The sequence below is a fragment of the Schistocerca cancellata genome, chromosome 6 (assembly GCF_023864275.1).
Source record: "Schistocerca cancellata isolate TAMUIC-IGC-003103 chromosome 6, iqSchCanc2.1, whole genome shotgun sequence".
NCBI classification, from domain to species: domain Eukaryota; kingdom Metazoa; phylum Arthropoda; class Insecta; order Orthoptera; family Acrididae; genus Schistocerca; species Schistocerca cancellata.
Genome location: NC_064631.1, coordinates 506,872,834 through 507,017,012, shown reverse-complemented (window position 1 = coordinate 507,017,012; position 144,179 = coordinate 506,872,834). Strand labels below are relative to the sequence as shown.

The window sequence follows — 144,179 nt, the reverse complement described above, 5'->3', positions numbered from 1 at the left end:
GAACTACTTAAACCTAACTAACCTAAGGACATCACACACACCCATGCCCGAGGCAGGATTCGAACCTGCGAGCGTAGCGGTCGCGCGGTTCCAGCGCCTAGAACCACTCGGACACCCCGGCCGGCACTTAGAGAAAGCTTTTGACAATGTTGATTGGAATACTCTCTGTCAAATTCTAAAGGTAGCAGGGATAAAATACAGGGAGCAAAAGGTTGTTTACAATTTCTACAGAAACCAGATGGTAGTTATAAGAGTCGAGCAGCACGAAAGGGAAGCAGTGGTTGAGAGGGGAGTGAGACAAGGTTGTAGTCTATCCCTGTTATTATTTAATACGTATATTGAATAAGCAGTAATGGAAACCAAAGAAACATTTTGAGTAGGAATTAAAGTTCAGGGAGAAGAAATAAAAACAACAAACTAGCTGTCCACAGGATGAACGGCCACCACCAAACTGTGGCCAATAGCAAAGTAGACCACCCTGTGGAAAAACATACAGGTGAACACAGCGTGCTTGGTTTCAGTCACTGCTTCACAACCTGATCCATCTGAATGCTCCCAGCCACCACCAGCTTTTCTCAACTGTGCAGATGGAAGTTACCCTTACAATACCGTTTCCCTTCCCCATTCCTCTCCTTTCCTATTCCCGGATTTTCCCCCATACCCCAACGCCCAATGCTGTACCTGGCAGTCTCTAGTCCCCACATGCTCCGCCAGACAGCTCTCTTCTCTCACCCCACCTGTACCTGCAATCCCTCCTCCTTCCCCACCCCACCTCACCCCACTCCAGATTGTTATTCACATGACAGTCGCATTCTGCTCAGAACTACCGGTGGTGATGAAGACATGTGTGCTGAGGTGTGCTCATTTGTGTCAATGTGTGTGGTGTTTTCTTTACTGAAGACACCTTTTGTAAGTAGCAATTTATCTTTTGCTTAATATTATTATTATTTTCATAACATAATTTCTTAATGCTGTAAGTTGATTTCTGTGCAATTTGAGTAATGTCGCATTTCTGCTAAACTGCACTGTATCCATATTTTTTACAACAGAATTTCTTGCAGAACTGTAATTCAATAACAGTGACTTTCGTTTAATTAAAAGACTTCAGCCAATCATTCCTTCAATGTTAATTTGCTTGCGAGTTTGTTAAATTGTTTTGCTATTATGGAAGCACTTAGACTAAAAGTTTTATTAGTGTGTTATTCTATGAGTGCAGCAAGTCGCCTTCTTTGCAGTTTCGGCAATTAGTGATTGCTATTTAAATTGCTTTTCTTTCTGTTTCCTTTGATAGTCTTCTACGAATTCTGTTATCCTGATTTGAATTTTCGTCAGTCATTTTGAAATGGTTATCTGTTGATTCTTTGGTTAAAAATTTTTGTAACTGTGTGTTAAAACGGCTCCTACGATTTCTTTATTCTTTTTTGAATTTCCATCAGTAATTTTATGAGGCTATCCACTGATCTCGCGATTAATAGTTTTTGTAACTTTGTGTTAAACAATTATTAATAAAATCTTGTGCAATATTCCTGCCAAATAAGTTTATCCCTAGCACTTTACACTCCATTTCCCTCTCCCCTGCCCTTATCAAAAATTATCGCTAAAATGGCCAGAAGAGGCCGATAAAATGACGCAAGAATTATATTAATTATGTGTAAAGTGAGTTGTGATATGAACTAGAATAATGAAAAACTTGTAGGAAATTGGAACTGAAACTATAAAACGAATAATTTTGAAACGCTACGTTTTTGTTTATGAAATCTCATCCACATACACAGCTATGTTCTGTGAACCAATGTGAAGTGCATGGCAGAGGGTATGCTCACTGTAGCAGTTATTAGGGCTTTTTCCTGTTCCCTTCATGTGTGGAACACAGGAAAAATGATTGTTTCAATACCTCTGCGCATGCTGTAATTAATTTAATCTTATCCTCACGATCCCTAAAGCAGCGATATTTATGGGTATGAAATATATTCCAGGAGTCATGACTTAAAGCCGGTTGTCGGAACTTTGTCGGTAGACTTTCTTGGGATAGTTTCCCTCTGGCTTCAAGAGTCTCTCAGTTCAGTTCTTTCAACATCTCAGTGTCATTCCCCCATGTCTCAAATAAACCTGTGGCTATTCGTGCTGCACTTCTCTGTATACTTTCAATAATCCCTTCTAGTCCTATTTGGTACATGTCTCACACACTCGAACAATATTCTAGGATGGGTCTCAGTAATGATTTGTAATCACTCTCCTTTCAAACTGTTTGCACTTCCGTAGTGAGTATTCTACCAATAAACTGAAGTCTGATATCTGCCTTATTCACGACTGAGCCTATTGACTTCGATCCACTTCATGTTCCTACTAAATTTTACATCCAAGTATTTGTATGAGTTTACACATTGCAGCTATGACTCACTAATATTTATTCATGTTGATTGATTGATTAAGTTAACACTATCAGCAGAAGATGGCAAACTTTCTGTGCTGCAAGATAATGTTAACACTATCATGGAGACATTACAATGTTTGGGTGAGTTTTAAAGTAGTTGAATGTGGATAGTTGAAAGCCACACATTTGGTATGGCTATCTGTATCGCTGAGGCATGCAAGCCTCCCTACCAATGGCAAGGTCCATGGTTCATGGGGGTAGTTCCTGAAGAGAGGCAGCAGCTTTTTCGGTAGTTGCAGGGGCAACAGTCTGGATGATTGACTTATCTGGCCTTGTAACATCAACGAAAACGGCCTTACTGTGCTGGTACTACAAACAGCTGAAAGCAAGGGGAAACTACAGCCATAATTCTTCCTGTGGGCATGCAGCTCTACTGTATGGTTAAATGATGATGGTATCCTCTTGGCTAAAATATTATGGACGTAAAATACTTCCCAGTCGCATCTCTGGGCAGGGACTATTCAGTAGGACGTCGTTATCAGAAGATACAAACATTCTATGGATCGGAGCGTGGGATGTCAGATCCCTTAATCAAGCAGGTAGGTTATAAAATTTAAAAATGGAAATGGATAGGTTATGAATATAGTAAGCAGATTCAGAGGGTTGTGGGTTGCAGTAGTTAATCGCAGGTGAAGAGGTTTGCACAGGATAGACTAGCGTGCAGAGCTGCATCAAACAAGTCTTTGGACTGAAGACAAAAACAACAACATCAGTTGAAAGCAAGACAACTCTCATTTCCTTCCTATACACATGTTTATTACTAGTGTTTAACATGCTGTTTCATCGAAATGTCTTCTAGTTTCCACTATATGACAGCATAAGTCAGTCATTGATAAATGACTTCAACGTCTAAGTTAGGTTAGTAGTATTCCCGTGTGTGCCTTTTAATGTTATAGAAAAAATCTCTAAATATTCTGATAAATAATACGTAAAACCATTACGATGCATGTATGGTCATTAAACGAAAGGTCTACAGGATATATTTTCTGGTATGGCTTCTCGCAGTTTCTTCCAACATATGACCATTACCGAATATCTACCTAACATATTCATGCCATGGTGGGAAAAAATGCGACACATTCGACTGTCAGACCACGTAGTGAACGTAGTGAACAGATGTTGGGAACTCTAAGAAAAATAAACATAGGCTATGGGTAAAGTGCTGAGTCTTGTACCGCAAGGAAGCAAGGAAGAGGATGTTGTCAAGAGTGGCCTGTATCCTCTTTCTGCAACACAAATGCGCACGTGGAATATTACGGTTCTTTATTTACGTGGAGTGGAAACATTTACTTAACTTGAATATAGTCCATGTTTTGTGTTACAAGCTCATCAGTAATAGTCCTCTTGCAGACTGATTTAACGTCAATATCGATAATCTTGTTATTACACACTTCAGTTTCTCACAACTATTAAGGTACAATTCTGCTTGAGGTAAACTAGTTCCGCTATAGTCACTAATCTGGCCGCTATGTACTGTCGTAGCATGTGACGCACTACACCACTCTGCGAGTAAACTACCAAACGCCAACCTGTTGACTGGGTGAGTGGGGCCCTCCAGCCACTGGTGGTGGCCTAAGTACATGCTATGGAGAGGGCTTTGGTGGCGAGTTGCTTGTGGGCGTCTCTCGTGATAGGTCCGCTTGATCCAGCGCCTACTAATCGATGTTCACACATCATCTTTGGCGACCAGTGTGCTTGCGACAAATTTCGCCAGCACATTCCTCCCCAACAACCCACCCCAAAAATGCCGCACTGTTGTCATGTAGGGAGGATTCAAACAACAGTGGAGTGGGAGGGACTGGCAGGACACTGGACGTAGAGCCTTGACTGTGTACTCCCGACTGTACCCCGCCACCTGGCTTGCGAGGCAACAGGAACATCCCCCGGAAAGCCGCTGCCAGGGTACAAGTCCAGACCAGAGGGCGTGTCCTGGGACGATGACTGTGACGGTGACAGCAACAGCGACGATGGGACCCCGTCCATCGGGTCGGCGAGAGGGGCGGGGGGGGGGGGGGGGGAGGGCGCATCGTCCATCCGCTCCTCCTGGGGTGCCCTGGTGGCACCAGCTGGCGGCTGCGAAGGCTTCACGATCCCGTGAGGCCCTGAATCTGGGGGAAGAAAGCAGCAGAATGACTGGGCAAGTGACACGCACGAATTTGGTTCTGGTGGCGGCGCTTCAAACAGTTGGGACCTGCAATCAAGATAAAAGGGCCAGTGCGTTCCTGTATCGTACCTCTTTCACAGCGCCTTTAGTTGCCATAAACGCTAAAAAGAACAAGATCGCGCGGCGCAAAGCGATTCTTGCCGAGCATTGGCAATGCTGGATGCTGCTGTGGGTGTAGCAATTGTAGCAGCGTCCGATGACGGCGGCCATACAGAAGCTCTGCCGGTGATGGTCCATCTAGTGGGTGGTAGCGACAGGAGGCAAGAAAGAGTTGCAGCGCCTGTTCCTGTGTGCCGGTGATGCGAAGCGTTGCCATCTGATGTTTAAAAGTGCATACAAAGCGTTCTGCTTCTCCGTTGCACTGGGAGTGAAACGGAGCACTTGTTAGATGACGAATGTCATTTCGTACACAAAACTGTTCAAAATCACGTGGACTGTGGTCCATTGTCTGACACAAGTACTTCTGGCAAACCTTCTATGCAAAATATGGAAGACAATGCTTGAATGGTGCTATATGATGTGGTAGGAGCCATAGGCACCGCGAATGGGAACTTGCTAAAAGAGTCTCCTACTATGAGCCGATTAGTGTTCCATAATCCGCAGCTCGTGGTCTTGCGGTAGCGTTTTCGCTTCCCGCGCACGGGGTCCCGGGTTCGATTCCCGGCGGGGTCAGAGATTTTCTCTGCCTCGAGATGACGTGGTGTTGTGTGTCTTTCATCATCATTGACTCGCAAGTCGCCAAAGTGGCGTCAGCTAAAAAGGCCTTGCAATTCCGGCGACAGAACACCCCGCGTGGGGTTTCCCGGTCAACAATGACGTACGATCATTTCATTTTCAGTGTTCCAGAATGATTCTGCAAAGTCTGTGTGCACTCGTTGCAATGGGGATTGAGTCTGAGACCAAGCTGAGGATGTCTGTGGCAGAGCGGATTCGTTTTCCGCGGATGCGCGACACTGTGATGTCATCTGTTCAGTATGGGCGTCCATATCCTGACAAGTACAGTGCCGTCGCGCTGTTTAGTGTAAACAATTCCCCAATGTCCTTGGTGGAGCAATCGCAACACATCCTTTTGATCCTTTTGGAACATTTTGGGAATGAGCACATGCGACTGTCCACTGTCATTTTGAACTAACAACACACCCTGTTGTAATGAAAGATTATGCCGACGAGCAACGTATCAGTGCACTACTGAGTTCTGAACACGGTTCAGTGAGCGAGGCCAAGATGTGCGAATGTAATTCAACAAAATCTTCAGATCAGGGTCCGCTTCCGTGGCCTGTGCAATTTTTCTGTAGCGCAAAGGAAAAGATTCCAGCAATTCAGACTCCTCAGCATTGATTTGGCAACAATATGCGATAGAGGCATCAAAATCAGAGCCTGAGCCAATCGGAAAGCGACTTAGGGCGTCTGCATTTCCATTCTTTGCCGTAGGCCTGTACTTAATTTCATACTGATACTGCGAAAGCGACAAAGCCCATGATTGCAATTTTTGAGCAGTGCTTGTAGGAACCGCTTTGACGGATGAAACAAGGACTGCAAAGGCTTGTGATCTGTCACTAAATAGAACCTGCGACCATACAAACAGTGATGGAATTTGGTCACACTATACACAATAGCGAGAGCCTCTTTTTCTATTTGAGAATAATTGCACTGAGTTTGTGTTAACAACTTTGAGGCAAAAGCAATGGGTCTGTCTTGTGCCCCAATTCTGTGTGAATGCACAGCGTCGTTTCCGTAGGAAGAAGCGTCGAAATGGCAGGGTCAAAATGCACTGATCATCTGTCACTGAGCAAGACATTATTGAGTTTCTGAAATGCGTCGTGACACTGTTTGGTCCACACGAAAGGCATATTTTTCAGACGCAAACGATACAATGGAGCTGCGATCCGAGCGGCATTCGATACGAACAGAATGTGGTATGTCGTCTTGCCTAGAACTGGCTGCAGTTCAGATACATTTCGAGGAACAGGCAGGTCACGAATTGCAAGGAAATGAGATTGGTGTGGGTGCACACCATGACTATTTATCACAACACCTAAGTACTGTAGTTCAGTTTAAAAAGAGTCCCACTTTTCGAGACGACACTTGAGTCCTGCTTCTGACAACACTCGAAAAAAGAGTACGCAAATTAGCAATGTGTTCCTCTGGTGTACGACCTGAGACGACCATATCGTCAAGGTAGTTGGAACAAAATGTCACTTTTGCAGTCAGCTGTTCCAAGTAACGTTGAAAAATGGCGGGTGCTGAAGCACTGCCGAAGGGCAAATGCAAGTAGTTGGAACAGTCCTATGTGTCTGTTTACAACAAACACATTCTGTGTTTCTTCGTCCAATGGAATTTGTAAGTAAGCATGACTCAAATCTATCTAAGAAAAGTAACGTCCTACACCAAGCCTGACCATGAGTTCGTCACGTCGAGGTAACGTATAAGAGCCAACTACTGACTGTGGGGTGACTGTAGACTTGAAGTCAACACAAATGCGAATGCGACCAGAAGGCTTAGGCAACAAAACGAGAGGATTTGCCCATTGACTAGCTTGAATGGGAGCAATTACACTATTGTCTTGCAATTCTTTCAATTCACTGGCTACTTTGTCTCATAAAGCAATTGGAAGGAAGTAGGCCTGGAAAAACAGGCTGTGCATTGTCTTTCAATGTAACATGCACTACAAAGTTACTAGCTTTTCCCATTCTCTCTGAAAATAATTCGGGATATTTTTAAAGTAAGCTGGCTACACTGAAGGTACATTGTCTTGGATGCTAAGGACAAACGAATCAAAGGCATCTAAACCGAATATGTTGTCACTGTCTCTTGATTTCAACACAGTAAGATTCACTGCAAATGTTCTAACAGTTGCCACAACTACACTGAACTTTATACTTCCTACTCACGCCCGTTAAATCTGTGTACCACTGGCGGTATGTCTGTTTCGGCTTTTTCTGCAAGCAAAAGAACTGATAGCCAGCTGCAGCTACTAGGATTATCTGGTCGTAGTATTGAGTTAATGCAGCGATTACTTGGTCATAGACGAGATCGCCGGGAGGCGCAGTTGGGAATAGTTTTCGTATTAACATGAACAATGGTGACCCTGCAATCGAAGGGAAGTATTGTAACTTCACAGTACCTTGAACACGAACAACTTGACAATGTGCTTGGAACTGAGGTATTTAATCTATTCCTCCTCTGTTTCCTTAAATTGCCAGAACATTGGTACATTGGTCGGCGGCACTTGTTGGGCTGGGTGGTTGGTCCGTTGTGCTCTCTGCTTGTGCAGTCAGCATTTGTACCGTCGTCAGTCGGGCAGCGATTTTTTGGTTCTGAAACTAAAAAACGTGTGCTAGATCCATCGCATTGACCGTCTGCGGCTGAGACACGGCGGCTGGGGGCGGAGAATTTGTGGTTTACACAAATATGCTATATCAAAAAGCAAGCAAAGCTTCTGGAAAGAGAAATTTGCTTAGTTCTGCGGTTCCCCTCCTGAAATACATGCAAGATCACAACAACAAATCATCAAACCCTTGCAAGCAAAATCTTTAGCCAAGCTGATTAACTTCGATAGCCACTGAGTTATCCTCATTGCCACTGGGGAAACTTGTACTGCAAGGAAGCCAGGAAGAGGATTTTGTTGTGGGTTGGCGGTAACCTCTTTCTACAACACAATTCACACATGGATTAATACGGTTCTTTATTTACATGAACTGGAAACATTTACTTAACTTGAACAGAGTCCATGCTTTGTGGTGTAGCTCATCAGTAATAGTCCTCTTGCAGACTGATGTAATTCAATATCAGTAATCTTGATATTACAAACTTTAGTTTCTCACTGCTAGTAAAGCCGGCCGTTGTGGCCGAGCGGTTCTAGGCGCTTCAGTCCGGAACCGCGCCGCTGCTACTGTCTCAGGTTCGAATCCTGCCTCGGGCACGGATGTGTGTGCTGTCATTAGGTTAGTTAGGTTTAAGTAGTTCTAAGTCTAGGGGACTGATGACCGCATATGTTAAGTCCCATAGTGCTCAGAGCCATTTGAACTGCTAGTAAGGTACAATTCGAGTTGAGGTAAACAAGTCCCACTATAGTCGCTAATCTGGTCGCTATGTACTGTCATAGTCTGTGACGAATTAAACCTGCTCTGCGTGTTAACTGACAGACGCCAAACTGGACGATTGAGTGAGTGAAGCCCTCTAGTCGGCGGCAGTGGCCTAAATACACGCTGTCGAGAGGGCGTTGGGTGCGTTGCTTGTATGTCTCTGGCCACTCTCAAGATAGGCGCGCTTGATCCAGCGCTAACTAATCGATCTTCGCGCTTCATTTTTGCCGACCAGGATACTGGCGAAAGCCTACGCCAATACATAAAGACTGGTAATAAACAACCTGTAGAAGAATCCATAAGAAATCATAAGAATGTAAGTTTGAGAGAGAAATGCATGGACTGAAAAGGGGCAAGACAGTCTTGCAGTCCTCCTAACCTACAGCTGAACATGTACTTTGAAGAAGAACTGAGTGCTACTATGATATTCCAGACAGTTGTTCGATCAGTACGTCCATTTTAATATCAGTTAATCCTACTTTATGATGTATGAGGGCAGGTGGTTTAGATGCTTTCTTGCCAATTTTACTCATCATTTCTCCTGCTATCACATTGTCATTCCCATGTACTAGAAATGGTGCTTCTGTCTTGAAACTGTCTGTCACAGAGATGAAGTGGAGAATTTGCTACGAAGATAGCTGTTCAATGCATCATACAAATTTCGAAGTGTTTATCAGTTGGAGTTGTCTTCCTACCAAGAAGTTGAGGGCTGTGAGACATTTTAAAGCCGAATAACCACACAAGACATTTGTGGGATGGAGGCTGCCACTCACAGACGCCACACTGTTCCAAACGCTGGATATCAAGTGCAGATGCCATGCAGTGTGGTTCACAGACTAGGCATTGAGACTGTCATACTGCATCACACACTGCATAATCCAGACATTGCATCCAGCATATCGCACTGCACACCACACAGTCCAGATAATGTAATCAGAGAACTGCATTATACACTGCATAATGCGGTTAGTGCGCTGGTTACCATATTGTTCTATCCCATACATAAGAGTGGTACTCACGGGGAGTAGCCTCCATCCCACAAGCATCTTGCGTGCTTGTTCTGTTCTAAAGTGTCTAACAGCCTAACTTTTTTTTTGTAGGAAGAAGAATCCAACTGATGAACGATTTGAAATGTATGTGGCGCATTTAGGAACTGTATACATAGCATTTCTCGCTCACTGCAATGACAGTGTGACAGCAGGAGTAATACTGAGTAAACTAACAAGGAACTATCTAAAAAAAGCCTGTCATCATACAATAGAAAGTGGAATTGACATGTTAAAATAGATGTTGTAATAACTGTCTGAAATATCAAGGTAGCCCTCATTTCTCACTCGATGTGTAGGTTCAACTCTAGGTTAGTAGGCCTGCAACTTTGTCCTATCCCTTTTCAATCCAAGCATCTTTCTCTTGAACTTACATTCTTATGTTTCTCTACAACTTCTCCTACGTCTTGTTGATTACCGTTCTTTTCCTTTAACCTGTACTTACTCTTTTTAGAATTTCAAACATCTGTTCACTACCTTGTCAGAAATCTCACTCTTGACCAGGGCCGGCCAAACGCTGCACAGTGTGCAGACGTGTGAAAGTGCTGCACATGTGCGCACGTTTGCGACAGCGAGCGACAGCGACATCTGTTATTAGACATGTGTCCTAAATGAACGGCGGCGGCTCAACTTCCCTGTGGTACAAGCAAGAGCGCAACATATCCAGTCTCGTTTACCCCTGGTGATCGTAACCTTAACAGAGAAGTACTGAGAAATGGCAAGTACTGTGAAAAAGCAAAGGACGGGAGATATATGTTCTCAGTCGTTTAAAAATGACTGGGAACTGCAATTCTTTTTTGTAGCCATTGGTGAAAATTCACAGTGTTTGCCATGCCGCCAAATAATAGGCGTCCAGCATAAGTTTTCAATTGAAAGACATTACAATACATATCACAAAGACGAGTGTAGTGTACTCAACAGTGAAGAACGCCAAGCAAAATTAAATGTCCTTCAGAAAATGGATGAGACACATCAACTCGATTTTACTGTACGTCAGAGTAACTGATACTTCTTGAACTCTTAGTTTATTGTGTTACATTTGTCTGTTTTACTGTACGCTGTACAATGTACTGTTCTCAATTTTCCAGAATGACAACCACACTAAATCTTCACTGCGAGCAAGTTTTAAAATCGCATTAAGAATTGCACAATCTGGGAAACCCTTTTCCGAAGGGGAGTTTGTGAAAGGGTGCCTGAGTGATGCTGCAGAACTTGTGTGTCCCACGAACGTTATCAGGTTTCAAGAAATCAGTCTATTCAAACAAACAGTGACAAGGCGTACCAGTGCTATGGCCGGCGATCTGCACAGGCAGCTAATAAATAAGGCTAAATACTTCGTTGCTTTCTCTGTTGCTCTCGATGAAGCAACAGATCTTACAGTTACAGCCCAGGTTGTGATATACATACGAGGTGTCGATAACGCACTTTGTGTAACAGAGGAACGACATCTGTGCGTAGAAACATGCACTACATGAACCCTGACGGCTGCGGCGTGCACGCTGTGACCCGTAAGTTGCACATGTGCAGGAGGTGTGGTGACAATCATGGGGTTAAGAGTCAACGGTCGCGACAAGTGTAGAGCTACTTTGCGAGGGCGGAAGAAGTAGTGAATACTGCTCAATATGAATGTAAATCAAGGGTTGAATGGCTAGATCCTTTGCGATGCTTTAAGTGTAATTTACTTGGGCACTCTGCTTCTTGTGCCGAATCTGTTTTGTTTCACTTGCCTACCCATATGACCTAACAGTAGCGAAATCCTAAGCAATGTAGGCAATCCACGTGGCTCATGATTAGACAGAAGAAGTAACCATGGTAATGTGAGTAGCTAAGGAGTGTTAGATTAGCGTTGGAATTTGAGAGGACTGATATTCCGACGAGAATAAAGTGTTGTAGAAACGTATTCACATCAAATATAAGATGTTTTAACTATGGGTGTATGGGGCATGTACAGAAGCAATGCCCCCAGCCACAGAGTAATAGGGATGGTATGAACTACCAGAGCTTTAATGGGAATAACAATAAGGGTGGCATGGATCAGCAGCAGTGGAATGGGAGTAATGGTAGGGGGTCTCTGGGTAGCAATAGTCACCCATTAAACTTCATAGGGAACTGCAGATCTGCCTAGTAAAATTAAATGCGGTGAAAACAAATGCAGAGGTGGACTGTGTCATAGCAGTTGTAATAGATGTAGAGACTATGAGGTTTTCTTGTAGACAGGGGCGCATACGTTGGTAGTTCATGTGTTGCTAGTTTCGAGAGAGTTATTGGGTAAGAGGCGATGGAACCTACCACATTATACGTTGCGTGGGGTAGGCTATAGCGATATACGATACCCGTGAAGTCGATAATGGAAAATTTTTCGTTGGAGGCAACCAAGTTTAGGCAGTGTGTGGAAGTGGTGTCTCATGCAAGCGAGGGCTATAGCATTATCCTAGGGTTAGACTTAGTGTATCAGCATCATGCCATAATTGACCTTTGACGACATCTGATGGAGATTAATGGAAAAACATCCCAGTTAGACGAAGATGTCATCAATGTTGATCTGTCGCGAGGAGCATCTGTTGTAGAAGGCAATCCAGGTAGATCGCAACAAACGGCCCATTTCGTTCGATGGTGAGGTGCCATTTCAGTACAGTTGGCGAGCCTCTGCAACGCTGTTCGAGTTTAGGGGAAATACCAAGTGAGCTGAAGCATGAATGGGAATTTGGATTGAGGAGGGAGACGTGCTACGGCAGTCCATGCAGTTATGCAAAGCCACTGTGCCAGTGTGGCGTATGGTTAGCGCGTCTGCCTCATGAACAGAAAACCTGGGTTCAAGTCCCAGCCTTGACACAAATTTTCATTCGTCGGTTCAGTTTACATATGTAGATCATGAAAAGGTCTCTGGAGCCATATAGTTTCATTTATTTAATGTCATTAAGTCTTAATTCTCGTGACTGTGTGTCAAGTGGAGCCAGAAAGACACTTTGAATGAATGTGGAGCCTAACGTACCAGCAGGTGTGTTGCGTTAGTGGAACCACCGGGAGATAGTGACATGTTAGATTCACGATGTTGTTTAGTGAAGCAAAGTATCATACTCATACAAGAGAGGGATAAAGGTAAGGTACTACCTGTCAATGTGGTTAATTTTGGCGCTGAGGCGGCTAAGTTGTTAAAGAGAACATTGGTGGCGATGTTAGAAAATCTGGAAGAGAAGGGTCGCTGCACGGGATTTGCAGACTATATGAGGGCACAGGATGCTCCTGAGTCTGCATTTTTTGAAAAGGTGAAGCATTTGGAAGGATCAGAAGGGGTACAGATGGAAGATGTGTTTTAGGATTTCAGGAGTTGTTCTTTCAATGAGAGCCATTGCTTTCAGCACCTATGACGCAGTACAAGATACCAACAGGGAATAAATCGCCATTGTACTGGAAGCTGTACAGCTGATTTTAGCAGAATTTATTAATAAACAGTCGGATGATGGTATAATAGAAGAGAGTAGTAGCCCCTTGGGAGCAGGAACTGTAAGAGTACGGAAGAGGACTATGTGGGATTCAAGGAAATATCGATTCTGTTGTGATTACCACCATTTGGATAGTAAGACTACAATAGATACCTAGAAATTCCAAACATCATGGAGACGATTGATAATCTTGGCTAGTGCAGATACTTCTCAATAATGGTCTTGAAGAGTGGTTATCATCAGTTAGAAGTCGCTCAGGAGGATAGAGCGAAAACTGCGTTTTCAGTGCCTTGGGGACATTATCAGCATACGAGAATGCTGTCTGGTTTAAAGAATGCATCACCAACATTCTAGCGCATGTTGAACAGGATCTTGAAAGGACTCAAGCCTTTTCAATGTCTTGTGTATCTATATGACGTAATTGTTTTTTCAAAGGATATGGAGGAACATAATGGGGTTAGCGCTTATAATTTGAAAGCACACACTAGCAATGGGTTTTCGCCATTCAAGGTGGTGTATGTAAGAAGATGCTATCGCCATTCGATACGACGAAGCAGGAAGCATGCAGGGACGGAGAGTCAGACTCGGAATATGCAAGAACAGTAAGAGAAGTTTTGAAGAAGGTTCAGAAAGAAAAAAAATAAAGGCAGCGGAAACGCAAGAAGAGGCTTTGAAACGTAGGGGCGTCTTTTACCTGAGTAAAAAGCGAACCAGTTGGTAATGTTGTCAAGTCTACGCACTCCAAAAGGAAAGATATAGACGATTGTGACACGGTACCAGTGCCAGCACTTAGTGACTGATACCACGTCACTTGTGAATATGTAGCTACATTTGTCAATGAGGTCAACAATTGTACTTATTGGGCATCTAGGCCTGTTCAAAGGTGTCTCAGAAGCAATTACAGGGAGAATATTTGTGGGACCAAGGAACGAGGCAAGAAAGAAGGAACAGAAGAACGAACGACAGGAGGAGGAGGTCCATACACATTGTACACCATATGCATTAAGTTCAAGGAAGTAATTAATATGTGTTATGTTTTGTTATAATTTTTGAGATCTTGGTTACTATGTTTGTATGTTGTAGATTGCTACGACCGTTATGAGTAGGGTCATGTGTATTTGTGAGTCTAGGAAATATTTGTAGTAATTGTATGAAGGATGCTGGTAGCAGAAAGCGGTATTCTAAGGGGAGGGGAGACAATGATGATCCCTGTTCTTAGGTTGCCATTTGGTGAAGAAGGAAGGATATTTTAGGGTAGTGACTATCTGTTCGTCTGGGGCAGAGTAGGGGCGCTGCAGAACCGTCAACTGGATGGAGGAGTTCTCTTTTCCAGGCATAACAATGTGATAATATCTAGCCACAAATGGAAATTAAGTTTAGTATTCAATGAATGGGAACTAAGCACTGAGATAAGAAGGTTGGAGGCAATGTTAACAGAGTTTCAGGAATTAGCGAGCAGTAAGGGAGTATTTAGGGAGCTGTCAGAAGAACACAAGAAGTTGCTTTTGGCATATGTGCGACTGAGGGAGCAGATTTCGAAAGTAATGGAAGTTGTGTAGCGCGAAGTGCAAAAGGTGAGGCAGGTTACGTAAGACAGTATTTGGAACAGCAGATGCGAGCAACGTGAACGAGCTGAACAGGACAGCAGAAGACGCAAGAGAAATGGCAGAGGGGAACAGGACAACTGTGCAGTGCTATTCCACGCAGATGATGAACTTGGAGACTGGTAATCTCAACAATACAAACATCCTTCGGCAGCTAACTAGAGGGGCAATGGAGTGCGCCAAAGTATCAGATGACACTCTAAACCAGGATTTAGAGGCAATGCAAGCTTAGATGCTAGCTTTAGACGTAAGAATAAAGTTAATAACACTGTAGCAGTCGCTAGGCGACCATACCTGCTTTGCAAAAGTGGAGCTGACCAATTTGCAAGGAGATGGGGAAGAATTACCACACAAAGTACATTTAGTAGTAGAGTCTAGCAACCAGAATCGGCCTGTCTGTTACCATGGGCAAAGGTAAAAGTGAGAACAGAGAAAGCACTTTTCTACATACCAGTCAAAATAGCAGTGGCGGACAAGCATACCTTGTTCAAGAGTTACGTGGTACTCTCCTACCTGGTGAGGCTGGAAATAGTGGGGCAATTGATGCAAATTAAAGAGGATAGGGTGTTATTAATAGCGGAAGATGTAGATTAGCACGTGGCGATGACTAACAAAGAATTGCAGCAATGTCAGACAGGGAAGGTTACTATATGTTCAATTCGCGAGATTCAGATAGGAGGAAGTACGCGTGCCATGCAGCTGTTCATGGGCAATGCAGAGGGTCGTTCATACCAAAAAGAAGTGGTGGAACCAAAGCTGAACCTCCAGTGAGCAGGGCTACATTGAGTGTTTTCAGTGAACAAGATGTGATATTCGCTATTTTTGGCTTCATTAAAACAGCAAATAGTTAATACTTTCAGCCAGATGGCAAATACTTGTTTATAAAGAATGATTCATGTATAATAAGGCGTCGCATAGCGACGGTGGAATTTTCTAAATAATGTAATTCGTCGTCTTTGGGCGGCATATAAACAGAAAAATATGGATAGATATGCGATCCTTCACTATTTTGTTCGCTGGAGAACAAATGAAGCCTTGAGAGCTAAAGGACTTGTACTGTTTTTCTTAAGTAAGACGGACGCAGATTTGTGACGGTCTGATCTAATTTTTTACTAAATAAATAAAAACGTGTTCCATCTAAGTTTGAGTGGAGTGTGAAAAGAAGAACTGTTATAACTTATCGTGACGACGCACGAGCGACTCAAGAGGACAATGACTATCTATATAAAAGAGCGCTCAATGGACATGAAACGGACATAAAAATCTACCGTCATTGTAGTACTAAGCTTAAGGTTCGATATATGTTTTAGTTATAATAAATATTTGTTCTGGAAATAGTGGATCATTTAGCAGTGCTCATTCCTACTGAAATATTACTGTATCTCACTGCTACCTATCAGAACCCCTCGGAGAGCATTAAAGATAAACACCAGTCCTAATTGCTCAACTGTAAAGTGACCTGTTTCCAAATTACATACAAAAATAACCACTACTTCAGTATACATATAATTCGAAAATGATGCTTTCCTGATTAACATTGTTCTTATGCGAAAAACAAAATATAAATGTGAAATTAATACTGTAATTAATCGAACGAAATATAGCACATGGTCAGGATGTACCAGTAAACCTATCATTATAAAATTGCTACAGCAACTTAAATAGAACATATAAATAAAGCACGTTAATTGAATCTCCGATATATGTTAGCACTAAAATTCCGGCACTAGTTGATTTGTTATAAACAAACAACAACAACAACAATTGTTACCTGTAACATAATTAGTCAGAAAATGTCATATTAACTCGTAACTAAGTTGAAAATAGGTTCACCTTGTTCAGCACTGAGATTGTAAATTTTTATCAATGTTGTTGTTGTTGTGGTCTTCAGTCCTGAGACTGGTTTGATGCAGCTCTCCATGCTACTCTATCCTGTGTAAGCTTCTTCATCTCCCAGTACCTACTGCAACCTACATCCTTCTGAATCTGCTTAGTGTATTCATCTCTTGGTCTCCCTCTACGATTTTTACCCTCCACGCTGCCCTCCAATACTAAATTGGTGATCCCTTGATGCCTCAGAACATGTCCTACCAACCGATCCCTTCTTCTGGTCAAGTTGTGCCACAAACTTCTCTTCTCCCCAATCCTATTCAATACTTCCTCGTTAGTTATGTGATCTACCCATCTAATCTTCAGCATTCTTCTGTAGCACCACATTTCGAAAGCTTCTATTCTCTTCTTGTCCAAACTATTTATCGTCCATGTTTCACTTCCATACATGGCTACACTCCATACAAATACTTTCAGAAATGACTTCCTGACACTTTAATCTATACTCGATGTTAACAAATTTCTCTTCTTCAGAAACGTTTTCCTTGCCATTGCCAGTCTACATTTTATATCCTCTCTACTTCGACCATCATCAGTTATTCTGCTCCCCAAATAGCAAAACTCCTTTACTACTTTAAGTGTCTCATTTCCTAATCTAATTCCCTCAGCATCACCCGACTTAATTCGACTACATTCCATTATCCTCGTTTTGCTTTTGTTGATGTTCATCTTATATCCTCCTTTCAAGACGCTATCCATTCCATTCAACTGCTCTTCCAAGTCCTTTGCTGTCTCTGACAGAATTACAATGTCATCGGCGAACCTCAAAGTTTTTATTTCTTCTCCATGGATTTTAATACCTACTCCGAATTTTTCTTTTGTTTCCTTTACTGCTTGCTCAATATACAGATTGAATAACATCGGGGAGAGGCTACAACCCTTTCTTACTCCCTTCCCAACTACTGCTTCCCTTTCATGTCCCTCGACTCTTATAACTGCCATCTGGTTTCTGTACAAATTGTAAATAGCCTTTCGCTCCCTGTATTTTACCCCTGCCACCTTTAGAATTTTGAAAGAGAGTATTCCAGTCAACATTGTCAAAAGCTTTCTCTAAGTCTACAAATGCTAGACACTGGACTGGACAGGACTGACTGCGGACCTTTGGTACAGAGCCGAGTGGAGGGTCTGAATCAGAGGCTGAGACGGTTCTGCGACCGTGTGGGCTGCAGATTCCTCGACTTGCGCCATAGGGTGGTGGGGTTTCGGGTTCCGCTGGATAAGTCAGGAGTCCACTACACGCAACAAGCGGCTACACGGGTAGCAGGGGTTGTGTGGCGTGGGCTGGGCGGTTTTTTAGGTTAGATGGCCTTGGGCAAGTACAGATAGGGCAACAGCCTCAACGGGTGCGAGGCAAAGTCAGGCCATGCGGGGACCAAGCAGCAATCGGTATTGTAATTGTAAACTGTCGAAGCTGCGTTGGTAAAGTACCGGAACTTCAAGCGCTGATAGAAAGCACCGAAGCTGAAATCGTTATAGGTACAGAAAGCTGGCTGAAACCAGAGATAAATTCTGCTGAAATTTTTACAAAGGCAGAGACAGTGTTTAGAAAGGATAGATTGCATGCAACCGGTGGTGGAGTGTTCGTCGCTGTTAGTAGTAGTTTATCCTGTAGTGAAGTAGAAGTGGATAGTTCCTGTGAATCATTATGGGTGGAGGTTACACTCAACAACCGAGCTAGGTTAATAATTGGCTCCTTTTACCGACCTCTCGACTCAGCAGCATTAGTGGCAGAACAACTGAGAGAAAATTTGGAATACATTTCACATAAATTTTCTCAGCATGTTATAGTCTTAGGTGGAGATTTCAATTTACCAGATATAGAATGGGACACTCAGATGTTTAGGACGGGTGGTAGGGACAGAGCATCGAGTGACATTATACTGAGTGCACTATCGGAAAATTACCTCGAGCAATTAAACAGAGAACCGACTCGTGGAGATAACATCTTGGACCTACTGATAACAAACAGACCCGAACTTTTCGACTCTGCATGTGCAGAACAGGGAATCAGTGATCATAAGGCCGTTGCAGCATCCCTGAATATGGAAGTTAATAGGAATATAAAAAAAGGGAGGAAGGTTTATCTGTTTAGCAAGAGTAATAGAAGGCAGATTTCAGACTACCTAACAGATCAAAACGAAAATTTCTGTTCCGACACTGACAATGTTGAGTGTTTATGGAAAAAGTTCAAGGCAATCGTAAAATGCGTTTTAGACAGGTACGTGCCGAGTAAAACTGTGAGGGACGGGAAAAACCCACCGTTGTACAACAACAAAGTTAGGAAACTACTGCGAAAGCAAAGAGAGCTTCACTGCAAGTTTAAACGCAGCCAAAACCTCTCAGACAAACAGTAGCTAAACGATGTCAAAGTTTGCGTAAGGAGGGCTATGCGTAAAGCGTTCAGTGAATTCGAAAGTAAAATTCTATGTACCGACTTGACAGAAAATCCTAGGAAGTTCTGGTCTTACGTTAAATCAGTAAGTGGATCGAAACAGCATATCCAGACACTCCGGGATGATGAAGGCATTGAAACAGAGGATGACACGCGTAAAGCTGAAATACTAAACACCTTTTTCCAAAGCTGTTTCACAGAGGAGGACCGCACTGCAGTTCCTTCTCTAAATCCTCGCACAAACGAAAAGATGGCTGACATCGAAATAAGTGTCCAAGGAATAGAAAAGCAACTGGAATCACTCAACAGAGGAAAGTCCACTGGACCTGACGGGATACCAATTCGATTCTACACAGAGTACACGAAAGAACTTGCCCCCCTTCTAACAGCCGTGTACCGCAAGTCTCTAGAGGAACGGAAGGTTCCAAATGATTGGAAAAGAGCACAGGTAGTCCCAGTCTTCAAGAAGGGTCGTCGAGCACATGCGCAAATCTATAGACCTATATCTCTGACGTCGATCTGTTGTAGAATTTTAGAACATGTTTTTTGCTCGAGTATCATGTCGTTTATGGAAACCCAGAATCTACTATGTAGGAATCAACATGGATTCCGGAAACAGCGATCGTGTGAGACCCAACTCGCTTTATTTGTTTATGAGACTCAGAAAATATTAGATACAGGCTCCCAGGTAGATGCTATTTTTCTTGACTTCCAGAAGGCGTTCGATACAGTTCCGCACTGTCGCCTGATAAACAAAGTAAGAGCCTACGGAATATCAGACCAGCTGTGTGGCTGGATTGAAGAGTTTTTAGCAAACAGAACACAGCATGTTGTTATCAATGGAGAGACGTCTACAGACGTTAAAGTAACCTCTGGCGTGCCACAGGGGAGTTTTATGGGACCATTGCTTTTCACAATATGTATAAATGACCTAGTAGATAGTGTCGGAAGTTCCATGCGGCTTTTCGCGGATGATGCTGTAATATATAGAGAAGTTGCAGCATTAGAAAATTGTAGCGAAATGCAGGAAGATCTGCAGCGGATAGGCACTTGGTGCAGGGAGTGGCAACTGACCCTTAACATAGACAAATGTAATGTATTGCGAATACATAGAAAGAAGGATCCTTTATTGTATGATTATATGATAGCGGAACAAACACTGGTAGCAGTTACTTCTGTAAAATATCTGGGAGTATGCGTGCGGAACGATTTGAAGTGGAATGATCATATAAAATTAATTGTTGGTAAGGCGGGTACCAGGTTGAGATTCATTGGGAGAGTCCTTAGAAAATGTAGTCCATCAACAAAGGAGGTGGCTTACAAAACACTCGTTCGACCTATACTTGAGTATTGCTCATCAGTGTGGGATCCGTACCAGATCGGGTTGACGGAGGAGATAGAGAAGATCCAAAGAAGAGCGGCGCGTTTCGTCACAGGGTTATTTGGTAACCGTGATAGCGTTACGGAGATGTTAAACAAACTCAAGTGGCAGACTCTGCAAGAGAGGCGCTCTGCATCGCATTGTAGCTTGCTCGCCAGGTTTCGAGAGCGTGCGTTTCTGGATGAGGTATCGAATATATTGCTTCCCCCTATTTATACCTCCCGAGAAGATCACGAATGTAAAATTAGAGAGATTAGAGCGCGCACGGAGGCTTTCAGACAGTCGTTTTTCCCGCGAACCATACGCGACTGGAACAGGAAAGGGAGGTAATGACAGTGGCACGTAAAGTGCTCTCCGCCACACACCGTTGGGTGGCTTGCGGAGTATAAATGTAGATGTAGGTTTGCCTTTCCTTAATCTTTCTTCTAAGATAAGTCGTAAGGTCAGCATTGCCTCACGTGTTCCAGTATTTCTACGGAATCCAAACTGATCTTCCCCGAGGTCGGCTTCTACTAGTTTTTCCATTTGTCTGTAAAGAATTCGTGTTAGTATTTTGCAGCTGTGGCTTATTAAACTGATTGTTCGGTAATTTTCACATCTGTCAACACCTGCTTTCTTTGGGATTGGAATTATTATATTCTTCTTGAAGTTCATGGTGTGGGTTCCTGTAGTCATGTCCTAGTTCATGAACCACGGGCAACGTATGAATGGCTAAGTAAGTGGTCCCGACAGTCGGGATACCAGTTACTTTGGAATAAGGCTGGGCATCTCGGACATATTCTGAGTCGTGGTCACCTTTGTGCTCATACGGCAAAGACTACCAAATCCACCGGTTAGTCCCTCAGCCGTTAAGGGTAAAACCCAATGGGACCCGGGGCAAGTAAGGCTAGCAACCTGCTTCCCTGGTACTCTAAATATGATGCTGGCAATAATCAGAGCAAAATGCCTCGGACCTTTGGAGGTGACGGAGTCCCACCTCTAACTGACAAACCAGGGACTCCTAAGATACGACTTGGCAAACAAATGGTAATGAGATGGGGAGCTATTAATATCAATGGGGCTACTCTGGGAAGAAGGTAGAGCTGGCAGAGGCTGCAAGTAAGATGGGGCTGGACGTTTTAGCTGTTAGTGACATTCGTGTAAGGGGTGAGAAAGAAGAGGAAGTGGGAGAATACAAGGTCTACCTGTCAGGCGTCAAAGCAGGAATAGCACAATGGGGTGTAGGGATTTACATCAGGAAAGAAATGGAACCCAGCGTAGTTGCAATAAGGTATGTAAACGAATGACTGATGTGGATAGATTTGACAGTGTCTAGCAAGAAAATTAGGATTGTGTCAGTATAGTCGCATTGTGAAGGGACAGATCAAGATAAGATGGATAGTTTTTATGAGGCACTCAGTGATGTAGTTGTTAGAGTAAAGGACAAGGACAGTGTTCTGCTCATGGGTGATTTTAACGCCAGGATTGGAAATCGAACAGAAGGGTATGAAAAGGTTATGGGTAAATTTGGAGAGGATATGGAGGCCAACAGGAACGGGAAACAACTCTTGGATTTCTGTGCCAGTATGGGCTTAGTAATCACAAACTCCTTTTTTAAACATAAGAACATTCACCGGTATACTTGGGAAGGCAGGGGAACCAGATCTGTCATTGACTATATAATAACAGATCAGGAATTCAGGAAGGCTGTGAGGGACACACGTGTATTCAGGGGATTCTTTGATGACACTGATCATTATTTAATCTGCAGTGAAATTAGGATTGTGAGGCCGAAAGTGCAGGAGGTCAGGTCCATATCTAGGAGGATAAGAGTGGAGAAACTTCAGGATAAGGAAATCAGGCACAAGTACATAACAGCGATCTCAGAAAGGTACCAGTTAGTTGAATGTAGTCAATTACAGTCATTGGAAAAGGAATGGACAAGGTACAGGGACACAGTACTAGAAGTGGCTAAAGAATGTCTTGGAACAGTAGTGTGTAAAAGTAGGATGAAGCAAACAGCTTGGTGGAATGATACAGTCAAGGCAGCCTGTAAAAGGAAAAGAAGGCGTATCAAAAATGGCTACATACCAGAACCCAGGTAGACAGAGAAAGTTATGTTGAAGAAAGAAACAAAGCCAAACAGATAATTGCAGCATCCAAGAAGAAATCGTGGGAAGACTTTGGAAACAGGTTGGAGACTATGGGTCAAGCTGCTGGAAAACCATTCTGGAGTGTAATTAGCAGTCTTCGAAAGGGAGGTAAGAAGGAAAAGTATTTTGGACAGGTCAGGAAAACTGCTGGTGAATCCTGTGGATGCCTTGGGCAGATGGAGGGAATATTTTGAAGAGTTGCTCACTGTAGGTGAAAATGCGATCAGTAATGTTTCAGATTTCGAGGTAGAATGCGACAGGAATGATGATGGAAATAGGATCACATTTGAGGAAGTGGAAAAAATGGTCAATAGATTGCAGTGCAATAAAGCGGCTGGGGTGGATGAAATTAAGTCGGAACTCATCAAATACAGTGGAATGTCAGGTCTTAAATGGCTACACAGGATAATTGAAATGGCCTGGGAGTCGGGACTGGTTCCATCAGACTGGACAAAAGCAGTAATCACACCAATCTTTAAACATGGAAACAGAAAAGATTGTAACAACTACAGAGGTATTTCTTTAATCAGCGTTGTGGGTAAAATCTTCGCAGGTATTGTTGAAAGGAAAGTGCGAGTATTAGTTGAGGATCAATTGGATGAAAATCAGTGTGGGTTTAGGCCTCTTAGAGGTTGTCAGGACCAGATCTTTAGCTTACGGCAAATAATGGAGAAGTGTTATGAGTGGAACAGGGAATTGTATCTATGCTTTATAGATCTAGAAAAGGCATATGACCGGGTTCCTAGGAGGAAGTTATTGTCTGTTCTACAAGATTATGGAATAGGAGGCAAACTTTTGCAAGCAATTAAAGGTCTTTACATGGATAGTCAGGCAACAGTTAGAGTTGACGGTAAATTGAGTTCATGGTTCAGAGTAGTTCCAGGGGTAAGACAAGGCTGCAACCTGTCTCCACTGTTGTTCATATTATTTATGGATCATATGTTGAAAACAATAGACTGGCTGGGTGAGATTAAGATATGTGAACACAAAATAAGCAGTCTTGCATATGCGGATGACTTAGTTGTGATGGCAGATTCGATTGAAAGTTTGCAAAGTAATATTTCAGAGCTAGATCAGAAATGTAAGGACTATGGTATGAAGATTAGCATCTCCAAAACGAAAGTAATGTCAGTGGGAAAGAAATATAAACGGATTGAGTGCCAAATAGGAGGAACAAAGTTAGAACAGGTGGACGGTTTCAAGTACTTAGGATGCCTATTCTCACAGGATGGCAACATGGTGAAAAAACTGGAAGCGAGGTGTAGCAAAGCTAATGCAGTGAGCGCTCAGCTACGATCTACTCTCTTCTGCAAGAAGGAAGTCAGTACCAAGACTAAGTTATCTGTGCACCGTTCAATCTTTCGACCAACTTTGTTGTATGGGAGCGAAAGCTGGGTGGATTCAGGTTACCTTATCAACAAGATTGAGGTTACGGATATGAAAGTAGCTAGGATGATTGCAGGTACTAGTAGATGGGAACAATGGCAGGAGGGTGTCCACAATGAGGAAATCAAAGAAAAACTGGGAATGAACTCTATAGATGTAGCAGTCAGGACGAACAGGCTTAGATGGTGGGGTCATGTTACACGCATGGGAGAAGCAAGGTTACCCAAGAGACTCATGGATTCAGCAGTAGAGGGTAGGAGGAGTCGGGGCAGACCGAGGATAAGGTACCTGGATTCGGTTAAGAATGATTTTGAAGTAATAGGTTTAACATCAGAAGAGGCACCAATGTTAGCACTGAATAGGGGATCATGCAGGAACTGCATAAGGGGGGGCTATGCTCCAGACTGAACGCTGAAAGGCATAATCAGTCTTAAATAATGATGATGATGATGATGATTCTTGAAGTCTGAGGGTATTTCGCCTGTTTCATACATCTTGCTCACCAGATGGTAGAGTTTTGTCAGGACTGGATGTCCCAAGGCCGTCAGTAGTTCCAATGGAATGTTGTCTACTCCGGGGGCCTTGTTTCGACTCAGGTCTTTCAGTGCTCTGTCAAACTCTTCACGCTGTATCGTATCTCCCATTTCATCTTCATCTACATCCTTATCCATTTCCATAATATTGTCCTCAAGTACATCGCCCTTGTATAGACCCTCTATATACTCCTTCCACCTTTCTGCCTTCCCTTCTTTGCTTAGAACTGGGTTTCCATCTGAGCTCTTGATATTCATGCAAGTGGTTCTCTTTTCTCCAAAGGTCTCTTTAATTTTCCTGTAGGCAGTATCTATCTTACCCCTAGTGAGATAAGCCCAGTTCTTCAGTTTTATCAATGTGTATCTCATATTCGATTTAACTTTCAATTGTGATTTTACATAAAATTGTAATTTTCAATGTAGGTAATTGTTAACAAAAGTATAAACAGAGGTCACGCAGGTGCCTTGGGGCACTCGTTTTTTGGCTAGGGTTGCGAGCAAATGTATTGTAGGCTCACTCGTTTGTTGATTGTTGTGAACTCTGTGTCGTTTGATGTCAACTTTGGGTACGTGTGATGTAACCGGTACAGTTCACCAGGCTCGGACACCAGAGTCCTGGAAATATATTGGTGTTAAAACTGCACTGTACAGGGCTATTACAAATGATTGAAGCGATTTCATAAATTCACTGTAGCTCCATTCATTGACATATGGTCACGACACACTACAGATACGTAGAAAAACTCATAAAGTTTTGTTCGGCTGAAGCCGCACTTCAGGTTTCTACCTCCAGAGCGCTCGAGAGTGCAGTGAGACAAAATGGCGACAGGAGCCGAGAAAGCTTATGTCGTGCTTGAAATGCACTCACATCAGTCAGTCATAACAGTGCAACGACACTTCAGGACGAAGTTCAACAAAGATCCACCAACTGCTAACTCCATTCAGCGATGGTATGCGCAGTTTAAAGCTTCTGGATGCCTCTGTAAGGGGAAATCAACGGGTCGGCCTGCAGTGAGCAAAGAAACGGTTGAACGCGTGCGGGCAAGTTTCACGCGTAGCCCGCGGAAGTCGACGAATAAAGCAAGCAGGGAGCTAAACGTACCACAGCCGACGGTTTGGAAAATCTTACGGAAAAGCCTACAGCATAAGCCTTACCGTTTACAATTGCTACAAGCCCTGACACCCGATGACAAAGTCAAACGCTTTGAATTTTCGGCGCGGTTGCAACAGCTCATGGAAGAGGATACGTTCAGTGCGAAACTTGTTTTCAGTGATGAAGCAGCATTTTTCTTAATGGTGAAGTGAACAGACACAATGTGCGAATCTGGGCAGTAGAGAATCCTCACGCATTCGTGCAGCAAATTCGCAATTCACCAAAAGTTAACGTGTTTTGTGCAATCTCACGGTTTAAAGTTTACGGCCCCTTTTTCTTCTGCGAAAAAAACGTTACAGGACACGTGTATCTGGACATGTTGGAAAATTGGCTCATGCCACAACTGGAGACCGACAGTGCCGACTTCATCTTTCAACAGGATGGTGCTCCACCGCACTTCCATCATGATGTTCGGCATTTCTTAAACAGGAGATTGGAAAACCGATGGATCGGTCGTGGTGGAGATCATGATCAGCAATTCATGTCATGGCCTCCACGCTCTCCCGACTTAACCCCATGCGATTTCTTTCTGTGGGGTTATGTGAAAGATTCAGTGTTTAAACCTATTCTACCAAGAAACGTGCCAGAACTGCGAGCTCGCATCAACGATGCTTTCGAACTCATTGATGGGGACATGCTGCGCCGAGTGTGGGAGGAACTTGATTATCGGCTTGATGTCTGCCGAATCACTAACATATCGAACATTTGTGAATGCCTAAAAAAACTTTTGAGTTTTTGTATGTGTGTGCAAAGCATTGTGAAAATATCTCAAATAATAAAGTTATTGTAGAGCTGTGAAATCGCTTCAATCATTTGTAATAACCCTGTACTTTGGAATTTATTTGCGAGTCTTCCGCAATCCTTTTCATAAGCTGCACAGCGACGAGACGAATCCAGGAATCTTACAACACCCCGAGAACTAAACAACTTTCACTGTTGGTAGAATTGACGTGAAAACAACAGCACATCGACTGGGCATTTCACTCAAAAGTCAAAACATTTGCAACGCGGAGGTGGGAAAATATAAACATCTCACTATCATCTCCCCAGTCTTATTTTCATTTTAATTATGCATTTTGCTAAGATTACAGACACCAAGGTCAGCAGTCCAATGTGCGTGTTATATTGACAAAAAGAAAACTGTTTTATTGTCTTCTTGCATCAGCTTTAATTTTGAATTTCCCTTTTGTGTGATGTTACAGTTGTTTTTGCGCCCTTAAGAACTTACTGGTCCCTTAGGAAATTGTTTTGTCATAAGAATAACTTCACGACCGGTTATGATAGTTTCTATTATCATGAAGTAATTAGAAAGACGATGATGCAATTTCTTAATCAATAGCACGCTAACTGTTACTGCTTCAAGCCACGCGAAACTGCAAGTAAAGAATATTCACATTTCATAATGCAATATTTTATGACAATGATCAATCCATGATTCTTACGCCAATTGTGATTGATAAAACAGTAAACGAAATCTCAAATTCCAACTTTTCCATTGAATAACAACACCACTTTTATTTTGTTACATCACACTTGGCGCCCGAACAGGGACCTGACCAAAAATTAGTTCAAATACTTGGAAAATTTTCTATGTGCTTGTGTTAATAAATGTTCTGTCGTTTCATGTACACATCATCCCTCTGAGAGAGAGACGGAAAATATGCTGGTCAATAACGCAGTTTAATTATCGAGAGGATGGAAAAGAAAAGAGACGCGAATTTGCTGAGACAACATAGCGGTAATCAAGCCTTCAAAAAGTAAGTCAGAGTTTTGCTTACGCAGTGTAGTGCTTCAGTAGCAACGTTGCTTTTCCAAGTCGATCCATATCCTTTCTATCTCCTTCCCGCTATAGAAAATCTGCTTTATTTTATCTTTCAAAGTAAAATTCTTCGTAGTTTGATAATGGAAATTTTTTTCCGTTGTTAGTATAGCTGTATTCAACAAGGTGGATATTTTGTGCAATTTGCAGTGAAGAGCATCTTCATTCATTTGTCTGAAACGTTTAGGTTCCACTTGTCTGCTCGCCAGATGGAATTTCATTTGTTGCTGATGAGAGTGCGGTGCTCTTAGCGGACTCACCACGTCACTGACAAAAGACGAAAGCTTTGCGTAGCACGTGATTTACTGACGAAAATGGCAGATAGTAAACAGAGACAGGTGACAACAGGAGACGGGAGTGAAGACTAACAGTATTCCACACCCTCTACGATCGCGAACGGTAGGTTCCCGTGTGGAAATTGAACTAACTATGTCTGTAACAGGGGAAAGTAACCCCAAAGTCCAAACTCTTCCCGCTGCAGCTACAAATGACCTCGGTGCGTTAATGGAAATGCTGAAACAACAGTTTGACGCAGTAAATGAGACTATAAAAACACAGAATGAGACTTAACGCCCAATTAGGTGCTGTAAGCGAATCAGTAAAAACACAAAATGAGACTATTAACGCCCGATTAGATGCTGTAAGTGAATCAGTAAAAACACAAATTGAGGCTGTTAACGCCCGATTAGATGCTGTAAGCGAATCAGTAAAAACACAGCTATGCACAATCAGAACAGATCAGCATAAAGAAATTACGGCTGAATTAAATACCCATTTGGGTGAGTGATCAAATTCAGAAATGCAGAAACAGGTGAAAAGTGAAATAGCTGAAGTATCTGGAACATTAAACACAAAAATTCAGGCAGCTACCAAAGAAATAAACTCAGTTAAATATACGGTATCTGACATTGAAGGTGTAGTAGAGGATCTGTCGAGGCAGATAGACTCAATCAATATCGAAGAACAGGTTAAGAGCACCGTGAAAGCACACGCGGAGGCATTGTCGGAACACTACGGGGAATGGATAAAGGGTAAACATATTTTTATCGAAAACAAGGTCAGTGAGGAGCTTAGGGAGACTGTCAGGGATGTAACATATGACATCTTAGCTGCTCCTGGTAAGTCGGGAGACGCAGTGGTTTCTGAATTGGGACAGATTCGAAGGACACTTACACGGGATCTTCCCGAGTGGAAGCAGCAAGTAGTGGACGAAGTCAGAATGCTGAGAAACTGGGTAGAAAATCCGCTCACGCATACGCAAACTTTAGGGAACAACTCTATAGACGGTGACGAATGTCAGTCAACTCCTTATGGTTCACCACCTGATTACATGCAAAACAACAGTGCTGTTGAGCCCCGAGTGGGGAAATTAAATGATCCGCCCACAATTGTGAGTTTAATGCAAGAGGAAAGTGTGATTAAGCATCGCACTTTTCCTGTTTTTCATCCGCAGAAGCGAGACATACACCCCATCGTGTTCCTAAAGAAATTTTCCGGCATATTTCCCAGGAGCTGGACAGACAGACAGCGTATTCATTTCGTCACTGTATTTATTTCCGGTGATGCAGCATTATGGGGAACGGAAATGGTAGAAACGTGTAGGAATTATAAAGACTTTGAGAAAATGTTCTTGGCAAAATTTTGGAGTAATGGGGTATAGCAGAGATTAAGGAAGGAGGTGTATGGTACGGAAATTTTCAATGACAATCATGGAAGTCTCCGCCGATACTTTGAGAAGTATCTAGCAAAAAATTAAATTCTGGGATTCTCCGATTTCTTCCAAGGACGTAATTATGGTTAAAGCAAACGCCCTGTGTCCATTAGAGAGATACTAGTAAATGTGTCCGAAGAAGACACGGATGCATTCCTTTCTGTGCTGGATTCCTTAGATTTAATTAGCGAGGATGTGCGTTCCAGGTTTGGCAGCAGAAAATTCTTCCCTGGCAGCCAGCAGAATGCATCGCACGCGGACAACAATGCGTCGAAGGAGAGAGCGCGCTACTGCGATCACTGGTACCAACCTGCCAGCCGGTATGAAAACACAAACGGCATTAACTTTAAACGGAAGCAGAAAACCAATTACAGTAATCAGCAGAGATACCACCCAATTTATAACCACCAGGCACAACAGCGGTATGGAAACCGGCCATTTAATTCTGCGCCTGAGCAGTATGGAAATTCTCCACTAACGAGTGTTACTTTTTCAAATGGGCCAGTGTACAATCAAAGTTATAGGTGGAAAAATAGCAAGTGGCATGGGCAAGGCGGAGGCCATCCAGCACAACATCAGAACAACTTTTCACAGGATAGAGGACCGCGGAACAATTTTCAAACGGCACCAAATGCGAACTTTCCTTCACAAGGAAATGGTTTTGCCGGCAGCCAAAAGATGGGGCGACAGCAGACGTCTCGAGTATTCTATTCACAAGTGAATACCCCCAGTGGATTTGTCCCGTTTACACCGGCATTTGTACCACATAACCAGCACCAATATGAAACGGAACAAACACTTAAGGCTATGAATGACAAACAGACTAAACATCCCGCGGAAAATTAGAGGCAGCGCCTTTCAGCCTCCTAGAGGTCGCTGCGAGTTCGAGTGGGAGTACTAACGAATACTCTTATTCTGAGTATGTTAATGCGATTCGGTACGACCATGAGACCGACTTACGAGATGACCTTGCACCTGACAAAAAAGCTCAAGACATTAACGACAATTATGATGAACAGGTCCAGGCTTCGATTAAGATTTCTATTGCCAACATTCCTGTCACAGCCATTGTTGATACAGGAGCAAACATCAATGTCATGTCATCATGTCTCTTCAGACAGGTGTCTTCTGTTTCAAAAGTTTTATCATTGCTGATTCAGGGTTTCTCCATATCGGGAGCGATTGGTCCATTGAAACAGAGTTCGTTTACAGACACAGCCTCAATTGCAGATAGAATCAGCTTTGGTTTCTTACCTCTTGCGTACTGGAAATTTCCTTGTGTGAACTGTTAATGATAAGTATTGTGTTGAACAGCGCACTGACTACATGGTAATGGCTACTACATGTAAACTTTAAGTATTAAATGTTAAGTATGGAAAAATTGTTTATAGTGATGGACATGAACTGATATTTCTTCAACAAGCTGAAGCAGGAAATTAAGGTTGCCGAAAGAATTTCAATTTAACTTTAAGTTAGTATACAAAAAACAAAGTGCTTGCGAGGTGATTGCCCGGAGCTATATAAATATGTAAAGGTGAGAATGGAGGAGGGTGCGTAAGTAAGCACTTCTCTCAAGGTACAAGAAGATTTATAGATTTATTTTTAGTAATGTAAGTACTTGAAGTTCTGTTGTAAAAGCCCAAATTACCTGTTTAAAAAATACACGTTCAAAACGTCCAGACAGTGAACAGGAGTGGAGAAAATATCTTAGCTTAAAGTTCAGTTAAGGCGTCTGTTAAATGAGAAAACAAGTGGTAACCCACATGTGTTCATGCAAGGAGACAATAAGCTGTAGTAAACTAAGTTAGTTGAAATACAGTACAAAGAGAGGCAAACCATGAAGCATCAATAATGTAGCGTAAGTACTCCACGAGGCCATTAATTGCTATGAAAGTAAACTGTTTCCTTGTGATCTGAGCCCAATCTAAAGAGTATATGAGGAATGTTAGCTGACGAATTGATTTCAGTAGAATCAAGGTACTAAGTAACCACACAGCAAGCCCCCTGTATCATAAATAAGTCCAAGTAAAGATCTTCAGAAGTTTTGTAGTGTAATCTAGCAACCATTCAATACCCTAATTGAAGGCTACTCTAAAGAAAAAGCAATGCAGTGATGTTTAAACTTAATACTGACTATAACGAGAGTAAGACGTAGAAGTAGCACAGCATACTGTAATGAAAGAGGTTAAAAATTTATATGTGTGTATGTTTATAATGATAATTTTATTTACATGCAGATTTTATTGTAAAAATGTCTCCTAAGACACTCCTCTTATGAAATCCATTTTCCTTGTGCCCGTTCCTTTTGATCCTGGTTCATTAACCCAGACCAAGGGTCGACTTGTAAAAGGCACGTGTGCTTGGAGACAAAGCAGTGCTTATGAGAAATGAGTGGTGGTGGTGGTGGTTAGTGTTTAACGTCCCGTCGACAACGAGGTCATTAGAGACGGAGCGCAAGCTCGGGTTAGGGAAGGATTGGGAAAGAAATCGCCCGTGCCCTTTCAAAGGAACCATCCCGGCATTTGCCTGAAACGATTTAGGGAAATCACGGAAAACCTAAATCAGGATGGCCGGAGACGGGATTGAACCGTCGTCCTCCCGAATGCGAGTCCAGTGTGCTAACCACTGCGCCACCTCGCTCGGTGAGAAATGAGACACGTAGTGCGATGAACTTCGCTAGCTTTGGTAATGTTTGTTATGGACAGGTTGCGTAAACCCAGTGAAATGTGGGTAATTCCATTCATGCGAAAAATAGCAGACACGCGTTACCCAAATGCGTATCCGTTAAGTAGTAGTTATGCTACGTGGCAGTAGAAAATGATCTTGGGTGCATTAAAGAATAAATGCAACTAGTGTTGCGAAATCTGTAGTTTCATAATGAGGAGATGAGCCCTTAAAAGAAAGTTTGAAAGAATATTTTTAGGTTCACAAGTAAACCTTAAGACATAAAGAGTCCATTCATAAAGCAGTTGTTCACTGGACTTAACCAAAGGAGTGACCATTAATTGTAAATATTAGCTCGTAAGTGATCTTTTGTAAATAGTAGAATATAAGACTTTCTGTACCAATGGAGGAAACCTGCAAAATTGATTGTTTTGTAAATGAACGCTATCGACGAAGGAACTGAGCACGAATGCTGTGTGAAGATGCACACTAAAGTGCGACGTGCATAATAAAAATAACTGTTCAGTGTGTATTAGTGGTAGTGTTGTACTGCAAGTGTAAAAAGAAGTCAAGGCTACGACAATAGGTGCAACGCAAAGTTCCGTGTTGTTATAAGTGCAGCGACAGTAAAATATTCGTCGTCACTTACCTGTGAGCCTTATGGCAGGCAGTTGACAGGGAAGTATGGAGACAGCTTCAGTGTCCGGCTCTTTCGATAGAAAACGCGCGCGAGGTGTGGAACGGATACTGAGTATTGGAGCTCACGCAACACTGTGCAGCCGCTGTGAGTGGCTGACGTGTGGGTGACGAAACAATCCAAACTTTAAACTGCGAACCGCCATGACTTCAATCGTACATACTGGAGGAAAGACATTTGCACACTTGTGTGACTACATTTTCATACGTAAATTAAGCAATTTTCTTGAGTTGAAGTTAAGATGAGTCAGAAGTAGATTGTCAGATTACTCAGACCTTAAAGCCATTAATACCGGCACTCCTGAACACTGCTAAAATGAATTATAATCCTGTCTCTTGATGGACAAAGAAAATGAATGTGCACTATAGGAAGACCCTGAACTCCAGACCAGTCCCGATCCTTAACCAATGTATCCAATAGATTGTAAGTTATACTAATAATTTTCCACTTCTTCTGTTTCATATTGTAAATAAAAAACCCGGGAATCCACTTGAATTCCTGGCACCACAGTGGAAAGGACAGATGTACTGCATGATGAACGCCGTAGACAGCTAACAAAGAAAGTGAAAGCATCACCAAGTGTAGTGCTACGTCATTAAACTGTAATTGAACCACAATGAGTCAACATAGGCTCGAACACTGTCCACTCTAGTTTAGTGAAAATAAACACTCGCTGTACTCATGTATTAGTTGTTAAGCTCACGAGGATGTAAATTCTAAATTCTATCCCCTGACGTGAGAAATGAACGTTCACTTATTGTTATAAGCAAATATGGACCAAACTTAAATATGCACATACATGTGAATTTTGGTATTAAGGAATGAAGTGACTGATGAACAAAGAGTGAAAAACTTTATTTTGAAAAATGATAAATATCTGATATATGTTTATAAATGTAATTTCAATTTATGTACTTAGTACGCCAGTAACATTATGTAAGTGTCATACCAAAACTCACGAATATCTCATGAGGACATTCCCTCTCTCCTCATGGGAGGCGGTGTGATATTCGCTATTTTTGGCATCATTAAAACAGCAAATAGTTAATACTTTCAGCCCGAAGGCAAATACATGTTTATAAAGAATGATTAATGTATAATAAGGCGTCGCATAGCGACGGTGGAATTTCCTAAATAATGTAATTCGTCGTCTTTGGGCGGCAATATAAACAGAAAAATACGGATAGATATGCGATCCTTCACTATTTTGTTCGCTGGAGAACAAATGAAGCCTTGAGCGCTAAGAGACTTGTATTGTTTTTCTTAAGTAAGACGGACGCTGATTTGTAGCAGTCTGATCTAACTGTTACTAAATGTATAAAAACGTGTTACGTCTGAGTGTAAAGAAAAGTTTGAGTGGAGTGTGAAAAGAAGAACTGTTATAACTTGTCGTGACGACGCACGAGCGACTCAAGAGGACAATGGATATCTATATAAAAGAGCGCTCAATGGCCATGAAACGGACATAAAAACCTACCGTCAATGTAGTACTAAGCTTAAGGTTCGAGGAGGAGGAGGAGATCAGTGTTTAACGTCCCGTCGACAACGAGGTCATTAGAGACGGAGCGCAAGCTCGGGTGAGGGAAGGATGGGGAAGGAAATCGGCCGTGCCCTTCCAAAGGAACCATCCCGGCATTTGCCAGAAGCGATTTAGGGAAATCACGGAAAACCTAAATCAGGATGGCCGGAGACGGGATTGAACCGTCATCCTCCCGAATGCGAGTCCAGTGTGCTAACCACTGCGCCACCTCGCTCAGTTATTAAGGTTCGATATATGTTCTAGTTATAATAAATATTTGTTCTGGAAATACTGAATCATTTAGCAGTGCTCATTCCTATCATCTCCTCAGTATTATTTTCATTAATAATAAATGAAAAGCACCAGTTTGCTTTTGTTCTACAATATTATTTTTATTGCTAACCGGTTTTCGGCTTACAAGGCCATCTTCAGACATTTACTGAGTATTATCACCAAAGAAGTTAAATGTTAGCAGACAACATTGGAAGAGAAGTAACACATCTAGAGTGAAATAGAAACATACAGTGAATAACATCTTTGCAATGAAATAGTAAAAACTGAACAGTACATAAATAACAATGGAGTTGACAGGAAAACCTTTAGCACAAAATAGGAATAGCATGCCTATATAACAGTTTCTATTAATAAACAAAACTAATGAAATAAGATAAAATTAGTACTAGACAAGGCTGCATCAAGAGGTATGAAACATGGAGAATGATACACAACCAATTGAAAAAGAACAGACAGTTGTCAATGTAAATACAGAATACACGACGAACTTAAGCAATATCAATAAGATAAACAGAAATTAGTAAATGCGGGAAAATTGAGGTGTTTGCGGGAACCTACAGTTTGAGAGTGTGGTGGTACTGCATTTTAACATTAACATTATAATCAAAGCAGTGGCTGTATACCAGTTTACATTAAATAAATGAGATGTGTTACTTCTCTTCCAATGTTGTCTGCTAACATTTAACTTCTTTGGTGATAATACTCAGTAAATGTCTGAAGATGGCCTTGTAAGCCGAAAACCGGTTAGCAATAAAAATAATATTGTAGAACAAAAGCAAACTGTTGTTTTTCATTTATTATTGTAATGTTGTTCTACCAAGAACCGACGGAAGACTCTGTTATTATTTTCATTTTAATTATGCATTTTGCTAAGATTACAGACACCAAGATCAGCAATCCAATGTGTGTGTTACATTGACAAAAAGAAAACTTTTTTATCGTCTTCTTGCATCAGCTTTAATATTGAATTTCCCTTTTGTGTGATGTTACAGTTGTTTTTGCGCCCTTAAGAACTTTCTGGTCCCTTAGGAAATTGTTTTGTCATAAGAATAACTTCACGACCGGGTGTGATCGTGCCTACGATCATGAAGTAATTAGAAAGACAATAATGCAATTTCTTAATCAATAGCACCCTAGCTGTGACTACTTCAAGCCACGAGAAACTGCAAGTAAAGACTATTCACATTTCATAATGCAATATTTTATGACAATGGTCAATCCATGATTCTTACGCCAATTGTGATTGATAAAACAGTAAGCGAAATCTCAAATTCCAACTTTTCCATTGAATAACAACATCACTTTCGTTTTGTTACATCACAAAGAACAATAGTAGTGGTTGGGAGTTGCTACGAGCAAAGGAAGTGCAGGGGGCCAGACGCTAAGAATTAAGATGCAGTGGGTAGCTGATAAACAGAACCATGTGTGATGTTATGTGACCAAATTTTCATTTACTGGCTATCATGACATGAGTTACTCTGTTAAATATAACGCAACTGCAGCTGTATTGGTCAGACTAGCGCTTGGAGATGTTGCCTAAGCGGAAACTAACCTTCTTGAATGATACATGGGAACCAAGTCCAAGTCCATTCACTAAGTCAGACGATAGCCACACAGAAGATGCAGATCACTGCAGAGCAGTTAATGCAGCACGTGGAGTAGGATCAAGTTGGTAGACAGTAAATAACTGTGACGAGTGTCGCAATTCCTAGCACCGTGCTGACTCTGATTTCGCTTAGCCTAGCTTTTGTATATCTGAGACGTTGAGTTGTTCAGAAATCTGATCCATGGGTAATCCAGAATCTGGTGGACTAGATCCTAAGCGCAAGATATGGAAAGAGAAACTGTAGAGTGAAGCGGATAGGAAGTAGTTATAAAATTTTAATATAGTTTTACTGACAATATGACTCGTGCATGTGATGTGATTTATACGAGGGCTATCCACAAAGTACATTACGTTTTCGTTTGTGTCCGTTAGGGGCGGGGCTAGCGTGGCCATCTTGGTGTCATGGCATTCAGCTGCTCAGTCGGCATCCTGCCGTGCTAGTGACAGGTTCGTGCTGTACTCCGTTGAGTTACTGTGACAGTTTGAAATGTCAGCGTTAATTGAAAATGCCGCGAAGTGTGAAGTGCGTGCTGTAATAAGGTTTCTGACTGCAAAAAACTGTACACCGATAGAAATCTATTGGCAGCTTTGTGAAGTGTATGGGGACAACATAATCACTGAAGGTGGAGTGCGTCAATGGGTCATAAAATTTAAAAATGGCCGAACTAACGTTCACGACGAAGAGCGAAGTGGAAGACCCATCATAGTGACTGCCGAACTTGTCGAAAAAGTCGATGCCGCGGTCCGTGAAAACCGTAATTTCACAATAAAAGAACTTTCTACGAGTTTTCCACAAATTTCACGAAGTTTGTTGCACTAAATCGTTACCGAAAAGCTTGGTTACCACAAGTTTTGTGTAAGATGGATACCAAAAATCTTGACAGAGATTCACAAAAATCAGCGAATGGCTGCAGCGTTAACGTTTTTGGACGCTTACGAGAAAGATGGCGACTCATTACTCGATCGCATCGTTACTGGTGACGAAACATGGGTTAAGCATGTGAACTGCGAGACAAAATTGCAGTCAATGCAATGGGGGCACACAAATTCCCCCCAAAAACCCAAGAAATGCATGCAGACAATGTCGGCAAGGAAGGTGATGGCGACTGTCTTTTGGGACAGAAAAGGTGTGATTTTTGTGGATTTCCTGGAAAGAGGCACTACAATAAACTCTCAAAGGTATTGCCAAACTCTGCACAACCTCAGAAGAGCAATACAAAACAAGCGCAGGGGAAAGTTGGGCTCAAAGGTCTTGCTGATTCACGACAACGCCCGGGCCCACACGGCAAATGCCACTCGTGAAGTTCTCGAATCTTTTAAGTGGGAGTTGTTTCCTCGTCTGCCGTACAGTCCCGACCTGGCACTGAGCGACTTCCACTTATTCCCAGCAATGACGAAGTGGTTGGCTATGCAGCGTTTTGATGACGGCGCACAGCTTCAAGAAGAGGTAACCACGTGGTTGAAGGCGCAGGCGGCCGAATTTTATGACGAAGGGATTTCCGAGCTCGTCCATCGCTATGATAAGTGCCTTAATTTAAATGGCAACTATGTAGAAAAGCAGTATTGAAGTGTGCCTTTCATCTGTATATAATAAAAAAAATTTCCAATACTTTATTTATTTTTAATTCCAAAATATAATGTACTTTGTTGATAGCCCTCGTATGTATTTGACGATGCTGGTGCTGATTCCGCATTTAACATTTGACGATGCCACTATGGCTGCAGTACATTAGGACTTTGTTTTTATGAAAAAGATCTGATGATGGTCATTAAAGATCGAAACCGGTAATCTGTTAAACAAAGAAGATTGTGGCCATAGATGTAAATTAAAGAAACTTATTTAATATAGTAGATGTGCAATATCTGTAGTTGCAGCTTAGTATTATCGTGGAACCAGCCCTAAGCAAGACCAGAGGGTCCATGTCTTCACCATGGAAGGAGGTAATGTATTGTCACTACCTAGTTTAAGTAGAATTTGCAATAATTTGTAAGAAGCCATTGTGTAAAATTGCAATGTATAACGTAGGGACTGAGTAGCCTAAGTACGAGTGTCCACTGTTACAGGGTGTTGTCGCAGCAGCACAACACAGGGTGATGCTGATGACGAGGTCGAGACCCACAGTCAGGCCATCAGCCATCACGCTGCCCAGCTTAAGCACCGCAGAGTTCTGACACTGTTCTTTCTAGCCAGAGCAGATGCCGACGCCTGTGAGCGTTCACCGGCCCGGGTTGCACGAGTTGGACGTGTCTGCCTCACATTGTTAATGACGTGATGTTAATAAAGTACTGTTTCTCAGTCATCAGCGTATCTACTAGGCTTCATCAGCCTGCAATCTCATCACTCACGCAACTGGATGCTGCTATTAGCACCCACTAGCATTGACTGTTGTACAACAACAGCAATGAATGAATCGCGCTTACTCAGGAGAAAACTGGAAGCCATGGGAAATGGTCCAAGTGGAGGCCCTACAGATAGCGCCTTTGAACTGGCATTAAGCCAAGGCTATAGATAAGGATATGTATCAGGAGGAAAAATCATTGAAATGTAACCTGCTGGTGACCAGAGGTCCAACAGAGATCACTAGCCCACTGATGGTGATGAGGAAGAGTGTAACATTCATCCATGAGCCCTCAGCTCTTTTCATCCTTCGAGGAGCTGAGTGTTGTACCAACCCAACCCGAAATGACTGGAAAATTTAAAAAAAGTCGAATGAAAATCATTAGGGAGCCTTGAAAGCTCAAGTCAAAGAGAGTGAATAAAGTGTGACGTTACCAAGTGATTGCGTGTCTCTTATGTAGGTCAGAATGACTGCAATGAGAGGTTGGCGTTTAGAAAAGCCTCTCAGATTGCTGTTTCCGATCTAACCAGATGATTTGTTGTGGACTGTCCCACCCAGAAACCACACTGATAAGGATACAGCATAATTGTTAAGCTATCATCGTTTCAGGCAGCAAACCGAATGTTATCTGTGCATGGACATTGGATTTTTGCCTTGTTCAGGGATTGAGATAACAATGCTATCTCGCCAACGTGAAGAGAAAACACCTTCTAGCGAAATACAGTAGAAAGCTCTGAGAAGATGGAGCCTTTGAGTAACATTCAGGTTTTGGGGCATCTCATTATGAATCGAATCAGGAACGGAGGCAATGTCATGTGATGAGTCAAGATCTTGAAGTAGTTCCCAGTCAGTGAAGAATTCATTGTATAGTTCTGCGTGATGGTGAGAGATGTCTTCAGTTGGTCTTTTGTGTGTTCGAAAGGTAGCTGTGTAGTAAGAGGACACCAGTGCAGTAGCCAAGTAGATCATGAGGTGTTGGGCAAGAACCAATGTATCAGTAGACATACAACCAATAAAGAGGACACCAGAAAGTTATTGATCATTGGTGGCCCAGAACGCTACAGAGCTTGACCCACACCTAGGGTAACAGAAGCATACAGCTGCTAGTCGGTCCTTCGAAGAGACCAGCATGGTAAGTGGCCTGCTGAACAGTGACAAGAAAGTGACAGTATCACCAAAAAGTTGCCATTGTCAGAAAAGTTGGCATACAGAACCATTGTAGCAAAGCCAAGATACTGTGAGAGGAGACTGTGAGGTAGATAGCCAAAATGGTGCTACATGTGGCACTAAAGTGGGTAGGAGTACCGTCACTGAGGGGAGAAACATCATGATAAAAAAGAAGCTGGCCAATCGGAAGGTCCCTGCAAGATGATTGTACTTTCCTATCGTGGGTGATGCACACTGACATTCTTAAGTAGAAGAGAGGACGAAGGAGTTGTTGCATTAAGGTGGTCATCTCAAGGTAAGTAAATGTACTGCCAGGAGGTAAAGACACATTAAATACGGTGATTGCTGGTGTCATTGGCACTCACAATTCTATAGCTTTCAAGATGATGTTGAGGGGAATCCACTCACTGATGACATCTGTGTGAACCAATTTACAGACCTCTCCAGACGCTCTCTCAGGACCAGTACATTTCTGACCGACACCGCTGTAGCTTTGAAGAGCTGGAGAATGTGCTGGCCAGGGCAGCAGTCGAATATTTTCTGTATCCAGAAAGGCCCCTACAGGACCTGCAACATGCGGTCGTGCATTATCCTGCTGAAATGTAGAGTTTCACAGGGATCGAATAAAGGGTAAAGCCACGGCTCGTAACACAGCTGAAATGTAACGTCCACTGTTCAAGGTGCTGTCAATGCGAACAAGAGGTGACCGAAACGTGTAACCAACGGCACCCCATACCATCACGCCGGGTGATACACCAGTATGGCGATGACGAATACATGCTTCCAATGTGCGTTCACTGCGATGTAGCCAATCACAGATGCGACCATCACGATGCTGTAAACAGAACCTGGATTCATCCGAAAAAAATGACATTTTGCCATTTGTGCCCCCAGGTTCGTTGTTGAGTACACCATCACAGGCGCTCCTGTCTGTGATGCAGCGTCAAGGGTAAATGCAGCCATGGTCTATGCTGCTGCAAACGTCGTTGAACTGTTCGTGCAGATGGTTGTCGTCTTGCAAACGTCCCCATCTGTTGACTCAGGGATCAAGACATGGCTGCACGATCCTTTACAGCCATCGGATAAGATGCCTGTCATCTCGACTGCTAGTGATAAGAGGCCGCTGGGATCCAGCACGGCGTTCTGCATTACCCTCCTGAACCCACTGATTCCATATTCTGCTAACAGTCATTGGATCTCGACCAACGCGTTAAACCGCAATCGCGATAGGCTACAATCTGACCTTTATCAAAGTCGGAAACGTGATGGTACACATTCTCCTCCTTACACGAGGCATCACAACAATGTTTCACCAGGCAACGCCGGTCAACTGCTGTTTGTGTATGGGAAATCGGTTGGAAACTTTCCTCGTGTCAGCACGTTGTAGGTGTCGCCACCAGTGCCAACCTTGTGTGAATGCTCTGAAAAGCTAATCATTTGCATATCACAGCATATTCTTCCCGACGGTAAAATTTCACGTCTGTAGCACGTCATCTTCGTGGTGCAGCAATTTTAATGGTAAGTAGTGTATATTTAAATGATATAGGTATTCAAATTGAACAGAAGAAAGGAAAATGGTACTGACCGAAAGGAGATTCTATCAAGTGATTTCCACTCTCGTGCGTGTTATATATTCTACACTTAACGGAAGTGCTCAAAGAACATGGGCCTTTGTTTAAAAATTTGATTCCACGTGAAATCGACCTCAGCCCCCCCCACCCCCGCCCTCCTACGCAGTGAGCGAACACTCTGCAAAGGAGCCACACTGCTTCTCGAAAAATATCTCTCTTACAGTGAACCAAACGGCTATTTTCTTAGGTTTCCGTATAACAATAAACGAACGAAAGAGGAGGACTGGAATTTTTCCATAACATACGCCAAGTGTGGGCTGCCAACATGGCGCGAGGAAGAAAACAAAGATTGCATTATATATGTCTGAAACAGTCGTTATTATTACAGTGTAATATGGTTCAAGTAGTAGCATGATAAACGTGGTCAGAAAACTTTGAACATGATTTTCTCAAGAATTTTTGAGATTTGCGCCGGACTTACTCGGGAGAGGTAAATTTGGATTCTGAATTAGAAGAGCTACAAAAATGCGATTGTCATATGGTGGTCTACCTAGTGCATTTTACAATTAAGAGCTTCAGTGTACGCATTGTGAGACAAGCGAAAACATGGGTCGTTTGACAAACATGACATACTGTCCACGGAGATTCAGTAACTAATTATGTTCTTAATTATGCTCTTATAGTTTGTCGTAAAAAATTTAAAAACTAAAAGAACATGGGCGTTGGAAGTACATAAACATCTTTGATAAACGTCGAAAGAAAGAAACTGGATGGTGCTGTGTTCGTCGGTCATGGAGCAATCACTTTACCTACAGAACTTTTTCCAGGCATCGACAATCCAATTTTGCCAGGTCGTTGCACAGCTTGAATCATTTTCGCATACGAATCGAAGGGAGGAGCGAGTGACGTTGTACGAGTACGAAAGTAGTGCGAAAATAGTACTCTGGGGAAGTGATTTCCATCGTAAATGTACCACAAACAAATCTGATAAAATCTTGATGCACTGAAGAGACCCAGTGTCTTCCTATTTTGTGTTTCTACATTCGGTTCTGTAGTGGCACAAAGTTCCAGCTGCTTCAATCAGAACTCAGGGTGTGCTCGCGAATGTAATTTTTTCTGTCAGCCTGAAACTACAGATGTGCAAGGCAAGTTACTTGCACCAGAAGGCACAATAATGATCTCCCACCACTCTACCCTTTTTGAAACTACTTGCCACGTAGGTCGCGTACCACACACCACCAGGATAATTTTAGAAATGCGAATTCGCAACCAACATAAAATAACGAAATTATTTCCCTGTCACAATCAAATCGTCATCAGCGACTTTAATGTTAGAAGACTACGGCAGCAACAGTGGAACAATAAAGACAACCAACTTATTTACTTTTGAAGCGGAGACGTGTGGTATCACCGCTTACAGTCATTAACGTGCGGTGAACCGGCTTTATTGCCGTGACCACGCATTGTGTTCTACATCTACATCTACATCTATACTCCGCGAGCCACCTTACGGTGTGTGGCGGAGGGTACTTATTGTACCACTATCTGATCCCCCCTTCCCTGTTCCATTCACGAATTGTGCGTGGGAAGAACGACTGCTTGTAAGTCTCCGTATTTGCTCTAATTTCTCGGATCTTTTCGTTGTGATCATTACGCGAGATATATGTGGGCGGTAGTAATATGTTGCCCATCTCTTCCCGGAATGTGCTCTCTCGTAATTTCGATAATAAACCTCTCCGTATTGCGTAACGCCTTTCTTGAAGTGTCCGCCACTGGAGCTTGTTCAGCATCTCCGTAACGCTCTCGCGCTGACTAAATGTCCCCATGACGAATCGCGCTGCTTTTCGCTGGATCATGTCTATCTCTTCTATTAATCCAACCTGGTAAGGGTCCCATACTGATGAGCAATACTCAAGAATCGGACGAACAAGCGTTTTGTAAGCTACTTCTTTCGTCGATGAGTCACATTTTCTTAGAATTCTTCCTATGAATCTCAACCTGGCGCCTGCTTTTCCCACTATTTGTTTTATGTGATCATTCCACTTCAGATCGCTCCGGATAGTAACTCCTAAGTATTTTACGGTCGTTACCGCTTCCAATGATTTACCACCTATGGCATAATCGTACTGGAATGGATTTCTGCCCCTATGTATGCGCATTATATTACATTTATCTACGTTTAGGGAAAGCTGCCAGCTGTCGCACCATGCATTAATCCTCTGCAGGTCTTCCTGGAGTACGTACGAGTCTTCTGATGTTGCTACTTTCTTGTAGACAACCGTGTCATCTGCAAATAGCCTCACGGAGCTACCGATGTTGTCAACTAAGTCATTTATGTATATTGTAAACAATAAAGGTCCTATCACGCTTCCTTGCGGTACTCCCGAAATTACCTCTACATCTGCAGATTTTGAACCGTTAAGAATGACATGTTGTGTTCTTTCTTCTAGGAAATCCTGAATCCAATCACAAACCTGGTCCGATATTCCGTAAGCTCGTATTTTTTTCATTAAACGTAAGTGCGGAACCGTATCAAATGCCTTCCTGAAGTCCAGGAATACGGCATCAATCTGCTCGCCAGTGTCTACGGCACTGTGAATTTCTTGGGCAAATAGGGCGAGCTGAGTTTCACATGATCTCTGTTTGCGGAATCCATGTTGGTTATGATGAAGGAGATTTGTATTATCTAAGAACGTCATAATACGAGAACACAAAACATGTTCCATTATTCTACAACAGATTGACGTAAGCGAAATAGGCCTATAATTATTCGCATCTGATTTATGACCCTTCTTGAAAATGGGAACGACCTGCGCTTTCTTCCAGTCGCTAGGTACTTTACGTTCTTCCAGCGATCTACGATAAATTGCTGATAGAAAGGGGGCAAGTTCTTTAGCATAATCACTGTAGAATCTTAAGGGTATCTCGTCTGGTCCGGATGCTTTTCCGCTACTAAGTGATAGCAGTTGTTTTTCAATTCCGATATCGTTTATTTCAATATTTTCCATTTTGGCGTCCGTGCGACGGCTGAAGTCAGGGACCGTGTTACGATTTTCCGCAGTGAAACAGTTTCGGAACACTGAATTCAGTATTTCTGCCTTTCTTCGGTCGTCCTCTGTTTCGGTGCCATCGTGGTCAACGAGTGACTGAATAGGGGATTTAGATCCGCTTACCGATTTTACATATGACCAAAACTTTTTAGGGTTCTTGTTTAGATTGTTTGCCAATGTTTTATGTTCGAATTCGTTGAATGCTTCTCTCATTGCTCTCTTTACGCTCTTTTTCGCTTCGTTCAGCTTTTCCTTATCAGCTATGATTCGACTACTCTTAAACCTATGATGAAGCTTTCTTTGTTTCCGTAGTACCTTTCGTACATGATTGTTATACCACGGTGGATCTTTCCCCTCGCTTTGGACCTTAGTCGGTACGAACTTATCTAAGGCGTACTGGACGATGTTTCTGAATTTTTTCCATTTTTGTTCCACATCCTCTTCCTCAGAAATGAACGTTTGATGGTGGTCACTCAGATATTCTGCGATTTGTGCCCTATCACTCTTGTTAAGCAAATATATTTTCCTTCCTTTCTTGGCATTTCTTATTACACTTGTAGTCATTGATGCAACCACTGACTTATGATCACTGATACCCTCTTCTACATTCACGGAGTCGAAAAGTTCCGGTCTATTTGTTGCTATGAGGTCTAAAACGTTAGCTTCACGAGTTGGTTCTCTAACTATCTGCTCGAAGTAATTCTCGGACAAGGCAGTCAGGATAATGTCACAAGAGTCTCTGTCCCTGGCTCCAGTTCTGATTGTGTGACTATCCCATTCTATACCTGGTAGATTGAAGTCTCCCCCTATTACAATAGTATGATCACGAAACTTCTTCACGACGTTCTGCAGGTTCTCTCTGAGGCGCTCAACTACTACGGTTGCTGATGCAGGTGGTCTATAGAAGCATCCGACTATCATATCTGACCCACCTTTGATACTTAGCTTAACCCAGATTATTTCACATTCGCATTCGCTAATAACTTCACTGGATATTATTGAATTCTTTACTGCTATAAATACTCCTCCACCATTGGCGTTTATCCTATCCTTGCGGTATATATTCCATTCTGTGTCTAGGATTTCGTTACTGTTCACTTCCGGTTTTAACCAACATTCCGTTCCTAATACTATATGCGCACTATTTCCTTCAATAAGAGATACTAATTCAGGAACCTTGCCCTGGATACTCCTGCAGTTTACCAATATTACGTTAACTTTTCCTGTTTTTGGTCTCTGAGGACGGACGTTCTTTATCAACGATGATAATGTCCTCTCTGGTAAGCCGTCAGGTATTTTATCGTTTCGCCCAAGGGGGGGTCCCTCTAACCTAAAAAACCCCCGTGTGCACGCCACACGTGCTCTGCTACCCTAGTAGCTGCTTCCGGTGTGTAGTGCACGCCTGACCTGTCTAGGGGGGCCCTACAGTTCTCCACCCAATAACGGAGGTCGATGAATTTGCAACCATTATAGTCGCAGAGTCGTCTGAGCCTCTGGTTTAGACCCTCCACACGGCTCCAAACCAGAGGACCGCGATCGACTCTGGGCACTATGCTGCAGATATTAAGCTCAGCTTGCACTCCGCGTGCGATGCTGGTTGTCTTCACCAAATCAGCCAGCCGCCGGAAGGAACCAAGGATGGCCTCAGAACCCAAGCGGCAGGCGTCATTCAAGGGAGAGGCTTGGTGACGGAATAACTAGAGCAGTTTTGGTCATGACACATTTATTCTTGGAAAGTCTTACACTACATTACAAATGCAATACATCATTAACATTCGTCCGTACAAGCATGTTGCCCTAGCGGTACGGCTCGATCACAGATCCCGGAGGGTATACACTCCAGTGATGAGCCGTGGCGTGACCGCGTGGACCGAGTGAGACAAAGGCCGTGTCGCCGAATGTCCAGCTCCTGGCGCGAGCAGAAGGGCCACAATGTCTGCGGAAGGGACGAGGCACTGTCAAATGGAAGGGTGCACTCCGCGAAACGAGCGACTGCATTTCAGACTGCGCATATGCGTTTGCGGGGGAGTCTCGTTGACTCGATGCACGTGGTCAGCTATGGCGAAGTCGGTGGAGCGGAGATGTGTGTCGTGTTGCGTTGACCAGCTCGCACTGTCTACTTGCTTTGTTCCGTGCGTCCGGTGCACAATGCACTGTTGCCAAAATTTGGCGTAGCGGTATAGCTGCACTCGTGAATGCCGGGCGTCGCTTACTTGTGTCGGCTGTGCCGTAGTTCAGCCCTTCGCGTATTTGAACGGTGCGGCCGCCACACTTTCACAGAAGCAATGGTACCACGACTGGCAAAAGCTTTGTGCATTGTCTCACATCATCTATGTCTGCGAGTCAAAACCGCCTATAATCACCAAACAAATTCACTTCCTACACGACCCAACCTTAAACAACATTATTTATGAAATATCCACAAAGTATGTTTTGCCATAACTGTGGAGCCACCTTTTACACACTCCAGGCTCCAGCCTTAGTCTCCTGAACAATGATGTCTCCTCCTGCCTGCTGTCCCACCAGGGTGAAAGTTACATCACAATACCACCTTTAATAATTGTTAATACTTTTTGTATTAGAATACCTTCTATCGATACCTCCGAATGACTCTCCTAAATATTACAGTCCATAACATTATCAGACCCTACTTCGTCTCTGCCTTTTTATGTTATTCTGTACTCCAACTGTTTGGAAACGAGTGGTGCCCGCTGCTGCAAACTATGCAATATTTCTGGTCTAGGACACATTTTATATCCACCTGCCAGCCTTCAAACTTTCCAGAAGTGATGCCTGTTCCCACTCCCAGTCTTGCATTTCTTGACCAACAACACTCCACTCTGCGTCGCTGGCTTCAGGCATTCGTAAATTGAGATCGACCAACTGAACTAAAACATAAATATCTCACGGTCACTACTGCTATTCTAATAAAATGCCCTATGCGCTGAGTATACTAATACTTGTGCAGTTCTTCTTTAATCATGTTAATTTACCCAACAAACATGGACAGTGGCCAGGCATACCACTGCCGTTTCTTGATCAGCAACCATGAATTTTAAAACAACAATACTGCAACTTTATCTTTTTCTGATTATTCCATTATGGATATATATTTCGTTTTCTTCCTTATTTTCTTTTTTCTTACACAAGAAATTATACTTAACAGCCTCTGAGTATGGATTTTTCATCTACTTTACTAATTGCTGTAGAACATAATTCTATTATAAAGTTAATGCTGCAACATCAAATTACACTCATCCCATTGTATGGCTAATTATTCATTGTATTCACAGTTACTTGGTAGCCTCGGATAACACATAAAATCAGATCTCACCACACTGTTTTACATGCTAGAGTTGATATAGTAATTGACAGGACCTGGAATGAGCGACTCTTAATCTCCACCTTGAGAAGTATCACTACACTTGAAACCAAGAAGGGTACTGATACACATCAGCTCTCTAGCGACGTCGCGTCCTCCTTCGTAACTGCTGTTGGGTTCTCCCACCATAGTCTCTTCGCTCCCTTACTCAACTATGGCCAAGCTTTACAGTTCTCTGACTTTCGGCCATGCAACAATGCCTGAAGGCTACAAATTGTCTCACTGTGTAACAATAAGGATTGTCGACCTAGACCCAAATTCCTCTGTTATTAAGTTAACAATCACAAGTATTGTGTTAAGAAAATTAATAACTCCTTAGACTCTGCATACAATATGATGCAGAAAGATCCATACCACAGAGGTCCAACATGTCTTGAGCACCAACAGCTTCTAATGATGAGTTATACAGTAAAACTTCATTTATACATTTTTGACTTTACTTTATTTTTCATGTCCTGGTGAAATACCCACAGTGTGCACAAGTTATGGTGCAGTGTTTCAGAGTGGGTTGCCAGGAAGTGGATTGGTAAGGCCCAAATTAGACTATAATAAAATTTGATAGTGTAATAAGGAACTTTTTCAAAGTTAGGCATTGCTCAAATTTTCTTTGATCAAATCTAGCGCCTCGCCTTAGATTTGATCAATGGAAGCGTTCATCTTATGTTTACTGCATGGAGAAATCAACCGCTTGAGGAGTGCTAGCATCGCTGCAGCTGTCTGACACACAATGTTTATCAATATGACTCCCAAATTTACATGACTATCGCTGAGATAGTTCAGTATGCATCGCGGGACCTGGACGAGAAATAAACTGACGATCAGGATGATACAGAAGAGCTTCAGCATTCCTCCATGACATTTACCGATGCAGAAAATGCATTAGAAATAATTAAACAATTTGTGATGCACCACAATGTTCCTGACGAAATAATGCAAAGTTATCCCATTTTGAGGGTACAGTGTATGCTATTGCTGAATCAAAGAAAAAAGCAAAAATTATGGTCTTTTTTACAAAATGACGTTTTCTTCTGTGTAGAGGTTTACATTTATCTTTGTTAAGTATGGTATCTAGTAAGCCTATATTACGTTTTGTAAAATGTAACCTTTTTATTTACTGGATTTTTCATTTGTGTTTACAAATTAATTTGATAGTACGGTGCTATATTTCATATATACATTTTTCACAGTTAAACTTTTTTTTCTGTAGTCTGTTGAAAAACGTATAAACAAGGTTTTACTGTATATGCCAAAATGGCCTGTGCCTATTTGTACTGACACAGTAATCTTTGAATGTACAAAGCAAATTGAAGAGAATGGCACTGATACTGGTGCTATCCATTCCGCTTGCTGATGCTGCTGCATACAGCAGGAAGACTATCACAAATACATAAATGAAAAACCACTATGAGAGTATTTCCATAGAGTAGAAATCTGTTTTTCATATAGAAGTGCAAAATACCGAGTGATAGCACAGCTTCTTTACTATAAAGAAACTATAGTTTTTAATCACAGTAACTTTCTTCTCACCTCTAAACAATGTCAACGATCTACAAGCCAGACTGCATATACTTAGTGATGGATGGAACCATGAGCTATGAGTTACCATTTCCCTTGGTGAGTTTGTTGCCCTATATGAGATGTAAGCAGCCCAGCAGGCAAGTGATTCAAATAAGCCACTCAGAGAGAGCACTATCAGTGGTACCACCAAGGTGGATGGAACTTACATGCTACATTTTGTGTTGCCCTTTGAAAGGTGGGCGTACAGCACACAAAGTAAATATCTGTCCTCAGTACGTAAGTATAACAGTTTCCAACAGGAGGGTAATAAAGCAGCTGTAAAATAATGACCAACAGAGTTGTTTCCTTCACAAAAATAGACAGTGCAAATTGAGTTGGTCACCTTACAGAAAAATCGCTTTCATTTTGTCCTTCACAGCATCAGAGTTCTACAGATAGCACAGCAACTGCACATAAAATAAAAATGCCACATGGACTAAAATCTGAAAAGGTAACCTTTTAGCTTCTGAAATAGCCTATAAATTCATAAACAGGTAATGTTGTAATAAAGCACCCAAATAACTGATCACTGCTGCATGACAGCAGACTTCATTACTTTGTCTTCAAGGTAAAAAATTCATTCTGTGATGATACAGCGATTGTCAGAGAATCAAACGAAACCTTCTGGCCATTTGCTTATTTTCTCTGCAATCTTCTTGCATATCAACAGTCAGCCAACAGCTATTTCAGTAATAATTGCTTGATGGCTGGACATGTTGCAAAACATATTTTCAGTGATTTTCCATCAACCCAAATACAAATTTCTTGACATATCTAGCAAAGACTGCCTCTGTATTTATTTTATGAATTAAAAGTTCTTACATAACTCAATAATTAATATAATTTTGCTTGTTATAAGCCTCATTGTTATAAATGATCTAGTCTTATGAAGGAATTAATTGTTTTTATACCCTATATTTAAAGTATTTGAGGTCTTCTGAAATCAATTACTTCGTTATTGGTTTCACAGCCATCTAAAAACATCTTATGCTACATTTCCTCTTTGTCACATGCTTCATCATTCTGGCAACATCTTCCATGATCTAGTGATTAGTGTCATTAGCAACTGAAAATGAAGTCTTGGGTTCAGTTCCCAGTGATCATCTCTGATTCTTCAGGTGAGACAAGTTGGGGGATGCAATAAATTTTTTTTTTTTTTTTTTCCAGAACACCCTGTTGAATTTTCCTGTTGCCTCACATGAAATGTAGTCCCTGTTATGTGATACAGCAAATAATGTTAAACAATTAATAAGCATACACGTTTGCTGAGGAAAGGGCCAATAAGAACTGTCAGTAGCACAGAATGGAAGGCTACAGTGCCACCAGTTCCACATGGCTTGTGTAGTGTTGGCCTTATGCCACACCTACACTTCAATTGCAAATTAACAACAGGTATCAGGGAAAAATAAAAAATTAAATTAAAAAGCAAACAATTTTTTTATCTTTACTTAAAAACATTCAGTTAATGTTATTTTCAGTGAACACAAATTTTAAATATTTTTCACTGTACTGCACTATAATAAATATATTCAGTGTCACAACTGTTCATTCCATTTTCATATTTTAAGTACACCACAATCACTACTATTTTTCATTAACTGTGTGGCAGTTTCTATGCCTTTACACGCTCTGATAAGTTTCTGATGGCTGACAAACCAGAGAATTGATTCTCACTCACCAACACATAGTAAAGCCTTACAATCAATTAATGACCGACATTTCACATAGCTCTCATACCTATGAGTTTCCTGCATATGGTTAATAACTCTCTTTTCACTACATGAATACTTTTTAAAAAGAACAGAAAATTATAAAGAGGCACACTCTAACATTAGTCGTCTTGGATTATAGGCACTGATAAATATCAACTCCTTGCGCCCATCTTCAGATAGTCCTCTTTCATTTTGTATCCATCGTCTGTCTGCATAATAGTCTAGGCAGCTATGGATCTCCTTATCACTGTATTCAGGCACATGGATTGGAACAAATGGATCCAGATGCTCAAAACCCTGAAATGTATAGAGCATACAGAACCATGGCAAAAAAGAGAACAAATTTAGTAGTTGGGCAGTAAAACACAAACAAGTGCATGTGACATGACAGACGCTGTTGAAGTGTTCTCAGTTTACATAGCACAAATGATTAAATAGGGAAAAAGCAGAAATCCATGAATTTCACTTGATCATGTTAATAAATTTATTTGTAGGAAATATAAAAAAGAACTAGTCTTTCCATGTGCCATTATTTAAGTATCAAATACCTAGAGTGGAAAGACAGTGATCTATTTAGTGAACTATTTGCGCCTATTCCATTTTCTGTTTCAATTTTTTTACTAAAGAAAGACAGCATGACATGCAGTTTGATGTTATCTCAATAAATTTATATTCAGTATGCACAAAACAGTAGCAAAAATCACACTACACTAAAAACAGTGTTTACATAAAATGTAACCCACCTCTTTCCCAAGCAGGTTTACTGGTAAATCACTCTGTCGTCTCTCCCCATAAGCGAGAAGTTTATCTACAGTGAGAACTATTGCACCATTGCACTGAAATTAAAAAAATTAATCAAAATTTTGTCACATTATTATGCTTACGGTGCTATTATAAACAGTAAATTAATAAAATTATACCCAGTCAAACTTTGTGATGTTTAACAATGCTTCAGTTAGAGTTATATTTGATGGAGGAACAGCTTTCTTTGTCTCTGAAAAGACACGAGTTGTGGGGTAGAAGAATGCATTGAAGCCATCAATGACAACAAGAGTCTTGCACCTGAAACAAAATAACGAGCAGGAAATAATGGAGTTTTCTTTTATATTTTCTTTAACTATGATTTTAGTATGTTCCAATTTACCTCCCAGCAGTTGAGTGTAATTTAATTTCTTCTGCAATTACACTGACAATGTCACAAGCATACTTTACTCGGTTAATTCCCAGTTCAATCAACTCCATCAAGGGTGCATCTTTACTTGTTGATTCTCTTTTACTCCACGTAAGATCCCTAGATACCCTGAGCTGCAAATTAATTCATATATTTATGAATCTAACACAAATTTGGTAACAAAATTTCTATACAAATAAATAATCACTAAAAGAGTGTGAAGACATTAACCTCTTACAAACCTCTCGCATCGAGTCCTAGAACTGTGTTTGAGATAATAGCCTAAGAATGTTAAATAATTAAATTGTGGAAGTTTAAGTTTCTTTGGCAATGGCCTTGCTGCAATGGTGGCACCGGTCCCCATCAGATCACCGAAGTTAAGCCTGTCAAAATTAGCTAGCAGTTGGGAAAAATATATCTAAAAACAAAGATGATGAGACTTACCAAACAAAAGCGCTGGCAGGTCGATAGACACACAAACATACACACAAAATTCAAGCTTTCGCAACCAACGGTTGCTTCATCAGGAAAGAGGGAAGGAGAGGGAAAGACGAAAGGATGTGGGTTTTAAGGGAGAGGGTAAGGAGTCATTCCAATCCCGGGAGCGGAAAGACTTACCTTAGGGGGAATAAAGGACAGGTATACACACGCACACACACACATATCCATCCGCACATACACAGACACAAGCAGACATTTGTAAAGGCAAAGAGTTTGGGCAGAGATGTCAGTCGAGGCGGAAGTAAAAAGGCAAAGATGTTGTTGAAAGACAGGTGAGGTATGAGTGGCGGCAACTTGAAATTAGAGGAGGTTGAGGCCTGGCGGATAACGAGAAGAGAGGGTATACTGAAGGGCAAGTTCCCATCTCCAGAGTTCTGACAGGTTGGTGTTAGTGGGAAGTATCCAGATAACCCGGACGGTGTAACACTGTGCCAAGATGCGCTGGCCGTGCACCAAGGCACGTTTAGCCACAGGGTGATCCTCATTACCAACAAACACTGTCTGCCTGTGTCCATTCATGCGAATGGACAGTTTGTTGCTGGTCATTCCCACATAGAAAGCTTCACAGTGTAGGCAGGTCAGTTGGTAAACCACGTGGGTGCTCTCACACGTGGCTCTGCCTTTGATCGTGTACACCTTCTGGGTTACAGGACTGAAGTAGGTGGTGGTGGGAGGGTGCATGAGACAGGTTTTACACTCGGGGGGGGGGGGGGGGGGGGCGGTTACAAGGGTAGGAGCCAGAGGGTAGGGAAGGTGGTTTGGGGATTTCATAGGGATGAACTAAGAGGTTACAAAGGTTAGGTGGACAGTGGAAAGACACTCTTGGTGGAGTGGGGAGGATTTCATGAAGGATGGATCTCATTTCAGGGCAGGATTTGAGGAAGTCGTATCCCTGCTGGAGAGCCACATTCAGAGTCTGATCCAGTCCCGGAAAGTATCCTGTCACAAGTGGGGCACTTTTGGGGTTCTTCTGTGGGAAGTTCTGGGTTTGGATGGATGACTGTCCAGATCTGCTGAGCAATGTTGGTGAGTAGGGTGCTCTCTGCCCTTGTAAGGCCAATTGAGGAGCTACTTGACGAGACATTGCAGGTCCAGTCACAAAAGCTGATGATGGCTGGATGAGCAGTGTGCTGACCACATGCCCATTCATATCTGCATCCAGTGATGCCTATCACCTGAGGATGATACAGCCTTCCAAGGCGTGCTTGGACAGAAACAGGTCAACCAAGAGCACAGGAAGACAGTATTACCATCAAATTGAATGAAAGCTTTACGAACAAAAAGTCAGAAGTTGAAAATATTTTTAATAATCATTTTCTAAATGTTGTGGATATAGTAGGATCCAGGTGTTCATTAGAAGATGCTAGGCTGTTAATGGAAGAGGCCATACCTATGCAATTTGATACAATTGAAATCTCACCCACTTCTCCCTCTGAAATTAGAAAAATAATAAACTTGCTTAAAAGCAAAAACTCACATGGAATTGATGGCATTTCCAGCAAAATACTAAAAGCTTATTCTTAACAGATAAGTAAGATTCTCAGCCACCTGTGTAATAGCTATCTGGAACAGGGCATTTTCCCTGATAGACTGAAATATGCTATTGTTATACCTTTGCATAAAAAGGGGGATAGATCTGATGTCAACAATTACCATCCAATCTCCCTTCTAACAGCTTTATCCAAAATTATTGAGAAAGTAATGTATTCAAGAGTAGCTTCACATATCTGTAACAATGAAGTACTAACAAAATGTCAGTTTGGTTTCCAGAAAGGTTTTTCAACAGAAAATGCCATATATGCTTTCACCAATCAAATTTTGAATGATCTGAATAACCGAACACAACCCATTGGGATTTTTTGTGATCTCTCAAAGGCTTTTGATTGTGTAAATCATGAAATTCTGCTAGACAAGCTCAAGTATTGTGGCATGAATGGGACAGTGCACAAATGGTTTAATTCGTACCTAACTGGAAGAGCGCAGAAAGTGGAAATAAGTAGTTCTTATAATATGCAAAGATCAGCACATCCCTCAAACTGGGGAACTATCAAGAATGGGGTTCCACACGGGTCAGTCTTGGGTCCTTTGTTGTTCTTAATATATATTAATGACTTGCCATTCTATATTCATGAAGAGGCAAAGTTAGTTCTCTTTGCTGATGATACAAGTATAGTAATCACACCTGACAAACAAGAATTAACTGATGAAATTGTCAATATTGTCTTTCAGAAAATTACTAAGTGGTTCCTTGTAAATGGACTCTCACTGAATTTTGATAAGACACAGTACATACAGTTCTGTACAGTGAATGGTATGACGCCATTAATAAATATAGACCTTAATCAGAAGCATATAGCTAAGGTAGAATATTCCAAATTTTTAGGTGTGTCCATTGATGAGAGATTAAATTGGAAGAAACACACTGATGATCTGCTGAAATGTTTGAGTTCAGCTACTTATGCAATAAGGGTCATTGCAAATTTTGGTGATAAACATCTTAGTAAATTAGCTTACTATGCCTATTTTCACTCGTTGCTTTCATATGGCATCATATTTTGGGGTAATTCATCACTGAGGAATAAAGTATTTATTGCACAAAAGCGTGTAATCAGAATAATAGCTGGAGCCCACCCAAGATCATCCTGCAGACATTTATTTAAGGATCTAGGGATATTCACAGTAGCTTCTCAGTATATATGCTCTCTTATGAAATTTGTTATTAACAACCAAACCCAATTCAAAAGTAATAGCAGTGTGCATAACTACAATACTAGGAGAAAGGATGATCTTCACTATTCAAGATTAAATCTAACTTTGGCACAGAAAGGGGTGAATTATACTGGCACTAAAGTCTTTGGTCACTTACCAAATAGTATCAAAAGTCTGACAGATAACCAACAAGTATTTAAGAAGAAATTTAAAGAATTTCTGAATGACAACTCCTTCTACTCCATAGAGGAATTTTTACATATAAATTAAAAAAAAAAAAGAAAATAAAAAAAATAAAAAAACACAAAAAAATGAAAAAGTTGTTATATTAACTTAAGTATGTTGTTAAATTAACTTAATTATGTCATGTATTGGAAAATTTGACTCGTTCCACATCATTACGAAATATCGTATTCATGATCCATGGAACTAGTATTAATCTAATCTAATCTAATCTAGACAGACAGACAGACAGACAGACAGACAGAGAGAGAGAGAGAGAGAGAGAGAGAGAGAGAGAGAAGTTTCTTTGTGGGCAGTGGACCGGTAATATGTAAAGGCCATTTATTTGTGGAAGGTCTATGAAATCCTCATACTAACAGAGGCTTTCAATAATATTTTTTGTGCATGTATATAGTGTTTGTTTAAAAATGTTATTTCTTATTTCCTTTTCTATATTTTAATGACAAGTGACTTAAGAGTAGAACTAGCTGTAGCTCCAGAAGACACTGTTTGCTGTTACCTGAGAAACTGAGAAAATTATGGCAAATCTAAATTGAACAACAAAACACGTGTCCAGCGATTTATGACAGTGCCCCTTCAGTTTATGCACTTCACGTGATTCAACATGATCCAAGAGCTGACAGCACAGTAAAGACCCTTGTGATAAACACAAATGTACTGCAAAATAGTGATACAACCAGTCCATAAATGTAGTAAAAGACAGTAGAATGATTATCCACCAAAAGTATCCTGCCATGCTACATATCTCACATAGAAAATATTAATTCAACGGTTCATTCTGAGTTACACAGATTACTTCTCAAATAAGGTTCTCCAGGGATGTAGTACAACTCAAGGCACTGTACACACTATGTAACTTGGCACCTGGGGGCGGTAGGTGCAGTTGAATGTGATCCCTGCCTCCCAGATACTCTCTTCCCACAGCGCAGGCAAGATGTAAATCAAATATGCACTGGTTTTATATAGTCAAAATTTTCATTAAATAAAACAATGGAAATCCAGGATGGACTGTAACAATATTATGAAAAGTTAAGTTGCTACTCACCATATAGCGGAGATTCTGAGTCACAGATAGGCAAACAAAAAGATTTTCACACTCAAAGCTTTCGGCCAATGGCCTTTGTCAACAATAGACACACATCCACACACACATACACTCATGCAAACTCAACTCGCACACACGAATTGTGTGTTGCATTTGCGTGAGTGTGTGTGTGCATATGTGTGTCTATTGTTGGCAAAAGCCATTGGCAGAAAGATTTAAGAGTGAAAATCTTTTTGTTGTGCCTATCTGCGACTCAGCATCTCCACTATATGGTGAGTAGCAACTTTCCTTCTCATAATATTGTTATTTTTGTTAAATGATGTGATATAATCAACACTGAAAAACTGTATCTGCAAATCACAAAATACTGCTGCACAATGTAATGTGAACAGTACTATTTGCTAATTAAGGTTGGCTATGAGCAAAAACAAGTCAACACCAGCTGACTTTACTAATTTCACTGGTCTCAGCAGTTCCTGTGACAAGTGACTCTTATACTTCACACATCAAAACTCCATTCATAAATCTTGGTATTGTAGAATTTCCAAACTAAGTCACCAAATAAAGGACATTTATTAAGTTAATTAAGCAGGAATGTCATCCACAGTGTGAACAAAACAGATCAAGGCCTTCAGTATGTAGCAGATGTAGTAATGCATTAACAATATTGAGTAACATTCCTCTTCATCTTCAAAATTAATTTTTTGATGGCATTGTTTAACAGAGCAAGGTAGGATTGTCTTACTTGTTCCCATACCAGTCTTGATGCCAATAATATTTTTCCCTTTTCTGATTCTGTTCATTACTAATGCACATACTATGTGCACACAGAATTACCAGATTCTTATTCATGCAGTATTTTTCAAAATTTCATTATTCACAGTATAATTAACCAATTATTGATGACAATGGTACATTTAGTTCACATGGAAACATTTTATTTAAAGTAATATTAATAATTTACTACACCTGTAAACCAAGTGCTCATAAAAATTCCATCCACCTAAAAACCGCTTGTTTCCAGATTGACATAGCTTGTTCAAATGCCAACACAGACCCGTCTGAAGGAAATATTTTACTTTTTCTGAAAACGCAATATTTCAAACGTTGTGTGGTGACCATCAACCACAAAGAGAAATCTGAAATCAATATCCTGGCATATCTTTTGTATATCTTTGACTTTTCTTCAGTCTCTACTTTCTCTCATGTCTTTCACATCTGTTTACTGTGTCTACTGAATACAGTAATTTGGATAATAAGTTGTTGGGATTTGTTCTACTCTTCATCCAGCACACTACCTGAATACCACATTGCTGAACCTAATGATCATGAAGACCTTGACACTCTGACAATCAGTTTTTTCAATGACTACAATGTGTTTTTGGCATCCACCACGAGCTAGCAATTCAGTGCTGTTCTGATGTTTTGCCTTTCATCATATCCAGGAGATTTTTCAACATGGTTTATCTACTTGGCATGTACAGTGCACAATAGTGATACTGTTTTCTTCCATTGACTATTTTGACTTGTGTGTTTTCCTGTAGTGTTACTACACAACAAATAATGACACTCTTTATTTGTTGTTGCTACAGGACCTGATGTTACTGACAATTGTGCTCCAAACATTCAACATGTCACCAACAGTGTTCACTGGACTGCACACCACAGTGGTGATGCCAAATATCATTCGCTGGACAGCTCATCATCGCAAAGTTTATTTATTGCACAATGTTGTTTACTACACACAATGGCTTGTCCACCATTTCCAACACCATACCCAGTGCTTTCACAGAACATTCTGTATCCGAACTGTGGAGCTCCAGTGCAACACTCAGTGCAAGATACTGTAGAAACGTAATAAGAATGTGAAGCACACTGCAATCGCACACCCTAACCGATGACGGCGTGATCTTGTGCAACATTCCATGCATGAGGCCATCTGTTTTCCGCACTCATTTCCCACACAGTTCCCGTTCATGTCAACTGCAGCCATGGCTGTGCCTGTTGTAAGGGGCTGCCCACTTCTGCATTCCTCACCCCTTCCACAAGGGTCCCATGTGACACATCACATCTTGCAATGACACCAATAATGGAATCAATGACCACGACCATCACAGCCACATTGACACCACAACAGGCATTCACATTACATGCCACTATGAAGGGCAACGCACTCAGTGACCACGGCCATCGAAGCCACACTAATCTGGTGTTCGCATTACATTCTGCGAATGGCGACTGTGCTTCGGCATCACCCACTGCCCCCCACCCCTCCATGGGACTCTTGGGTGATCCACCGTGCAACACATTCTCATCATACCCACACTCGGCGAGACTGATCACTGCTGCTACGCCGGTTGACTCTGTCACCACATCCACTACATTTGGTTCCTTATGTACTACACCATGATGACCTCGGGTGATAATCCTGCTGGAGAAACCACACTACTCAATCACGATTTTGCCACTCACAACCATTCCCTGCCGTCAAAACCTGTCAAGCCTGCTATTGCCACCATTTTGTCCAGACAACCCCCAAACATTGTTTACAATTGTGAAAATTTGTTTGCCGTTAACAACATGATGCAAGATGCCAACATTTAAGTGGCTACTGTGTGGTTATCAGTGACAGTATTGTTGCACCACTGACTCACGATAACTACAGTGCTGCAAATTCGGCACTCGTGTAACAATTTTTGCCTGCCTCCATTGTGCCACCTCCACAAGTTTACTATAGCTACCTGTATCAACATATTCCCACTGTGTATGACGCCCACCACAGTGCTACAACTGAGTCTGTCCAGACCCACAGAATGCTGCCGATGGTGACATCACAGATGCTACCCAGCATTTGCTTGGTCAACATAAATGATAACATGCAGCCCCAAGTCATTCCTATTGTGTGTGATGCCCACCGCCATGCTTCACCGTAGTCCATCTGGACCCACAAGAGTGCTACTGGCAGTGACGTCACAGTCACTGTCCAGCAACTGGACCTTCACGCTGTCGACACAAGCAGCAACACGTCGGGCGACCATGACCTCTACGCTGATGCACTCATGCGGGAGGAGTTTGTCGCCAGCATGCCCCACAATAACAAGCTGCGTGCCCATGTTTCCTGTGTTGCTGACATTGAGTGTGTCTATTTCCCGGCTTGGCTCTTCTCTCGCTGCCTTCTCACTTCACACTGCAGGAATTCTTCATGTCCCTGACTGACTACGACTGCTGTCGAATAGCATGCTCCAGGCTGTGCTCACAAATGGGCACACATTAAATATGACTCTGCGGTCAGTTCCAAGTTGTTGCACTCGACTGACACAAGTTCCGAATTCGACGTGCCTCGTGTTTTGATTCATTGATGGGAAATGGGCACTCACCATTGCCTCTTCCCAAAACCGACAATGACCTCATTCCTCTTCACAGTTCGATGCCCTGGATCTCATCGCTACCCTCCCAAGCTGCCTTTAATTGACATTCTCCATGAGTGACACTGTCAAACCCAACTTCCAGGTGACACTGTTGTGCCACACATGCTTTACTCTCCACATCGCATATTCCTTGATTATGCACAACCACTGAGGAAACCGATCACCTTCATTTCACTAGTCCTTCCAGATCTACGACGACTCAAGCCCAGTGACTCATGGGTATGAACATGCCGACCAACCTTACCCAGACTACACTCAGCCACACTGGTTTTGTCCTCCTTGGTTACCACGCACTCACCAACTCAATATGCATGGTGCCATATAAATCAAGACGTGGGATGTTCCATCGCACCTATGACAAGCATCTCAACTACACATCATAAGGTTGGATGTTCACATCTTCCCTTGCCACCACATGCCAATGCCGTGCCATTCGATGACGTTGCCTGCTACCACTACTACAACAAATGCTCCACACCGATTGTTCAACTCATCACTTTACCTGTCGAGCTTCCCTCAACCACCCCACAAATGATGCCCCGTGCATTGCAATGTCAAGCTCGAACAATGGACCACTGCCACGTCAGTTAAACTGCAATGCACATGCCACACTACATCACAGAATCCACTGTGTCACTGGTATGCAAGGCTATTGTCCAAGGATGTTTCTGCCATTGATAAACCCCCAACATCCACTCCTCCTGTACTGCAGTAGTTCAGTGTGACCGACCTTGTGATGACACACTCTCAGTCTTCAGCCTCACCCTCTTGCCATATTCACCATGCTCCATGCTACCGAGGGACTGTGAGGCACCCTCTGTGGTGAACATCAATCACAAAGAAAACTCTGAAAGCCATAACTTGGCATATATTTTGTAAGTCTTTGTTTTTTTCTTAGTCTCTGTTCTTCTGCCATGTCATTAATATTGTCACGTAGAAGAAGGTGTAATCAGATGAATGACGAACACTAACTTCACTTAACGAAGGTTTATTCAGCAATTGCACATACAAGAGTGTGGAGCGAACTGCCTCTGGCCAGAACACATACAGTATATACAGCTACAGAACATTCCAGTACAATGATGCTTGATATTTGTGGATACTTCCAGAATGTACTCAAACTGAATATAGAAATTAAAATTGTACATTCCAGATGAGTTTTGAACTCACGAGCCTCTATGCAACCGTTTAGTATCATAACCACTACACCATGGTGCTACTCAGCTTCTTCTGTGACACTGATCCCTCCTTAAGATAACAGTGTCTCAGTGTTACGTCCTCCTAATCCGGGAACGAGTCATCGGTCCAGCATACTCCGACTCCCAATGACTGATGCTCGCCCTGACAGTGATCTTCTTAGAACTTCTCTTGCTGCTACGCTCTTCGTCACCTTGTCGCATGTTGCCTGTCGCTGGAGCTTCGAATTTACCCTGGGTGGCAGGATCCTTGAAGGGCTTCATTCGAAGGATGTGGACCTTATCGCTGATCTTGCGTCGGGGTCGAAATCTTCAACTTCATAGGTAACATCAGACAACTGCCTTACAACCTTATAACATCCAAAGTAGCGCCTGAGGAGCTTCTCCGAGAGACCAACCTTCCGAATAGGAGTGAAGATCCAGACGAGGCCACCAGGCTGGTAGATAACAGGGCGGTGGCTCGCGTCATACCTTCAGCAGTCGTTTTCTTGAGCCTGCAGCATGCAGAGTCGAGCTAACTGCCGGGCTAACTCAGATCTGGTTAACACCTGGTCTATGTAGTCATCGTCCATGTCATCAGGCTGTAACGGAAACACAGTGTACATCGTCATAGTCGCCTCATGCCCATGCACCAGGAAATGGTGTAAATCCTGTGGTGTCTTGTTTGGCAGTGTTGTAGGCAAAAGTCACGAAAGGTGGCACCTCGTCCCATTTGTTCTGCTCAACATTGACGAACACTGATAGCATGTCGGCCAAGGACTTATTAAGGCGTTCAGTAAGCCCGTTAGTTTGCGGATGGTAGGCAATCATCATGTGATGAGTAATGTTGCACTGACGATTTATCTCTGTCACAAAATTCAATTGAAAAACTTTCTCTCAATCCATAATTGACGACCTTCGGGCACCGTGTTTTAATACAATGTTTTCCACGATGAATTTGGCTACCTCGGATGCTTCGACTGTTTTCACGGCTTTTGTAATGGCATTACATGTCAGATAATCAGTGCAAACAATAATCCATCTATTGCCACTAGCAGACATTAGAAATCGTCTGAGGTCGTCAACCCCAACATGCTGGAAAGGTGTTTCGGCTGGTGGAATTGGTATGAGTCAACCAGGTGGCTTCTGAGGAACTGCCTTTCTCCTCTGGCACTCTTGACAGTGCGACACACAGTGACGGACACTCCTAAATAAACCTGGCCAGAAAAATCTCTTGTGGATTCTATCGTAGGTCTTAATAAATCCTAAATGTTCAGCCTCAGGTGTGTCATGGAATTTCTGTAGAACATCTAAGCACATATGTTTAGGAACCACTGGTAGCCACCTCTTTCCAAACAGGTCAAGTTTTTCTGGCAAAGTTATCTATTAACTACCTTAAATTGTCCTTTCACATCCTCTGACTGATTTAAAGCAAGCATAATTTGAGATATCTTGGCGTCGTGCTTCTGTTCAGCAGAGAGATATTGGAGTGCAGCGAGACAGTCACTATCTTCATCAAAGTCTTGATGGTCTTGCACACAGTTTCTTGAGAGACAGTCGGCATCTTGGTGTTTTCTTCCACTTTTGTACACTATGGTAACGCCATACTCTTGAAGACGTAGTGCCCACCTGGCGAGTCATCCTGTTGGATCCTTAACACACGTCAACCAACAAAGTGAATGATGGTCCGTAACAACTGTGAATGGCCTTCCATAGAGATACTGTACAAATTTGCACATGGCTCAGATCACAGCAAGACATTCTCTTTCTGTAGTTGGGTATTTTCTCTCAGCTTTTGTAAGTGCCCTACAAGCATAGGCTGTAACCACCAACCCCATACCCACTGGCATACGTGGGTATTTCTGTAGGTGCTCTCTCATCATACAGACCAAGTACAGGGTCAGTCGTCAGAGCTTTTCGCGGCACATCGAAAGAATCTTGTTGAGCACCACCCCAGATACCTTTAGCATCAGCTTTTAACAACTCTTGGAGTGGCCTGGCTTTGATACAAAAGTCTTTGATAAAACGACGGTAATAAGAACATAGTCCGAGGAAGTTTCTCACATTTCTAATACTTTTAGGAATAGGAAATTCCGTTATAGATCTCACCTTTTCTGGGTCTGGCTGCACACCTTCATTTAACACAAGATGTCGAAGTAGTTTGATTTCTTTTGCTCCAAAGAGACACTTTCTTGTATTAAGTTTCAGTCCGCCTTGTTGGAGACACTTAAGAATGGCTCTCAGTGTTTTCATATGTTCATCAAATGCCTCTGAGAACACTATAATGTTATCTAAATAACTAAGACACATCATCCACTTCAGGTGACATAGAAGATTATCCATCATCTGTTCAAAAGTTGCTGGTGCGATACACAAACCAAACGGCATTACCTTAAACTCATACAGGCCCTCAGGGGTGATGAATGCAGTTTTCTCATGATCAGCCTCATCTACTTTGATTTGCCAGGATCCTGAGTACATGTCCACGGTTGAGGAAAACTTAGCCCCCTTCAGACAATTTAGTGTACCGTCAATTCGTGGAAGAGGGAAAACATCATTTTTAGTTATCTTATTAAGCTTCCTGTAATCAACACAAAAGCGACAACTACCATCCTTCTTCCTGACGAGAACCACTAGTGACGACCATGGGCTCTGTGAAGGCTGAGTGATGTCATTCATCAGCATTTTCTCTACCTCACCGCGAATTATTCAATGTTCCATTGCTGACACACGGTATGCTCTCTAGCTTATTGGTTGATGGTATCCAGTGTTAATCCGGTGCTTCACCATTGATTTGTCTAATTTGCTCTTCACCTGTTGATTGAAGCATTCAGAGAACTCTTGAAGAATGGCAAGTAGTCCTTAATGAGACCTATTGCAAGTCAAGCTAGAAGATCTTGTCTTTTAGTGGTAGCGCTAATTTCACCTATAGACCCGGCATTGGAGTTAACAGCTCAGTGTTTGCTATGCACATGCATCTTGGAAGGATCTGCGGTTCTCGGCAACAGTTAACTATCCACAATTCACTGATTCCGTTCTTAAACGAGATGACAGAGCCTGGGATAACCAAGTTAGGCTTCAGTGGTATACTTCTCTTACAGTCCACTACAAGATCCATGGGTTGATGCATGGCATGACACATGACAGTTGCCTTTCCAGCGCTGACTGCAGGAATGATCACTTCATCCGGCACACATGCGCATCTTCCTGTCCACAGTATCTTATCTCGTCTAGCATAATCTTCGAGTGACCAGAATCTATAATTGCTTGGGAAGCTTTCAAAAAGTACCGTCCGAGAATGACGTCATAACTAATCTCTTGTAAGATGAAGAATTCTAACAGCTGTGTACGGCTACTTATACCCACACAAATGGTTTCCTGTAAGTTTTACAAATTTACCATTAGCCACCTTCAGCAGAGTTATTTTGCTGTCAACAAACATGATTTTCTGCAACAGGCGACAGTAATACTCCGAAATGACTGAATATGATGCTCCAGAGTCCACAAGAGCTTGGGCTGGTTGGCCATCCATGAGGATATCAACGTAGTTTCCTGTCATTTTTGTAGTGATCGACGGCGGAGGATTTTTCTTTTCAGCGGCCTCACCTCCAAGGAAGGTCACACCCTTTAGTTTTCCAGGTTGCCGTGGCTGGAGCTTCAAAACGGCGATGGAGACCTTGATTGGCATGTTGGGGAGCGTCCTCTCCAGCGGTAACTTGCAGCAATGGTGACCCATATCATCCTGCACCCACATCATCATGTTCATCTTCATCGTTCCAGAGTTAGCATCGGCTAAGATCGGTCTGCTGTCTTCTGGCGTGGACGTCATCAAATATCCACCGTCTTTCTCAACAACAGCACACCACATGTCCTATTCATCCGCAGTGGAAACATACTGGTTGGTCATCCTGGGTCCTCCAGACGTCAGTCTTCCTTGGTGCCCAAACAGGTTCCTTGTGCAGCATTGTAGGAACGTAACTCTGCCTAGGTCTCGACTTGTTCAACGTTTTAAAGGGAAATGAAGGACGAGAGATTGGGTTCAATGTCTGTTCCACTTCCTCCCATATGACCTCTTGAAAGGTCTCAGCTTTTTGCTCGCCGTGCAATCCAAGTGCCTTCTGAACTTCCTCTCTCACTATCTGATGAAGAACACTTGCGAAAACAGTTGCTTCCTCCATCACAGTCATCGATACGACATTTGGAAGCCATTCAAACTTCTTGCATGTAATTCTTTTTTGATGCATTGTCTCGATATACTGGCACCATTTTATGAAGTCATCTGCTGTCGAAACCTCCTTCAGCAGTAGGGCCTGATACATGTCCTCAGCAAACCCTTCATGATATGTGCAACCTTATTTTCCTCCTTCATTCTAGGATACACTTTTTCACACGGCTTCCAAGACGTCTTGAATGTAGGATGCTGTAGTGCTGTAGTTTCTCCTGGACGCTGTGCCCTGAACTTTAATTTATTTTCAGCCTTGCACTTACGTGTCGCCGAAATACATGCGCAGTTCTGCCTGGAATACTTCCCAGCTTGTGAACTTCTCCTTGTTGTCCTCATACCATTGCTTGGCAGTGCCTTCTAAGTAGAAAAATACGTTAGCCAAATGCACAGTGTCATCCCATTTGTTAGATTTGGCTATACGCTCATAGACCTTCAGTCACTTCTTTGGATCTTGACCATCATACCCAGAGAACCTGGAAGGATGTCTCATGTGATGGCACACAGATGCTGTCATCGTAACGTCCTCTTCTTCTTCTGTCTCTGGTAGATTGCGAACTGTTGAATATGCTCGAACTCGGGTTTCTCGCCATGTAAATGGTGGCTCTGTCGTGCGTGGCCTGATGGGAGCCACTGTGTTGTCGATAATGTGCACTATCAGAAGTTTCAATACCCGGTGCCTCCACCAAAACAGTGTCACACAGAAGAAGGTGTAATTACGTGAATGATGAACACCAACTTCACTTAACGAAGGTTTATTCAGCAATTGCACATACAAGAGCGCGTAGCGAACTGCCTCCAGCCAGAACACATACAGTATATATACAGCTACAGAACATTCCAGTACAATGATGCTTGACATTTGTGGATACTTCTAGAATGTACTAAAACCGAATATAGAAATTAAAATTGTACATTCCAGGTGAGTTTTGAACTCACGACCCTCCATGCAACAGTTTAGTATCATAACCACTACACCATGGTGCTACTCAGCTTCTTCTGCGACACTATATATGTATAATATTAATCTGCTGAATAAAGTGATTTAGATAATAAGCTACTATTCGTTCTACTCATCACCTGCTGTAGTACCTGAATTCCTTTGCATTCAAAATTTCCATGTTACATAATGTTCCAATATTAAAGTGTAATTCTTTCCAAAATCCAGTATTAGTTTAGTAGCCACGATTTTTATGTTTATGGAAATGCATACTTTTTCTAAAATAATATGCCAGTTTATTAATTTTCCCAAAAACAAAATCTCACTTTCTAAAAAATTCTTGGGGAACTTTGAGAATCCCTGTGCATATTACAACTTCCGGCTAATAAAGTAGTACTTTTTGTCAATTTCTAATTACTCAGATTTTGGTTAAGCTAATTTACCTAACGGCCTATTATAATCAAAATATCCACGGGTGTGCTGCCGGTCTATAGTGTCCAACGGGCACAATATTTCGGCGATCATACATGTCGCCATCATCAGGTGAACTGACGGACTGAGCTCCTGTGCACGTGCCGGCACGAAGATCCGTACGCTATGGCTGCTCAGAGAGGGAACTCTGAGCAGCCATAGCGTACGGATCTTCGTGCCGGCACGTTCACAGGAGCTCAGTCCGTCAGTTCACCTGATGATGGCGACATGTATGATCGCCGAAATATTGTGCCCGTTGGACACTATAGACTGGCAGCACACCCGTGGATATTTTGATTATCAAATACGCCAGGAGAAACTCAAGAATCACATCATAGGCCTATTATAGCTTTGCATCTTCTATGTTCTCTGTATTTATGTTAATATTTAAAATGTAATAGCTCTATACTTTAATAGTTTTTAATATCATACTACAGGTATCATAAAGAGACGTATAACACAAACCCACCATCAGTCAGAGGTGAGCATTCAATAAATAAATACAGTATAGTTTTCAGAAATCATGGACTAGCTTTCAGTCTGTACAGTTACTATGTCAACGTGTAATTTCAGTGTCAATCTATTGTAAATAATCATTTAATATACTAATAGCAATTCATTGTTTATGGAGTTGTATAACAATTTTGTTGATCATTGCCACTTATGAAATGTTTGAAACTTCAAGATGATGTAGCTTACCAGTCCGTGTTAACATACAGATGCTCACATACTCTCAAAAGCTGATTATCAAAACTGAACTCTGTACCAATAAATAAGAAGAGAAATGAAAAGTAAATTCTATAGTCTTCTGTAAATTATCTAATAACGTTTCACACATTTAGTAGTCGCAGGAGGAAGGTTAGAGAAGTCATTCGATGTGGCAGAGTCATATGAAACATCTTGTTACATTATAATTGGTAATTGCCATCTAGAAACAATGAATAACCCTAATAATTTAATGAAAGCTAAAAACATTCCTTCGCACTTCCTGTTCTGTAAATCCCTACATAAAGGACAACCTTCAGGAATGTGGAATGAGAAGCAGCCACTGCAATCTACTGAAACTGATAATTTTTGAAATTACTTCTATATTACTTTATATACGTATATTAGGAGCAAAGCCACTACTTTGATTTGAAAATAAGTAAGTAATGCTCTTCCTCTTACACTACTTACCTACTATTTCTTTTATAAAATTCTTCTACCAAATCGTTTATTCAATTTTCCATAGAACTCTATCATGTATATACATACTGGTAAAATTAAAACCTGTTTAATGGGATATAGGGTTATGCAGATTTTATGTCCTAGAGTGATAATATTCTGATAAATTATAGGAGTGGCTAATATAGTTCTAATAGTACGAGGGGTCAGAGGCAATGGGATACAAGTGACACTTCCCAGAAAATGAGATAAGTGCATCTGGTGCATTCTAAGGAATGTAACATGGCTGCTCCCTGGTGAATGAAAAGAAAACTAGTTACAAAACATCACTAAACAGTTGACACCAAAGAGATACAGGCGTATTTGTGTCTAACAATACATGACAGAAAAGGTGGAACTCCCACAAATGTCATCTTATCACCACTATACAACCAATCTCCAAAGTTTAAGCTTCCAAAATACAAAAATCTTTTGAATTTGCTTCCATTTATCCCAGCTAACCATCATGAATTATTCTGCTCACTTTCACATGAAGACAGACAACCAAAAAGAACAACCAGGGATGACCCACTTGAGGAAATTAAACCATATGAAGAGAAAGACTTCCTGGAATCAGATTATTAATAGATTGTTTCTTGAAACTTCCTGGCAGATTAAAACTGTGTGCCGGACCGAGACTCAAACTTGGGACCTTTGCCTTTCACGGGCAAGTGCTCTACCATCTGAGCTACCCAAGCACGACTCACACCCTGTCCTCACAGCTTTACTTCTGCCAGTACCTCGTCTCCTACCTTCCAAACTTTACAGAAGCTCTCCTGCGAAACTTGCAGAACTAGCACCCCTGAAAGAAAGGATATTGTGGTGACATGGCTTAGCCACAGCCTGGGGGATGTTTCCAGAATGAGATTTTCACTCTGCAGCGGAGTGTGCACTGATATGAAACTTCCTGGCAGATTAAAACTGTGTGCCGGACCAAGACTCAAGTTTGGGACCTTTGCCTTTTGCGGGCAAGTGCTCTACCATTTGAGCTACCCAAGCACGACTCGGTCCAGCACACAGTTTTAATCTGCCAGGAAGTTTCATATCGGTGCACATGCCGCTGCAGAGTGAAAATCTCATTCTGGAAACATTCACCAGGCTGTGGCTAAGCCATGCCTCCGTAATATCCTTTCTTTCAGGAGTGATAGTTCTGCAAGTTTCGCAGGAGAGCTTCTGTAAAGTTTGGAAGGTAGGAGATGAGGTACTGGCAGAAGTAAAGCTGTGAGTATGGGGCATGAGCCATGCATGGGGTAGCTAAGATGGTAGAGCACTTGCCTGTGAAAGGCAAAGGTTCCGATTTCGAGTTTCGGTCCGGCACACAGTTTTAATCTGGCAGGAAATTTCATATCAGCGCACACTCCACTGCAGAGTGAAAATCTCATTCTAGATTGTTTCTTATTTTGTAGCAATATTTTACATGCTATACTAAGAAAATGAATTATATTCACATAGGGTATAGTGAGTTTTAATGTTGATATTATCAAAATAGCCTTTTTGTAATACATGAGAAGAGATCACTGACCAGGTGGTTTGAAATATTTTCACTAATGGGGTAATGCATTGACAAGAATTCTTTCTTATCTTGTTTCACTATTGTAAGCCACAAAAGAAATGGTATTCAAGTAGCATTACGGAAATGTTCCTTGTTACAGTGCTAAATAGAAGTTTCATGATACTGAATTGTTAACAACCAATAATAAAGCGTTATAGAGTAAGCATAAATCACATTCTTCTTAATTCACAATATACAACAAGCAAAGGAATACAAGTGCATATGGATTTTACAATACATGATATAAAACTAATCACTTGCTATTCCAACATGCAAAAATAAAGTGCTACAGAGTATTCTCTTGCCTAATGTACATAAAAAATTCTAATATTCCATTTTGAAATCTAAAGACAATTCTGAAACCTTGTGAACTTTAACTTCATTTTCTCAAAACAACATGAAGTACACTTATAACCCTTTGCTTCTGACCCACTCAGATGCAATATATTCACATTACATGCACTTATAAACAGCAAAAACTGGAACATAACCTGACATAAACATTTACGAGACAGTTTCACCTTTCAAAATCTTTATCAGAAACACTTTGCCACTTTCTCCAGTTATTTTCAAGCACTTTTTACTCTCAGTTTGTTTACCTCTTAGTTACTCATAAAGACCCTCTGACATAATGGGATATCAAATGCTTGATTGAGAACTGTAGCAGCTAAGAGTGCATGCAAGCCACCACCCATCTTTAATAGTTGTACTACAACTATGGTAAAAGTCTGCTATTTGGATCTAGTTGTATTTTTGTCCTATTAGTTTGTAAGAATATATTGTAATTATTAATGTGTGAATGTTAAAGTTTTTGAATATTTTGTAAACAAGGTTTTTGTAAAAGTGAGAGAATGAATTCAAATATCTTGAGTCTATATAACATGATGAAACAAATGTGTGTTCATTATATTTTCACGGGTGGCGACTGGTGCCAAGCATATATTGACAGAGATATTTTAGAATTTTTGATGCATACAGGTTGTTAAGTGCTGCATGTATGGATAAATGGCAAGAAAAATTGTTCTACTGGCACAATGGTTTTGATGGATTAAAACAAATGGACCTGAAATGAAGTCAGTAGTCACGAATTAATAATTTGCCTTTGAAGAATAAAAATCTGATCACAATAGCACAATCAAGAGAAAAGGTCCAAGGATCTTAACCGCCATGTAAAACAAAGTTGTCTCCAAACCACAACCATAACAGTATGCACTGTATGTTTATTATTGGACTAGATATCTATCAGTTGCATATTCTTTGATACACAGTACTCATTATTGTTTTATATTTTCACTCTGATCTCTCACTTAATGATGCTTAAAAACTGAACAATGACCAGACTTTATATTGTTATAGTGCCATGAACTAAAACAGACAATATTCAGTTTACCTGTCAAGTTACGTATAGCACACAAAGTTATGTAAGACATCCGTTATTGAGCTGGAAAATGTGGGAGATGATGAAGGAATCAGAACTGCTTCTTTTGATATGTTATTTATTTGATGTGCAATAAATGATAGCTTTCATACATTCTTCCTAATAGCAGACTAGGTAATGGATTGTGTGGACTTACAGAATAGGTGATTAGCTAAGATTTTATTAGCTGAAGGTGACCAACATTAGAACAATTATTCACTTTAGTATAAACATATTTATTATTATTATTATTATTATTATTACCATTTAATGCTATTGACTATAATTATTGAAGTTTATAATTAAACTGCTTAATTAATTATGAATCATTGGGAGATAAAGAAATCCCTAACAATTACTGTCTTATTGTCTAGCTATCTAAATTTTATATGGGTCATTAATTAAATAATTACATAAATGTCTAAAGTGAGTATATAGTGAATGTTATACAGGCCGTCCCCATAAATGTTTCTGTCAGTCACGCTGCAATTGCTGCAGTTGGGTCAAGTGAATTATAGATGATTATTCAAACAGTAGAAAGATAGTAGGATAAAATACCAAATAAATTAACTTCTTGTTCTGTAAAAATGCTTACATCAAGCCTGTTTAAGAGAGTACTGTTCTGCATTTTGAAATGAGCCAACCACTCTGCAGCATCTATTGGTAGATCCACACAACCCTCCTTTGTCTGTGAATTGGCAACTTCTTTGGGCATGTTCAACCAGTTTCGAACTGATTCAAAAAGAAAAAAAATGATTTCACAAAACAGGCAGTTCAAATATATCACTTATAAACAAAGAGAAAACAGTCACCATTGAAAGTTGTAACAACCTGGGTTTTGATCTGTTGTTATGTTTTCAAGAATCACATGTGACAGCAACATTCTATTTAATCCACAGTTGAAAATTACAAGCTAATATATGTATCCTATATTCTTCATAAGAACAACTCTGATGTAAACATACACATATGTGGTAACTGGTTACCTGCTGTAGCACACGTTCATGAGCGTTGTCACCCTAATTACATATTAAATATTTTATGTTTTACTACCACTTATGAGACTTTAGGACAGTCTAAAGCACTGACAGACAGCAATGGTTTTGCTGATCAGGATGCTAAATGCATATTTCTTATTTTTAATATCAGTGTACAATCACTTTCTCTGAACAATTCTGTGCGTAACATTATAGTTAGTTCTGACTGGTACATATTGACCTGGTTTGTAAATAGTCTCTCCATTTCTCCCTTGGATGTGAAATGCCAAAACACTTAAATTTTCTCCTTTTTAACAAATTTTAGAAACACGGTATAAAATCATTATAAAAATATCACCAAATCCACACAGTTGTGGCAATGAAGTGAATATAGTAACTGACTTGTATATAGAAGGTTGTGGTTCGATCCCACTCCGAAATGTTTTTTTCTTTTTTAATGTTTATCAAGATGATGTCCTGTGTTGTACACTTGAGATTAAATTTCTTCGTTTGTTAGTGGTGATCTCCCTGTACAGGAGTGTTCAGTTACATATGTCACATAATTTAGCAAACCATCACTATTTTGTTAAAAATGCTGTGTGGTCAAAGGTGCATGCACTTTTCTTCAGGAACAAAGTGCCTACAATGAACAAGGTACTTCAAGCAGTAGATAATGACAACGAATTGCCTACTTCTAAAAGAACATTTCATAAACTGATAAAGGATATTGGTTTTCAGTTCAAAAGTAGGAAATGAAATAGCATTATTACCGTTAGAGAGGATATTGCTTTGTGGAGGAGATGTTATCTCCAGCAGATTCAAAGTTCAGATACGAGAAATGGAAGATTTATTACCTAACAAAACACGGGTTAACGCAGGACATGTAACACAGAAAGTGTGGACTGACAAAACAGTGACTGATAGAGACAAGCTTTTGTTGCAGGTCTATCACCAAGGTAACAAAAACTGACTACGCTGAGTCGCAGATAGTCACAACAAAAAGACTGCCACAAATAAAACTTTCAGCCAGTAACGCCTTTGTCAACAATAGACCACACACACACACACACACACACACACACACACACACACACACACACACACACACAAGCGCGCACAACTGCAGTCTCAGGCAACTGAAACCAACTGGGAGCAGCAGCACTAGCGCATGATGTGAGTGGCGACTGGATGGGGGTAAGGAGGAGGCTGAGGTGGGGAGGAGAAGGGATAGTATGGTAGGGGTGACAGACAGTGAAGTGCCACAGGTTAGACAGAGGGCACGGGAGAGATGGGGAGGGGTGGGGGTGGGGTGCTGCATTCTATGTGGGCATGACAACCAACAAGCTGTCTGTCCACATGAATGGCCACCGACAAACCGTGACCAAGAAACAAGGGACCACCCTGTTGCTGAGCACACTGCCAGCATGACATCCTTCACTTAAATGACTGCTTCACAGCCTGTACCATATGAATCCTTACCACCAACACTAGCTTTTCTGAATTGCACAGGTGGGAACTTTCCCTGTAAAACATCCTACGTTCCCTTAACCCTCCTGGCCTCAACCTTCATTAGTCACTGTCCTCACCCATCCAGCCCCTTCCCTGCTCCCATTTCAAGACTACACAGCTGCCATTCCACCATCACACCCAGTCTTTTTACTTCTCTCCTTCTCCACTATTTCCCCACCCCCCACTCCCGCCCCTCACCATCTCTCTCCTGCCATCTGTCTAAACTGCGGCACTTCACTGTCTGCCACCCCTACCATACTACCCCTTTTCCTCCCCACCTCAGCCTCCTCCTTACCCCTATCCAGTCGCCACTCCCATCATGCGCTAGTGCTGCTGCTCGCAGTGTGGTTTTAGTTGCCTGAGACTGCAGTCGTGTGTGTGAGTTGCGTTGATGTGTGTGTGTGTCATCTATTGTTGACGGAGGCCTTACTGGCCAAAAGCTTCATTTGTGGCAGTCTTTTTGTTGTGCCTATCTGCGACTCAGCATCTCCACTATATGGTTTGTAGCAATTTTCCGTTCCATAATATTATTAATTAGTCTTTTCCTCTCATCCCGTACAGTAAGTCTCCCCTGACCCATGGTTCTGGGTGACTTTCCCAAAATATATCCCTTTTCCTTGACCTCTCCAGTCCTTTTCCTTCATCCTTCTTCCTACCCCTTCAAGCCTTCTACCTGAAGAAGGAGCCATTGGCTCCGCAACCAACTTTTATGTGTGTGTTCTGCCGCCACTTGGTGAATAGATTTTTTTATCTATCCAATTAAATAATTTTGTCAATAATTGATTCTGCTGTTGTTATAAAATGATTCATTGATATACCACCCAAATTCAAGCCCTACAGTGTTAAAATTATGGACAATGCTTCATATCATAGTTTGAATGTAGGCAACAAAAACATTGGAGGAAGGAAGACATTGTATACTGCCTTATGGAAAAGGGAGCACATGTTGATTCTACTGCAACTTAGCCTGAATTACTGAAACAGGTTGAAGCTTATGTTGTAGATCAGTACAGTACTGATGAAACAGCACTGTTTGCTGGTCACACTGTTGTTAGCTTACTGCCATACCACTGCAACTTGAACCCCCTAGAACTTGTCTGGAGACATTTTAAAAGATATGTCGAAAGAAATAATATGACATGTAAGGTACCAGATGTGCTTAAATTAATGCAAGAGGCTCTGTCGCATATCACTGCCAAATACTGGTGAGATGCAGAACAACACGTAATAAAAGAAGATGACAAAATGTGGCATTTCTATGGTTTCATAGATTGTGTTGTTCATTGGCTACTCATCAAAGTTGAAGGTATCTTCTTCAGATTCAGAGATTGAAGGAGTTTTTTATTTAATCGTATGGCTAGGGTCCATTGTCGGGCAGACCGTTCGCCGGGTGCCGATCTTTCAATTTGATGCCACTTCGGCGACCTGCAGTCGATGAGGATGATAGAATGATGATGAGGACAGCGCAACACCCAGTCCCTGGGCGGAGAAAATTCCTCGACCCAGCCAGGAATCGAACCCAGGCCCGGAGGACCGACAATCCATCACGCTGACCATTCAGGTAGCGAGGGCGGACGTTTGAAGGAGTTCAGAGGTTATCCCGTGAGTAATACCTTAAGTGACTTCAGTATTTCGTTATAAAGTGAAATCTGTGCAATATACTCTTAAAATCACTAAATTATACTCTGTTTATGCACATATTTTTTTAATATTCTTTTTATGCTCTTTTTCTAAGTTATTACCAGATTATTACTCCACATTAATCTATCCCTTTTAAAATTTTAATAGTATTTCAAGCTTTATTATTTATCTGCTGTTTGATGATTTTGTTGTTATCTGTAGGTGTAATGTTTGGTCTAATCTGTTAGCAAATGTTTTAATTGTAATACTTCTGATGTGAATAATTTCAGTGTTCCAGCATTTAAAATACCTGTCTGAGAGAAGGGTTAAAATAACACAATAGGAAACAGATTACATTAAACATGACTAACATTCAATTGTGAAATGTCGAAGAGAAACAAAAAGCTTCCGCATGATTATCTGCAGTTGCTCACATCCTTGCAGTCTTGTTGGACCTGCTTCTCTGTTTAAAAGTGCCAGTAAAACATTGTGCAATGTGTTCTCTTCGCTGAGCACTGCGAGTGAGCTATGTTGCCGCATAAAACATAAGGTTACTATTGTATTCCACTGAGGCTTTGCAGGAAATAAAATCCAATGAGGTAATAGCAAACACAGAAGAAAACACAGCATAATGTTTACAAGAGGATTGTTCTTATAGAGGAAGGTCTTTCACATTCATGCTTCACACAGTATTCATTCACTGACACGATTGAAGAAGCCAGGTTTACATGAGAAATATTTTATGATTTGAAAGTGGATTTGACTACAAATCAGTGCCTTGAACAGCAGTCAACATTTATACAGATTCTTATCCTTCCATAACAAATGGCACTTTGGTCGTTCAATGAGTTAGTAAAGTCAGTGGTTAGAAAGTAATCAATTAACATTTTGATGCAAGTTAGTGTCCATTTGGATCAAGTTATCCAGTGAAAGATACAAAAGTTGCCCCCACCCCACTGGATAGAACAATTAACATCTGCATGTCATTTATTTTGTTAACAACATGTCTCTGTGAACTTCTTTGGTTGTTGCAAATATGAACTGTGTTTACCAATCTACATTTGTTGGATGTGTGATCACTGGCACACTAAATGCTTGTAGTGACTTTAATAACAAACTGTGTTCAACTGTCTGTTTCTATAAACTACGAATTATGAGATGAGGAGATTCATGATAAGTGTTGCCACTGAATATGTCACTGATTTTGCAGTCTAGCTTGGTTATCTTGATAGTATATGACTGGAAGTGTTAATGAAGTGGTCATCACCCAACAGGTCAATTTCAAGCTAATAAATGTGTGACCAAGTGAAATTAAAAAACAATGGTGTTTCATCAAATATTGTATATAACATAGTTGAACACAAGTAAGTTTTCGGTTTCAAGATACTTGTACTTCTATATTACTGAGAAGAACAAGAAGATGAGGCTGGAACCAGGTTAGCACTGTTCCAAGTAGTGCTGCCATGTTCAGAAATGTTCTTGTTTTGACTTGGTGAAAAGAACTTATGAACCTAGTGGACAGTGGCATTGCTGTTAATAAAGACAGCGACCTCAAGAACAGTAACAGCATACAGTGTGTAAATAAAACTGTGTGTGGTACATTAGTGAAAAAAAGTGTTAGGGCAGTGAACATAACAATGTATATGGGATTAAAAAGAAGAAACAGAATTAGATAAGCTACATGACATAGAAAGATCCAACAAGAAAGCTCCCAAATTGAAAAACGATCAATAAGAAAAGTGGGAACCAGCTCTTTGAAAGTAATTGCAGCCAGCAGAAGAGCAGAATTTGAACAGCTACACTTGAAACACCAGCCAATGAGGACCCAAATGGGAGTTCAGATGTCAACACTGCAACATGAGGTGGGGATGTGAGTTAGCAAGTGTGACCAAGCAACAGTATCAACTAACATACAAGAATTAAGGTAGCATAGTCCTCCTACTAAGTGTTGTTCACTATTTGTTCAAAATGAGTGATAAAGTAGTGAAAGACAGTGTGCTTTAGATGAAGAATAGGCAGTATAAATTAAAAGTGTACCTTGTGCGGACAGTTGGTTCAAGTCAGAGTTAGATTCAATCTTGTTTGGAGAAGTGAATGACTGTCCAGTTATCGATGAAACATCAAGGGCTTCCCTACAGAGTACTGCGATACTGAAGTAGAGGGCAGTGAAGCAGAAGTAATGAGTGAGGTGGATGTAAAGCCAAAAATACAGGCAGAAAGATATTTAGAACAGGGAGCAGTAAATGTTGATAATAATGAGTGGCTATTGAATGCATTAAGTAAACTGAGCAAAAGAATCGTCCATAACCTTAAACACCAAATAAAATGTGACATTAGTAATCTAGAGTTGGAGTCGGAACATCCAACAGTGACATTAAGAAGGAAGTTAGTGAGGTAATGGTTCATACTGATGGTCTGAACAAAAAGATGGACTCTGTACAAATTTGTTTAGAAAATAAATTAGAAGAAATGACAAAAAATTTGGGTTAAAATTAGATGTTTTTGGAAATGAAATGAAAAGAAAATTAAATGGAAAACATTTGTAATAAGGGGATGGAAGTTGATGATTTTAATTATTGCCAGGTTAAAGTTGCACAAGGCATGCAAATTTGCTCTGGTAATGTTAGTGTAATGAACTGATTTCTGATACTAAGCATAGAGGTAAGATCAACGTTCAGAATCTGGAGGTAGATGAGGAAATTGTTAATGTAAATACTAACGCATGTGATTATGCTGAAACAGAAGGTATGCAAGTAATGAATGAAATTACTGATAAAATATATGGCAGTGTGAATGAGTGCCAGTTTCAAAAAGAATGAAGAACTTTAGTAATTAACTATGGTGTAAATGAGATGCAAATGGTTACGAATAATGTCAACAATGTTGAGCTGAACGGTGCATAGGTAGGTAATGAAAGTGCAGACAAAGTTAATGATCTTATTAAAAAGAAATGTAAAGCCTTACTAATTAGCAATAACGTAAAGGAAATGAAGTTAGTAAAGACTAATTCAAGCAAAATTGTGAGGATATGTGTGAATGTTGAAGAAGAAAATATTGTTAAGGTAAATAAGCCTGTTGCTATATTACCAGTAGTAGCTATTTCGAACATATTAGAAACTGATAATGAAGCAGACAGTATGCTGAATGTAGTTTTCAATATACATGGGCTTATGACAAATTTCAGTGTGAATGCAATGTTTAAGGGAATTGTTTTTGTGAGGTGTGGAATGTTCAAAGATTTTGGGTGGAGTGCAATATTTGCAGGTGATGTGAATAATACGAGTAAAATTTCACCCAGTGTTGCAAAATTAGATGGAAGAATAGGGGGTCAGAGTAATTGTGACTCTAAGATACATAGGAACTTTACTGAACACGCTATTTGGCAAACAGTGCCTTTCTCAGCTGGGTGATTCGATTCCCCTTTTTTTGAATCACTCAATTCTCTAACTATTCCACCCATAGAATGCAAGAAGAAAATAATCATCCTCTACTATTTTCAGTTCTAATGTGTAAAAGTGTCAGGTCTGTAATCGTATTTTTCTATGACCAATAAGAGTATGGAAGCATATGCTGTGTCAGCTAAATTTTATGAAAAAATGTTTTCTATGTGGTCAGATTTAGTTATGGTGAAAATATCATAAATAATTTAAAAAAATCTTTTTCAGCTCAATGAGTAGTAAAATTAAAATGTAACAAGTAATGCAAATGTTAAATAGCAGCAATAGATGAAAAATGTTGAGCACCTAGGTTTCATTTTTGTAAATGTTTGACATTAAATTTAAGTTATTTACTTAAACTAAGGTAAAACTAGATCCAGTTTGCGACACTAATGTGCCAGTTTCATAAAAATATATCACCATACCGCCCTTCAGGTTGAAGTACAAACTAAAGAAACTTAAGTGAATTTGGTTTAAAGTAAAGTAATACCCTCATCTGGTGCAATAAAATACAATATATAAGCTTTTGTCTGTCAATAATGAGGGAGAGAAGTTTGTTAATAATGAAGAAATTTTGTTGCTATGGTGTGGTATTTAGTAGAGCCATTTTTTTATAATAAAAGACAAAGCATGGACTTTCATGTTTAATTATTATGTAATGAAGGAATATATGATATATCAGCAACATGGATTAATGATAATGAGGCAATGAACTGACAAAGTATAAGTAAGGAATGGGTCAATGAAGTCTAATGAAGTAATACTGTGATGAAATAATAACAGAATATATGGAACCATGGACCTTGCTGTTGGTGGGGAGACTTGCATGCCTCAGCGATACAGATAGCCGTACCGTAGGTACAACCACAACGGAGGGGTATCTGTTGAGAGGCCAGACAAACGTGTGGTTCCTGAACTGTGGCAGCAGCCTTTTCAGTAGTTGCAAGGGCAACAGTCTGGATGATTGACTGATCTGGCCTTGTAACAATAACCAAAACGGCCTTGCTGTGCTGGTACTGCGAACGGCTGAAAGCAAGGGGAAACTACGGCCGTAATTTTTCCCGAGGGCATGCAGCTTTACTGTATGATTAAATGATGATGGCGTCCTCTTGGGTAAAATATTCCGGAGGTAAAATAGTCCCCCATTCAGATCTCGTGGCGGGGACTACTCAAGAGGATGTCGTTATCAGGAGAAAGAAAACTGGCGTTCTACGAATCGGAGCATGCAATGTCAGAACCCTTGATCGGGCAGGTAGGTTAGAAAATTTAAAAAGGGAAATGGATAGGTTAAAGTTAGATATAGTGGGAATTAGTGAAGTTCGGGGGCAGGAGGAACAAGACTTCTGGTCAGGCAAATACAGGGTTATAAATACAAAGTCGAATAGGGGTAATGCAGGAGTAGGTTTAATAATGAATAGGAAAATAGGAATGCGGGTAAGCTACTACAAACAGCATAGTGAACGCATTATTGTGGTCAAGATAGATACGAAGCCCACACCTACTACAGTAGTACAAGTTTATATGCCAACTAGCTCTGCAGATGACGAAGAAATTGAAGAAATGTATGATGAAATTTAATAGTCATGGGTGACTGGAATTCGAGTGTAGAAAAGGGAGAGTAGGAAACGTAGTAGGTGAATATGGATTGGGGCTAAGAAATGAAAGAGGAAGCCGCCTGGTAGAATTTTGCACAGAGCACAACTTAATCATAGCTAACACTTGGTTTAAGAATCATGATAGAAGGTCGTATACATGGAAGAACCCTGGAGATACTAAAAGGTATCAGATAGATTATATAATGGTAAGACATAGATTTAGGAACCAGGTTTTAAATTGTAAGACATTTCCAGGGGCAGATGTGGACTCTGACCACAATCTATTGGTTATGAGCTGTAGATTAAAACTCAAGAAACTGCAAAAAGGTGGGAATTAAAGGAGTTGGGACCTGGATAAACTGAAAGAACCAGAGGTTGTACAGAGTTTCAGGGAGAGCATAACGGAACAATTGACAGGAATGGGGGAAAGAAATACAGTAGAAGAAGAATGGGTAGCTTTGAGGGATGAAGTAGTGAAGGCAGCAGAGGATCAAGTAGGTAAAAAGACGAGGGCTAGAAGAAATTCTTGGGTAACAGAAGAAATATTGAATTTAATTGATGAAAGGAGAAAATATAAAAATGCAGTAAATGAAGTAGGCAAAAAGGAATACAAACGTCTCAAAAATGAGATCGACAGGAAGTGCAAAATGGCTAAGCAGGGATTGGCTAGAGGACAAATGTAAGGATGTAGAGGCTTATCTCACTAGGGGTAAGATAGACACTGCCTACAGGAAAATTAAAGAGACCTTTGGAGAAAGGAGAACCACTTGCATGAATATCAAGAGCTCAGATGGAAACCCAGTTCTAAGCAAAGAAGGGAAAGCAGAAAGGTGGAAGGAGTATATAGAGGGTCTATACAAGGGCGATGTACTTGAGGACAATATTATGGAAATGGAAGAGGATGTAGATGAAGATGAAATGGGAGATACGATACTGCGTGAAGAGTTTGACAGAGCACTGAAAGACCTGAGTCGAAACAAGGCCCCCGGAGTAGACAACATTCCATTGGAACTACTGACGGCCTTGGGACATCCAGTCCTGACAATACTCTACCATCTGGTGAGCAAGATGTATGAAACAGGCGAAATACCCTCAGACTTCAAGAAGAATATAATAATTCCAATCCCAAAGAAAGCAGGTGCTGACAGATGTGAAAATTACCGAACAATCAGTTTAATAAGCCACAGCTGCAAAATACTAGCACGAATTCTTTACAGACGAATGGAAAAACTAGTAGAAGCCGACCTCAGGGAAGATCAGTTTGGATTCCGTAGAAATACTGGAACACGTGAGGCAATACTGACCTTACGACTTATCTTAGAAGAAAGATTAAGGAAAGGCAAACCTACGTTTCTAGCATTTGTAGACTTAGAGAAAGCTTTTGACAATGTTGACTGGAATACTCTCTTTCAAATTCTAAAGGTGGCAGGGGTAAAATACAGGGAGCGAAAGGCTATTTACAATTTGTACAGAAACCAGGTGGCAGTTATAAGAGTCGAGGGACATGAAAGGGAAGCAGTGGTTGGGAAGGGAGTAAGACAGGGTTGTAGCCTATCCCCGATGTTATTCAATCTGTATATTGAACAAGCAGTAAAGGAAACAAAAGAAAAATTCGGAGTAGGTATTAAAATCCATGGAGAAGAAATAAAAGCTTTGAGGTTCGCCGATGACATTGTAATTCTGTCAGAGACAGCAAAGGACTTGGAAGAGCAGTTGAATGGAATGGATGGTGTCTTGAAGGGAGGATATAAGATGAACATCAACAAAAGCAAAACGAGGATAATGGAATGTAGTCGAATTAAGTCGGATGATGTTGAGGGTATTAGATTAGGAAATGAGAGAATTAAAGTAGTAAAGGAGTTTTGCTATTTGGGGAGCAAAATAACTGATGATGGTCGAAGTAGAGAGGATATAAAATGTAGACTGGCAATGGCAAGGAAAGCGTTTCTGAAGAAGAGGAATTTGTTAACATCGAGTATAGATTTAAGTGTCAGGAAGTCATTTCTGAAAGTATTTGTATGGAGTGTAGCCATGTATGGAAGTGAAACATGGACGGTAAATAGTTTGGACAAGAAGAGAATAGAAGCTTTCGAAATGTGGTGCTACAGAAGAATGCTGAAGATTAGATGGGTAGATCACATAACTAATGAGGAAGTATTGAATAGGATTGGGGAATAGAGAAGTTTGTGGCACAACTTGACCAGAAGAAGGGATCGGTTGGTAGGACATGTTCTGAGGCATCAAGGGATCACCAATTTAGTATTGGAGGGCAGCGCGGAGGGTAAAAATCGCAGGGGGAGACCAAGAGATGAATACACTAAGCAGATTCAGAAGGATGTAGGTTGCAGTAGGTACTGGGAGATGAAGAAGCTTGCACAGGACAGAGTAGCATGGAGAGCTGCATCAAACCAGTCTCAGGACTGAAGACCACAACAACAACAACAACAACAACAACATGGAATGATGATTGTAATGAAGTAGTAATGATGTAAATGAAGCAGCAACAATTATAAAACCTGTCTTTGCAGTCTTTTATTTTGAAAATGCATTACTTCAATCAACAGGTTTGTACGGGAAAAATTTAATGGGAAAGCAGACATGAGCAAGTAATGAAGTATAATTGTGGGCAAACCAATATGTTTTTGTAGTGATAAGACACCTACATGACTGGAAGCAGCAGTGAAATAATTTATCTAATCTATAGAAATATATGAGGGTGTATACGGGAACAAGGAAAGAAAATTCCTGGATTATTCCCCGATATCCCGTTTAAAAAATACGCTTTTTCCCGGGCGAAAATACACTATTTCTGTGCTAAGTGACAGTAGGTTTTCCGTAGATTTTCCCTCGGAACTGTAAAACTTATCAATCCTTTGAATGGTTAACGTTTTATACAATCGCGTAGAACTTCCCGGAAAAAAAAAAAAAGAAAAGACGGGGCAGAGACGTTTTAGAGAGACTTTTTATTAAAAAAAGGAGAGAAGTTTTGGAAAGACCTTTGATTTGCAGCAACATATACGCTGCATATTTTTGTATTATGAAAGTATAAATTCGAATTGCACCAAACACAGCGCGTTAGTTTCCGGAGCATTGAAACTGAGGTTGCGATGTCCTTTTGTAAGCGAGTCATATCTCAAGCCACGAGATCTCGCCAGCCGATGACAGCAGCTATTCAAAGCATAGGACACCTGTTATAGTCAGCCAATAGCAAGATCACTGGTTACATAGCGTGAACACGCAAGAGGAAAAGTTAACGGTTTACATTAATGTACACAGTACCGTATATCTACAAGAAAAGTTAAGCTTTCACATATAATTTTGGTCTCTAAGATTAACACGCTACAACAGAAGCTAAGCTTTCACATGTAATATTGATTTCTTTTTTTTTTTGCGCGTGTTATACTTTAAGATACATCACACAAATGTGCCAGTAAATTTAAAATTCTGACATAAATGTCTCTGCTCGAAATTCTAAGTGGCTGGTCCTCAAACTGTTCAGTTTCGAACGCTCTGTGATTTAGATATCCATCCCACTTTCTCACACGTAACAAAATTCATGTTGCGTAAAAAGAAATTTTCTTTCAAAGTAACATTTTTCTAACCACCGCTCGCAATACTATCCGGAGACTGTTAGAAATAGGTTCGATTTACCAGTTGCCAGAGAGCGCCAGGTAACAGGCTTTATTGTGTGTGTGAAACTGTAGTGGTGTAGGTGTGTATAAAGCACTAACAGAGCTTATGTTACACCATAAAAGAAACAGGGCATCAGAGGATACTCCAAGGAGCATCGGAATTTCGTAAACCACACTAAAATGCATAATTCGGTTTGAAGTGAATTTTTAAAACATTATGTACAAACCTGTAACAGTTAAGCTTTTTATTCTTGTAAATATGCATTTCTGTATTTGTTTATTCAATTATGTGTACATTGTCACTATGTGTTGCCGATGGCTAAATTGAGTACACACTCAAAGGCCAAATAAAAAAATTTAAAAAAAAGTGCAAATTGGCTTTTTCCAGATTCACAATGAAGTAGGTCCCACCTGATATTAAGCTTTTCAGTGTGGTTTTTGGGATGTAAATTTTCTTGGAGTACCAGTACTCTGCGATCTCATTTTAGGTTCTTTATTATGGCATAATGCCATATATGGCAGAAGATGATAACGTGCACTTGAAATTCAGCGAACAGTTGGAACTAGGCAATACTGTAGAATGAAACACTTCGTTTCAAATAAAATGATTGCCTCAGCGGAAAGATTAATAAAGCCAAATTTCTTTAGCAAACTTGCAAAAATAACTTCACTGTTCTGCAAGGCGATTAACGCTTGACTGCTACTAACTTGGAAATAAAATAAAATCAGAAAACAAATTAATAATATATTTTTGCCCTCCATAATTACGTGAATGTATTTTAATTCACTTGATAGCTCCCGGCTACAGAAATCCGTTTGTTTTCACATGACGTGGGAGCTGTACACGGAGAGAAGCAGCGAAATCACTTAACGTAAACACGGGTCACGTGGGGGTTAACCCCCTCCCCACTACAACCCAGACAACTCTGTGCAAGCATGAATCTGGCAGCTAGGGCGCGGCAGAAAAATGTTTCTTGTTTGCATCTGGCTGCTTGCTGCTACTACCCGGCTACAGAAATCCGTTTGTTTTCACATGACGTGGGAGCTGTACACGGAGAGAAGCAGCGAAATCACTTAATGTAAACACGGGTCACGTGGGGGTTAACCCCCTCCCCACTACAACCCAGACAACTCTGTGCAAGCATGAATCTGGCAGCTAGGGCGCGGCAGAAAAATGTTTCTTGTTTGCATCTGGCTGCTTGCTGCTACTACCAATACAGCTAACAGCTGTGATCTCTCTCAAAGGCTTTTGATTGTGTAAACCATGAAATTCTGCTAGACAAGCTCAAGTATTGTGGCATGAGTGGGACAGTGCACAAATGGTTTAATTCGTACCTAACTGGAAGAGTGCAGAAAGTTGAAATAAGTAATTCCCATAATATGCAAAGATCAGCACATTCCTCAAACTGGGGAACTATCAAGAATGGGGTTCCACAAGGGTCAGTCTTGGGTCCTTTGTTGTTCTTAAAATATATTAATGACTTGCCATTCTATATTCATGAAGAGGCAAAGTTAGTTCTCTTTGCTGATGATACAAGTATAGTAATCACACCTGACAAACAAGACTTAACTGATGAAATTGTCAAAACTGTCTTTCAGAAAATTACTAAGTGGTTCCTTGTAAACGGACTCTCACTGAATTTTGATAAGACACAGTACATACAGTTCCGTACAGTGAATGGTATGACGCCATTAATAAATATAGACCTTAATCAGAAGCATATAGCTAAGGTAGAATATTCCAAATTTTTAGGTGTGTCCATTGATGAGAGATTAAATTGGAAGAAACACATTGATGATCTGCTGAAATGTTTGAGTTCAGCTACTTATGCAATAAGGGTCATTGCAAATTTTGGTGATAAACATTTTAGTAAATTAGCTTACTATGCCTATTTTCACTCGTTGCTTTCATATGGCATCATATTTTGGGGTAATTCATCACTGAGGAATAAAGTATTTATTGCACAAAAGCATGTAATCAGAATAATAGCTGGAGTCCACCCAAGATCATCCTGCAGGCATTTATTTAAGGATCTAGGGATATTCACAATAGCTTCTCAGTATATATACTCTCTTATGAAATTTGTTATTAACAACCAAACCCAATTCAAAAGTAATAGCAGTGTGCATAACTACAATACTAGGAGAAAGGATGATCTTCACTATTCAAGATTAAATCTAACTTTGGCACAGAAAGGGGTGAATTATACTGGCACTAAAGTCTTTGGTCACTTACCAAATAGTATCAAAAGTCTGACAGATAACCAACAAGTATTTAAGAAGAAATTAAAAGAATTTCTGAATGACAACTCCTTCTACTCCATAGAGGAATTTTTAGATATAAATTTAAGGATGTTCTTATATACCTAAAAACAAAGATGATGTGACATACCAAATGAAAGTGCTGGCAGGTCGACAGACACACAAACGAACACAAACATACACACAAAATTCAAGCTTTCGCAACAAACTGTTGCCTCATCAGGAAAGAGGGAAGGAGAGGGAAAGACGAAAGGATGTGGGTTTTAAGGGAGAGGGTAAGGAGTCATTCCAGTCCCGGGAGCGGAAAGACTTACCTTAGGGGGAAAAAAGGACGGGTATACACTCGCACACACACACATATCCATCCACACATATACAGACACAAGCAGACATATTTAAAGACAAGAGTTTGGGCAGAGATGTCAGTCGAGGCAGAAGTGCAGAGGCAAAGATGTTGTTGAATGACAGGTGAGGTATGAGTGGCGGCAACTTGAAATTAGCGGAGATTGAGGCCTGGTGGATAACGGGAAGAGAGGATATATTGAAGAGCAAGTTCCCATCTCCGGAGTTCGGAAAGGTTGGTGTTAGTAGGAAGTATCCAGATAACCCGGATGGTGTAACACTGCGCCAAGATGTGCTAGTCGTGCACCAAGGCATGTTTAGCCACAGGGTGATCCTCATTACCAACAAACACTGTCTGCCTGTGTCCATTCATGCGAATGGACAGTTTGTTGCTGTCTCCGTCCTTTAACGTGATTTAGCGGCAACACAACCACCTAACCTTTTTGCACATCGCTGTCTACCAACCCAAGTTCACCACAGGATCAACTTAACCAACACTTTTTCGCCTTTTTAAACCAGCAACAAACTGTCCATTCGCATGAATGGACACAGGCAGACAGTGTTTGTTGGTAATGAGGTTCACCCTGTGGCTAAACATGCCTTGGTGCACGACCAGCACATCTTGGCGCAGTGTTACACCGTCCGGGTTATCTGGATACTTCCTACTAATACCAACCTATCCAAACTCCGGAGATGGGAACTTGCTCTTCAATATATCCTCTCTTCCCGTTATCCACCAGGCCTCAATCTCCGCTAATTTCAAGTTGCCGCCACTCATACCTCACCTGTCATTCAACAACATCTTTGCCTCTGCACTTCTGCCTCGACTGACATCTCTGCCCAAACTCTTGTCTTTAAATATGTCTGCTTGTGTCTGTATATGTGTGGATGGATATGTGTGTGTGTGCGAGTGTATACCCGTCCTTTTTTCCCCCTAAGGTAAGTCTTTCCGCTCCCGGGACTGGAATGACTCCTTACCCTCTCCCTTAAAACCCACATCCTTTCGTCTTTCCCTCTCCTTCCCTCTTTCCTGATGAGGCAACAGTTTGTTGCGAAAGCTTGAATTTTGTGTGTATGTTTGTGTTCGTTTGTGTGTCTGTCGACCTGCCAGCACTTTCATTTGGTAAGTCACATCATCTTTGTTTTTAGGTATATTTTTCCTTCGTGGAATGTTTCCTTCTATTATAACCATAAGTATGTTCTTAAATTAACTTAATTATGTCATGTATTGGAAAATTTGACTCGTTCCACATCATTACGAAATATCGTATTCATGATCCATGGAACTAGTATTAATCTAATCTAATCTAATCTAATCTAGCCAAACTTCAAGTAGCGGGAGAAGGTACTGCTTATACGCGAGTCAACTGCGCTTGCGCAACAGACCGCTGGCAATTGGTCAAACGAACCTAACGTGAACAGTTGTGACGTTTTGCATGCACGGTGTTTTGTTGTTGTAAATGTCACATTTCCTTTGCCACTAAAGCTTTATTTTTTCCCCTCTCGTTTATATTTTATTGCTGCAGTATCATTCTCCAGTAGCAGGATACAATAACATTCTTTGCTAGAGAATCAATTCTGCAGTCAAAATTGCAAAAAACAATGAAAAATTCCCGGAATTCCGAAAAATTCCCGGATTTTTCCCGGTTTTCTCCCGGATGAAAAAATTTCCAGTTTTTTCCCTGACTTCCCAGTTGCCCCGGGTCGTATACACCCTGTATATGTAAAACACCAAATGAATTCACAACTTATGTAACGGCTAATCAAATACGCACTGCTGCATATTCTATTTTCAAAATTTTATAATACTTAACTTATTCATGAAATAAGACCCATGTAAACTTGTTTCTATTTGAATGATTCCAAGTAAATAGAAGTAAATGGATAATTAATCAGTTTCAACAAATGAAGTAACTATATTGGAATCTGACAGGAAAAAACAACAAAAAAGTCATTTTTTTATCAATTTAGCAAATAATGAGAATTTGAGCAATTCAGATTTTATTTCAAGAGAACTGAGTGCTTAACAGCAGCTTCCATACCTTTAAATTAATTAACTGACAAGTATATAAAATGTTGTACACTCTTTTGAATATATGGACACTGAGTACTATTGGAACCACGGGACTGACAAAAGTACCTGGGAAACAGACTCACAGCCTGGGCCACTGGAAACTGGGGGTCGGTCTCAAAACAAAAGTGTGGTTTCCAAAACTCAGCAATATAGTGAATGATTAAATTTGTGAAGTGTATTTTGTTATTTATTGCCCAATGTTCCAAATTCTGAAAATTAATTTCTTTGTTCTACAAAAATTATATATATATATCACCTGCCGCCCTACCTAAAACCACTTTCCTCATTACCTTAGCCAGCTTCATCCTGACCCACAACTTCTTCACTTTTGAAGGCCAGACATACCAACAATTAAAGGGAACAGCCATGGGTACCAGGATGGCCCCCTCGTACGCCAACCTATTCATGGGTCGCTTAGAGGAAGCCTTCTTGGTTACCCAGGCCTGCCAACCCAAAGTTTGGTACAGATTTATTGATGACATTTTCATGATCTGGACTCACAGTGAAGAAGAACTCCAGAATTTCCTCTCCAACCTCAACTCCTTTGGTTCCATCAGATTCACCTGGTCCTACTCTAAATCCCATGCCACTTTCCTTGACGTTGACCTCCACCTGTCCAATGGCCAGCTTCACACGTCCGTCCACATCAAACCCACCAACAAGCAACAGTACCTCCATTATGACAGCTGCCACCCATTCCACATCAAACGGTCCCTTCCCTACAGCCTAGGTCTTCGTGGCAAACGAATCTGCTCCAGTCCGGAATCCTTGAATCATTACACCAACAACCTGAAAACAGCTTTTGCATCCCGTAACTACCCTCCCGACCTGGTACAGAAGCAAATAACCAGAGCCACTTCCTCATCTCCTCAAACCCGGAACCTTCCACAGAAGAACCCCAAAAGTGCCCCACTTGTGACAGGATACTTTCCGGGACTGGATCAGATTCTGAATGTGACTCTCCAGCAGGGATATGACTTCCTCAAATCCTGCCCTGAAATGAGATCCATCCTTCATGAAATCCTCCCCACTCCACCAAGAGTGTCTTTCCGCCGTCCACCTAACCTTCGTAACCTCTTAGTTCATCCCCATGAAATCCCCAAACCACCTTCCCTACCCTCTGGCTCCTACCCCTGTAACCGCCCCCGGTGTAAAACCTGTCCCATGCACCCTCCCACCACCACCTATTCCAGTCCTGTAACCCGGAAGGTGTACACGATCAAAGGCAGAGCCACGTGTGAAAGCACCCACGTGATTTACCAACTGACCTGCCTACACTGTGAAGCGTTCTATGTGGGAATGACCAGCAACAAACTGTCCATTCGCATGAATGGACACAGGCAGACAGTGTTTGTTGGTAATGAGGATCACCCTGTGGCTAAACATGCCTTGGTGCACGGCCAGCACATCTTGGCACAGTGTTACACTGTCCGGGTTATCTGGATACTTCCCACTAACACCAACCTGTCTGAACTCCGGAGATGGGAACTTGCCCTTCAGCATATCCTCTCTTCTCGCTATCCGCCAGGCCTCAATCTCCGCTAATTTCTAATTTCAATCTGCCGCCGCTCATACCTCACCTGTCTTTCAACATCATCTTTGCCTCTGTACTTCCGTCCCGACTGACATCTCTGCCCAAACTCTTTGCCTTTACAAATGTCTGCTTGTGTCTGTGTATATGCGGATGGATATGTGTGTGTGTGTGTGTGTGTGTGTGCGCGAGTGTATACCTGTCCTTTTTTCCCCCTAAGGTAAGTCTTTCCGCTCCCGGGATTGGAATGACTCCTTACCCTCTCCCTTAAAACCCATATCCTTATGTCTTTCCTTCTCCTTCCCTCTTTCCTGACGAGGCAACCATTGGTTGCGAAAGCTAGATTTTTGTGTGTATGTTTGTGTTTGTCTGCTTGTGTCTGTATATGTGTGGATGGATATGTGTGTGTGTGTGCGAGTGTATACCCGTCCTTTTTTCCCCATAAGGTAAGTCTTTCCGCTCCCGGGACTGGAATGACTCCTTACCCTCTCCCTTAAAACCCACATCCTTTCGTCTTTCCCTCTCCTTCCCTCTTTCCTGATGAGGCAACAGTTTGTTGCGAAAGCTTGAATTTTGTGTGTATGTTCGTTTGTGTGTCTGTCGACCTGCCAGCACTTTAATTTGGTAAGTCACATCATCTTTGTTTTTAGGTATATATATACCTAAAAACAAAGATGATGTGACTTACCAAATGAAAGTGCTGGCAGGTCAACAGACACACAAACGAACACAAACATACACACAAAATTCAAGCTTTCACAACAAACTGTTGCCTCATCAGGAAAGAGGGAAGGAGAGGGAAAGACGAAAGGATGTGGGTTTTAAGGGAGAGGGTAAGGAGTCATTCCAGTCCCGGGAGCGGAAAGACTTACGTTAGGGGGAAAAAAGGACGGGTATACACTCGCACACACACACATATCCATCCACACATATACAGACACAAGCAGACATATTTAAATATGACAACAAGTCAAATCAAGTCAAACAGGAGTGATATCTAGCATTCCCCAAGAAAGTATTATATGTGCTCCGCTAAAGGATTTAGGAGACAATATGAGCAGCCTTCTTAGAGTGTTTGCACATGATGCTGTCATTTACTGTCTCATAAAGTCAACAGATGATCAAAATCAGCTGCAAAATGATTTAGATATGGTATCTGTGTAGGAACAATTAAATGTAAATGATGAATTAGGTATTACAATTACAAATAACTTAAACTGGAACATTCACTTAGATATTGTTGAGGGGAAAGCTAACTAAAGACTGTGTGATTTACTGGCAGAACACTTAGAAGATGCAACAGGTCTACTAAAGAGACTGCCTGCAATACACTTGTCCGTCCTCCCCTGAAGTGTTGCTGCACAGTACGGGATTTGCATCCTATAAGATTCACAGAAACATCAAAAAAGTTCAACAAAGAGCAGCTCATTTTATATTATCGCGACATAGGGGAGAGAGCATCCCAGATATGATAAATGAGCTGAGGCGGCAATCATAAAAAAAAAGGCATTTTTCATTGTGGCAGGATCTTTTCACAAAATTCCAATCACCAACTTTCTCCTCTGAGAGCATGAATATTTTGAAACAATTGTTGTAGTACAATAAGAGAAACCAGAGCTCACATGGAAAGATTGATGTGTTAGTTTTTCCCACATGCTGTTTGAGAGTGGAACAGTTGACAAATAGCTTGAAGACGGTTCGATGAACCCCCTGCCAGGTACTTCACTGTGAATTGCAGAGTAGTCACAGAGATGTACATGTAGACTTTCTCAAAGATTAAGAAAAGGACACTAACAGTAAGGAGATACAACCATTAGTTAATGTTACCAGCAAATTAATTATGTACAAGCAATAAATATCCATCTAACAGTTCTTATTAACATATTTCAGGTACACGTTTCATATTAAAAGTGCTTAACAGTTGTGATGATGAAAGAGGAGAAACAAGATTTCTCTCAGATGAAATAGAAGTATGCAAGATACGAAACCACACTAAGAAAACTAGAGGCATGTGAGTGACAGAGGACAAGCCATTACATGAGTGTAGTGTCTGGTGAATTTGACACAAAGGATGGAGATGATAGATTGAACTCTACAAAAAGACAACAGGAAAGCTGTAATTTTTTTCCCCAGTTCTGGAAAATGCTTAGTAAATTTAAACCCGCATGTAACATCATTTCATCTAGTGAGTGTCATAAGCCTACCTCACAAGCCCTATTCCTCAAAAACTGCACATCCACTTTTTTAGATGACATGCACATTGTGTGTCCTTTAAGAATGAATTGACTGGTAACCCTTTCATCACTAAACTCTACCACAAACTGGAAGAAACTAAGATAAAAAATTAATATCACTGAATAGTACTGAAAAAGCTGGAAATTATTTTGTCTGTTTAACTTTTTACCCTAAATCACCAAATAGTCTTCCTGGAATGATTATTAAAAAATAGTCTTGATCGCAAATTTCTTTTAACTGCAGCAGTCAGTCAGTTCAGTGTCGTGGATCGGCGCAGCCTGCTCTATGGAAGTCCACCTGCCAGTCTGGAATCTGAAGATGATCCTTAAGGATTGAAACCAATCACTCTGATTAAAAGAAATTTGCGATCAAGACTGTTTTTTTAATTATCATATTAATATAAGATCGCTGATAATGTTTTCAAAAATTTTAAGTCTTTCTGGTACTGGCAAGTTGAATAATGATAAAGAGATACTAAAATTTCTTGCAATTCCAATCAAAACAATATCCTTTCTTGTCACTGTACATGTTAAAAGAAAATATTATTTTAAAATAAGAATAAATTATATTTTTAGAGGTCTTCAACATGCCTTCCACATCTTAATCAGTGTTGCCCTGACTTGATGCATTTTGTCTATCCTCCACTACTGGCAGCAACTAACGCACTTCTCTAATTCAGTCACACCATCAAAATAAAAAGAGAAAATTAAAAGGAGTTAAGCCTGCCAACTATGACAAATGAGCCAATGGCCACTTTAGTATTCCTGTCAGCAGATGTCAAGAGGGGTGCAGGTGAGCCAGCACGGGTATCATAGCACAATAGTGCAGAACACTGGCACCGAGGGTGACTGCGAGTTGTTATGTGGGCAGAGCCACTGACCGCCGACAGCAAAATGCCTGGCTCAGTAGTTCTTAGGCAGACACCAGCTACCTCAGACCTAGCCTTTGCCTTGCACTGTGATATGTTTTACGTGTAGTTAGTTACTCCGTTGCTCATGCTAGTTGTGTTGTGTTTGCTGCGTGTTCATCTCTGCACAGTGTTCGGACTCTCTGCTACTCCATAGAGTGACTCGCACATCGAGTTTTGTTGCCTCTTCCCATGTTCAGCTCCCCAAACCTGTAGTCGATCCACCATCAGCTGCTACAGTAATATTTTGTGCCAATAGTTGGGAGCCAATTTATTGAACTAACTAATCACAATGACTTTGTTGCAGCTACCTCTGGTTTTGCTGACATAGAATTTTAGATTAATTGCTGCCCACCGGTAATGTTTTTGAATGCAGTGTGACTGTTGTTGCTAAGTTCCAGTACTGGATGACAGTTGACAGTCTGCAGTCAGCAGGCAGAACTGTGTTGCATGAGCCTCACAGTCAGGCTGCAGAATATGTATGGGCCAGCAATGTTCAATTAATGTTGTTCATATGTTTTGGCCTATAATTACTCACATCTCACATTTAAGAGTTTCAGTGTGGAATGATAGCAGTCGCATAGTGGCATGCAGAATATTAATTAAATGTGAACATTTCAAAGTATTTGCTGTGACATATCTTCGACTATAAATAGTACTGTTCATGACCTCATAACAATAACTGTTCTTCACAGCAACCATCACTATCCACTTCCTCAATCATTGGATCAAAATCAGTCCCTTAATGAACGGAGTTGAGAGTGGCAACAGTGTCATCATAATAAGAGCATGCCATTGCTGTCCTGCTAAAGGTTCTTACTGTATACCTGGTACACCCTGCATTACGGGAATGGTTTTGCACCCTACCTACTCCTTTTATCTATCAACTGTAACAAAAAGCAAATTTGGTTTACATCCAGATAAATAGTTTTTGAGAATTTTTCACTTTAAATGTCTTACCTTTTGGTGCATGAAAAAGCAGCCACTCAGAAGAAAGACCGTAATGCAGAACATGGGCCAAAGTCAAGGTCTTCCCACTGCCTGCACGGCCAACTGAAAGTTATGCTAAGCAAAATAAAAGTAAAAGTTTGAAGACAGCATATGACTGTTGTTTAGGCAGTGATGGCAAAGTGTTCTTGAAACTGATGTCACCACTTTCCTCAGTTTATTGAAAAGTCATCACTATTTAACTGGCAGCAAATGCAAGCTGTATTATCCACTTCCCACAATATTTATGAATAAATACGAAAAACTGGAAACTGTATTCTTCAGTTATTACCACCTGTTGAACCAACAGCCTTCTTGAATATACTGGTTATCGTCAGATTACTGAAGTTAAGTGATGTTGGTCATGGTCAGTACTTAGACGGGTTACTGCCTGGGTACTCTGTCAGATATTTCACTTCTGCCTTTACAAAAAGAGGAAGAGTCGTGGTGGCATAAATTTCCCAATAAACAGACTTTGTATCAATATCATGGATTACATTTCAAATTTCTCCATAGTGTCTCATGAAGAGAGGGCATGTGACACTGTTTAACATGATCCATCCATCGGATGGGGACATCACACTCAGCAACCGCCTTGATGCTGTTTGAGAGGAATAGGATATTAAATTCTTTTTATATTACCATCATCCGCTCCTGTGTAAAGCACTTTAATCAACAAGTAACCAAGGGAATCCCTTTAAGAGCTAAACAGATCATGTATAAAACCTATCTCTTGCCAACCAAAATGTACAGTCTGGAGATCTGCGTCATAAATAAGAGAGAAAAAGAGTAAAATATAGGCATGTTAAATGAAGTTCCTTAGGTCAGTTCTAAAAAAAGCAGGAGGGACAAAGTCAGGAACCAATATGTAAGGTGAGATCTGCAGGTGACATTGACCATGAAGTAAAGAATGGAGTGCTGCAAGGTAGCTGAGGTTAGGTTATGCACCTAACTCGAACTCTGCATCAGTATTTGGAGATGGAGGTACCAGGAAAAAGACCGATTGGGCAGCCTCGGAAAAGATGGGCAGACCAGGTTAATGAAGATCTCAAGAGAGGAATAATGTTGGATGCAGTGGCGAGAGAAAGGCTATACCAGAACAGAAATCAATGGAGACATATCATTTACAAAGTTTCCACTTGGCTCGCAGGAGGGAAATCCTGACAATGATGCAGATGATGATGATGATGACTGAACTCCTAAGACCTCCAAGTGTGACTGATTGAACTTTTGCGAGTAACAGTAATAGTATTATTGGTAAATGTGGATAACTGTTTAATAAACAATGGAAAATCCAGGATAGAATGTAATAATATTATGAGAAGGAAAGTTGCTGCTCACCATGTAATGGAGATGCTGAGTTGCAGATAGGCACAACAAAAGGCTTTCAGAATTAAAGCTTTCGGCCACTGGCCTTCGTCAACAACAGACGCTATTGTCTATTGTTAACAAAGGCCAATGGCCAAAAGCTTTAATTGTGAGAGTCTTTTTGTTGTGGCTATCTGCGACTGAGCATCTCTGCTAGGTAGTGAGTAGCAACTTTCTTTCTCATAATATTGTAACTGTGTAACAGTTTTTATATGTAGCTTTCTAAAATGAGTTGCTCGTGGTGCAAACTTTAAGTTAGATAGTGCATGATATGTTGCCTAATGCTCTCCTTGCTACATACAGGTTTATTTATTGTATCAGTAATTCAAGAACTTACAATCTTTGTAGAGCTTTATCACCAGAGTACGTAATTATTCTTTGGCTATTTCACTTGCAATAAAAATACTTCAAAGTAATATTCAATATAGTGCATTCACCATCATTATTTAGTCCTTAGGATAAACATTCCAAGGTCATCATCTCATTCATTTTTTAACCATATAAGTTTACAATTGATTGGCTATCAAGAGTCATAATTTTATATTCTGTATGCCACATACATCTTGTGTTAACTGGGCCAAAAGGCAACAGTGTTCAGTCAAACCCCCAGAGAGCACAAGTCACATAATTAACAGGTTGCATGCTTGTCGATCCATAGGGGGACTGTTAGGTTCACTCTATCGTAGTTATCAAAAATTCAAGTCACACACCCCGCAGGTACCATTGTGACTGGGTTTGGCTCATACATGATTGTGCTCATTAGTCATTATTTATGTATTTTTGGGATCTGGCATCCCAATATTTATTTGTGTCATCTGCAGTAGATAATTTATTTGAGGCTCTCAGCTAAGTTTGTGTAGTAGGATAATATTAGGCATTTTTGCACTCTTGTGTGTCTCCACCTCAGCTCAGTTAGGCCACATGTTTGTGCTGCAGTTACGACAGGACAAGATGTGTGCCGCCACATGTTTACAGCAATATTATAGGACCACTATGATTGTGACATAGTCATTCTCACTGCCTGATGAATCGTGAACACACTCTACCATGGGTGACATCACTGAACACACGTAATCGTCCGTGCTGTGTCCACACTTTGCCACACATACAGACATGTTCACGTGCTGTCAGGTGTCCTTGCCACACCTCCTTGCTCCGCTGACTACGAGTCATCATGTTGCTGTTTGCCACCACTGACTGCAGACATTGCATTGCACAAAGATGTAAAAAGATAAGTACAACAGCAGCATTTTCTGTACCGAGATTTGAATTGCCAGCCATAGCAAATGAAATTCAGAAATCTGTGAGTGAGTGTGAGTCACATGTGGGAAGTGATGGCAGCAGTCCTCATATGCAACAGAATGAAATTTGAGCTAGTTTGGGAACTGGAACCAAAGCTTAGCAGTAAAACTGAAAGTAGTATGGACTCAAAATTTCTGTAGTTGGGAAATAAAAACTGTACTGCAAGTAATAAGACTGATCAGCTCAAGAATAAATTTGTAGAGGTAGAAAATAACCTTGAAAATAATGTCAGAATGGCTGAAGAAGTTTTTAATCAAGTAGATGTGTTGCAAAAGATATTATCTGATAAAATTGAAGCCATGAAAAGCAATCTTCTGGAGCAAATCCCATTACAGGAACAAAGATGCAAATTATTTGAAAAACAAGCAGAGGCAGACATAAATTCCATCAATGTAGGAATTTCAGGTTGTCATAAGGGGATCCTTGATGATAAAGAGGAATAGAAGGGGAAATGAATGTGCTGAGCGGAAACAATACTGTAGTGGTGGGGAATGGAAAGTCGTAGGTGGGATATCCTTTGGGGCAAAGATTTCAATCAAAAACCATTTCATGGAGAGATTAAATACCATGTTGTCAATATTTTTGGCAGTATGCAAGGGTATCTTTCTGGCAGGGTTGAGTCATATGGCAAAACTGTGTTAAGAGGCAGTTCGAAGGGGGAGCTCAAACATGGGCTAACCAAAATGCTACTAAATTCTCTAATCTTAAAACCTTTGAACCTCTGTTCTTGAATAAATACTAGGGCCCGGCAAAACAATTTTTTGAATGGACCTAGTTACAGGAGTGGAAAAGAGAGTATGAGAGTTCTGGTTTAGAGAACTGTATAAATTAAATTAGTGGGATAGGCCACTAGGTGTGTTAACATAAATTTTGGCACTAAGGAGGTTACCAGACAATCTGCAATGGGATCTGATTTATAGTGCAACAGATTCAATGGAAGAATTTCTAAATTTTGTGGAGCACATGGACAAGGCTTTGTGTTATAGACCTAGATATATGGAACAGAGGGAGAATGGAAGGTATCATAAAAATGGAACCAGTAAAACACAAAGTACTCACAATAAGAGGTGGAGAGAGGATACAAATGGTCAGAATAATCAGGGTTGAGACTGGAGAAGCAGGGCGCAAATGGATAACACAAATTTTGGAAGGAGATGGTACAATTTTGATCAGAGGAGTCCCGGGGAGAGTATGAGAATAGAGGAATTGCCAGATGCAAAAATGGACAGTGTAGATAGTCAAAAAATTAGCTGATGCCTCACAAAAGGCCCACTGGGGGGCTGGTAATTATAATGTAAACAGGGCCAGACAAGGACATGATGGGATAATGAATAAAATTAAGAAGGAAAACAGAGAAATTGGGATGTGTCAAATGGACACTGTCTTAGGTAACAAAACTTTATGGAGACAAAAGGTAAAAAGGACAAAATGGTACAATTCTAATACCAGTAACTAACAGTGTGACTTAAGCATTTATAAGATGTTTAAGAGAGAAGAGAAATCAGAGGCAGATGATAAAGGCAATATTGGTTTGTATGCAGCAAAATTCATTGAAATATCATGAGACAGATAAAGTAGTTTCATTAAAAGGAGCAACAGAAGTGAATATGGAACCACGGGGCAATGTTCTCAGTAATCATGGGCGTGAGAAAGAATAAAGAGTACAGGTAATGTCTCTAGTGAATAGTATGGAGAATTATGCAGAAAGTGAGGATATGATTAATCATTGTGATTTAAAGGGTAATATGAGTGCTTTCTTTGATAATACAGCAAATGCTTATTGATAACGTTGTTGTGCCTATGTTTACAGGTGATAATGAATTAAATGTGGAAATGGAAATGTGTAATGATATGGAAAATTTGCTATGGAATGCCGGAGAATAAAATCAAACCCTATGTATTCTTAAATAGTGAGCATGAAAGTCTGAATGATGTCAACTGTAACAAACAATCGAAAGCCCAAGTTGGTATATAAACAATGAAGGAAGGGTACAATGCTACTCACCATAAAAACGACATGTTGAGTGGTCACAGCCTTCACCAGAAAAGAGAAGCATATGTGCATTCACACAACCAAGCACATTTCTCTCTCTCTCTCTCTCTCTCTCTCTCTCTCTCTCTCTCTCTCTCACACACACACACACACACACACACACACACACGTGCACGCGCACCTGCCATCTAATTGCTGCTTCTGCTGGACACAACATCACTACATTCTGGCTGCAGCTGGGGCAGAGAGCTGTCATATATGCATGATGTGTGCTTGCTTGTGTGAATGTGTGTGTGTGTGTGTGTGTGTGTGTGTGTGTGTGTGTTGTTTCCTATTCTGAAGAGGGCTATGGCCAAAAGCTAAATGTCTTTTTGTTGTGCCTCTCTACAACTCAATGTGTCGTCTTTACAGTGAGTATCAATCTTTCTTTTCAAACAGTGTTGACTTTCCAACCCCAACTTTCCTATTTTCTTACTCATTCTCTCCCAGGGGCATGGTCTTATTGTAACACTGCCTGAATGGGCAGGTTACTGAGGCAACATCAGCAGAAATTGTGGCAAAACTGCAGGTGGAAAACAGAAGTGAGGTCATCGGTTCCTACGCTTACACACTACAAGGGGGGAGGGGGGGCACACAAACTGTGGCAAGGCACCTCAGGTCACACGGCTACGCCATACGGCATGGAAAACAACAGATGCTATTACTTGTTAAACCTGGTATTAAAATGTAGAAACATATCACAACAATTGAAACTAAGACTATAAAAAACACTACTGGTACAAGATGAAATCATTCAACCAGAATGATACCCCTCCAGTGTGTTTGTATCTACAATGCAGCTACATGTGTCACTGAGACACGCGAGCCATGGCACCTCAGCGACGTCCATGGATCAGCAGTCAACAGAACATATATTCTTACCCTATTTCATTACATGCCAGATAATGAAGGATACAAAGCACATATCTGATAGCCGGCTTTGAGTAATCAGCAGATCTGAGATACTCAAAAACCTCCAAAGCAGGTCTTCGCACCATCACACAAGTTTCTGCAAAAGTCTTCACTTGCTTCTTAAATATTGTAGGTAATCCTCCAAAAGTAAATAGCTGTTTTTGCACCTCAGGAGATACTGTGTAATACTTGGCTTCCTGTGATATAGTGTGATGAACCTGCAAAAAAAAAAAAAGATACGTTCTTTATGAAAAGTATGGTCTAAACTTGTTTTGCTTATAGTGAACGGTTGTTTATAAAGTAATTTATTTGTTTAGGATAATATCTGCAATTTTTACGCAAAACATTTAAAACATTTTATGTAGCTGAAACACAAAAGAACTGTTAAAAATAGGAACTGAGTTGTTTTGGTTACACTTATACAAAAATGCAATATGTATTTTGTTTTGTGTTTCTATTTTCTATTGCCTGAAATATATCTAGGTTATACATATGGTTCGTCTCTGGCTTAACATATTTAATATTATGAGAAGGAAAGTTGTTATTCACCATATAGCACAGATAGGCACAATAAAAAGACACTCACAATTATAGCTTTCGGCCATTAAGGCCTTCGTCAACAGACACATGCATGCACGCAACTGCGCGTATGCGCGCACACACACACACACACACACACACACACACACACACACACACGCGCATGCACGCACGCACGACTACAGTCTCAGTCAACTGAAACCAAATTGCCTATCTGCGACTGTTGGGTTGGGTTGAGTTGTTTGGGGAAGGAGGCCAGACAGCGAGGTCATTGGTCTCATCGGATTAGGGAAGGAAGTCGGTCATGCCCTTTCAAAGGAACCATCCCAGCATTTGCCTGGAGCGATTTAGAGAAATCACGGAAACCTAAATCAGGATGGCCAGACACGGGATTGAACTGTCATCCTCCCGAATGTTGAGTCCAGTGTTCTAGCCACTGTTTGTGACTCAGTTCCTCAACTATATGGTGAGTAGCAACTTTCCTTCTCATAATATTGTTACATTCCATCCAGGATTTTCCATTGTTTAATATATTTAATAACTGATAATGGGAATATTCTGAAAAGGGATTGGCATCAACTATGTTAAAAAGTGATTAACGTATTTCTGGAATGCATGTATGGAACTACTTTTCCATAAACAAGCTTACTAGTCTCCTACCACTCTAGTTTTCTCTCAGTTAAGTTTTCCTCATTCTTTGTTCTATCCTTAATGGACTAAGGCAACGCAAAACTGTGACAGAAAATGAATGATTAAAATCTTTAGTTCTGTTACCTGATGTTACACTGAAGCACCAAAGAAACTGGTTTAGGCATGCATATTCAAATACAGAGATATGTAAACAGGCAGAATGCAGCACTGCGATCAGCAACACCCGTATTAGACAACAAGTGTCTGGCAAAGACACATCTCTCTATGGTACTTATTACTACCAATGCTCTTTTCTAAATGAACACTTCACGCCAGAGCAACACATGTGAAGTGATACTTCAGACTACTACTATTTGCACCACTTTCTGTTCTATTCAGAAATGGGGCTAAAACAATGGCTATTTGTTTACATTCATGTGTGTCATAATTCCCTGGCCATATCATGACAAAGTGAAATATATGAAGAAATATATTACAGCCTACACTGAACAATCATTCATCAAACCTAAGCGACTGACTCTTAAAAGAAGTAGCTTTCTTTTAATTCATCTATAATTCCCCTTGTCATTTCCTTAACACTCATCTATCATTATAGCATGATTAAGGTAAGCAGTATTCAGTGTATCAAAAGATAATTGTGTTTATATCATACTATGCTGGTCTTCTCTTATTCTGCAAAGTCACTTGTGTACGGACATTACCACCGCTGGTGAATCATCAGAGTAACACTCACTCTGGACAGACTGACCTCCTACACATACTGATATATGATAAGCCCTTTCAAACTTCTTGTAGAACAATACCTTTGTTTCTGACTGACACACACTATTCAGGATTATGCCAAGGATCATTCACATACTTGATATATACTTCGTACGGCTGTATCTGCATTAGCAGTCTACAATCGATATTGCTGCTTCTGCACTCTCACTGTCATCAGATCTGCTTGATCCTGTGCTCTTTTAAGCTTTCATTTTTTCTCTCCTAACCACAGTCCAGAATACCACTGTATTTGGCAACCCACAAAAGCTATTCCACAACAAAGGATATAATTTCATCTTTTTAGCTTCCCAATAAAAATTAACACTGACAAGTTAAAGTCCTTATTTCTAGCTACAGAAACTTCTCCTTCAGCAATTCTGCTTTGAACCCCAACTTCATTATGACTATGTTAGACAGTCTCAAACATTAGACAAATGAATGAATCTATCTCATCTAGTAACTAATCTGGTATTAACTTGCAACTTAATCTGTGCCTTATTATGTTTTATTTTAAACATAATTAATTTTGTACTGCAAATTTTTCTCAATATCTCATGAAATAGGTGACAAAATCAAACATAAAAATCAATGGACTATGGCAACGCAAAACTATGACAGAAAATGAATGATTAAAAGCTTTAGTTCTGTCACCTGATGTTACACTGAAGTGCCAAAGAAACTGCTATATTCAAATACAGAGATATGTAAACAGGCAAAATACAGCACTGCGGTCAGCAACACCTATATTAGACAACAAGTGTCTGGCACAGTTGTTAGATTGGTTACTGCTGCTACAATGGCAGGTTATTAAGATTTAAGAAAGTTTGAATGTGTTGTTATAGTTGGTGCATGAGCGATGGGACGCAGCATCTCCAAGGTAGCAATGAAGTGGGGATTTTCCCGTATTACCATTTCATTAGTGTACTGTGAATATTCAGTGTATTCCAGTAAAACATCAATCTCCAACATCGCTTTGGCCAGAAAAAGATCCTGCAAGAATGGCACAAACAATGACTGAAGAGAATCATTCAACTTGATGGATGTGCAACCTTTCCACAAATTGCTACATATTTCATGCTGGGCCATCAACCAGTGTCAGCGTGTGAACCATTCAACGAAACATCGTCAATATTGGCTTTCAGAGCTGAAGGCCCACTCATGTACCCTTGAAAGCTGCACAAAACAAAGCTTTCTGCCTCGCCTGGGCATGTCGACACTGGCATTGGACTGTTGATGACTGGAAACATTGCATTGGACTGTTTATGACTGGAAACATTTTGCCTGGTTGGACGAGTCTCGTTTCAAATTGTATCAAGCAGATCAACGTGCATGGGTATGGAGACAACCTCTTCAATCCATGGGCCTTGCATGTCAGCAGGGGACTGTTCAAGCTGGTAGAGATTCTATAATGGTGTGGGACATGAATAGTTGGAGTGATATCTGTATATGATGCTCACAGGTGACAGCTACATAAGAATCCTGACTGATCACCTGCATCCATTCCTGTCCACTGTGCATCCCAACAGACTTGAGCAATACCAGCAAGACGATGCGATACCCCACACATCCAGAACTGCTACAGAGTGGCTCCAGGAACACTCTTCTGACTTTAAACGCTTGTGCTGGCTATCAAACTCCCCAGACATGAACATTATTAAGCATATCTGGATGCCTTGCAACATGCTGTTCAGAAGACATCTCCACCCCCTCATACTCTTATGGATTTATGGACAGTCTTGCAGGATTCATGATGTCAATTCCTTCCAGCACCACTTCAGACATAGTCGAGTCCATGCCACATCATGTTGTGGTACTTCTGCGCGCTCGTGGGGGCCCTACATGAAATTAGGCAGGAGTACCAGTTTCTTTGGCTCTTCAGTGTAACATACTTAACTATCTGAGCAGACTCCATAGGTCAGAAGCTGTTTTAGTCTCTCACAAAGAATATGTGATAGTTTAGCTGTTAGGCAAAAGAAATAATTCAAATCAACTTAATGTTACCATTCACAACAATCTCTGACATAACAAACTGCTAATTCATTCATCTCAAACAAACCAGTCATCAATGTTACTTTAAACTCTACTACTGTTTTAGTATTAACCCATTACAGAGGCAGACTTTACATCTACTGCACTACACTTAGCATACTTACAGGATCATTTTCAGTAGTACGGAAAGTTTGTGTGCTCTCATTCTTGTTGATGTGTGGTACAGGCTCCGCAGATGCAGCTGACATGAACCGAGATGAAGGGCTTCTTATAGCATTGCGCATAGTATCACAGACCACTGCAAATTAAAATGTTAGTCAAAACTAAGAGAAAACATATAGCTATGCAAAGTAGCATTACACTTCACAACAGTGTAGATGTCTTTGTTGTAAAACATCAAATCTGAGTAATGTGTAACAGACTAAGTGATAAACACACACTCTAGCCAATACTTTTTGCTTCCCTTTCTTTGACTAATGGTCCTGGTGGGGGGGGATATAACTTCTAATTGCCTGTCATGCTCTACCAGCAATAAAAAGTGACAGATACTGCATGATACAATATCAGGGAAATATTCAAACACGTAATACTGGCCCATATTTTTGAGAGTTGAGTTCATTTATCATCAGAGACATGCAATGGTCCGATTTTATGTCTCTATTTAAAGGGTGAAAGGTTCTCTGCATACTTCAAGATAAACAAATGTACAAATAGATGAAAACAATGTCCGTCACCGTAGCTCAGTGGACAGCACGCCTGCTTGTCATGCCGGGGTGCCCAGGTTCGATTCCCGGTTGGGTTGGAGATTCTCTCTACTCAGGAATGGGTGTTTGTGTCATCTTCATCATCCTCATTGACGTGCAAGTTGCCGAAGTGGCGTCACCTCAAAAGACTGGCACCAAGTGATCAGATCTAACCTCCGGAAGGCCCCTGCCACATGACATTTCATTTCATGAAAACAATACATCAGTGTATTATGTATCTGAGGGATTTGGCTCAGGACACAAACAGAGAGCATTGGGAGTGCACAGATTAGACACTTTTTTTAGGTTAAAGAAATCCATCCATAGGTCCAATGTTCAAAGACCTGCTGTACTCAGAGAGAATAATATATCATCCACATCAAGTACAGAGGACACTATTTTGCTCTTGCAAGACACAAAGAGAGGATGTTAATACAGCAATGGATAAGGGCATGGGCATCAATAATGAAGTCCCCGAATTAGTCTCACATATTGATGGTAATAATGAACACATACTACAGTGAACAGAAAGCTGACTCAAATCAGAAGTGAATAACAACAAAGTCATAAGCTAGACATCAAGAGTGGTGCCATATTTATTACATTTCAGTAAAAACAAACAATGGAAACTCTATGTTGGAATATCAAAAGGAAAAGGGCAGATTACTACTCACTGTAAAGCTGACCCACTGAGTTGCAGACAGGCACAACAAACAGACTAACACATTACAGCTTCCGGCCAAAGCTTTCTTCAGCAAAGAAAACACACACACATTCACACAAGACCACTACCACCATCAGCTCTGACTGAATGCAAGTGTCACATCGACAGCAATCTGGAGTGTGGCAGGGAAGGGGGAGGGATAGTGAGGTATGGATTAGGGAAGAGAAGAACACTGTCTGGCAGAGCATGCAGGAACTAAGACTGTCAGGCGCAGTGTCAGGAGCTCAGAATGTGCTGTAAGGATAACTCCCTTCTGCACAGTTCAGAAAAGCTGACGGTGGAGGGACGGATCCAGATGACCCAGGTTGTGAAGCAGCCATTGAAATCAAGCACGATATGTTCAGCTACATGCTATGCCACAGGGTGGTCTACTTTGCTATTGGCTGCAGTGGGTAATGGCCGTTCATCATGGTGGACAGCTGGTTGGTACTCATAACAATATAGAAAGCTCTGCAATTTTTGCAGCAAAGCTGATATACAACATGGCCATTTTCACACGTGGGCTGGCCTTTGATGAGGTATGATAAACCTGTGACAGTGTTGTGTGAGTGGACAGGGCAGGACTTGTACCTGGGTCTTCCACAGGAAAATGATCCCTGTGGCAAGGTGTTGGGATTGGCAGTGGCAATGGATGGACTAGGATGTTGTGAAGGTTGGGTGGGAAACAGACATAACTTTCTGAGGGATGGGAAGGATCTTGAGTAGGATGTCCCTCATTTCTTGGCATGATGATAGATAATCAAAGCCCTGAGGAAGGATGCGGTTCAGCTATTCCAGTCAGTGGAGGGGGGGGGGGGGGGGGGGGGGTGGACGATGAAGGGGGCATTCTTTTGTAATTGGCTCTTGGGGTGGTGGGAGGATTGGGAGTGTGTGGGGAAATGGCACAAGAATCTGTATGTGGCCTAGGTCTAGGGGACAGTGCCTGTTTGTGAAGACTTTGATGAGACCTTCCGCATAACGGAAAAGAGAGTTCTTGTCATTGTAGATATGCCATCCCCCAGTGACATGGGTGTACAGGAGGGATTTTTTGGTGTGGAAGGGATGGCAGCTATGAAAATGTAGGTACATGGGTTTAATGTGGATGGAGCCATCGAAGAGGAGGTGATCAATGTCTAGGAAGGTGGCACACTGAGTTGAGAAGGACCAGGTGAAACAGGTGTGAGGGAAGTTGTTGAGGTTGTTAAGGAATGAGGGTAGGCTGTCATGGCCCTGAGTTCAGATCATGAAGATATCACCAATGAACCTGAACTTTATCAGGGGTTGGGGGTTTGGGGGGCTAGGGCAGTTTCCTCTAGATGGCCCTTAAATAGGTTGGCATAAGATGGTGCCATGCAAGAACCAGTGGCTGTACTGCAGATTTGTTTGTATATCTTCCCTTCAAAGAAGTGGTAGTTATGTATTGGAATGACAAATGAGGTCATGAGTTTGGACTCTGAAAGACAATGGGAAAGGTAGTGTTCAGTTGATGCAAGACCATGGACATGAGTTATGTTAGTGTTTAGGGCCATGGTGTAGGCAGTTACCAACAGGGAAGCAGGAGGTAAAGCGATGAGGATGGGGTAGAGTCAGTGAAGGAAATTGTTAGTATCTTTGATGTGGGAGGCTAGATTACAAGCAATTGGCTGAAGGTCTCCATTGGTCCACCATGGCCAGGAAACATCAGCTGATTAAGTAATTGTCAGTGTCAATAAAATTCACCAATAGTTGTGTACTTTAAGATATTATTTTATTTTATTGTGAAGACTACCAGATTCAGCATTTCTTTATGCCATCTTCTGGCCTCATACACATCTATACAAATAAAGAAACTTGTCATATAGCGCCATAAGTATCTGGATGTCATGAACTCAATCGTTACACTATTGCTTCATTCAAAGACATGACAGCAATCACAACTGAATTCACGATATCCAGAGATATATGGCACTCTATGACAAGTTTGTTTATTAGGATGGATGCGTATGCGGCCTGAAAATGGCACAATGAAACGCTGAAACTGGTAGCCTTCACAATCCTTTTAAATGGGGGCACAATAACCAGCTACAATTGGGTGTCCAGGATTGTTTGTATGTGAATTTTGGGAGTGGGTGTGTGGGGTGTCATAGGGGTGAGGAGGGAAATGGATTCAGGGGACATAGTTCACAAGTGGACAGGTCAAACAATTGGCAGAGTTTATAGGTGGATGAGTCAGACAACTGGCAGAGGCCTTCTTAGCAAGGGACCTAGGGAAGGATGGTGAGGCCAAGCTGCAGGTAAGGAATTCCTGGAAGGTGACCAGAGGGTGCTTAGTTGGGAGGGGTGGAGGATTGTGGTTGGATGGTGGTATGAACTGGGAGAGGCAGTGTTCATTACTGGAATTGGGTTGGCTTTGGTTGGACAGATTGATGGCAAGGAAATGTTTCCATTGTAGGGAGCATGTGAATGAGAGTAGGTCTTTGACAAGTCCTACATGGTTAAATTTAGGTGTAGGGCTAAAGGTGAGGCCTTTGGATAGAACTAAAACTTCTGTGGGGCTGAGGATTTTAGTGGAAAGTTTAACAACAGAGTTCCAAGATTGTTTAGGCTCTGGATTTGGAGTGTTTGTAGGGAGTTTTGGGGGATGTAGCACACTGAACAGGTCCACTAGGCAGGGTCTAGGTGCTATGAGAGGTTGACAAGGAGGAACACTGTGTGTAGGATAGACATTGGATAGCAGTGCCCCAAGGCAGCAGTAGGGTGTAGCGGGCTGGATAACTTATGGAGGTGGTGTCTGGAATGGTCTTCCAGGCGTTGGAGAGCAAGGGATTCAGTTTCAGATATGTTATGTATGTAGTACGGATTACATAATAGCATCATCTTGTGGAGGGAGCAGAGGTGGTTTTGGGATACGTGTGTCACAGAAATATGTTTTTGCAGTACCAGGTTTGTGAGGAAGAGGGACTGGCAAAATCTGGAAATTAAAGGTCATTTTGAAAGGAAGGGTGGGATCCAGACAAAGGAATTTTTATGGTCAGACCTTTGGGGGAGGGGGGGGGGGGTGGATTCCATGGTTTAGGCAGCATTTAAAGAGAAAGGTGTGGGACTGTGTTTTAGCCAGAGAGATGGATACTTTGCTGAACTGGGCAGAAAGATGGAGCACAAAATGATGTAGGAAACGGGCAAATGAAAGTGTTGCATGGTTGTGAGGTGAGCTGGATAACATAAAAGGACACACAAAATACTTACAGGCACACAAAAACACATTTGCAAGGATACACAAGAACATAAAACACACACAAATATGCTAAAACATGAAGACATACAATTTTTCCCCTACAACTCACCTCTCGACACTTCGCCTGGCAGTCTCTAGTCCCTGTCTGTCCCATCAGACAGAGCTCTTCTGTCCTCCCACCCGTACCCTGCTATACCTCCCCCTTCCCTTCCCCACTCAATATTGCTATTCACATGACAGTTCCATTCCAGTTGCAGCTGCCAGTGTCAGTAGTCATGTGTGCAATAGGTGTTCTTGCTTGTGGGAATTGTGTGCACTTTCTTTGCTGAAGAAGGCTTTGGCTGAAAGCTATAATGTATAACAGTCTTTTGGTTATGCCTGTCTGTGTAACTCAACAGGTTATTTTTATCATGAGCAGCAATCTATCCTCTTTCCAATGTTGTTTATATTTCAGTAAAGAACTCTAGAATATTTAGTGACACTATTACAGACTTTGATTGTAAAATAATTTGGCTGAAAGTAAGCATCAAAGGTGTGTCAAATGTGGTAATCAGATCCATCTTCGAGAGGAATTGTAGCTGCAGAATGTTTCAGGGAAACTTGGAAAATGTCAGACGTAGTTTACTGATCATTCTGTGGTAACAGAACAGCACAACAAGCCAGATACACACTGAATAAGTGTCAGGGGCAGTGATTAATGCAATATTACTGACACAATGTCCAAATTTATGCTCAGAAATTTCTTAGAGAATGGACTCAAAAGAATAATGTCTTATATCTTTGGTGATTAACGTACTCAAACTTCCCAATTTAGTTAATGTAGAGAAGGAAATCAGTAATCATACAGACATTACAGCATCAATGAGAAAACAAGAAAGAAGAATGATAACAAAGTTGGGAAACCACATCTGCTGCAAGTGCGACAAAAAACAGATTTCGATATAATAGAGGGAAACGTTCCACGTGGGAAAAATATATTTAAAAAGAAAGATGATGAGACTTACCAAACAAAAGCGCTGGCAGGTCGATAGACACACAGACAATGTCTGTGTGTCTATCGACCTGCCAGCGCTTTTGTTTGGTAAGTCTCATCATCTTTCTTTTTAAATATAAAAAACAGATTTCTGCGTATCTGAGTGGTCAACATCAAACATTTGTATCTGGGACTGAAAAAATGGAGTATCAATTTGTATAATTAAAGAGGAATGCTCAATATACTTTAAACAGGTATGTGGAACAGAAGAGGGCCAAACTGTTGTGTCAGTGGTGCAGGCATTTACCTTGTAGGTTGATGTTGGCAATCCCAAGATGGCAGTAGCCAATGTGAGGATGGTATATGGTAGTCACTGAGAATTAATAAAGCCAATTATGCCAATATATAAGTAATGTCAATACATAAGTTGCATATCTATTTGACTCCTTGCATGTGTCATGTCCTAGCTTGATTTGTATGGAGATATTATCTACATCTACATCTATACTCTGCAAACCATCGTGATGTGCGTGGCAGAGAGTACGTCCCATTGTACCAGTTATTAGGGTTTCTTTCTATTCCTTTCATGTATGGAGCGCAGGAAGAATGATCATTCAAATGCCTCTGTGTGTGCAGTAATTATTCTTATCTCACCCTCACGATCCCTGTGTAAGCGACATGTAGGGGGTTGTAGTATATCCTTAGAGTAATCATTTAAAATCGGTTCTTGAAACTTTGTTAGTAGACTTTCTTGGGAAAGTTTACACTTGTCTTCGAAAGTCTGCCAGTTCAGCTCCTTCAGTATCTCTGTGACACTCTCCCATGGATTAAACAAACCTGTGACCATTCATGCTACCCTTCTCTGTGTACATTCAATATCCCCTGTTAGTCCTATCTGGTATGGGTCCCAGACACGTGAGCAACATTCTAGGATGGATCGAATGAGTGATTGTACACAATCTCTTTTGTGGACTGATAGCACTTCCTCAGTATTCTACCAACAAACCGAAGCCTACCACCTGTTTTACCCAGGAGTGAACCTATGTGATCATTCCATTTCATATCCCCACCAAGTATTACACCCAATAACAGAGATGCTGAATCACGATAGGCGTAACAAAAAGATTCACACAATTATAGCTTTCGGCCATTAAGGCCTTTGTCAGCAATAGACACACATAGTCATACAATGCTACTTTTTTTCGTTTTGTGAAGTGCATAATTTTACATTTCTGAACATTTAGAGCAAGTTGCCAATCTCTGCACCATGTTCAAATCGTATAAAGATCTGACTGAATATTTATGCAGCTTGTTTCAGATAGTACTTCATTATAGTTATCATTACAGATAACTGCATCATCTGGAAAAAACCTGATTTTATTATCAATATTGTCTGCAAGGTCATTAATATTCAACATGAATAGCAAGGATCCAGCACACTTCCCTGTGGCATACTGAAAGTTACTTCTACATCGAACATTGACTCTTCATCCCAGATAACATGCTGTGTTCACCCTACCAAAAAGTTCTCACTCCAGTCACAAATTTCATTAATACCCCATATGACTGTACTTTTGACAATAAGTGTAGGTGTAGTACTGAGTCAAATGCTTTTCGGAAATCAAGAAACACTGTATCTACCTGGTTGCCTTGATCTAAAGCTTTCAGTATGTCATGTGAGAAAAGTGAGAGTTGGATGTCACACAATAAGTATTTTCTGAATCCATGTTGCTGTGCATTGAGGAGGTCATTCTATTCTAGATACCTCATTATGTTTGAGCTCAGAATATGTTTTACGATTCTACAACAAATCGACGCCAAGGATATTGGATGGTAGTTTTGTGGATCACTTCTACTACCCTTTTTGTAAAGTGTGACTTTTTTCCAAGAATTGGGCATGCTGCTTTTTGTTTGAGGGATGCATGATAGATTACAGTCAGAAGAGGGGCATAACTCAGCCGCAAATTCAGTATAGAATCTGACAAGGATTCCATCAATCTGACAAGGGTTCCATCAGGGCCTGGAGCTTAGTTCAGTTTTAATGATTTCAGCTGTTTCTCAACACCACTGACACTAATTCTTACTTCATTCACCATTTCCCTGGTATGAGGATTAAATTGGGGTAATTCTTCTGGGTTTTCCTTTGTAAAGGAACATTTGAAAATGGAGTCAAGCATTTCGTCTTTTGTTTTGCTAACCTCAATTTTTAGTGCCTGTCTCATTCGCAACGGGCTGGACACTAACTTTGGTCTAACAACTTTTACATATGACCACAATTTCTTTGGATACTGTGAAAGATCATTTGACAATATTTTGCTACAGTAGTCGTTGAAGGCATCATGCACTGCTCTCTTGCCAGCCAAATGTTTTTCATTCAGTATCTGTCTGTCTATAGCCCTACACTTTGTTTTACACCTATTATCCAATAATCTCTGTTTCTTTAGAAGTTTCTTTACAGTGACTGTATACACTGGAGGTTTCCTCCCATTATGAACTGATCTACTGGGTACATATCTATCCAGTATGTGGTCAACCATTTTTTTAAACTTGAGCCAGATTTCCTCTACTTGCTCCTGACCTGTGCTAAAAGTTTCAAGTTCCTCATTGAGATATGACATTACTCACTTTTTATCTGGTTACTGAACACATATATCTTTCTGCTTGTTTTAGTTGTCCTGCATACTTTAGTAATCATTGTTACCACAACCACGTCATCCAATTTATTTCCATCATAAGTGGGGTTCCTAACTATCTGTTATACATAGTTTTCAGAGAAGCCATTTATTAAAGTTTCATAGGATGTCTTATTACACCCACCACTAACAAAACTGTAATTTTCCCAGTAAATTGGATGATTAAAGTCTCCACTGATGATTACAGTATGACTGGGGAACTGACAGATAAGTGAACTGAGGTTTTCTCTGAAGTTTTCGATTACATCAGGCGATGTGTCAGATGGGCGACAGAAGGAACCAATTATCATTCTACGCTCACCCCTGATATGAGTCTTGCCCAAACGATCTCACATGCAGCATCAATTTCTATTTCAATGGATTTGAGTTTTTTGTCTACCATGACAAATGCACTGCCTCCATTTCCCATTTGCCTCTCCTTTTGATATACACTTAAATTTTCCCCAGAAATCTCACTGCTATCAATTTCAGGTTTCAAGGAGCTTTCTGTACCTAGTACTATATGAGCTTCACTGCTTTTCACGAGTGCTTTAAGCTCAGGAAATTCGTTGCAAATGCTTCGGCAGTTTACCATTATGATTTTAATTCTTTCACCTGTGGGAGGTATTTCTTTCGATCTTACATTGGTACTTCTGGGTTTCCTATGGCTATAGATATCTGGATTAGATGGAGTCACCTAATCTAGAAAACCCTTGTGTGCACCTCACACACAGTCAGCTACCTGATTAGCAGTCTCTGATGTGTAGTGCACACCTGACCTACTTAGGGGGACCCTACAGTTCTCAACCTATGGCACAAGTCCAGGAAGTTGCAGTTTGTCACAGAACTTTCAAAGTCTCTGGTTCAGTCATTCCACTAAAATCCGAATCAAAGGGCCATGATCAGTTCCTGGGACAATGCTGCAAATTGTGAGCCTCATTGAAACTCCACATACAAGGCTGGTCTTCTCAACCTCCTCTGCCAGTCGCTGGTCTGACCCAAGAATGACCTCAGAGCCCAAACGGCAGGCACCATTTGTTCCAACGTGCACCACAATCTGCAGGTGAAAATGAGTCCCACTGGCTCCGTTTCAGTTTCAGTGAAAGGCAGCACCTCAAAGTTGTTGGTTAGGGGGTTGCTACAACACCCTGAGTCCTCTCTAGTCCCTGTCCACCCTGTATAGGATGCCTAAATCTACCACTGCTACACCACTTACAGTCTAGTGGACAGATCCTGTACTTTCTGCAGATCACAGCAGAGGATAGTACTTGAGGTACCTCTGGTACAGTTCCACAGGTACACGACTCTCAGGAGCTCTTACAACACACCGATTTGCATCAGCTGTCAATAATTTGACAGTAGGCAACACTATTTCCAGCTCCTTATGAACGTCAGCCAACTCAACCCATGATTGAGAACAGCATTCACAGTGGGGCTGCATTTTGGCTGATGCAATGAACTACAAGGCAAAAAAAAACTTTAAATTACGCCTCCTGATTGTCTTTTAATCTGTTAAGCTAAAAAGTTGCTAATTCCCTATAAGAACTGAAGCAATTACACAAAACAGATTTCTATTAAGGCAACAGAAAAACCTACAACAAAAATTATTAGTTTCCTAAAACATTTTGATGCTAATTATAGTTGTTAGCAAACTTGAAAACAAAGTTAACTTATGATAAATGCTCATAACATGTAGGGCTAATCCTCTTTAAGGGAAAACTAGATGTAACACAAGATGTTTGAAAATCTGTTACAGTAACTGAATCACAGACCCCAATCATCAAGTTGTGTATAGCACACTGTGTTATTTGGAAACTGTCATGACTTCTGAGGTGACAGTTACATTGGAACATGATGATGTAGTGGTCTCCAGCCAAAAGACTGGTTTGATGCAGCTCTCCACGCTAATCTATTCTGTGCAAGCCTCTAAATTACTGTGACTTACATGCATTTGAACCTTTTTACTGTAAACAACTCTTGGTCTCTCTCCCTTCTCCTACAACCCCCCCCCCCCATACACAAACAAACATACACCTTACTCGATTACCAAACTGACAATCCCTTGATACCTCAGATGCTATGAACCAATCCCTCCTTTTAGTCAAGTTATGCCATAAACTTTTTTTCTCCCCAGTTCAATTCAGTGTTTCATCATTAGTAATCTGATCCACTTATTTAATCTTCAGTGTCTTTCTCTACAATCATATTTCAAAAGCTTCTATTTTCTTCTCACCTGAACCATCTATCATCCACATTTCATTACAGTACAAGGCGACACACCATACAAACAGATTCAAAGACTTCGTAACCCTTAAATTTACAGTCAAAGTTAATAAATTTCTCTTTTTCAGAAGCACTTTCCTTGCTATTGCCAGTTTGCATTTTATATCCTCTCTAATCCAATGCCAGAATAGAACAACTCATCTACTACTTTTAATGTCTCACTGCCTAGTCTAATTCCCTTAGCATCATTCCATTACCCTTGTTTTACCTTTGTTTATAGCTTGCTCAATGCAAAGATTAAATAACATCAAAGACAGGCTACAGTCCTGTCTCAGTCCCTCTCAATTACTGCTCCCTTACATACTCTTCAACTCTTACAGCTGCAGATGAGTTTCTGTAGAAGTTCTAGATAACCTTTTACTCCCTATACATTATCCCTCCCACCTTCAGAATTGTAAAGATTTTATTCCAGTCAACACTGTCAAAAGTTTTCTCTGAATATGCTAATTCTTTGTGATTCTTGACGTTTTCCCAGTGTACTGAATATTCTATGAGATTTCAGGATTGCAGCCAGATCATACTGACTTCTTGCCACAATACTGCTGCTGGTAACCATTCAGCCATCTTCAGGTGTGTCCACCTGTGGCACACACTCATCTGAAAATGGCTGAATGGCTGCCAGCCATAATATTGTGGCAAGAAGTCAACATGATCCGGCTGCAATTTCAAAACCTCATAGAATACAAATGCTTTAACTGTAGGTTTAGTTTTCTTGAATGTATCTTCTAAGATATTTTGCAGAATCAGTATTGTCTGATGCATTTCTATATTTCTCAGAAACCCAAAGTGATTTTTGGCGAGAGCAGCTTCTACCAGCCTTTCCATTCTTCAGTAAATAATTCATCTTAGTATTTTGTAATCACAACTTACTAAACAGATGGTACAGTAATAATCACACCTAAAAGCACCTCTTTCTTTTAACTATAATTGATATGAAGGTAGAATGAAAATGATGGCTCTACCTTTCTAACCTGTTTTTCAATGGGTATATTTTAGTGAAGCAAATGCAAAAATTATCTTCTTATTACCAATATTGACTTTTTTACATAATTACCAGACAATTTGACAGACTTCTGCCAACAATGGATAAGTTTTCTGAAGGCTTCATGGAAGAAGTCAATGACGAAGTCAACACACTGTTTCCATAACAATTCTCTAAAAGTTCTCTCAAATTCTTCATTGACTGTGTACTCATATCCCCAGATATCTCCTTTCATTATCACAAACAGATGGGAGTCAGACAACACCAAATCTGAACCGTATGGAGAATGTCATATGGTTTTGAGCTTCAGTCTCGCAAATTTTGCTCTGGTAGCACGTGACATGTGTGGTCTGGCACTGTCATTCTATTGGAAAACATTTCCCTTTTCCTATGGACTCTAGTTAACAATTATATGACAGTTAGCAATCTTGGGATGTAACACTCTGAAATTACTGTTTTTCCACCTTCAAGAAATCAACGTGGAGAAAACCATGTGTCTCCCAAAACACCGTTGCCATTATATATATATATATATATATACAGGGTTATTACAAATGATTGAAGCGATTTCACAGCTCTACAATAACTTTATTTGAGATATTTTCACAATGCTTTGCACTCACATACAGAAACTCAAAAAGTTTTTTAGGCATTCACAAATGTTCGATATGTGCCCCTTTAGTGATTCGGCAGACATCAAGCCGATAATCAAGTTCCTCCCACACTCGGCGCAGCATGTCCCCATCAATGAGTTCAAAAGCATCGTTGATGCGAGCTCGCAGTTCTGGCACGTTTCTTGATAGAGGAGGTTTAAACACTGAATCTTTCACATAACCCCACAGAAAGAAATCCCATGGGGTTAAGTTGGGAGAGCGTGGAGGCCATGACATGAATTGCTGATCATGATCTCCACCACGACCGATCCATCGGTTTTCCAATCTCCTGTTTAAGAAATGCCGAACATCATGATGGAAGTGCGGTGGAGCACCATCCTGTTGAAAGATGAAGTCGGCGCTGTCGGTCTCCAGTTGTGGCATGAGCCAATTTTCCAGCATGTCCAGATACACATGTCCTGTAACGTTTCTTTCGCAGAAGAAAAAGGGGCCGTAAACTTTAAACCGTGAGATTGCACAAAACACGTTAACTTTTGGTGAATTGCGAATTTGCTGCACGAATGCATGAGGATTCTCTAATGCCCAGATTCGCACATTGTGTTTGTTCACTTCACCATTAAGAAAAAATGTTGCTTTATCACCGAAAACAAGTCTCGCACTGAACGAATCCTCTTCCATGAGCTGTTGCACTGCATCGAAAATTCAAAGCGTTTGACTTTGTCATCGGGTGTCAGGGCTTGTAGCAATTGTAAACGGTAAGTCTTCTGCTTTAGCCTTTTCCATAAGATTTTCCAAACCATCGGCTGTGGTACGTTTAGCTCCCTGCTTGCTTTATTCGGCGACTTCCGAGGGCTACGCATGAGACTTGCACACACGCGTTCAACTGTTTCTTCGCCCACTGCAGACCGACCCGTTGATTTCCCCTTACAGAGGCATCCAGAAGCTTTAAACTGCGCATACCATCGTCAAATGGAGTTAGCAGTTGGTGGATCTTTGTTGAACTTCGTCCTGAAGTGTCGTTGCACTGTTATGACTGACTGATGTGAGTGCAATTCAAGCACGACATACGCTTTCTCGGCTCCTGTCGCGATTTTGTCTCACTGCGCTCTCGAGCGCTCTGGCGGCAGAAACCTGAAGTGCGGCTTCAGCCGAACAAAACTTTATGAGTTTTTCTATGTATCTGTAGTGTGTCGTGACCATATGTCAATGAATTGAGCTACAGTGAATTTATGAAATCGCTTCAATCATTTGTAATATATATATATATATATATATATATATATATATATATATATATATATATGAAAGATGATGAGACTTACCAAACAAAAGCGCTGCCAGGTCGATAGACACACAAACAAACACAAACATACACACAAAATTCAAGCTTTCGCAACCAACGGTTGCCTCATCAGGAAAGAGGGAAGGAGAGGGAAAGACGAAAGGATTTGGGTTTTAAGGGAGAGGGTAAGGAGTCATTCCAATCCCGGGAGCGGAAAGACTTACCTTAGGGGGGAAAAAAGGACAGGTATACACTCGCACACACACACATATCCATCCGCATATACACAGACACAAGCAGACATTTGTAAAGGCAAAGAGTTTGGGCAGAGATGTCAGTCGAGGCGGAAGTACAGAGGCAAAGATGATGTTGAAAGACAGGTGAGGTATGAGCGGCGGCAAATTGAAATTAGAAATTAGCGGAGACTGAGGCCTGGCGGATAGCGAGAAGAGAGGATATATGCTGAAGGGCAAGTTCCCATCTCCGGAGTTCTGACAGGTTGGTGTTAGTGGGAAGTATCCAGATAATCCGGACGGTGTAACACTGTGCCAAGATGTGCTGGCCGTGCACCAAGGCATGTTTAGCCACAGGGTGATCCTCATTACTAACAAACAATGTCTGCCTGTGTCCATTCATGCGAATGGACAGTTTGTTGCTGGTCATTCCCACATAGAACGCTTCACAGTGTAGGCAGGTCAGTTGGTAAATCACGTGGGTGCTTTCACACGTGGCTCTGCCTTTGATCGTGTACACCTTCCGGGTTACAGGACTGGAGTAGGTGGTGGTGGGAGGGTGCATGGGACAGGTTTTACACCGGGGGCGGTTACAAGGGTAGGAGCCAGAGGGTAGGGAAGGTGGTTTGGGGATTTCATAGGGATGAACTAAGAGGTTACGAAGGTTAGGTGGACGGCGGAAAGACACTTTAGGTGGAGTGGGGAGGATTTCATGAAGGATGGATCTCATTTCAGGACAGGATTTGAGGAAGTCGTATCCCTGCTGGAGAGCCACATTCAGAATCTGATCCAGTCCCGGAAAGTATCCTGTCACAAGTGGGGCACTTTTGGGGTTCTTCTGTGGAAGGTTCCGGGTTTGAGGAGATGAGGAAGTGGCTCTGGTTATTTGCTTCTGTACCAGGTCGGGAAGGTAGTTACGGGATGCGAAAGCTGTTTTCAGGTTGTTGGTGTAATGGTTCAAGGATTCCGGACTGGAGCAGATTCGTTTGCCACAAAGACCTAGGCTGTAGGGAAGGGACCGTTTGATGTGGAATGGGTGGCAGCTGTCATAATGGAGGTACTGTTGCTTGTTGGTGGCTTTGATGTGGACGGACGTGTGAAGCTGGCCATTGGACAAGTGAAGGTCAACGTCAAGGAAAGTGGCATGGGATTTATAGTAGGACCAGGTGAATCTGATGGAACCAAAGGAGTTGAGGCTGGAGAGGAAATTCTGGAGTTCTTCTTCACAGTGAGTCCAGATCATGAAAATGTCATCAATAAATCTGTACCAAACTTTGGGTTGGCAGGCCTGGGTAACCAAGAAGGCTTCCTCTAAGCGACCCATGAATAGGTTGGCGTACGAGGGGGCCATCCTGGTACCCATGGCTGTTCCCTTTAATTGTTGGTATGTCTGGCCTTCGAAAATGAAGAAGTTGTGGGTCAGGATGAAGCTGGCTAAGGTAATGAGGAAAGAGGTTTTAGGTAGGGTGGCAGGTGATCGGTGTGAAAGGAAGTCCTCCATCACAGCGAGGCCCTGGACATGCGGAATATTTGTGTATAAGGAAGTGGCATCAATGGTTACAAGGATGGTTTCTGAGGGTAACAGACTGGGTAGGGATTCCAGGCGTTCGAGAAAGTGGTTGGTGTCTTTGATGAAGGATGGGAGACTGCATGTAATGGGTTGAAGGTGTTGATCTACGTAGGCAGAGATGCGTTCTGTGGGGGCTTGGTAACCAGCTACAATGGGACGGGCAGGATGATTGGGTTTGTGAATTTTAGGAAGAAGGTAGAAGGTAGGGGTGCGGGGTGTTGGTGGTCAGGAGGTTGATGGAGTCAGGTTCTGAGGATTCCTTGAAGCTCCGCCTGGACATCAGGAATGGGATTACCTTGGCAAACTTTGTAAGTAGTGTTGTCTGAAAGCTGACGTAGTCCCTCAGCCACATACTCCCGACGATCAAGTACCACAGTCGTGGAACCCTTGTCCGCCGGAAGAATGACGCTGGATTGGTCAGCCTTCAGATCACGGATAGCCTGGGCTTCAGCAGTGGTGATGTTGGGAGTAGGATTAAGGTTTTTTAAGAAGGATTGAGAGGCAAGGCTGGAAGTCAGAAATTCCTGGAAGGTTAGGAGAGGGTGATTTTGAGGAAGAGGAGGTGGGTCCCGCTGTGACGGAGGACGGAACTGTTCCAGGCATGGTTCAATTTGGATAGTGTCTTGGGGAGTTGGATCATTAGGAGTAGGATTAGGATCATTTTTCTTCGTGGCAAAGTGATATTTCCAGCAGAGAGTACGGGTGTAGGACAGTAAATCTTTGACGAGGGCTGTGTGGTTAAATCTGGGAGTGGGGCTGAAGGTGAGGCCTTTGGATAGGACAGAGGTTTCGGATTGGAAGAGAGGTTTGGAGGAAAGGTTAACTACTGAATTGGGGTGTTGTGGTTCCAGATTGTGTTGATTGGAATTTTGAGGTTTTGGAGGGAGTGGAGCTGGAAGTGGGAGATTGAGTAGATGGGAGACACTGGGTTTGTGTGCAATGAGAGGAGGTTGAGGTTCGCTGGAAAGGTTGTGAAGGGTGAGTGAGTTGCCTTTCCGGAGGTGGGAAACCAGGAGATTGGATAGTTTTTTAAGGTGGAGGGTGGCATGCTGTTCTAATTTGCGGTTGGCCTGTAGGAGGATGCTCTGAACAGCCGGTGTGGATGTGGGAGAGAAAAGTTTGAGGACTTTTATTAAGGATAGGAGTTGATGGGTGTGTTGATTGGCTGAGTGGATGTGTAGGTGAAGGATTAGGTGGGTGAGGGCAATGGATTGTTCAGTTTGGAACTGGTATAGGGACTGATGGAAAGAAGGGTTGCAGCCAGAGATGGGAACTTTAAGTGTGAGGCCTTTGGGGGTGATGCCGAATGTCAGACAAGCCTGAGAAAATAAAATATGGGAGTGTAATCTGGCTAGGGCGAAGGCATGTTTGCGGAGGGAATGTAAATAAAACTTACTGGGGTCGTTGTGGAGGTGTTGTGAGGGTGACATGGTACTAGAAGGTGGAAAGTGTAACATGAGGCTGAAATGAAAATGAAAATAAATATAAAAATATATGGGGAGAGATAAAGGTGAACTAGAAAGAAAATGGAGATCTGGTGTGCAAAAAAGGCGAAAAAGGGTTGGTTAGAGCTGGGCTATGTTGATCCTGTGTTAAACTTGTGTAGGTAGATTATGATGTGCATAAAGGTTAGGTGGTTGTGTTGCCGCCAAAACACGTTAAAGGGTGGAGAAATTCCGGAAAATTTCGAAAAAACTACGTGAGGATGTATTAAAAGGAGGGGTTTGGTGGTGGCAGATTATGGAAATGAGGCTAACAATTGTCTGATGAAGAAATAATGACGTTAAAACCTGTGGGAAGCGGCTAAAAATGATCGGTGATGTGAGAAAAACGGAAATGGAAATAAAGCAAAAGTTATTAAAACTAGCCGAAAAGGTTGTTTAATAGCTGAAAGGAACTGTTTGTGAACTAGAAACGGTGAATTTTATAGCAGCGGTAGTGTTGAAAGCGGAAATAAATTTTTTTGGTTATGGTTTGGAAGTGGGTTACGTATTATTACGTATTATTGAGTATATATCGGTGGGATAAAATTGTATACTGGATTACGGTAAAAAAGGAGAAGGTGAATACAAAGTGATGGCAAAAACAGGAGGAGGAAATAAGACGACAGAAAAGATTACGAAATGTAACAGTGACAATAACAAACGTAATTGTTGGGTTCAAATTAATGATATGAATATAATAGAGGGAAACATTCCACGTGGGAAAAATATATCTAAAAACAAAGATGATGAGAACTTCCTGGCAGATTAAAACTGTGTGCCCGACCGAGACTCGAACTCGGGACCTTTGCCTTTCGCGGGCAAGTGCTCTACCAACTGAGCTACCGAAGCACGACTCACGCCCGGTACTCACAGCTTTACTTCTGCCAGTACCTCGTCTCCTACCTTCCAAACTTTACAGAAGCTCTCCTGCGAACCTTGCAGAACTAGCACTCCTGAAAGAAAGGATATTGCGGAGACATGGCTTAGCCACAGCCTGGGGGATGTTTCCAGAATGAGATTTTCACTCTGCAGCGGAGTGTGCGCTGATATGAAACTTCCTGGCAGATTAAAACTGTGTGCCCGACCGAGACTCGAACTCGGGACCTTTGCCTTTCGCGGGCAAGTGCTCTACCAACTGAGCTACCGAAGCACGACTCACGCCCGGTACTCACAGCTTTACTTCTGCCAGTACCTCGTCTCCTGCCTTCCAAACTTTACAGAAGCTCTCCTGCGAACCTTGCAGAACTAGCACTCCTGAAAGAAAGGATATTGCGGAGACATGGCTTAGCCACAGCCTGGGGGATGTTTCCAGAATGAGATTTTCACTCTGCAGCGGAGTGTGCGCTGATATGAAACTTCCTGGCAGATTAAAACTGTGTGCCCGACCGAGACTCGAACTCGGGACCTTTGCCTTTCGCGGGCAAGTGCTCTACCAACTGAGCTACCGAAGCACGACTCACGCCCGGTACTCACAGCTTTACTTCTGCCAGTACCTCGTCTCCTACCTTCCAAACTTTACAGAAGCTCTCCTGCGAACCTTGCAGAACTAGCAGGAGAGCTTCTGTAAAGTTTGGAAGGTAGGAGACGAGGTACTGGCAGAAGTAAAGCTGTGAGTACCGGGCGTGAGTCGTGCTTCGGTAGCTCAGTTGGTAGAGCACTTGCCCGCGAAAGGCAAAGGTCCCGAGTTCGAGTCTCGGTCGGGCACACAGTTTTAATCTGCCAGGAAGTTTCATATCAGCGCACACTCCGCTGCAGAGTGAAAATCTCATTCTGGAAACATCCCCCAGGCTGTGGCTAAGCCATGTCTCCGCAATATCCTTTCTTTCAGGAGTGCTAGTTCTGCAAGGTTCGCAGGAGAGCTTCTGTAAAGTTTGGAAGGTAGGAGACGAGGTACTGGCAGAAGTAAAGCTGTGAGTACCGGGCGTGAGTCGTGCTTCGGTAGCTCAGTTGGTAGAGCACTTGCCCGCGAAAGGCAAAGGTCCCGAGTTCGAGTCTCGGTCGGGCACACAGTTTTAATCTGCCAGGAAGTTTCATATCAGCGCACACTCCGCTGCAGAGTGAAAATCTCATTCTGGAAAGATGATGAGACTTACCAAACAAAAGCGCTGGCAGGTCGATAGACACACAAACAAACACAAACATACACACAAAATTCAAGCTTTCGCAACAAGCAACGGTTGCCTCATCAGGAACCACCTTCCCTACCCTCTGGCTCCTACCCTTGTAACCGCCCCCGGTGTAAAACCTGTCCCATGCACCCTCCCACCACCACCTACTCCAGTCCTGTAACCCGGAAGGTGTACACGATCAAAGGCAGAGCCACGTGTGAAAGCACCCACGTGATTTACCAACTGACCTGCCTACACTGTGAAGTGTTCTATGTGGGAATGACCAGCAACAAACTGTCCATTCGCATGAATGGACACAGGCAGACAGTGTTTGTTGGTAATGAGGATCACCCTGTGGCTAAACATGCCTTGGTGCACGGCCAGCACATCTTGGCACAGTGTTACACCGTCCGGGTTATCTGAATACTTCCCCCTAACACCAACCTGTCAGAACTCCGGAGATGGGAACTTGCCCTTCAGCATACCCTCTCTTCTTGCTATCCGCCAGGCCTCAATCTCCGCTAATTTCTAATTTCAATTTGCCGCCGCTCATACCTCACCTGTCTTTCAACATCATCTTTGCCTCTGTACTTCCGCCTCGACTGACATCTCTGCCCAAACTCTTTGCCTTTACAAATGTCTGCTTGTGTCTGTGTATATGCGGATGGATATGTGTGTGTGTGCGAGTGTATACCTGTCCTTTTTTCCCCCTAAGGTAAGTCTTTCCGCTCCCGGGATTGGAATGACTCCTTACCCTCTCCCTTAAAACCCACATCCTTCCGTCTTTCCCTCTCCTTCCCTCTTTCCTGATGAAGCAACCGTTGGTTGCGAAAGCTTGAATTTTGTGTGTATGTTTGTGTGTCTATCGACCTGCCAGCGCTTTCGTTTGATAAGTCACATCATCTTTGATTTTAGATATATTTTTCCCACATGGAATGTTTCCATATATATATATATATATATATATATATATATATATATATATATATATATATATTTGGGCAGAGATCTCTGCCCAAACTCTTTGTCTTTAAATATGTCTTCTTGTGTCTGTATATGTGTGGATGGATATGTGTGTGTGTGCGAGTGTATACTCGTCCTTTTTTCCCCCTAAGGTAAGTCTTTCCGCTCCCGGGACTGGAATGACTCCTTACCCTCTCCCTTAAAACCCACATCCTTTCGTCTTTCCCTCTCCTTCCCTCTTTCCTGATGAGGCAACAGTTTGTTGCGAAAGCTTGAATTTTGTGTGTATGTTTGTGTTCGTTTGTGTGTCTGTCGACCTGCCAGCACTTTCATTTGGTAAGTCACATCATCTTTGTTTTTAGGTATATTTTTCCTTCGTGGAATGTTTCCTTCTATTATATATATATTATATATATATATATAATTTTTTCCCCCTCCAAGCAGAGAACAGGGTCTCAGATTTCTTTTTCTGGAGAAAGCCTTTGTTTTGTTATTGATGGATTTCTGTTTTGAAATGGTGTCGTAATGTCTCACCTCCTGTCACAATCAACCACAGAAAAGTGTCACAGTCAATTTCATAAAGGAGATCATGACAAATTTTTTTAGTTGTGCACTTTCATTCCAGACAACAGGATCTGACATGCCAATCATCCACAGATCACCTGATAACCAAGCAAACCAACAACATGACCACATATTTTTGTCAAATGCTGATTATACTTGCCATTTCTCTCTCTCTCTCTCTCTCTCTCTCTCTCTCTCTCTCTGTGATACAACGATCATCTTGGATCAGTCTGTCAACATCTTGGATGTTCAACTCAGTGGTTGCTGTCAGATAAGTAAGACATTCCCAACTCACTATTTTTGAAATTACTCGTCCAACGATGCATTGCACTCACATTAACAAAAAGACACATATGCCTTTCATTCTCTGAAGAATTTTCATTGACTGACCATTTCCACAAGGTTCCATTTTTCAGTGCTGCCACCTTCTGAGGAGTTACAAGGGTGAAGACATTACTGTCCATTCAACCCTTTTACTGTTTTGCTACAGTCTGATAGTATTTTGCCTGTCTCATATATTTTGCATACCAGGTTTTGTCATGATTAGCTCTCCAAAAGGCTACTCCAATGTCCTTGTTTCAATTAAAGTCTTTTATTCTCTGTCATATTATTCTTGCAGTGTCATATCCCCCATCTTATCTTCATCTATATTCTCTTCCCTTTATATAATACTGTTTCAAGTTTGTTTCCTCTGTGCAGTCCTTCTAAGCATTTCTTCCTCCTTTCAGCCTTATCTGCTTAGTACTGGCTTGGCATCTGAGTTCTTAATGTTCATACAGGTGCTTCACTTTTCTCGAAAGTCTTGTTCTTTTTCGTTTAGGCAGCATTCTTTCCCGTAATCATGCATGCTTCTCCAGCTTTGCATTTTGCCCCTAGCTGTTCCTGCTTTTCCATTTCACACTTTCTGTTAATCTCAATTTTTAGATGTTTATAGCCTTTTCAGTTTTGCCTGCTTCATTTACTGCAATTTAAATTTTCTCCTTTCACCAATTAAATTCTTGTGCATTACCCAACAATTTGTACTGGGGCTTGGCTTTTTTCCTACATTTGCTACTTAACCTCTCAAACCCACCTATTCTTGCTATATTGTATTCCCTTCCCCTTTTCAGTTAATTATTGCCTAATGCTTTCTTCATAGCTCTCACCAACCCCTGGTTCTTTCAAATTATCTAGGTCCCATTTCCTTAATTTCTTATCTTTCTCCAGTTTCCTCATTTTAACCCTCAGTTCTTAACCAATGAATAGAGGTCAGAGTCCACATCTGCCCATGGAGACTCAACATATAAAAAATCTTTCACACCTCTTAAATCAAATGATAGCTATCATTAAATTTCCCCCAAACCATGTTCTCCCACTATATCCTTCTCTTCATGTTTCTACTATCAAATTCCAGTCCCCAATCACAATTAAATTTTGGCTCCCTTAACAATCTGAATAATTTCATCTCATCATACATTATTTTAATCTCTCCATCAATGTCAGAGCTAGGTGGCACGCAATCTTGTACTACTTTCATAGAATTTTTGTGTCTTGCTTGGCTACGATAATAAGATCACTACGCTATCTGTAGGAGCTCACCTGCTTTCGTATATTCTTATTCATTATTAAACCTACTCCTGCATCAATCATATTCCATAACCTTCATCTGGTGGCATATTTTTGATGCAAACACAAACTCCTAATTCCCACTATATCTAACTTTAACCTATCCAATTCCGTCTAAAAAATTTTTAAACTACATACACAATTAAATCCCGAAAGTCTTGTTAAAATGATTCTTTGTTTAAAAAATATAATGATGGATTTTATAGATTTCAGACTGCTTAATCCAATGGAAGGGAGGTGTAGCCTCACAATGTAAGCCATACCCATATTTCAGAAGCGTTCATCAGTTAGTAATGATTTGTATAATTAATAATCCTGCTAGGTTTCAAGTTAATCTTGAATGTCAATTTCTGAATGTTAATTGAGCCAAAACATTCAGTAAATTGTCATGAATTTAATTCCGTTATCATACCAGGGCAAAAAGTGTCTTCATGCAGGTTGATTTCAAAGCTGGTTCAATCATTTAACCATTATAAGTACTGAGGAAATGATATGTAACATTTCTGAACATTAGGTGCAACACACGGTGGTTTGGGATAACTTGTAACCACAATATGGCTGCTTCTAAAATCCCCTAGTGGAGAGAGACTTCTACCAATGGTAGTGCAGGAAATATTAGGGAACATCCCTTTTGGAAAGAAGAGTTAAGGGACATCAAAGCAAAGGACTTGAAAGAATAATTACATCACTAAACAAAGGACAAGAGAAGCCTATTAGTAGATGTGCCACACCTGTTTCTGGACTGCTTCTGCGGCAAAGCTGGCATTGGGCATCTTGTTGACACTTAAACATCTCACCAACACACTGTAGCAATGGCTACTGTGCCATCTATCCAAATATAGGAGGTATCTCTGATCACTGTGCAGACATTCTTTGTTTCCACACTGCCTCTGTTTTAAATGTAGGTAACCCAACATTTTACTACATCCATGTCTTAACAACTCACATCTACTGAAAAATGGTTAATTAACTGTGAATTCAATACTTGTAATTTGAAACTGAGCATGTGTCAAGTAGTGTAACAATTTAGCAGCACATTTGTATATGACATATTGAGTTTATTGTACCAAGAGTGACTGAGTTTAATAACACCAGTCTTACTCTGACATGCTCCATGGCTACAATGACTTTGTCTAGAAATATGTCAAAAGGAGATACCACCCAGGTGTCATTGTTGATCCCGAAGGCTTCCTACTGTGTGTGTGTGTGTGTGTGTGTGTGTGTGTGTGTGTGTGTGTGTGTGTGTGTGTCTCACGTAACTAGATACCAAGCGAAATTTTAAAATGTAAACAAGTACTACTTAAACACAAACTTGTGTATTTTAAATGGATACCCCTATTATTTTGTAAGCAGTCAATAGCATGAAAAATCACAAAAATAATGGTGTTGGTTGCATCGCAATACGTCAATTAAATCCTGACAAATTGCGAAGCGAAGTTGGCACTTGAAATAAATGAAGCACACAGCTAGCGCCCGTCCTGAGGCTCAAGCGTGCACCTCGTGCTGCCAGTACTGGTGATGTGATTGACATGCTACGTCAGAGGAGTGTTATGTATGGTGTGGTATTCTATGACAATGCATCATTGGCCCACATTTCATTGATGGCACTCCTAAATGGGGATAGTTTAGCCCCTTCTTGAACCATACCTTACTTGAATCAGTCCACCTCTTATAATGTGTCAAATAATGCAGTATCTGAATGATGGATGCCCTGTGCATAATGTTTATTGTTGCGGAATGACAACTAGAGGTACTATTAGTGTAACACACTTTGTTTCATGTTTCTAAACCTCATAAGTTCTGAAATATGTGGCTTGTAAAGGATAGCAACTGCGTCACAGTTTTTGGCGTAATGCATCGCATGTAGTACTGTGCTCAGAGCAGGTGTTACCTGCACTGGCGCCTGTATCCTACCGTAAACATACTAATATCACCACGGCACACTCTACCTTCAGGAACGTAATTCACATATGTTACCACATTAAAACCTGTTTTCTTGCAGCTTGTTACATTTACTGTCATCTAGTCAATATGCCGGCCTTCAGTACTGAAGAAAAACTAGATATTATTTTAATTTATGGCGAATGTCACAGAAATGCAATCAAAGCTGTGACACTGTATGCTGAACACTACCCAGATCGGCGGTGTCCACTGGCAACATCTGCAAGACACTCACGGAAACAGGAAGCTGGGCTCCCACAAAACGTCGACACACAACGCCAGCGACTGGCTATGGAAACAAAATTGCTGTTCTGGCTGATGTAGCGCACAATCCTCAGGTGGGTGTGCAAGAAATTGCACGAGGTGTAGGAATAAGCCACAGTAGTGTGCGCAGAATCTTGCATCGACATCGGTTTCATCCTTTCCATATCTCACTGCACCGAGAACTGTACAGGAATGACTTTGAATCCTGCATTGCATTCTGTCGTTTTGCACTTCAGCAGTTGCAAGGTAATCCAGTATTCCTAAGCAATACATTGTTTACGGATGAGGCTTCATTTACAAATCATGGTAATGTGAATCTGCGGAACATGCACTACTGGTCCCTGCAAAATCCCCACTGGTTCGCCAAGTTGTTCTTCAACAACAGTGGAGTGTCAAGGGGTGAGGAGGTACTGTGCGATGGCCAGCCTATAGATACTCTGCAATCTGCGTAACACTCTCTCGTTACCCGTCTGCAAACTTGTACTCATGCAAACAGAGGGCACTTCGAACATATGTTAACATGACACAGTGTCACTGGTCAAGATGTGGGTGTATTTCTATGCTGGATGCAATGCACAATAACACAGTTTCTGTGGAAGACAGGGCACTAGTCAATGTGTTTAGCAAAGTGAATTCAAGTATTTTATCTCTAATTCTATCTATAGATGTCATTTCGCTAGAATAAACATACATTTACAATTTGAAAACATAACTTTGCATTGGACGTGTTCCTTGTTCATTTTTATGGATTATGCATACCTTCCCATTGCGTGAGCCCCTGACACAGGCAGCATGAGATGCACGCTTAAGTCTCAGGATGTGCGCTAGCTGTGCACCTCATTTATTTCAAGCCTCAACTTTGCTTTGCAATTTCTCAGGGTGTAATTGACGTATTGAGATGCATCCAACGTCATTATTTTTGTTATTTTTCATGCTATTGATTGCATACGAAATAATAGGAGATGTCCATTTAAAAATAAACAAGTCTGCGTTGAAAATAGTACTTGTTTACGTTTTAAAAGTATATGCTATATGTCAAAAGGAGATACCACCCATGCACCCTCCCACCACCACCTACACCAGTCCTGTAACCCTCTTCTTCCCTCTTTCCTGACCCTGCTGTGCTCACACCTGATGTTGCAATTCTGTTTTTGTTTTCTGCCAATCATCATTACGACCAACTGTTTATGATCAGGCTTATTTTTATGTGGCGTATCAAGTGTAAGTAAAGACTAAGTTCTGTGGCATCCGGTAATAAAGATCCTGGCCTTGTGCACTAAAAGACCCTTGTGGCAGCAGAGTGAATTGTATTAATACGATCACAATTGGGGTTAGCCTGACTGAGACAATAACCAAATGCAATCGGTATCTGACAGTGGTATTAAACCCACTTAGAGGGGCATATCCATCTGACTGCTATATGGCTGGGTTCTAACATGCAAACTACGAATTTGCAACTTGTTTGTAACAAATTGTATCGAAGGATTTTGAGGCCAACATGTATCTAGAATATAGTTGCTTTTATCAGAGCTGCGTTGCATTATTTAGTAGCACTGGAATCCCTTTCCAAAACCTTAGTTCTATGTATTTACTAAAGCCAGAATCCACAGGGTGCCGAATAATCTACGATCGGCTGAACTGCAGGTAAGGGCAGGTAAGATTACAGGTCGAGGAAGTGTGGAGGCTGACTTCGCTGCCACCGTGCAGTTAAGTCACAAAGAGGACCTGCCACGCACCCCTGCAAATCTACTGCTTACCATACCAGGCAGTCCATGGGGTCCAGTACGTTATAAGTTAAGGTTTGTCATTCCGCAGAGAGGATGTTACAGCTTGTGGAATGAGGGTGTAAATGTACAAGCCATGTCACCTCAGCATCATCCATGGTTCATGTAAAGTGTAAAAGACCAGTATACCACCACAGTTCAGCAAGCGTCTCATCCAGAGTTTGTGGGTATCGCTTCCCTGGTGCATAACAAGACGACACACTCCCAAAGACTCATCCTTGGAACCCATGTGGCTAATAGTCTCTTGTTGAGAAGAAAACATTGAATTATGATAGTTTGGAAACAGCAATGTTTTGGAAATATTTACATGAAACCTTTGTGGTACAGCCTCAAGACAATAACCAAGTATGGACTATGCGGACTTTAAAATTTTCCGGTGAATTAAATATTCGAAGAGGTTTCAGGATTGCAGCCATTGTCGTGAACTCCACTCTACAATATTTCGACTGGACACCTGCCCATTGTCTTCTGGTAAGTCATCAAAGACTAATGGCTCACTTGAAGATGATTGGCAGGTGTCCAGACGAAATATCATGGAGTGACCCGCAACAATCCCGAAATTTCTTCGAACAATCAACATCTACATGTACATGATTACTCTGATATTCACAATAAAGTGCCTGGCAGAGGGTTCAATGAAGCACCTTCAAGCCGTCTCTCTACTTTCCACTCTCGAACAGCATGCAGGAAAAATGAGCACTTAAATTTTTCTGTGCAAGCCCCCGATTTCTCTTATTTTATCGTGATGATTATTTCTCCCTGTGTAGGTGGGTGCCAACAGAATGTTTTCGCAATCGGAGGAGAAAACTGGTGATTGAAATTTCATAAGAAGATCTCATCACAATGAAAAAGCCTTTGTTTTAATAATTGCCACTCTAATTCACTATCATGTCTGCGACACTATCTCCACTATTTCGTGATATTACAAAATGAACCGCCCTTCATTGAACTTTTTCGATGTCTTCCATCAGTCCTACATGATGCAGATCCCACATCGCACAGCAATACTCCAGAATAGGGCAGACAAGCATGGTGCAGACCTGCTGCACCTTCTAAGTGTTTTGCCAATGAATCGCAGTCTTTGGTTTGCCCCAGCCACAACATTATCTATGTGATTGTTCTAATTTAAGTTATTTCTAATTGTAACCTCTAAGTATTTAGTTGAATTTGCAGCCTTAAGATTTGTGTGACTTATCATGTAATTGACATTTAGGGGATTTCTTTTAGTACTCATGTGAATAACTACACACTTTTCTTCATTCAGGGTCAATGGCCACTTTTTGCACCATCTTATCTAAATCATTTTGCAATTCGTTTTGGTCATCTGATGACTTTACAAGATGGTAAATGACAGTATCATTTGCAAACAATCTAATAGGGCTACTCAGATTGTCTCCTATGTCATTAATATAGATCAGGAACAACAGAGTGTCTCTAACACTTCCTTGGGGAACGCCGGATATTACTTCTGTTTTACTCAATGACTTTCCATCTATTACTACAAACCGTGACCTTTCTGACAGGAAATAACGAATCCAATCTCACAATTGAGGCAATATTCCATAGTCATGCAGTTTGGTTAGAAGACACTTGTGAGGAACAGTGTCGACAGCTTTCTGGAAATCTAAAAATATGGAATCAATTTGACATCCCCTGTCAATAGCACTCATTACTTCATGAGTGTAAACAGCTAGTTGTGTTTCACAAAAACAACGTTTTCTGAATCCATGCTGACTATGCGTCAATAAATCGTTTGCTTCAAGGTACTTCATAATGTCCGAACACAGTATATTTTCCAAAACTCTACTGCAAATTGACATTAGTGATATGGGCCTGTAGTTCAGAAAATTACTCGTTTCCCTTTTTGGGTATTAGTGTGACTTGAGCAATTTGCCAGTCTTTAGGTACAGATCTTTCTGTGAGCGAGCAGTTGTATATAATTGCTAAATATGGAGCTATTTTATCAGCATACATGGAACCTTACTAGCACACAATCTGGAGCAGAGGTCTTGCCTGTATTAAGTGATTTAAGCTGCTTTGCTACACCAAGGAAATCTCCTTCTACATTATGTGATCAAAAGTATCCGGACACCTGGCTGAACAAAAGCTCGTGGTGCCCTCCATCAGTAATGTTGGAATTCAATACGGTGTTGGCCCACCCTTAGCGTTGACGACAGCTTCCACTCTCGCAAGCATACGTTCAATCATGAGCCAGAAGATTTCTTGGGGAATGGCAGCCCATTCTTCAGGGAGTGCTGCACTGAGGAGAGGTATCGATGTTAGTCAGTGAGGCCTGGCATGAAGTTGGCGTTCGAAAATATCCAAAAGGCATTCTATAGGATTCAGGTCAAGACTCTGTGCAGGCCAGTCCATTACAGGAATGTTATTGTCGTGTAATCGCTCTGCCACAGGTCGTGCATTATGACTGTGTTGAAAGATGCAATCGTCATCCCCAAATTGCTCTTCAACAGCGGGAAGCAAGAAGATGCTTAAAACATCAATGTAGGTCTGTGCTGTGACAGTGCCACACAAAACGACAAGCGGTGTAAGCCCCGTCCATGAAAAACACCACCACACCATAACACCACCACCTCCGAATTTTACTGTTGGCACTACACACACTGGTAGATGACGTTCACCGGGCATTCGCCATACCCACACCCTGCCACCAGATAGCCACATTGTGTACCAGGATTCGTCAGTCCACACAATGTTTTTCCACTGTTCAATGGTCCAATGTTTATGCTGCTTACACCAAGCAAGGCGTTGTTCGGCATTCACCAGGGTGGTGTGTGACTTATGAGAAGCCACTCGTCCATTAAATCCAAATTTTCTCACCTCCTGCTGTAACGTAGCAAGTTATTACGAGATGAAAATCATTCCAGTAAGGCACGCAGCCGTTTGGTATGGTGACTGCTGGATGGCTACGATTTTTTTTGCTTTACTCACAGTGCAGCTGTCGCTGCCTGCCGCGAGAACTGCATAGAGCAACATCCAGTCGGTATGAAAATTCATACCCTTTACGAATCTAAATAATCCATATTAGTTATTATTTGATTTACTTCAAATTTGGTACACAGCCTTTTGTTATTCATGGAATGATGCTGTCAAAATTTCAGATTTTTACTTATTATAGTTTCGGAGATAATGAAAATTATCTAAAAGTCCTAAAACCACCGCTTATGTTTTAAAACCCAGTTAGGAACAATAACAAATTGACTTTCATTGCCATTGGAAGCCACTACAAAGTTATCAGTGCATAAAATCAATTAATTAGAATTTTCTTTTCAAAACTCTAGTTACTTTATATTATGTAATACAAAAATCACCCTAAATTATTATTTGCTTATAATTTTGCTGTGCGAGTGCATGAGAATGATTGAGAGAGTGTATTTGGAACATACGCTGAAACTTAATATGTCATTTTATGTAAGAACTTGTACAAACGAACCATGGGAAAGTTATGCTGCAACCACAATTCAGATGACGTACGTCGGTGTGAGTTTGCTTTTGATAAAACCAGCCAGAATGAAAGTTAGAGGTGGAATAAGTTTATTTATCAATTTCTAGAATACTTTGAACTTCACTTATTTTGATTAAACAATATACTAGAAATTGAAGTGTTAATGACATGAATTACTATCACATTAGTGACTGGATAAGACAAGTTTTGCCGCAAGAATGATCAGGAAGGAACATTCTGATTGGTCATTTAGATCAATAGACAATCAGAATTAAGCTGTTCCTGCACAAATATAGTGAGGTGGGCAGAGAGTAGAGGAGCTCGAGACAGTCACTTGCTAACCGACCTACCGATAACACCATGTTAAATAGCTCCACAAAAATAGTCTGTAAGATGAAGAACTAGTGAGTTCATTTCAGTTAGAATGTGTCATGACTGAAGCAACTGGAGTTACGAACATTTTCATGGAAGTTCGGTGTTTCAAAATTAAATAGTTGGAGATTTATGAGCGTGTGAACTTTTTGGTGACAGTAACAATACTGCATGGCATATTTCATGCTCTGTGCGGAATACTGTGGCGAGCACTTCTTACTAAGAAGACCACTGAAACAACCGAATGTTTAACTCGTGAAGAGTGGTGGGTCTGTGACTGTTAGATCGGGAAAATTAGTGGGGTCAGACTTGCAAAAATTCTGGCTGCTTTTCGAGTGAAAATGTGTTGTATAGAGAGTGAATTTTGAAGGATAAAGTTTACCATATTAAATACAGACTTGATAGCCATTTCATGTGTTTCTGTATGAATAAAAAGCAGATTTTAAATGCTTTCTGCAGGTAGACTGCATCCTCCGAATGCCCAATTTTTTAAATATGAACTTTCAGGAACTGACTTTCACCTTGAGTTACGCGATTGGTATTAGGTAGTGGTTTCATCAACACTGCTTTACACTGCCTAGCATGTTATCTGCTACTACTGAGTGAAGGGACGTCAGAAGGAAGGATAATTCAGAGAGAGAATGAAGACAACCGACCCCGCCCCACCGCCTAACTGTCATAGTACTTGCACTGGATTCTGATGCAGTCTGGAATTCCTATGTGATGGTCTGGAAAGATATTTGCCTATTACACATTACGACCCTCTTCAACTGTTGGCAGTCTCTGTCAGTCAAAGATCAGCGGTCTCTGTCAGTCATCAAGGATGAGGTCGGCCTGTACTCTTTTGTGCTGTACAGGTTCCTTCACATTTCCACTTCACTATCACATCGGAAATAGTGGACCTATGAATGTTTAGAAGTATGGAAATCTCGTGTACAGACGTATGACACAAATGACACTCAATCACCTGACACATTCAAAGTTCATGAGTTCTATGGAGCACCGTATTTTGCTCTCTCACAATGACCACTGAGGTCACTGATATGGAGTACCTGGCAGCAGCTGACAACACAATGTACCTAATATGAAAAACATGTTTTTGTGGGTGTCCAGATACTTTTGATCACATAGTGTATGTTTCTCATCTTGGAAGTTGTTCTTGATTGGAATTCAGGAATATTTACTTCATATTCTTTGGTGGAGTTTCGGAAAACCGTGTTTAATAACTCTTCTTTAGTGGCACTGTCATCAGTGACTTCACCGTTGCTATCATGTAGTGACTGTATTGGTTGCGACTTGCCACTGGTGTGCTTTATGTACGACCAGAATCTCTTTGGGTTTTCAGATTCTGAGACAGAGTGTCATTGTGGGAATTATTAAAAGCATCTCACATTGAAGCGCACTATATTTTGAACTTTTGCAAAACTTTGACAATCTTGGGGATTTTGCGTTCTTTTAAATTTGGCATGTTTTTTTCGTCGCTTCTGCAACAGCGATCTGGCCCATTTTGTGTACGATGGGGATCAGCACCATCATTTATTAATTTATGTGGTATATACCTCTCAATTGCCATCGATACTATCTCTTTCAAATCGTTCCAAATCTTTTCTACGCTTATGTGATCAGATCAGAAGAAGTTGAGACTCTTAAAAAGGCCTTAAGAGCATTTTTATCAGCTTTTTTAAATAGGTGTACTTTGCATTTCTTTTTGATTGTTGTAGGTGTTACGGTATTCAGCCTAACAGCAACTGCCTTATGGTCGCTACTCCCTGTATTCATCATGATACTCCCTATTTGTCCAGGATTATTTGTTGCTAAAAGGTCAAGTCTACTTTCGCTACCATTTAAGCTTCGAGTGGACTCATGAACTAATTTTCTGAGAAAGCATTCAGTACAATTTCAGATAACATTTTATGCCTGCCGCTGGCTTTAGACGTACAATTTTTCCTGCACATCGAGGGTAGACTGAAGTCACCACCGATTATAATTGTATGAGTGGGGTACCTATTTGAAATGAGACTCAAGTTTTCTTTGAACTATTCTGCAACTGTATCTTCTGAGTCAGGGAGGGGGGGGGGGGATGGTAAAATGAAGCAATTAATAGATTAGTCCTATTGACAAGTATAATCTCTTACTCATACTATTTCGCAGGAACTACCTACTTCACTACAATTAGGACTATACCAATTTTTTGGATTATCCTAATTCCATCCAGGAAAACATTCAGTTTAATGCAGAAGTTTAAAAAAAAAAAAAGAGGGCTACCCCATATACTATGATCATGGCACATAGGGACCTACAACACACAGGTATGTTAGCACAAGTAGACAGTTCTTTCAACCATAGCACACAAGGCATACAGTTTGGCTTTTTATGTTTCAAAGCTATTTTTCAGGTATGTCATTTGAATTTGTGAGACGGGGGTGTCAGGTTGTTACTGGAAGATTTTTGCCTATTTTGGCTGATGGAATCATGCTTGTGTTTGGAATTATTGGTTCAATGTAGTTGTTATAGTCAGAGATTTAATATTATTTTTCTTTTCTTTTTTTTATGTCATGGCTATGACAGAAACTCTTGAGTAGGTCATTGTTGCATTTGGCAAACATGTTGTCTATGATCATGTTCCTACAGTTATTGGGACTGATTGCAGATGATGTCTCTGGTTGTTAAGTATTTTTTGTGGTTTTATTTATTTTTTATATTAATATATATGGTACGTGAGTTTATTTTTATAGGCATAATCCATATCACTTCAGGCATGGGGCTTACCTTCATAGTCTCGGATGTTATTGAATTTAGCATATGTTGAAGTTCAGGAGTAAGTAAGAAACAGGTATTTCTTTTTTCTCCAAAACAAAAAAAAAAAAAAAAAAATTCCTGCCTCGAGATACAGGCCTCCAAAGATGACACCCCAAACACCATTTTGAAGACATGCGAATTCCGGAAAACTATTTTAAATGCTGTATCTCTGTAACAATTCAAGATATTTTGTTACAGCTTTATTATTTGAAAGATAATTGCTTTATGATTACAATGGTATCCTCCACTTGGACATGTCTGTCAAAGTTCTTTTACTGTCGCCTTTTGAATTTTTTTTATAATTTTAAAGATTTTTTTTTTCCCAGAAATGACGATGCAGAAAAGTTAAGATTTTTCCCCTGTTGATTAGTACCATGTAGTACGATATCTCTGTTAAGGAGAGCTTCCACTTTTTAAGTTGGCCAGGTTTTATTTTAAAAAACCATTTTTTTAAACTTACAAGGGTAATGCACGTCTTCACTGAAGTTGTTTCTTGTTAATTTCTTTGTTACAATGTTTATTTCTATTGTCTTTGTTGGTTATTTCTTATCACTTTCTTTGTTGCAGTTCTTTCTTTTCACTTTCATTGTTGCAGATATTTCAGACAGTTTGTTGTAGTTTCTTGTCAGTTTCTTTGTTGCGGTTGTTCACTGCTGGTTTTTGTATTGTAGTTGTTCAGTGCTAATTGTTTACTGAAGAGGCTTCTAAGAAAAAAGGACTATCTGAAATGTCTTCTGACTGGGCCCATAGGAGAGTTAAGTGTGTTGACTATTTGCATATCCATAAAAGAGTGATATATAAGACAGACAAAAAAAACGTATTTTTGACTCGTGTTTGTAATTTTTTTCATAACTTCCAATTGAATCTCAAAGTTGAAATTCATACTGAAGTTTGATATCATAAAGGTCTATTAACTATGAAATTTTCAGATTTTTATCTGGTCCCCCCACAAAAGATGATGCAGGCCACAAAATGGAAAAATTAAAAAAAAAAATTTTTTTTTTTAATGGTGTATTTTTTTAAGTGTACGCTGCTCACCATTACTACTCTATAAAAAGTAACTATAATATACAATGTAATAGCAGAAAAAATGTTAAAGCTGAGAAATTAATCTTTCTTTGGAAAACTACTGTTCAAATATTGAGTTTTTTAAATTTGTGGCTGATAATTTTGAACTATTAAAAATATATTGAAGAATATATTCAGCTAAGTGATAATGATGTTAATTTGTAGCCCAGAGTGTGTTGAACTAAATGCATTTTATCTGAAAAACTTAGGACAATCCACTACTCAATAATTGTAAAAAATGTAGATGCTTGCAAATATGAAAAAACATATGCGGCCTTGAACAAATATGGCCACCATTTCAAAATAATAAACACTAAATTTTTTTAAAAATATTTTTGTGACTACTAAACTTTGGGGAATTCACCCAGCAAATACAATTTTTTTCTGAGATGGTCAAGCAACCAGTGCTGGACCACTTGGTATGGATTGACCCACATCTGAAGAAATTGCAACAACACATTGCAGAAGTGAAAGGGTGTGTACAGGCTGGAGAACTATGTTTAGTGCTTCACTGTTATTTTGCTGAGAACTGGTCTGTAATTCTCCCACAATAAGTACAAGGGTATCATTGGAGTAATGACCAGGTTTAAACTTTTACAGGAGTGACATATTTTCAAAACAAGACCGCAAGTGCTGCAGTTATAAGTGATGACACAGGACATGACTCAGCACATGCTTTGCCAACAATGCACAAAATTCTTCAACTGCAAACAGGGGCAGAGAAGATCATCATTATTTCTGATGGTGCTCCTAGTCATTTTAAAAACTGTTACCAGCTGTTTGAATTGAGTAAGTCGCCTGTGCCAACTGACTGGGTATACAGGGCTACTGGTCATGGGAAGGGGCCTTGTGATGGTGTAGTAGGCCATCTGAAGCACCATGCTACAAAACATAATCTTTCCAGACCAAATACAGCTGTGATTCAGAATGCTGATGATTTTACAAGAGTCGTGAAAACTTACACATCCGCAGCCCTCATTCTTTTGTCCAAAGAGGAAATCGAAAAATTCTGTGGGCAGAAAAAAGAAGAATGCTCCAAACAAACTATTCCTGTGAACATAATTCAGAAGACACATTTTAGGACTCAAAATGATGGGCGAACTCGTATTGCACACACTTTAAAGAGCAAGAAAGAAGAAATTTTGTTTGTTCAACTAACAGCTCAGAAACAGCAAGATAATATTCAGATTCACAACCTGAGAGGGGGGATGTTTGTGACGTGTGTGTATGACTGCAACTGGTGGACTGCACAGATTACAGACACCAGTTAGGAATTAAACAAAATTGTAGTGAACTTTATGCAAATACATGGACCAGTTGCTGGATATAGGTGCAACAACGACACTGCTCCACGAGGAAGCAGGCAGCCCTTTCCTGCGGGATCGCTTCCGGCAAATCGCCAGGGTGTTCTACAACAATGCAGAACACTCTGGCAGCCGCTAAATTAGTGGGATGGGCCAACAGGTCCACCACAGACCGACAACACGTTGGCCCGACCTACTGTGGGTGTAGTTCTCTCCCGTAGTCCCGATGAAGATACAAAGAGCGTCTCTACAGCCAGAGACGCTCACTGAGGACAGCTCGTCAAGATAGGTCCCACTGCCAACACCCTAGGTCAATGCAGGAACAGCAGCTCAGCTGCTTACACTGCCTCTACACCTGGCATACGTCGCCAGTGTTTTACAGCGAGCGAGCCTTGACAGTACATCAGCACACCTAACGATGGCAACAAGGTCGACTGCCGAAATATTGTGTCCTTTGTACACTCAAGCCACAACGCCATCAGTGCTCGCTTCCTGTTCACAATCTTTTGAAGACTGAAAGTGCTCCAGTTCCTATTGGTTCAACAGGAAGACATCACTCTATATCAAATGAAGATACTGCAGCAGTGGAAGACATTTTGAGTTCATTGACTGTCTACTTCCAATAAAAAAACAGAGTGCACAGAAGTCGTATAAATTGAAACCTTTAAGTCTTTGGACCTTTCACATACATTTTGGAACCATTTAAAATGCTTGAAAAATGAGACTCTTACTCATCTTTCAAAACTAAAATTATGTTAAATAAGGATAGATTTTGATTTTTATGAGCCTGTCGTGTGATAATGTTGTGGTAATAAAACAGGTTTTACGTCTGGCAAAAATTTCAATTGTGTATAAAACATGTTCAACTTGAAAGTGGAAGCTCTCCTTTTCAGAGAATGTAGAACTATATGGTACTAATCAACAGAAAATAAAAAAAAAAAGTATTAGCAGGTTCAGAATGCTATATAGTAAAAGAACTGTAGCAGATAAGTCCAAATGCAGGATTTCTTCGTAAATCATAAAGCAATTATCTCTCAAATAAAATAAAAATATCTAGAACTGTTCCAAAGTTACAGCATTTTAATTTTTTTTACAAAATTTGCGTCTTCACCCAGTGTCATCCTTGGAGGACTGTATCTCGGAGCAGGATTTCTTTTTTTTTTTTTTTTTTGTTGAGGAAAACAGAAAAATACACATTCCTTAATTAGTCCTTCATTTTAAAACATGCTAAATTCAATAACATCTGAGAATATGAAGGTAACATTTTTTCCTAGCCTGCCTGAATTGATATGGACTAAGCCTATAGTTGTTTGTGTATACTGCATTTTTCGTGATGATTCAAATTTTCTTGAAGTTCACATTTTCCCTTGTTAGTGTCTGATAATAGTGTTGGATTGTGGTTGATAGATATCACAGATATTGGTTTACCGTCATTGGTTTTTTTGTATTAGTTTTGTGAGTGAGATTTGGTTTGTTGTATTGTGGTCTTCGTTTCAAATAGACAGGGTTTCATTCTAGCTATCATATAGGTCAAGTGAAATATGGGGGCTTCGTTTGAGCTATATAGATCAAGCGAAATTTGTGGTAACGGGTTTTTGAATTTTGTGTGGGTTACTGTTACTGTGATTTTCATTCAAGCTATATACATCAAGTGAAATTTATGATACCAATGCTTTTCTTTTTAACATTTTTGGGTGGTGTTCAATTATGAGAATTTCATGTGTTTGATGCTTGGGTTAATATTATTTTTAGAGTGGCGTCGTTATTATTACTGTTGTAATTGTAGTCTGACCCCACCCAAAACATCCTATGCCCCACAACTGTGTTGTTAGTTTTGTTCTATTGTTAAAGTTAAATATTTCATGTAAGTGTCTTTTAACTGTGCCTGTTTGCAACCTGACTTGTCTCCTTTACAATAAGTAGCACTCTGTCTTTTCCTACACTGTAAGTATTTCATGTGTTATTTATATTTTTTCATGGGTGCAATGAGCAAATTTATGATTGCTATATTATATATGCTTGAAATAGGGACATCCACCATCTTGATGACACCACAGGTCAAAGCAGACAGGTGGAATTGCAACTTTCAGTTCGTACTTTTTTGCCACACATTGGAAGTATTTCCTATATGTCAGATCATTAGAGACCAGCATACTAAAGGGCCTTTCACTCTTCAGTGAAGTTGATAGCTCCACCTATTCCAAGGACTTTGTGTGACCCAAGGTAGGCAATTACTAGAGCCCTGGGAGTGCAGATTTTCACAGGACCAGTTTGTTTGTGTAAAATGTTCATGAAGTTGACAGCACCAATACCTCTAATCCCATGGTCTATGATACTAGCAACCACTTTATCTTATTGTGACTTTTGTTAAAATTACATCTGCAATTTGCATGTTGACAGATCTGATGACTAGGAGTGGTGGATAAAGCCCCAGTAAATTTCCTATGAATAACTGTGAAAGACATTGGACCAGTGATACTTTCATCAACGATTCTAAATCACAGTTTTTATGTCTAACTGTGAAGTCCTTCCTCAACTGGTTAAGGACACTACTTCATATCTTTGCTGCCCAATTACCATTTATAAATGATTAGCATATGAGGAAACAAGTATTGTGTAGTGTCCCACAGATTTAAATGGCAGTCATAAGTGCAGAAGTGTCAACTTGTTGGATCACACTTAAGTTGGCCACAAGCTCCACATGCCTAATCATCAGTGAAGGAATTAAGATTGTTATGACTTCATGCTCAAAGCAATACACACCATTAACTGTGTGATGAAAATAAAAAATAACTGCAATAACTCTCTGACAGTTAGCCTGCTTACAAAGCTAAATATTCGGTTATGTCTCAAACTGGTGAAAGGTCACCACAAGTATCCTTTATGTGAGACATTGCAATGATCTAGAGATTTAGATTACTATGAGGCACCTAGTAGGGATGACCATACTGGAAGATAGATGAAAACAGTCTAAGTCCCAGTAACGTATCTCCCCAAAACATTAAGTATAGGCTGTAAACAACACAGAGGAAGGACAGGATATAAAGAACAGGATCAATAATCATTTGCTATCAACACTAGAAAACTGAAAGTTAACTGGAGGTAGCCTACAAAGAAGCCATTCATTCACAGGTCGAAGCGATGTAACAGTGAAAGATATGTAAGATTATACCAGTGAAGGATCTGCGTTACAGCAAGGAGAACGCAAAGCTACAGTTCTCGAACTAACACCACCGTTTTGGACAAGCCACAGCCAATAATCCGTAGTTCAGGGTTTCTAGCAACATGATATTGAGCTTGATGCTGCACATTCTTGAACACTACAGGATGTCAAACATTAATCTAAACTGCTGTTATTAGTAGTTTCTACATTTGAGCCAATACAATATCTGAGAGAAGACAGTAGGTTCTGTCTCACCAGTTGACAAAATAGGAAAAAAATGGATCACAGAAAGATGGTAAAGTTCACACACAATGAATCGTTGTGGCTCATTTCAAAGCACTGGTTCTGACAATCCAATGACAGGTACAGATCATCACACTGTCAACATTTACCTAGTTGGAGACAGGAGATGCAGTGAAGGTATAAATGTCTCAAGCATATTTTGGACACAATGTGCAATGAAAATTTGAGAATTGCTAATATATGTTGTTTCTTTGGGCATATATCTATCCAAAGCATTCAACAATTTATTAACTCCTTTCCAACACAGAAAACATCCAGTATCATTTACACATACAAGGTCAAATTGTGAGCATGTAAACATATGTCCCACACTCAAACAAATTTGTACATAAGGTTTCAACGCCAGCAAAAGCACGCACTGTGAGCTTCACGTCAAGAACGATCCAACAAGTGGTTTAATTATGAATATCAGTAAATCTAATCTGGACTGAGACCCCAAAGTTCGTGAAAACATAACAAATCTACTTGGAGAAGCTGGAAGGAATCACAAATAAATGCCCTCATGGAAACGAGGGATATCTATCTATTTCAATTCTAATGCGTCTCCTAAGATTTTACAAGTCATTCGTAACTGTGCTGCATGATTAGACTGAAAATTTCCGTTTCATTTGTTACTTCATCATAAACATATTTTCAATTTCACTAATCAATCTAAAACTGGAAATGGACAGCATAGTAAATTGGCTTACAAGATTGTAATCTCAATGACGCACGCACGAAAATTGTGCACATTGGTCCACCACTTTACCTTAGCTCCAAATTTCCAGTACGACAGCATTAAACACCCACGGCATACACAGACGCATGGTAAGGCAGAAGAGCTATATTTCGAATTACAGCTGAACGTTAATTTTAGTGAGTAAACAAAATGACGCATACGACCCTCAGAGATGCATACCAAATGGCATTTATAACGAAAAACTGAAAAAGCACTGCATTTTACTTTTTAAGGGTGTAATATTATAACCAACAGCATTAATGCAAAACATACACACGCATGTTCCGTGCTTCCACTTACATGTTCTCAACACCATTTTCATTTACAATCACATAAATAAGCACCAAAATTATGTTCAATCAACACAAACATACACCTCCCCAAATTGCTGTAAAAATTAAACAGCCCTCGTTGTTTACAGCATGAAAGCAAACATATTGACTATGAAAGATGTACCAATCATAATTATTGCTGCAGGTCGATTAGCGTCGATACATGGAAAGGATCCGAACATAAAAACATTCCATAGTGCATTGCAAGTGATAGCATTCACACAATCAATCATAGACACATAAAGGGATGGAACTGAACGAAAGGGAAAAGTCTGCGTCAAAAAACCATGGATTCAGAAATCATCGCTATGGGAAATCCAATTTGCCATTTTCTAGCACGTTATCCCGCGAACCATGAATGATGGTCAACAGGCGATTCCATATTGTCAGATTTTCGGAAATCTTTCGGCACAATGCCACACTAAACGCTCTTAACAAGGTTGGGAGCCTGCTAAATAAGTTCTCGGTTATATGAATAGCTCGTACATTTTTAGTAACAGACCCGCCAGGAATACTCTGAGAAGTGTTGTAGAATCGCTTATATTTTCTACATCCATGAACGATCTCACGATAAGGGTGAGAAGTAAAATGAGACTATTTGTTGATGACGCTTTAATATACGAGAGAGTGTTGTCGATGAGTGACTACAGGAGGATATGGGATCTCTGGGACAGAGTTTCTCCTTAGTGTGATGAATAGCAGCTTGTTCTAAATGTAAAAACAGTAGCTTAATGTAAATAAATCAGACAAAAAATCCTGTAATGTCTGAATAACAGTGTTAGTGACGTGCTACTTGGCACAGTCAGATTGATTAAACATCTAGGTTAGCATTTGCAAAGCTACAAGATATAGAACGAACACTTAAGGTCAGTCATGGGGAAATTATATGTTCGACTTCAATTTATCGGGAGAATTCTAGGAAAATACAGTTCATCTATAAAGGAGACTACATATAGACACCTGTGTGACTCCTTCTTTTGCAATGCCCGAATGTTTCGGATCGTCATCAGATCGGATTAAAGGAAGACATCGAAGCAATTCAGACCGGAACTGCTAGATCTGTTACCGATGGGTTTGATCAACATCCGAGTAATATGGAAATGGTCCGTGAAAAATAAACCCCGAGGGAAAGAAGGCGTTCATTTAGCTCAGAATTATTGAACAAGATTACAGAAGTGACATTTGTGACTTACTGCAGCATGA

At 40.9% G+C, this 144,179-nt stretch overlaps 1 protein-coding gene across 1 annotated transcript; it reads right to left on the bottom strand.

The window, feature by feature from the left end:
* Positions 1–50,437: 50,437 nt before the first annotated feature.
* LOC126088504 (28S ribosomal protein S29, mitochondrial) lies at positions 50,438–143,079 on the bottom strand. The gene is made up of 9 exons (XM_049906647.1): positions 142,945–143,079; positions 103,637–103,770; positions 99,535–99,748; positions 93,890–93,982; positions 71,404–71,540; positions 51,876–52,036; positions 51,652–51,793; positions 51,475–51,567; positions 50,438–51,028 (listed from the first exon to the last, which is right to left on the bottom strand). The coding sequence occupies exons 1-9, from the start codon at positions 142,964–142,966 to the stop codon at positions 50,828–50,830; spliced, it is 1,197 nt and encodes a 398-aa protein (XP_049762604.1). The 5' UTR covers positions 142,967–143,079; the 3' UTR covers positions 50,438–50,827.
* Between the last annotated feature and the right edge of the window lie 1,100 nt (positions 143,080–144,179).

Excerpts from the sequence above, each read along its gene's own strand:
- LOC126088504 (XM_049906647.1), bottom strand. The coding sequence starts at position 142,966 with ATGAAAATGGTGTTGAGAACAT. Across the intron at positions 103,771-142,944 it reads GAAAATGGTGTTGAGAACAT|TGGTCTGTGATACTATGCGC; the intron begins GTAAGTGGAAGC and ends TTTAATTTGCAG. Across the intron at positions 51,029-51,474 it reads TAAACCTGCTTGGGAAAGAG|GGTTTTGAGCATCTGGATCC; the intron begins GTGGGTTACATT and ends TATACATTTCAG.